Raw genomic sequence first — 136,256 nt, 5'->3', positions numbered from 1 at the left:
ATGTACCTAGTTTCGGTAGCGATAGTATAAGTATCGGAATATCTCGCTCCACGAACAAAACAAAAAAAGACCGTGATACTATGTAATATTTTCATTTATATATAACACAATTCGATCCCATTTTTGGTAAATATTGTAATACATAACTTGCGGAGCACTATCATTGTCACTGCAAGTACCAAGCCTTAGTAGTGATATAATTTCTGTGACATATTATTTCTTGGAAGTTTCAGCATTGTTTATATTATTGTAATAAACATTTATTATATAAATCATAATTAGTTGTTATTTACACTTTGGAATTCACACACACACACACACACACACACACACACACACATATATATATATATATATATATATATATATATATATATATATATATATATATATATATATATATATATTAAACATTTTTTTCTGTTTCTTTGAACTGAACATTTGTTTCCTCCACATCTCTCATATTTTAATGGAATTCTCATTATCCTAAAAAAAAACAATCAACCACTTAATATACAACAAGCAATTACGTCGTTAATTACATACATTGCTCGCCATTAAACATGCAACACCAAGAAAGAGATATCGTAGGAAATCCACATTTGCACAATATGTTGAGTATGAGAGGATAAACTATGTATTATCACAACAGTGTTCTGAAGTAGCAGAAGAGCCAGCAATGCCATCTAGTGACACCAGGCGGAGGCCGGCCAGAAAATCACAGTTCATTGGTGAAACGTGAGTGTACATATGAATAATAATAATAATAATAATAATAATAATAATAATAATAATAATAATAATAATAATAATAATAATAATAATAATAATAATAATAATAATAATAAAAATCTTCAAGTCGATTACAGTAACATCGGTAACATAGGTATGATAGACTACAGTGCTCACTAAGATTGCACGTGGAGAAATGAATGACAAGACACAACTTTTTTCGGCGAATCATACTTCTGTCTGCAGTACTACGATGGTTGAACTAATATATTGTGCTAACATGGCACTAGGCTAGGCGACACCTACGTTTTGCATCACCACATCATCGGCCCCACACAGGGTGCTACCGTGTTGGGTGTCATTGGATTCCATTTCCGTTCGCGCCTCCTACGCATTGGTGGATATTTGAACAGCTAACGAAACTTTGACGAAATGTTGGACCCAATATGGTCCCTTAAGTGCAGGTCTTGATGGGACTACATTCCAGCAAGATAACGCGCGGTCTCGTTGCACTTATTGTTTTGCACTTCCTGACTGGACATAATATTTCTCCGTTTACTTGGCTAGCGTGCTCTCACGAATTCTCGCCGATTTAACACATATAGTTGACGGTTGCACAACGTCTCTCACAAGTAAGAACACTGCCATTTACTGTTGGCAAAATGTGGTGTTGTGTGGAAGACAAATGGGTCACCATATCTCAGAAGGACATTCATAATTCTTTTAATACCTCGACGTGTTGCAGCCGTTTCGACTGCACATAATGGGCCCATAGACTACTGACTATTGTCAGCGTTGCTTCGCACTTGCCACATTGTCATGCGCCATGACAAAGTGGTAAGTTGATTCATTTGCCGTTTGTACCATCAGGTTCCTGCCTACCAACTTCGGGGTTCCTATTTTGTCTCCTTCTTGGTTGTTTCGAATGGTGAGCAGTGTATATCTAATTTGGAAGTTTTCTAATACATATACTAAATGAAATTATTCTTCATTCTTACTACTCAATTCTAAACTAGCCTTTACTGGACTAGAGTTTCTCAATCCTCTGTCTACAAAATTGTTGTACGGAACCACATAAATACAAAAGTAACTGGAAACACAAACTACTGTGCAAGCTAATTTGAGCACCGACATGTATTGATGCATCTTCTTGCATGACACGTGTATTTTATGCAGTCCTTACTCCAGGATGCAATTCTCAACTGATTTTGATAAGGAAAGACTACAATACTGTACAACACTGTAAAACAAATTTTAACTTTTTTTTTCATGCTTGGGAAAAGAAAAGTGCATTTTCTTATGCAAATGCGGATCCTGAATACGAAAATGAAAATAAAAGTCCTGAATTGGTTCGAGTTTAATTGTAATCGACAGAAATATGTGTTATGAAGTGTTGACAATTTTAGATTCTTGAAGTTTCTATTTCACCTTTCAGTTAAGTAGCTATTGCTTCAATTTTGTTCATTCGAGTATCGTGGTTAACATGTCATTCGATTCAGAATAAACCAAGTTTGCAAATAGCACTATGCATGTGTGCATAATGAATAAGAGTAGGGAAATTTATGGTAAAATTAGGAATTTCCCGTCCAAAAATCATTTTGTTTAATGTAGCACCCCCCTGGCACGGCCCCGGCTAAAGTAACCCAAATATAATATACATTTAAAACTACTGTAGTTTATACGTAATACGTGTGCCAAGTTTCATTGTAATATCTACCGTAGTTGCGAGGGAAAAATGTTTCTCAGTTCTGTTTGGCAATAACGAATTTCATGCAGGGAAAAGTGATATATATATATATATATATATATATATATATATATATATACGTAAAGAGAGGAAAATGCATTTTGTTATAACGTTAGACCCTCTACATGCAAAACAAAAAATCACTTGACATATAGTTTAAAGGGTATGATAATTGATTATACCCTATGTGTGCGCTTGACACAGCGTTTGTTCCAAAGAATGTAAAAGCGCCAATAAGAAATTAAAACTATATAAAATGAAAGTGATAAAATATGACTTCCATGGATATTACAAATGGTGCCTCTTTGCCTGCCTCTTGTATTGTAGTTCTGGAACACCTCTAGCAATTGTTCAACAACAATCGGCAAGCGCAGACTTGCTCCAGTGGACCTGATATAATTTCTCCATCATAGATATAACTTGGTAGAAATGTTCCCCGTGTTCATCAATGACTGCTCCGCAATTTTCTATGAAACAATCTATGGATTTTTAGTGACATATTACAACCCATTGCTTGGTAGAAGATATTAGGTGCTCCACTACTTCCTTATAGTTCTGAGACCGCCCGTTCCCCAAAACATTCGTCTCCACTTTTCGGAAAGAATCTCATGCAATTCTCTCCTGAACTTCTAACACTGCGTCAAATTCAGGATCATTGAGGAGTTAGCGAATTTGAGAGCAAAGAAGGAATCCCTACCTGATTTTAGTTTCAGTGATTATTTACGCAGATTATATTTGAAGAATAGTTTTGATGCGTCTATGAATAACCGCCATTTATCGGGATTATCTTCTATGTTAAGTTTACTCATAAGACCAGTTACATTGTTACAACATACTATGTCACTTTCCACTGAAAATACTGTTCCAGATGATTCTGACGTGTTCAAAACAGGAACATTTGTAGAACTTGAGAATAAGCTCCCCACTGCTGAAGTCTGAAGTTCTGCTCCACTTTTTGACAACCTCATGCAATTTAATACAGGTTGAATATCATATGAGGAATACATAATAATATGTTGGGTTTTGTGAAGTCAGGATCGGTGGAAGACGATGAATCTGCAGCAGAATTTGACAATTTGGGTCGACTTTGTCTACCTTTGCTCTTCATAGGATGAAACACTGAAGCAAGTTACGGGATTTGCTCTTATTTAGATGTTGTGGAACCTTTAGTTTTTCAGAATGTGACACAGTGACGAACATCTCAAGGAATATTTGGATAAGTAGTAGTCCACTCTCTTTCTTTTTTGGATGCATCTTTAATTGGAGGAACTACGCAAAAAAAAAAAAAAAAAAAAAGTCGGCTTTCTCCATATCATTGGAACTGCAAATGGCATGCATGACCTTTTCCCATGTAGCCAGTTCCTCAAGTTTGTAGAACAATATTACAAGAAATATGTGATGTCCACTTCTTGTTCATCTCTCGCACTTTACGGTCAAAATACAAGTGATAGCCTTTCTTTATGATAGGCGTGAAATTGCACTTCTCGTTTCACTTCGTTAAAAACAACAATTTGCTCTGTAGTGTAAACATATTTACGCGACATGTTTCTGCTCAGTACAGTCATAGAACGATAAATAATAATAATAATAATAATAATAATAATAATAATAATAATAATAATAATAATAATAATAATAATAATAATAATAATAATGATAATAATAATAATAATAATGATAATAATAATGATAATAATAATAATAATAATAATAATAATAATAATAATAATAATAATAATAATAATAATAATAACACACTCACTCAATATCTCACTAGGACCACGTCTGGCATGGCAAATTGTAAATACAAAATAACCTTACACAACACGTTTTCTCTACAAATTAAACCGTGACGTGGTTGATGTGTCTTTGACAGCGATGAAGTGTGAGCAATGAGGATAGCCAGAGACGTATGCATGGATTTATTTCGGGAGGGGTCCTAAGCTTTTCGGGAGACCCAAATACAATTTGAGTCTAAATTATATTACAATTTGTAAAATTGCACCTGAAATTAGACTAAATTTACAAAGAAGTCAGAATTTCGGGGGTCTAGAACCACAGGACCCACCCTGCGTACGCCCCTGATGATAGCAATGAAACTAACCATCAAACAATGGAAGTTTATTGAAATAATCAGATAACTCGTGTTGTCACGAACCCTTAATTTGCCCACCGGAGCACATCTGGTGATAACGTATTTTATTTCTTTGAAACCCGAAACAATCTTCAGAAACTAATTTCATATTCGTTATCAGCATCCTAAAATTAGTAAGAATTGGTTGCTTTTATCTCGGAAACATTTTTACTGTTGACCAGTGTAATCAGATGAAGTAATACTGGTGCATGAAATAATCGTGTCATTTACCATATTGCAAGATGCTATGGGTATTTTATGTTTTCCCATTTTATATGTCGTATGTAGTCTTCCATAACATCCCACTGGACTAAAAAAAAGAAAATGCTTGAAGTGTAATTTTAAATCAAGAACATTCACAAGAGGGGAATGATTATAGTTGCCAACTGTACGTAAAACACATTTAGATTCTCCTGGAGTACAAAAAAGAAAAAAAGATAAAAGGAGAGAGAGAGAAAGAGATAGAGAGAGCATAGGATTACACACGTTGACATGATTCTGTCTTCTGCAGGCACCCTCAAACTAAACTCTGTGCCTATGTGTGTGCGTATCTATGTATTTGAGTTGTTAATCTCTTTACTTTTTTCTCTCCTTTTCTTCCCTTCTCCGTATAAACTGAGGATACCAAATGTTTAGACAAGCAGAGAATACTAAAATAAAGAAAAAGAAAAAAAAACTATATTATAATACTAGTGTGGCACATACATACTTCTCATCTCTTTTGACTTCCAAAAGTTCTCAAGGTATGCTCTATGCTCTCTGTTCGTCCACACAACTTCTCTGAAGTCCCATACATAATATTTTGAAGAGACGGAGCAAATCCCTGCTACTTCAAAAGCGAAAGAGAGAGAGAGAGAGAGCGAGGCAGAGAGCATGAAGTTAGAAGAGATAGATGAAAAGCAGTGTGGAGAGCGTGGCGTACAAATCCTAAAATCAATATATTTCCCCCGACATAAACAAAGTTCTGATGCTCCTTTCCACTACGAAGAAATTGCTAATGTCAACAGTTAAATCATACAATTATACAGCTCTTGTATAGCCAAGAGGCACAGCTTCCTTTAAACACACATTTTACTCTTTGTTACCATTGGGAACACTATTCAGAGACGAAAACTAAATGGAATTACAAGCAAGCTGTTATTCTTTTGATTCTATTACTACTTTTTGCTTGTTTCTTCTTTTATTTGCTTTAGGCTATCTAATATTTAGGTTTCTGTAATACAAAAAGCCTTTGGAAGGTCTATCTCACTAACATGAAAATCAATAAATATTTGCTTAATAGACGAAACGAATAAACTATTTGATTAAATTTGTAAAACAAACTAATGAAAATCAGCACAGTATTGAGATCAAGTAGTGTTTCCTTAGTTAAAAAAAAATCATATATGCAAACATTTTCAAGTCGTAACATGAAAGCAACAAAAAATCTCAAGGTTAACAAGGTTAAAAGAATTATCACTAACAGGATATTGTCGCCTTGTTCGCAAAGTAAATAGTATAAGCCGACCGGCTTAATTTCGTCTGATCTCAACGAACGAAATGTCTCAAACGTGTGTAATAAGCTGAGCGTTTTCATTTAACATACAATTGAATTTCCCTTCTTTCAATAGCTATCTAGAAATCACAAATAACTTTAGTTTATTCAATATGCGACAAGGATAATACTACCGGACAGACGAATTTAGTTGGAACAATCTTTACTTTGGGTCTCAGCTCCGACCTTTCTTCTCTTACTACATTCAGGACGTCAAACTGATCTTTTTTGCCTTTTTTGTCAGTGCACATTAAATCATTACGTAAATTAAATTAGTCCCTATATGTATATAAAAGAGGTACTGCATGACTGACTGATACACACGTATATCAGGGATGGCCAACCTGTCGACCGCGATCAACTAGACGACCAGCGATCCATGACAGGGATCACGTGGTGGTTCATGTCATACTGTCTGCATTGATAATTATTATAATTTTATTATTCCCTCTACCGGACTAGTGAACCGATAAGTAGACTGCCAGTGGTGACTTCTGAAATGAACAACAACTCTCAAGCAAACATACATACAAAAAGTTGGCCACCCTTGACCTAGACGAATGCTAACGATTGATTAATACTTCAGCTGGAAACTTGCAATTTGGACATCACTAGGATGTATGACGTAAGTTGCCACTAAAGAAAGATTTTCTGAAATTCTAAATGGAATGGGGTTGTAGAGAATGTGAATTGTGTTTACTATGATAATGTGTGCATTCATGAGAAGACTAGATGCGTGAAATCCAGAATTCGGACAGTAAAAGAGGAAAAAAATCTGAGATTCGGGAAAATCCTAATTTTGGAAAATGTCGGAATTTAGAAAATTTCGGAATTCAGAAAAATCCAGAATGTAGAAAATTCCAGAATTCTGAAAAAAATCGGAATTTTCCGGAAATCAGCAAAGTGAAATTTCCGATTCCGGAAAAATTTGGCCATCCTAAAATTTACTATTTGGACTTTTCAATTGGAATAATTAAACACAAGTTAAAGCGTTTTTGTTTCTTTTAGTAAGCTACATTTGATGTAGAATGGAAGGGAGAAAAATGGAGGTTGCAAATATTATTGTATGTTCAAATCTCGAAAAACTTTGGGCCTTAAGCAGAGTCGTTCTGACGCGTGATTAGTGTCATACTAAAGAGTTCGACTAGTATATGTTTCCTACAGAAGTAAGATCTTTAGTATGATGCTAATCATATGTCAAACCACTCTGCGTAAGGCTATTAAGTTTAGGAACACGAAATTTGGCATTTCCACTTTTCATTTAAAATAATTTAATACGCGTTTTAGCGTTTTTAAAAATACATACTTGACAAAGAAGAGAATAAAATATAACTAACTAATTAACTCTATGGCATATGGAACCCGGAGGTTCAGTGCCGTGTTCACAAAAGCTCTCCACTGACTTCTATCCTTAGCTAATTGGATCCAGTATCTACATTGTATTCCTATCTCTGCGAGATCCATCTTAATATTATCCTCCCATCTGCGCCTAGTTCTTCCTAATGGTCGTTTTCCTATGGGTCTACCAGTCAAGACTTTGAAAGCGTTTCTACTTTCTTCCATTCTAGCTACATGACCTGCCCACCTAAGCCTCCTAGTTTTGACGACCCTAACAATGTTGGGTAAACCGTATAAACTATGTAGTTCCTCGTTATGAAGCTTTCGCCATTCCCCATTCTCGTTCCTCTTGGGTCCGAATATCCTTCTCAGGATCCTGTTCTCAAATACTTTCAGTCCATGCTCTTCCCTCAGAGTAAGCGTCCATGTTTCGCAACCATACAGAAGAAAATATATGCGGAGTAAATGTGGTGGCAATTGTAATTATTATAATAATATGTCCATACTTTGGAATTTGTTGGGTAGGGTCAAGGTGCCGAATATCGGATAGTTTCCTAATATAGAATGTCGAGAAAAAATTCTGTGTGAGGTGCTGCAGCCTAGCGGCCGTTATTGAAACTGCACAACAATAGCTGGGCCATTACAAACTTAAGTTATATCTTTCACAACATGTTTATTTGTGTGGTGAAGTGTTTTGTGATTTTGACCTTATAAAATATTTCCAGTACTACAGTTTATTGCGTTATGTCGTCCATAAAGATAACCTAATCATATTCATGCTACACTTATAATATAGGGTAAGAAGAGTAGTCTTAAATTATATGATGTTTTGGTAATTCGTTTCTGTTTACGTAATGTATATAGTTGAAAGTTGCCACACGACCTACGTTGCCAAGTATCGGATAGTACAGAGGTTCCAAATATATGATATTAGACATTAGGGAACGGTATTGCTGATGTCATTCTTCGGTTATTACAGTTGACAGAAATCGCTCGGAGGAAGAAGTGGGATTCTGAGGCTATGCTCCAGACTTTTGGTGCTGTCAAGTCAAGGGAAAGAAAATGGGGTTCCTCAAGGCATCCAAAATCTTCAATGTTTTGTTCACAGCCGTATAAACTTGACAAAGGTGGTGGACTATGGATACGATGTATGCTATGTCTTAAATGAACACACGAGCTATATGCAGGCACTGATCCAAAAACGTGGAAATCCTTTGTTTGTGTTTATTGCCAGTAATTTAACTTCCTGGTAGATCCTACTACAGATGAGTAGAACAACGTTTAGTTACAAATAAATCTACATCATTAGAAAATAGCTTCTTTTGTTGAACAATGTTTTAAGTATCATGTCATGTAGCTAGAATGGAAGAAAGTAGAAACGCTTTCAAAGTCTTGACTGGAAGACCCATCGGAAAACGACCATTAGGAAGACCTAGGCGCAGATGGGAGGACAATATTAAGATGGATCTCGCAGAGATTGGAATACAAAGTAGAAACTGGATGCAGTTAGCTAAGGACAGAAGTCAGTGGAGAGCTTTTGTGAACGCGACATTAAACCTCCGGGTTCCATAGGCCATAGAGTTAGTTAGTTGGTTAGTTAGTTATGTTTAAGTATCAGAAAATCTGCATATTTAGAAAGTTGTCTGTTTGATAGAACAAAGTTTAATTCAAAGTAAATCTACATGTTGAAAACGTCTACAATTTTGTATAACAATGTTTAGTTAAGATAAATTTACCTATGCACATATTTAGAAAGTAGTTCAGTTTATAGAACAACGTTTAGTTACATCTACATATTTTGCAGCTTTACGTTTTGTATATATTTACACCATGTAATATAATTAAAACATGCACACTCTTCTCCAGTTGTGGTTTCCCTTAAATCCTTCTCATTTAATTTCCATCCCATGTTGAGACCTCTTACTATCCGATATTGGGCAACCTTTTTCAGAACTGAGAAAAATGTGACTTTGTACCAAAGTGTATATATATATTTCTTTTAGTATTTCGTTATTGCTTCGAAACTTTCAAATTATAATCTACGAAGATAACAGAACATTCAGAAGAGGCTATATTAATTAAATATCTGTTGGTAAAGATTTTATTGCTTTTCTTCCAACAACATCCGATATTCTGCACCTTTCCTATATATATCATCTTCATCACAAGTATTATGATATTATTTGCAAGTCACTTGTCGCAACTGAGCCTCAATTATTCTCCACATCAACATTTCAAACGTTTCCAGTCTTTCTTCATCATTTCTGCTTAATATCCATATTTCCGATCCGCATAATACAACACTCCACACAAAGCATTAGTGATGAGCGCAAGAGTCTTGGTCTTACAGTTTTTGCGAGAGTCGTGCATGCAAGACCAAGACCATGAATCCCGATGCAAGACCAAGACCAATACCAAGGGGTGCAAGACCAAGACCAAGACCATACCTGCAAAACCAAGACCAAGACCAAGACCAAGAGTCTTGCACAAGTACCGGCACTACTTGATTTTTTTATATAATGTAAAAAAGAAGGAGATTAATTTCTTGGCTTCAGTAAAAAAACTACTGGAGTGAATGTGTTTCCAGTATTTTATGCAATCCGTGTGAGTCGATCTGCCCCTGTAGCTTATAGCGACAGTATGTCCTTTTCTGAACTGGTTGTTCGCGTTTTCTCTAGATATTACTCGTTTTCAAGCCACACAGGTGTCATCTCGCACCATGTGAGCTTTTTTAGTAGACAAACACCGTGTGCGGGGATTTTCTCGGTATTTTTTTTCGTTTCCTCCTACTTCCTTCATTCCACCATTTCAGTTATTTCTCATCATCACTGTCTCCCTTAGTCTTGGTGCATAATAATGGGACGTTAAACTAGATACTTCATTTCATTTCAAAGCACATTAGTGGTGTTCTTCTTCCAAAACTAAAGAGAAATGTAGTATTGAACATCGGTAATACCGCACACCATAGGTGTCGACTACATGGGTATGGCCTTGGCTCCGTGACTCAAGCATCCGTTAGAAATTTTCAATGTGTGCTCTTAAAACTAATATAGAAATAACATTTTCATGACATTGACAAAAACTTAGTGGATGTGACCGCAAGTTTGATTTCATGGGCGGATGCTTATACATTGAATAATTGTTTATTAAGGTAACTTTTGTCCTCCTTAGGTATAAGTCACATTGAGGATTGAACGATATAACATTATACTACAACAATAAATTTATATTATAAAATTGAAAGTGACTATTTTTGTGACTCCTAATCTCTTGAACCAGCCGACCGATCTCGATCAAATTTTCAACATAGATGAGGTTTGGACCTGGAAGTGTTTTCATCGTTTCACTTTGACTGTAAAACTTAGGAGAGGGTAAGGGGGAGTTATAAAATAATAAATAAAACTTAATAACTTTTGAACCAAACGAACAATCTCGATCAAATTTTTAACATAGATGAGGTTCAAACCTGGAATGTTATCTGTCAGTTCACTTTGACGGAGCAATGTAGGGGAGGAGGAGGAGGGGAGATGTACCAAAATCAATATAAATAAAAAATAAAAATGACTAACTTTGTGACTTAATAGAAGCGGCTATATCAATTGAACCTTGAACCTATCTCAATCAAATTTTTAACGTGTATGAGGTCGGTCCTGGGAAATTTTCAGTTTCTTTCACATGGTTGAACCTAGGAGAGAAGAAGGGAGGGGGATATATATATATCAATAATTTTTGAAACACCCATAGATGAAGTTCAGGCCTGGAGAGATTTTTATCATTTTACTTTGACGGTGCAACGTAGGGGAGGAGGTATATATATATATATATATATATATATATAATGTGTGCGTAAAAACATAAAAAAAGTGTCTTTGTGACTTCATCACTCTTGAACCAGCCAATCGATCTCAATCAAATTTTCAACATAGATGAGGATCGGACCTGAGGTGGTTTCTGACATATCACTTTAACGGTGCAGTTTAGGGGAGGGGGAATGAAAGATATTTAAAAATGATCGAAAATGAAATATTAAAATGGAGTCTATAGTTTTAGGGGTCGCTGATAAAAAGCAGTGACACTTCCGATGCTATTTAAATCCAAGTTCAGCCCCATAGCTTGGCGGAAGGAAGAGAAGATATGAAAAAAAAGATTGAAAATGACAAATATTATTGTCGAATCCATAGTTTTCCAGTTCGTTGAGTTGAATACTCACACTTCCGCTACCGTTTACGACCAAATTCAGCCTCGTAACTTCGGGAGAGGGAGATACATAATAATGATCAAAAATGACCAAATATTAGTGTCGAATCCTTAGTTTTCGGCGTCGCTAAGGTCAACAGTGATACTTCCGATGCCATTAAATGCAAATTCAGAACCGAAACTTGGGGGAGAAACAAGATATATAAAATTATCAAAAATTACCATTATCAATGTCGAACTCATGGTTTTCGCGGTCATTGAGATGAACAATGACACTTCCGATGCCGTACCTCGTAACATGGGAGTGTTTATTTTAAATGACCGATATTAGTGCCGAATACTTAGTTTTTGGTGTCTTTAAAACTAACAGTGATATTTCTGATACCGTTTAAATTCAAATTCAGCCCCGCAGCTTGGGGAGGAGGAGGAGAGAGAAATATAAAAATAATCGAAAATGGCCGATATCAGAAAGCGCTTTACTAATAGTAAAAAGTGACTGACTAACGCAATATATTATTATGATTATTATTTAAGTTTAACCCAACGAAGTGGGTAATTGATTCTAGTAATCCATATTCACAAGTGAGACTTCAAATAACTTGGAGTTCGATGCCGTTATTTTGTATTTTCAAAACAGGTCAAAATATTTATATGTATACATTGAATTTACACAAAAGACATACACAGTTGAATCGTTTTCAGTTTTCACTCAAATTATTCTAAAGCATTAAGAGGTTTGGTTATAATAATTATTATTTTAATTTTCTCTCTCTCCTTTTTCGTCAATATTGCTAAATATATCATCATCTTCATAATAGCTATTCTGCCATTATTGGCAGGTTACTTGCTGCAACTAACAAGCTTCGACGTTCGGTGGTCCTCAGCTAGTTTATTCGTCTTTACGTAGCAATTTTCTGTTTTAATACCTTCCTTCAACTAGTCTCCTTCGCTCCCTCCCTCTCTTTCCTTCCACAATACCCTCCAGTACGACCCTTATAATACAGTTCCTCCTCAGCCAATATCCTAACCAGTTCCCCTTCCTCCTCTTAACAATATCTATTTTCCCCCTACTTCTATTTTATTAACACCTTCTCATTCGTTGTCCGTTCAAGACAGCTAATTCTCTCATTTCTTCTCAATGTCCATGTATCGAAAGCATCCATTTTTTTCATCACTTTTGCGTAATGTCAATGTTTCTGTCAAATAGAGTACATATTGGAATCAGGAAAACAAAATCTCAATATTTAATTGGAAGTTTGATTAATACAAGGATTAGCTAATCGTGGTTGAAAAAAATATTCTGACGCCTTTAGAGTGTAAAAATAATTGTGCAATTCATGGTATTCCAATAATCTAGGTCGTCTTGATTTTCTTTCATGCGTCTCAGGGGTAGCCTCCGCAGTTTGGAAACCAGCGGAGTGTTGGATCTGTTAAAAAATATAAACGTATTACGAAACGTTGTGATTTATCATATCTTACAAGTAGTGAAGCGTGAGCACCCATTAAAAAAAAAGGAAAGGTCATCACCTATGTTGTACACTATCATGATACTTTCACAAAGTTAAACTATATTACATTTAGAAACATGCATTGTATTTCCGTTACTATTGGCGCATTGTAGAGTTTGTTATCCGTTATATCCATAGTAAAATTTACCACCCCGGTCTTGGTCTTGGCCTTGCATTTGCTCATAACTACAAAGTATTTGAGAGTCCTATTCTCAAAGCTTTATTGAAAGACCCATAAACTAAATATTTCTTTCGCCATTCCTATCATTGTTTTTATTTCACGCCCGCACTTCACGTCAGCACTAATAGTAAAATAATACTGCCCAGGTATTGAAAAATAATCACCTGTACATTTTCTCACCTACTTCTTCTATGTTTGACACCAATCCCTTCTTTCGAATCACTATACTTTGTGCATTTCTAAAATGTATTTTCCTCCCATATTCTTTACAGTTTATAACATGTTATTGATTTTTTTCAGACTGCGACCCCCAAATACAGAACACATAAAGCGTAGGTGTTACAACATTCAACAAAATAGAAATACATGCTACACATCACTACGTGTAGTGTTTGTTTAATGCATTTTGAAGTATCGTTGTGCAATACTTCCATTTACCCTACTCCTTTTAAATTATTTAATTTAGAATTCGTAAGTGTATTATAATAATTGATATAAGTCCGATTTTATGCCTTCAAATTTTGGCAGTCTTATATAAGAAGCAAATCATTAACAATAAATAGCACATCTCAAGTTGCACTAAGCAGGTTTGTTGGCTGACCATAGTGCAAATTTTCACCGAGTTAGGGTATTCACAAATATTTTCTCTTGATTAGGGATAAAATTATGGGAGCATTATCTGGGTACAAGTTGCTACCTTTACACTGGTGTAACTATTGAAAAAAATATAAAATCCACAGTCACTATTCAGTAATCAAATCTTCTCCCAACATAAGAGCATCTGCATCTCGTAAGCCCTACACATAAGGTTTACTTACGTGTTTACTTCTACTCAATAAGCAATACCTACAAACATTGCTAGCAGCACTTATCTGATATAACCTCAACGCATAAAAAAGTTAAACTTTAATAAAACCTGGGAGAGAATTTTGTAAAAGAGTCGGTAAAGACAAATAAGTTAAGTGTTCCACCCTATTATTTGTCTGTTAAAAACGGGACTGATAAAAAGCTGGAAAATCCTAGTATGTTCAGACTCGTGATTTGATAGTAGAACATTTCAAACATGAAGCAGGAAAGGTAATTGTCTCTATATGCATATTTTATTATTTAAAGAAATCGAGCTATTATACTTTCTAACTTTGGGACCAACAGGATAAGTTACTTATTCTTTAAAATTTATATATATTGTAGTTCGAAACTGTTTTAGTCTCTATACCTATATTAGTGTCGACTATAATCGGAGAAACGAATTTATTCTAATTTATTAATTCATTTATTTGCAGTGAATGCTTACCGTGTGAATTTTAACTGGAAACGCACGAGAAAAACACTGACCTTTCAATTAACGCCGACATCGTAAGATGTACTGTATCATAACGATTCTAACCAATAGTTAGTGTTATTCAATCTGCATAAACTCGTATACTTGTTGCTATAAATTATATCAGCTACGACAAGCTACTGGAATGTAAAACCTAGTTACGAGGAAATTATGTATATAACGATTATCAGTTGCTTTGAACACACCCACCCATATTATATATATATATATATTATATCGAGTCGATGGGCACTAGGCGATTGGGTCGTATAATTGATTTCGTTAATTAAACCGCTTTGAACACACGGACTCCCGTTATATCCGAATCGCCAGAAAATCGTTAGTAAATATAAGCAGCATTTGCCTACTTAGGCTTTGCCGCGCACATGGCACACTTACTAGAGGACGGAAAAGAGCAATCAACCATTCTATCAGTCATACACTAGGACTAATTACTTACCTTATACTGTGAAGTACTGACTGTGCACGAATTATATGAAAGAGGCATTTGATGTTCTCTAACGTATTACTACTGTTCCTACTATGTTTTATCTAGTTGGAGGTAAATCAGAAACAACTTATTTTGTAGGGTCTAAACAAACAGCATTAATCTTTCGTTTTTTTCAATATAATGTATAATTTATCCTGAAAACGCTTTAGAAGATTAAAAAAAAAAAAAAAAAAAAAAACAGCACGGGAACTGGAATTCATAAATTGATTTTCTTAAGTCAAGTTTAAAATTAATAAATTAATAATAATTTTAAAACACAATCTTTACTTTTTCACATGTTGTTGGCAGTTAATGCGTACACTGCATGTACAGTGCTCGCATAGCAGTTGTATTCGCCATTTGCCATTAGGCACTTCGGTCAGGAATTGGAAGTAGCTTTTTTTTCGCAGTTCCACGCGTCATGTACAGCACTTATTGATATTATCTGAGCCAATAACGGAAATAAAATGAAAATCTTGATTTTCATTAAATGTTAATTATATATATAGTTATTTTTACTTTTCTTCTTAACACGGAACAACATCACAGTGTACATATGAAGATGTTTGATTTGTAAGCCTATTTCAAGTGTGCCCTCGAGAAAGAAAATGTGAAACATACTTCAGTCACACACCCTGCCGCTCTCTCATGGAGGAAACCCTTCTTTTGCTTTGGGAAAGGTAAGTGATCTCAGCTGTGTTGCCAATTTGTCATTCAGTTGTTTGGTCTTGATGACTGAAGATCGTAGGCTACTAAAAATGGCTAACAACACAGTTCATAGTGAAGCCCGTGAAACAATTCATTGTGGCAACACTTCCGCATCTAACTATTAAAATATCTCGGTCACAGCAACTTGTATCTCCTCTTTCGAGGGAGGTACGGAAAAACACACATCGACACCAGCACCGGCAGGGGAACACTTAAAAGAGAAAAGTTCTAGTATTGAAATCGGAAGTGGTACGATTTCTACCAGTTCTGATTTTATTAGAGAGATTAGAGCGGAGATGGAATATATTAGATATATTAGAGTGGATGTATGGGGTGGTATGCTTAACTGATTCCAGAAAACCGCTTCTAGCTATCTATTACTGTTTTTATTCTATAGTAATCAATGCTAAAATTGGAAATGTTTGATTCCCATTTTATGTTTGAATATAGGGTTAAAATAGAACATGGTACCTTTTCGTGGAATGCTAAATTATTTCCAAAGTAAATAAATAAATACAGCTTTTCGCTATATCTTATTGTTCTTTATGTAGACCAATACTGAAACAGGTAGTTGCAGTGGATTTCTATTGATCAGGGTTTTAGCAGAGAGTGAAGAATGGAAACGAAATGCAACCTTGTAACGTTTAACAGATTTCAGGAAACCGTTTCTCACTAACTATTACAGATTTTGCTCTATAGTGATCAACGCTAAGACCAGAAATGGTTTATACTCTGGTTTGGATATCACCTTTATCCACGAACAAGATTAATAACGTTTGACCCTCTACATCTTGGCCATCATCAAGTTGATCCATCAAGTAGCTCTTGAGATCTTGTGTCTCCCGGAGGGACACACGGATAGACATAGTAACAAACTATGTACCATAAATTTAGGACATGATTCCGTACATCAAATGCAGGATAAATGTCCTAATAAACAGGTATCAAATAATGCCTTATTTCACAGTTATAAATCACCGAAAATGCAAAACATCATGTTTTAAAACGTCCTGACTTGAAAATTTTGGGAACTCTTCCAAGCGATTCAAGAAAGTATACAGGAGCTAAGTTGTGTTATAAATATCCATGTTTCGTAATATTTTGGTACCCACTAAATGAGTGATGAATTAGTACTAAATGTGTGTCCTCGTACACCCCAACTTACTTTATATAATTCGTTGTACCACTACCGGTATATTTTGAAACATGGATATTAAGATAAACCTCATAATGGTTTATATGTAATTCCTTGAACTGCTTGCAATAGACTCCATGATTTTCAAGCCAGGGCGTTTTGAAACGAGATGTTTCACATTTTTGATAACTCCAAAAGAAAGCAGGGGCCGTGGTGGCTCAGTGGTAGAGCGTTCACCCGTCGGTGCATGAGGTCCCGGGTTTAAACCCTGCTCCCGCCAAGTGAAATCTGTTGTGAGCAAACACTGTGTGCGTGGGTTTCCTCGGGGTTCTCCCGTTTCCTACCGCTTTCTTCATTTTATTCATTTCTCATCATCACCGCCTCATTTAGCGTAGCAAGCATAACCATGGGACGTAAAACTCAAAGATGCAATTTCATTTTTTTTTCTGAAAGAAAGCATTTTTCGACTCATCTTGGAACTTTTTTCTTTGATTCGACACGTCCTATAACACAGAGTTCATTAACGCCCAGCAAACAGGAGTTTTTGGTAAATCTATCTCCTTAAAAAAGGAAGAAAAAAGTACTTGTGTTCCAGTTCAAACACCAACATAAGTGGCAATTTTTTAATGTTATTCGATTAAGGCGAACAGGACTACTAAACGCTTTTACCTTCAATTATAAATCACGGACCTTAACTGGATTGACTTCCGCCGACTGTCGCATATTTTTTCTGATGCTTATGTGCTCCTCACTCTCAGAATGGAATATATATATATATATATATATATATATATATATATATATATATATATATATATATACAAAACAACTTGCTTAAACTAGAAGCTTTAATTTTTGGAACATACTACTACTACTACTACTACTACTACTACTACTACTACTACTACTAATAATAATAATAATAATAATAATAATAATAATAATAATAATAATAATAATAATAATAATAATAATAAACTTTTACTTTAACTACTTTTATTGTTTGCAAATCATCAAAATTTATTGCGAAAAAAAATCACAGTCGCGGCTGAAAGCTTAGTGGGTGTATCTTCGTTTTTCTGTGATACACTGCATTTTTGACTGTGACTTTTGGAGCTATTTACATCAAGTTATAAAGAATTCTAGTTTACGAAGTGGAAAAGTATGGCAATGGAAGTTGATATCACTTCGCTCGCTCAGCACTAGTTGATAACTTTTGGTAATATACTCGACCGTAATCAGTTGTTCGTGAGGTGTAGTGACCTAGAGTTTTTGGAGTTAGTTCCACACAACCCCTAAAACAGCAACAATAATAAGCAATACACTATCGCACTTTGCCAAAATTCAAGTGTAGATTATTATTCAATATACTTAAATAACGGTTTAAATTTATAACACACATACACACACACACACATAAGACACATGAAATACACGCATGCGATACAGACACGCAAGTCGATTGTGTCCTTTGAAAAACACATATTACGGCAGACATTCTAGACCAAAGATGGGAATCTCGAAACGACATGCAAACCACAAAGGAAAACAAATTAAATGATTGCTATTGGAAGATAAGATTATGTGCAAAAGAAATAAGTAACGCGGACAGGTTTAATGGCCAACGGCGTAGATTTGTAACTCAGATACTCCTCGCAAGGTCCCTATTTTCCCCTTACCTTACATTTTCCTTCATTTCAGTGCGTTTTTTTTTCTCTTTTTCTATTTTCCTCTTTTTATATTTGTCACTTTATCGAGATAGCAAGTCTAACGCTAGTAGAAAGACCATTCATAAGCAAACAAAATATTAAATATTGTGCAGCATACCCACTATAAAGTTCAGCCCATTTATATATAGCCATGCTGCACGAATGATAGTGCTATATTGGAGTGGAAAAGACTTAAATTATGAATTATATAATATACTCATGATTTGAACATGGCACGCCAAAACATACGTTCAATTGCAGATTAAAGTGTCCACCTTATATTTAGTAATAAAGTTTTTAATCTATTATTTTACTCATGTTTATTTATTCTATCAATTATGTTATCACCTTAAGTATTGTATCGTTATTAGCAATGCCTATTTAATAGTCAAGTGGATAAAACATGGGCGTTCTCTGGAAGCGGTACGAAGTTCGATCCAGTTCACGTCGGTAAGAGTGCTTACTTTGCAGAGAAAATTCAGTACTGCTTCGGATCCTATTTCAAACAGTAGATCACGCCACACATTGAATCGCTGCTTATACATTAAAAAGAAATAAAATAAACGAATTCAAACAAACGGTTAGTCAAAATGTCTGGTATGTTGCTTGCAACAAATTAACTTTCATATATGAGGATATTGCCCAACAAAAGGAACATACAATCACCTCTTTTGTAACTAAATAAATACATTAAAAATTTATATTGAAAACTGGAAAGGAGTTAAACTGACCAACTCAGTAACGTTTTATTTCACATAGAATAGTTCAATTTATGTGATTAACATCATTGTAGAACATCTAGATTATGAAGGATATAGCCATGCTGCACGAATGATAGTGCTATATTGGAGTGGAAAAGACTTAAATTATGAATTATATAATATACTCATGATTTGAACATGGCACGCCAAAACATACGTTCAATTGCAGATTAAAGTGTCCACCTTATATTTAGTAATAAAGTTTTTAATCTATTATTTTACTCATGTTTATTTATTCTATCAATTATGTTATCACCTTAAGTATTGTATCGTTATTAGCAATGCCTATTTAATAGTCAAGTGGATAAAACATGGGCGTTCTCTGGAAGCGGTACGAAGTTCGATCCAGTTCACGTCGGTAAGAGTGCTTACTTTGCAGAGAAAATTCAGTACTGCTTCGGATCCTATTTCAAACAGTAGATCACGCCACACATTGAATCGCTGCTTATACATTAAAAAGAAATAAAATAAACGAATTCAAACAAACGGTTAGTCAAAATGTCTGGTATGTTGCTTGCAACAAATTAACTTTCATATATGAGGATATTGCCCAACAAAAGGAACATACAATCACCTCTTTTGTAACTAAATAAATACATTAAAAATTTATATTGAAAACTGGAAAGGAGTTAAACTGACCAACTCAGTAACGTTTTATTTCACATAGAATAGTTCAATTTATGTGATTAACATCATTGTAGAACATCTAGATTATGAAGGACAAGATCTACTATTAACATGTGATCCGTAACACGACAGGAGGTTGGATCCAGTGCAGTTGGCTCGTCTGCAGACCATTATGTACGATCAACCCTCACAAGGTCGCCCGTTTCCCACCATATTCTTCCGCCTCTAAGAAAACCGGATTATTGGATCACCCTATAAGTCCCAGACGTACAGAATACAATTTTGTATTTATTTCAGAAACTGTATTAGATTTATCCATTTAGTTGAAATGTATTCCTATATGCTTGGAGTGAATATAGATATTTATAGCAGCTTGTACCTTGAGTGCCCGAAGGGCTCACTAAAACAAATTTCTTTAAAGTTTTCTTAAAAATAAAAGTTATCAAACGTAATATAGCAAGCAGGAAGATGCCCCCCCCCCTAGAAAACTTTTTCGGACGTCCATGCCTAGTAGCCTCGCACAGCAACTGTCAGGAACTGTTTAACAATATAATTTACGGTGTGTAGTTGACAATAAAGGTGTTACTTCATTCTTGGAAACCCATTGAACATTTTATTAGGAAAGTTCCGTAATGACAGAGCTGGATAAATTCTTGGAATAGTAATGAACCGTAATAAATATAAAATAAAACTTATAATGTATTGTTACTTTAATTTCTGTTTTGAAAATGAAAAACAAAATCCAATAAGGTACGTTTGCAAATCTTCCTTGTATTTGCACTATAATTGTATCAATATTGTAGCCAGCATGTTGTTCATTTTCAAACAATACAATACATCAAAGCGTAAGGAAAATACGAGCAAGCAAACACAACAAGAAATAAAGGCCATTTTTCCTTTCTGGATAGGCCATGCAGTCCAAGGGATATGCGTGAAGGTAAAAGTTCCTCACTTCTTTCGACTTCGCCAATCATTGATATAATGAAGTCAGAACCACGGCCCGGTCTTCTTTACTTTCCTTGGTTGCCTTAGCTATCAATCTTAAAGAGGGTAGCTAAACCTTGGAGATTTATTAAAAAGAGGGTAGAGCGAAAAAAAATCCATGCCACCGCGGATCGAACCCGGTGAATTCAGTTAACAGGCCTTACCAACTACGCTACCGTGGCTGTAATTTAGTATAATAATTTAACATAATATAGTATAATATAGTAACAATACAAAATAACGAGAACAAATCGCTAGTTTTATGTATAAAGAACAAGAATTATAATAAAACATGTTCCACACTTTACGTTATAAAGTATGCAGATGGTATATTTTAATCGTCTGAATTAGAAATAAACTGTGCTTTAAAAAATATTATAAAGAGAATAACTTTAAACATACCTTTATTTCTATTTCTAGAAGTTTCAATTTCGTCCAGTAGATGTAAACCACTGGGGAATGTTTGCTGCCATCTAACGGCGCGATGGGTAACTAGTATTATAAACCTTCGTTTTACACTGAGAGAAATTCGTTCTCCGGGCTGCGGTATATTGTACAAATATACGGAATCTTCTTGCTTATTACAGAAATCAGTACAGAGCATACGTTATCCGTAATGATTCATAGACACTGCCCTTAGCTGTTACATCATGCCACTACAGGATGTCTGATACCTAACAGTCTTCCTTATATTACATACATATAGGTTTGTTACCTTCGTCAGCTATATGTTATATACGTCCATTTGTATGTGAGATCCTGACTGCCTATATTGTTTCATACGGAAAGTAAGTACAGATGGAACAGTTATACAGAAAGTATTATAAAACATGCGTTTCAGTTATACGTTTGTTGTATGTTAAGTCGAAAAACTACAGGATTTACAAATGTAACATACGATTTTACGTACGCCACATACATTATTTCTCAGTATATAATAGTAGAAAATGAGATTTGAATATCCACAGTTACCTATTAAGATGATAACGGATTGAGTCAATTAACGAACGCGGCTGTGATAATCGCTCCAGCTGTATACTAAAAGACTTGTTAAAAAGTTGTGATTTGGAGCACATATGTTATATCATCTTTAAAATTTCATTTCCTCATAATATCGTTTAGCGTTGAGTCTTTTCAAGATGAAAAAGAAAAAAAAAACAATAGGGTAAAGCAAAAAAAAAAAAAGCGAAACAATAGTTCTACTTCGTACGAAAGGAATAGTTAAACTGGTAGTGTTGAATTCAAATAGTTAATTCTAAGAGACAAGCGAAAACGGGTCACCTATCATTGAGATTATGACCTATGAATAGGTTTTCTAAGTTGAAGAACAGTCTTCTTCTGATGAGAGAACTTATGGTGTGATTTAGTAAATTAACATGCTTTCTAAAGAAAAGAGGAAAAAGAAGAATTAGAACAAGAGAAGAAGGAAGGAAGAGATAAGCCCCATCTTCTCTCATGAAAATAGCTGTTTGAGGATCAGCAAACAATCCATTGAACGAGACACTTACGGGTAAGTATCGGCACAGAAAGTCTGGTCGTAAATGAAAATTAGCACAGAGAAAGCCTTAAAATCTCTTCAATTACTTCCATGCATTCTTCCAGGAATGAAATTTAAGTAGTTAAACTCCCAAGGTGAGAAGAAAGTCACACAAAGACGTTTGAGAAGGTAACAATTTGTAGCTTGGAGATTCGGAGAAATCTTACTGTTGGAACAGTCTACGAAATGTGAGATATTGTGTTTTTAACCAAGTGAATTTCTCGCCTACCGGATAATGATTAGAACCGTTGAATTCTGATTTTATAAGGAGATACAGCTAATTGTGATGTAATTAATAATTACCATTTGTACCGACGCACTTTTTCGTGAAAATTTCCGTACAAAAAATAAATACATAAATACAATTACTAATACATACATACTAATACATATTACTAACACATACATAATAATACATATGTATATATATATATATATATATATATATATATATATATATATATATATATATATATATATATATTACTAATAATACATAAATAAAATTACTAATATACTTAAGTTATGCAAGTGTTTATTCTTCTCAATATATCGTATATCCTATTCAAGATTTTTCAGCTAACTCCAGAACTAATAATTTCTAGGAACAAGAACTATATTAATTAGGAAAGCTATTCATATTATAAAATCAAAATACCGGAGTAAAAAATAGCAAAATGAAATGAAATATTTCAGTTTTACGTCGCACGATTATGCCGGCTGGGCTAAAGGAAGCGGTAATGATGAAAAATGAATGATATGGTGGAATGAAGAAAGTGGGAGCCCGAGAAAATCCATGAACACTGTGTTTGTCCACCACAAAGCTCATTTGATGCGAGCTGGGATTAAACCAAAGAAACCGTGCACCAGAGGGGAACGCTCTACCACTGGGACCCCTACAAAAATAAAAATGAAAACTTAAGAAAGTAATAGCAACCATCACAATTTTTATTGTGCTTGGTCCAATTAATTTATGAAAGCGGAACAAATTACATTTATGCTAGTCCTCATTATTAATCTAGTGGTAGCGCGAACACATTTAGTACAAGGGGTTACATGTTCGATTCCCTGTGAGAGAGACTTGAAATTTGAACACATCATATTTGTTTGGATTCCACATCAAACTGTAGGTCCACGTCTTATATACAGTAACATCAGTGCTGAAAGAAACTCTAATTCGACCATTTATGTTAACTTTCCTTGAACCAAAAAAAAGAAAAGAAAAAGAAACGAAGAGACTAACAATGATATTTTACTTTTCTATTGATTTCAATTGTTACTCATACTGTTATTATTTTACTGCGCAACTCAAACAGATAGCTGTTGATAGGATAAGATAAAGTAAATAATAATAATAATAATAATAATAAACTAATTACACGATAACCACTTAAAAGAAACGCTTTGAGAATAAGTTTATGCAATATAACTAACTCTTCTTGAATATTGCAATGAAACGCATGAGCGAATCCTTTTTGTATACATCCCCATAGTGACAAGCATAAAAGGCCAAAATTATCACCATATTTCTCTTCGATGTTTCCGGAGACAATTCTGTGATTCCACGAAGGAAGTAATGAGAAGCAAAACGTTAGCTGGAGTACCAAAGACATAACCAAATGTGGTATTTAGTCTCCCTGAGTTTAGAAATTTCCACTTCTCCAGTCGTCGCCTCATACGGCCGTTACACTCCCTTCCGGCATCACTTACCTATTCATCAATTCCCCTCTGTGGTGAAACTGTTCCTGAGTTCGTAGGAGAAGTGCTTCAAGCAAGGAATATTCATTGCTCACACGGTAGAAGCTAAGCTTCCATCGCTCAAACATCTCACTTGAAACTTCTGCTGACTCTCAATCTCTCTCTTCCTCCCTCCTTCCCATCCCCTGTCCAAACAACACACCCACATAGAAATTCACAAAGACCACACAATGAAAGATCTCATACTTTGCCTTTGACAAAAAGAAAAAAAAATGAATTGATCAAATAAAATAGACTACAGTCCAATAAGTCGATTTAACTATTATTCCATATATTTAAATTATACGAACACGGAAGAGTACATGAAGCATAAAATGAATGAAACGTAGACATAAAACATCTGTATGAATATACCTATTTGTCCTCCCTTTTTAGTTTAGACTTGGGAGGTTTGATTGATCTCGATAAAGACCAAGAAACTTATAGACACTTAAATATAATAAAATAATTTAGCAAGGACTTCTAAAAAATACGTATTTTTCTCTTTTTTATTTATTTTTATTTATTTATTTTTTTGATTTTCAGTTTAACATCCCTTGCACCAGCGAGACTATATAAGACGTGGACCTATTGATGAACATGGAATCAGAACCACATGAGCTACCGCCGGGAATCGGACACAGGTCTCTTTTTTTTTTTCTTTTTAGGTCAGACTTGAGCGGCTTGATTCATCTCGATAAAACCAAGCAACACATACATACTTAATAAATAAATAAACGAATTTATGAATCATATGAAGAAGTTTTACTACAAAAGCCTGAATTCAGTAACACAATTAAGAAAAAAAATATCATCTGGTAAATTATAAAAGTTACTATGATATGTATTAATGTAATTTGTGTGACTTACGAAAGATTTATAATACATTTTTCTCTATTTTATGGAGTATAGCTGGAACAGAAAAAAAAAAAACAATCTGGTAGGGATACAGCATACGAGAGCAATTATATTAATGGTCATTGCGAACTTCGTAATGCATACGAACCAAATGGGATGAACCAATTTATCGCATATCAATGGTATCGCTTGTTTAAAGATGAACGAACTAATGTCCACACTGAGGAATATAGTCAATGACAAACTCGTGCCGAAAGTTGACAAAAAGAGTCAGTAAAATCTGTCGTTTCGCAGTACCTTAGCTTGTGTCACACTTGAAACTGTTTTGTACGAGGTAGTGACAGAAACATAGGGTTACCGCAACACGTTGCATATCGAAACTCTTTTCTGAGGCGTACAAAACCCAATGGGTAGGCTCTGTTTTGAAAGTTATATTCCTTTATGCCGAGAAGAGAGAACAATTTCTCATAATTGTGACCGGAGATGAGACTTAGATATCATACGTGAGCACCAAAATCAAACACCAGTCAATGGAGATGGGTCGTAACCGCTTTCCAAAACAAGACACAAAAGCTCAGCAAACGGTGTGTTTCGGAAGGTTATGATAACAATAATCCAGTATCCTGGGTTATCAAAAGAGTACTGCTTGTGGAGTTCACGGAACATCATTTTGTCTTTAACACGAAAGAAAGAAAAAATAAACTTTAGCGAACATTTAATTTGTATATTTCATCTGTATGTACAAGACACGTTCGATTGTATAATACTTCTGAAGTGAAATTGTATGTATGTTTTAAGTTGACCTATCACGTCCCTTTTCTGTAAGCTATTCGGGACTTCCAACACCGGGAAGCGAACCAGGAAACGCGCGGATCAATATCAAGCTTGCTACCTCGTGAGATAGACCGAAGTTCAACATGTATTGTTAGAATATATACATTCATCAACATACTTAAAATTACATATAAAATTTAGATTGCCTGCGCAAATTTAGGAGTCGCATAGATAGCTAGCTGCCTGTGCATATCAGTGATGAAATTGTTCATGGGTCACTACTTCTGCTCGAGTCATCTGGGCCTAAATATTGCTTCTCAGATCCGGTCTGAACCAGAGATGTGCGTCTACGCGTAAAAAATGATAGTTTACGTTTACGTGTCAACTATGCGTAGACAATGTAAACAACGTAGACTATGTAGAATTGTCAACAACACGTAATTTAATATGGCATCGCGGACAATAAAGGAGCTTTATTTTGTCGTTACCTTGCGAAATTGCGTACAAAATAAAATGCCTAGACCAGCGAATAGTAACTTTCGAATACTTAGTTTCGTCTTGATTAAGGAAAATGAAAAATATTATGCATTTTGTAAAATATGCAAGAAAAAATTGGCAAATATAGCATATTCAAGACTGAAAGCTCACAAGTGAGAATTAGTTTTGTAAATTTCATTATAAAAGCAGTGCTCGAAGTGGAAAATCTAAGGAAATGGTATGTGCAGAGCAGAGTAAACATACCCCCTTGTTATCCAGAACGTGAAAAAAAGCAAGGTAGCTTTTTACTTTGGGTTGCACTTGCAAGTAGTAGTAGGGCAGGTTAGAAGCCTCACAAGGCGCGCTGTGTTCTGACCTCGAAATTGATTGCACTAATAGTAGAAGTAGATAGTAGGACTGATTAGACGCGGCTGAAGTCACTGTGTGACCCAAAGTTAATTTTTGCCAAAAGCAATAAGAGGTATGCTGATCATATTCTTCTTAGGTGGGGGTACGCTGATCGTAATTCTTCTGAGGTGGTGGTATGCTATATCCCCACTTCGAGCACTGGTAAAAAGTGATCCAGTGTGTTTGTGTTCAAGGAGTGTACAGTTTTTACAGGGGTTAAGTTTAGAGTTACCCCTGCGCTTTTTATAAAAACCAGGAAAATTTACAGGAGAAATGAAGTAAGAAATGATAATTTAAAGTTTTTATTTGATGTTTAGGAATGTAAGTTCGGCAGGAGAGTTATGTTTAATGCGAGAAAAGAATGTGGAAGTTAGTACTATTTTCCGGATGTGGGAGCATTCGCGGAAGGTTTCAGCAGCATGGTAGTTGTAAAATAGGCGAATATGGCGAACAGGTGTAACGGATGTGCAAAAATAATGAAGAAAACCTTTTAAATTTTTGTGAAGCCCACGGAGTACTGAAGTTACGTGAAATGTAACAATTTTTAATACTTTAATCATTGTTTTTTGTATGTTGCAAAGTACAAGGGCACCTTTAGACTGGAGGGACAACTCTAACCTTAAGCCATTCTTCCTTACATTTGATCGTGGTTGTCTACATAGTCTACACGAGAAAAGGTGAAATGTAGATTACGTATAGATTACAGTAGACAATCGCGTAGACTTAAAATGATAGTTTACGGCACATCAATGGTCTGAACCGGTGGCCTGGAGACCCAGACGGAGCCGGCGACCCAGAAGCACCTAAGATATCAGCTCTGCAGTATTACTGTAGAATTTTATAGTTCATTATTGGTATTCACTACTTGAGCTTGAACATACTTTTGAAATATTCATAAGAAAAATATGCAGCTTATTTATATTATTATTATTCCCACGATTTATGATCCGGTAAACCTAGTAGTAATCTTTCTGTGTAATGCTTTGACGCATACAGCCGCAAACAACAAGCAAGAAAGAGAATTATCGATTAAGTGAATAGACAGACATAGAGAAAAAGAAAGAAAGAGAGAGAGATGGAGAATTGCGTTTCTTAGAATCACATTAGAAGCCTGACACATATTCCTCATATTTATTTATTTATTTATTTATTGTAACAATAACACAACAGGCGTCCTGCCCATTTACAGTGTTTGTTTACATATATGGTAAAATATCATTATTTTTACAGAAGAAAAACAGAATTTTTTATTGTTTCATTAATTAACTCAGCTCATCATACTACAAATTGTGTTCCTAAACATTTTTTCAGACATATCGAATATGTCTATCATTTCACACTTTTCTTCAATATTATTGTAGTGAGAGCTCATTCTCCATAAAGGGGATTTATACAGGATATCAGTGCGTGCTTTCTTACAGTGCATGGTACTACTATTGCTTAACTTCGTTCTAGACGTCGGAACATGCAGAAATATATTAGAACTTAGTTCTATGCAATCAATTTTATTATTTATTATTTTATGTAGAAAAACTAAATCATTAACATACCTACGTTGCTCTAATGTCGGTATATTGAAATTGTTTGTTAGTTCTGGGTATGATATGTATGCTGGGTACATTCCAGTTTTTTTATACATTAGTAATCTCAAAAACTTACACTGCACTCTTTCAATCATCTGGATATATTTTCCATTATGATGACTCCAAATAACAGAAGCGTATTCCAGTTGGGATCTGATATACGAATAATATAGTTTTAAAATTGTCATGTGGCTACGGAAGTCTCTACTTACACGACAAACAAATCCAAGACTCTTATAAGCATTGTTTGCAATAGTTTCAATGTAATTTGCGAAAGTCAGTTTTGGGTCGAAGGTAACACCAAGGTCTTTAACAGTTTCCGGCCTACAAAGATTTATACCGTCAATAGTATAATCATAATTTATGTATTTTCCTTTTCTAGTAAATGTAATAGTTTTATATTTAGTTATGTTTAGGCTAAATTTATTCACGTGGCACCAGTGTTTTACATTTTCCAAGTCTTCTTGGAGGTTTTTACAGTCTTCAAGTGATTTAATTTGAGCATATAATTTTAAGTCATCTGCAAAGAGTAAAGTATGCGATTTCTTGATGTGCTTAGTTATGTCATTGATAGTGATGAGGAATAATAAAGGTCCAAGGTTTGTTCCTTGTGGTACTCCCGATGTAGCATTAAAATTGTTGGAGATATGACCTTTGTAAGCTACAGATTGTTTGCGATCACGCAAGTATGATGTGAAAAGTATTAATGCTTGCTTAGAAAGATTCATAAGAGCTAGTTTTTCAAGCAAAATGTCGTGGTTAACTAAATCGAACGCTTTCTGAAAGTCTGTATAGATTACATCCACCTGCCCTCCTTTGTCTAGTTCTGAAGCTATAAAGTTTGTTATAATTGTCAAATTAGTTGAAGTGGATCTATTCTTGAGAAATCCGTGTTGGCATACAGAGATACTGGATCTAACATGATTAAGTAAACGATTGTGTATTATATATTCATAAATGTTTGCAAATGGGGATAGAATTGCAATTGGACTAAAGCTTTCTATATTTTTAGCATTGCTAGTTTTTGGAATAGGACATATCAAGCTTTCTTTCCATCGGTCTGGAAAAACATTATATTTTACGGACATGTTTAATAGTATATGTATAGGATGTTTTATGATATCAATAGTTCCCTTTATTATGTAAGGTGGGAAACCGTCAGGGCCACACGCTGTTCTAGATTTCAACCTTTTAATGGCATGTTATATTTCTGATATTGTTATTTCAGTGATTTGGAATATATCGAGTAATATACTTCTAGGTTCGTGTGACATTAGAGCATCAGTGTTATAACTCACAGGTTCATGATTGTAAACAGACTTAAAATAATGTGCAAAAGCCTCCGCAATATCCCTGTTACACTGTAGACTTTCACCATTATACATAAGGGGGGCATTAGTCAAATGCCTTGTTTTATTTTTGATAAAATTCCAAAAGTTTGTTGGATCATCTGCTATGCAATTCTCGGAGTTAGCTACGAATTATTTGTATGCTTTCGCAATTTTTGTCTTTACCTCCGTCCTTAAACTACAGAATTTATCACGGTAATATGTATTATTGTCTATTGTGTTCTTCCACTTTTTGTGATAGTACGATTTTTGTTTGATTTTTCGAATTATTTCTGAGTTAAACCAGACAGGAAAGATTTTATTACTGGGATTCTTTTTAGTTGGAATGCATTGGTTAAATACGTCGTCAATTAATTGAAAAAAAAAATTTACAGCTTTATTTACGTCATTTAAATATGAAAGGCAATTCGAATTAACTTTTAAAAGTTCTAAATACAATTTATGATAATCGGCTCTTCTGAAATTAAAACCAGATGATCTATTGTTTACTTTTTGTTTCGGAAAACGTTTAACTGAAAGCGCTATAATTAAGGGGGGATGGTGATTGTCTATAGGTACCAATGGTGAATTTTCACGGTTTACTTCAATTTCGCATGCATTCGAGAGTACTAGGTCCAGTGTACGGTTATTGGTATTTTGTATATTATTATACATAGTTAAATTATAGAGTGACAGGAAATTGAGGAGGCTTTTACATTTAGTTGAGGAATGAGTGAAGTCAAACATAGAATTGTTAATTTCCGGGAGGTTGAAGTCCCCAATACAGACAATAGAGCTACCCACTGGGCAATTACTTTCAATGAATTGATAGAAATTTTCGTAAGTGCTTATTTTCGATTCTGGCCCTATATACAAAGCACAAATATACACAACTAATGATTTATTTATAAGTTTGATTAGAATACATTCAAATCCTGCATCATATGAATTAACAAACTGAACATTGAAATCTGAATGTATTGCTATTATTACACCCCCTCCCTTTGATGTCCCAAATAGTTTCAAGTTCCTGTCTTGACGAAATACCGTGTATCTGTCATCAAAATATTCAGAATTATAGTAACCCTCACACAACCAACTTTCAACAGCTATAATAATATCATAGTTAGAAGATAAAACATTAGTGTAAAATATTTCACTTTTACATCGTAAGCTACGACAATTCTGGAAATATGTTTGCAAGTTAGTTCTACCTATTTTTGTTAACGTGTCTTCGTGATATTCGACCCACACCAGCTATATCTGGGTCATTCCAGATCATAGACCATTTCAAGTCATCGGTCTGCTCGGATCACTGGGTCACTTCGAATCATGGGTCCATTCGGGTCACAATGTCTCGTGGGTCATGACTCATGAGTGTGACTGCCTCTGGATCAACTCGGTCACGGGTCACAAAATGTGTGACTCATTCCATGACTGGTGCCTATAAGGCTTAAGACGTCGTAAATTATGAACAATATATATATATATATATATATATATATATATATATATATATATATATATATATATATATATTAAACAAGTTTCTTTTCTTAGTGTTTTATTTCCGTTTTTCTCAATCTCAAGATACTATTTGAATATAATTAAATAGTACAGAGCATCGTAAAATGTTCTATGCTCTGTGAGCTGAACAAATCAATAGACAAGGAAGCGACAGTAAGAGAGATGCGGGTGAAGAAATCAAAGCGCGAGAAGGGAAGTCGGAGAAGAGGAGGAACGAAGAAAATCTGCTTTCAAGGAAAAGAACAATTAGATAGAGGAGTACAAAGAACCTGTGGACACAAGAAAGACAATAAGACAAAGAACACAAGACGCAGGTGTGGTCAAGAAGAAACAATTGACGTAGTTACAACGAATTACAGCGATATGAAGTCATTATCAGAAACACAAATTTTGACAAATTACTAAGATGATCATAGAACAAATACTAAACGCGAATGAGAAGTATATATTCAGATATTTAACGATTGCTGAAATGTTTCCCCCTATCATTATTTTTCATTAAAATTATACATTCAAAACGCATTCTCATAATAAGCTATCCGTAATGCTTAAAAAAGAAAAGATCGAATTGCAAACTAGGAAGACACCACAGAAAGAGCCAATTAGGAAGCTTTTGCTTTGTAATTCAAAACGAAACACAATTGTACAGAAGAAATTATGCAAAACTTTAGTTATATTCCAATTATGTATTTCAACAAAAAAAAAAAAAATATTTATAACGATACAATTAGTTCCGATGATAATAAAAAAAATCTTATTTCAACACTGTTACGGCAAAATGTGTTGAGATATTTCCAAGAGCAGAAACGTACACAATCCACTAATGCCTGTTGAATAACTTCGATTTAATTTTCAGCAGCGTCGTCTCTTTCAGCAGCTATGTTATGTAATACATGGCTGGACCTATTGCTTAAGATAAGATCCGAACCCCCACTGGTTATTGAACCCGGGTATTTCACCCCGAAGATGTGTACGCTAACCATTTAGCAACAGGGAAACCCTTAAATAACTTTAATACACATATTTTTTTATTTTACAAAACTTTTTATTGCTATATATATGATAAGGGGTCACGGGGGTTCAGTTGTAAAATCCTTACTTTTGCTGTGAGGAACCATTGGATTGATTCCAGGAAATGTGACTTTGTGATGGAAAATATAGTGCCGATGATGTTTTTTTTTCTTTCTTTAGAGATTCACCAGTTTCTTTCAACTTTGAAATGTAAAACCGAAAGATTTCATTGCATGTTCATGTTTTTTTTAAGCATTTATGTATTTTTTTTTTTGCTCTGATATGTTTGACATTGCAAGGTCACCTTCAGTTATCATGAATTAAACTCTATTTACTTATCTGGTTGTTTAATAGCTCTCTCTTTTGTTTATTTGTTTTAAGTGTAATTTTATTAATTGCTTATTTTACGTTTAGTTTTTGAAATAGAACATATTTGGAGTGTACTATAAAAAAAAGAAACGCATAGACAATCCATATATATAAAACACAATAATAATAAATTACTAGCGAAAAGACAGTGAAAGCATCTGCGGGAAGCTTGAGGAAAAGCGAAATAAATTTTGAAAATGAAATATGTCCATTTTCTTTTCAAACATTCAAATTACAGTTTTAATAATTAATGGACACTTTTATTTCCACTATTTTCATAGCAAATGGCTTATTATTTCTGCGTTATTAATTTGTTTCACAGTTTCAGTTTCTTTCTTTTTTTTTTTTTGTAAATATACTGCGAGAGGCTAGTGTAAATAAATAGCAAACGTATTTCTTACGTGGTGATAGGAAATGAAAACCTAGTAATTAATATTATACATAGTCTCCTGCTCTCTCTCTCTCTCTGTATATATATATATATATATATATATATATATATATATATATATATATATATACTTTGCATAGTACAAAGAAAACTATAAAAGTTCTCTTTTATGACCAATAAAATAAGTAATTTTGGAAGATATCTTGTTGGAAAGCAACGTTTTACGAGTAACTTGTCAATATTACTCAAAAACTTTCTCTCTAGATTTACAACTATGCTTTCATAACAAGAATGACGACATTCAATACAAAATAAACCAGAAGATGACGATCTGATCCTGAGACAAAATTTCGGAAACATATTCGTAGAGGTTATGTATCTACTGCACGATGATTGATGAACGTTTGCTTATGTGACACCTAATTTCAATATACATGACCGGGTAATACATAGTGTTGATCAGAGAATTCGATGTTCGATAAGGAAGCATTTTTATTTGCCAAATATTTTTTTTTTCAATTTGTTACTATTGGAGTTTTATATGCATACTACAATACTTTTACTGTTTGATATGGGAGATGGCCATGGACACAGCGTAAAAGGCAGTATCTTCATTCACTTATGTTGTGGATCCAGGTAAATGGCAACATGACAGAACACAAGTTCTTCGCAGAGAATACATTTCATTTTGGGTACAAAGGGATGAATTTCAATTTAAACTGCATCGGAAGTGTCACTGTTCGTCTCAGAGACCCCGGAAAACTATGGATTCGACATTATTATTAGTCATTTCTGATCATTTTCATGTATCTTCTCCTCACTCTCTCCATAGCCTCAAGTTCTAGGGCTCAATTGAATTTAAACCAGGGATGGGCAAAATGTTCGGGAATTGGAAATTTCACGTCCTGGATTTCAGGAAAATTCCGGAATTCTGAGAAAATCACAAATTCAGAAAAATCCGAAATTCGGAAAATTCCGAAGTACGGAATCCGGATTTTTTCCGATTTACAGATTGTTTCTGAAATCAGAATTTTCTAAGTCGGATGCTTTCCGAATTCCAGAATGTTTCAGATTTCACTTTCCTGATTCCGGTAAGTAAATATTCCGGAATTGGCCATTCCCAATTTAACAGTACCAGAAGTGTCATTGTTCATGTCAGTGACCTTGAAAACTATGAATTGGACACTAATAACAGTCATTTTCGATTATTTGTATGTATCTCCCCCTCTAATTGCCCTAGGCCGAACCGTGAAAATGAAATGATAAAAAGAAATCATTCCAGGCCCAAACTTCATCTCTCTCTCTCTCTCTCTCTCTCTATATATATATATATATATATATATATATATATATATATATATATATATATATATATATAGATAGATAGATAGATAGATAGATAGATAACGTACTGTTGTTAAAACTACTACTAAAACTTACGAAAAATTAAAACTTGTTAGTTAAATTTAATAATTTTCACCGTAATTTTAAGTTGTTTAAAACAAAACGTAAAATCAGTCTTCCAGCGTTGGACGATAATAAAACACTTATTAGTTTTTTTTTTTTTTTTCAATCCTATCTATGTTGGTCCATACATATAAATGTGGACAAGAAATGCAGATGGACAACTTATAAAAATAGCATTTTAAAGCAAAACTAACACATATTTCTAATCCAGTGACGAAATGGAATGTGCATATTTTTGTGTAAAATAATGCACATGGTGGGAATTATTTTCTATGCTATATAGAAAAAAAAATAATATATAGAAACATATCTTTCGTATAATATAATATAGATGTTGCATGCTGAACATGCTATTTAAGTAAAAAAAAAAGTTGTGTTTATATTATTTAATACTTTCTCCTTTCCGCCTATGATAAAAGACGCAGGTAAAATTCTCATATCCATGGAACTTAGCAACGTTCATCCTGTTTCACCCCTTTCCACTCCTTCTAAGTAACAAAACAGGAAAACCGGTTCCAAGTTGTACGTTTACAAACATTCTACAGTAATGAATTATGTTTGCAGGAAATAGTTCGAATTCAGATGTTCAGTAAAGACAAATCTAACATTAGCAGTATAGGAATACTGTAAATTTGTTTAAAGCGGATAATTTCCAATACATACAACACAACAATCAAAGTTATCGCGGAAGATGTATTGCATACTATATTGAAAAAAAAGTAAGGTTTGTTCAAGCTCGTGATGGTTAAGTTAATGAACTTACGTTAACCAATCAGTGATAAGGTATCCTTTAAAGTTTAGTTGAATTTTCATGTGGTGGCGTTACACGTATTCCCTATATCTTTCGTTTCAAGATGAAAGAAAAAAAAATAAGAACGTAGAGTCTTGCCCGTTTTCTCTTGTAGGCTACTGGTTCTGGCTGCTACGGCTAAACAGGTTTATTACTAAAAGCATGCCAAACATCCCATCAGTATACCATTTGAATTGGCAATTAACGATGTAAGGACTGTATGATTTCCAAGTTTGAACTTTGAAAGAACGTTAGCGAAACGGAAAAAAAAAAGGTAAGTTAGAACGGACAGTACAAGGGCGCGCGGCTTAATTTACTAACAACGATTAATCCCTACAGGACTCTCCACATATGAAATGCACACAAATCATAAAGAACGAGTCACTCAAAGTGCCTTGGTACACGTGTGCAATATTAAAAAAAATGCAATACAGAAATCAATCTTTGCCTGCTTGGAAATGTGTAAAGTGGTATACGCATGTTCTGAGTCACGGCGTAAGTTGGCTATGACTTTGATAACGATACGAGCAAATGCCTGTTTCTAGTTTATCTTACCAAGAGACAGAGAGATGACAAAGATTAATAAATGATTGTTTACGATACTCTATGGTGGTTATAATGTACGTTCGGGATATCGTACATCGCGAACTGCTGCCATCTGCCCAGATGATAATTTAAATTTTTGGTCAGTAGCATTTTCCCTGACTCCATTATCCGAGTTGGTTGGGAGACACTAAGGCATTTGCCATATAGCCTGGACATTGTGCCATTGGATCGTCACTTACTCCATTCGTTAGGTAACTATAAGCAGAGTAGATATCTCGATTAAATAACCCATGTACTGACGACTTATTTGACTCACATTTTGATCGATTCTACAATTATGGGGTTCACAATATGTACAAGCGTTACAAAGAAAAAAAAAACATTATAATTGCTAATGGAAACAATTTCCAGGCATGATCTGCTTTATGTTATTAACCTTTTCTATGTAGAGCCAGAATCCGTCATAATGTTTCGGACACCTTAATAATTTCTAAATTATTATATACCAGTTTCAGGACTAGATTAATCAAATACTCTTGGATAATACATAAAATTCATGTGTTAAAGCAATTACCATTGTAAAACTTCGTTGTGATGAAAAGAATATACAGGCAGCAGAGGGAAAACACGCAATTAGTATTTCACCATACACAATAATTACACTCGCATTAGTCACTAAATCTCAGATGAAAAACATAAATATAATATTTAGGCATATACATAGAATTAGAACGTCATAAATTATTTTATCTGCAACGGTGCTGCTTTTCTGTTTTCAAAGAATTAAACACAAAATATCAATTTACTGTTTCAACAGAAGAAATGTAAACGCTAACACTAGATGATGAACAGTAACGAGGAACATCTAGGCTATTTAAATGCTTGAAAATAGCATCACTCACTGCTCCAACTGTCAACTCCTTCGATATACGTGTACGGCACAGAACGCAATTCTTACCCATCAGCTCCAATTAGCATTCGCTTTTATCAGTAGTAGTACACAATGACCTAATTAGCCATATATCCGACAGAAACAGACACGTGGAAATATTTTACGTGAACAATAACTCTCCACTCTCTATTTCATCACAGGAAAGACTGCTGGGAATTTTATAAGGCCCAGCATAGTAGTGTTACATCCGAAATGAAAGTGTAGAAGTATATTACAGTTCAACTTATAATTATACACTTAAAAGTTCTTCAATCCCAAACTTCAGAACCATAAACATGCCAATTAATCTTTAACACTGAAACCAACTAAGTATACCAGACAAGAAGATAATACCTTGGAATATCATCCATCTGCTTATCACTTCTTCGACTCACTAAAAGATTTGGTGTAAATTTAAAGCATGCATTTGTAGGCCAACAAAGCAATGCAGAAACTCGGTTTCAATGGTTCATTTAGCAAACGGAAACAAGAATCTTCTGCATTGAGCAGGATATATATATATATATATGATGGACCATTTGACTAGATACTTCCTTGTTATTTTTTAAATAATAATAATAATATTGACGATATCGGCATTGGGTCTGTTCGACATACTCTGAAATATAAGTAGTTTACCGGCGTTGCCAACTGAAAGTTACGTTGCTTTTCAAATGGTACTACGTTAAATTATTATATATATTTCCTATTCAGATGCCAAACGATAACATACAATATTACATTTATTATTCAGTGTTGCAAACTAAAGACGGTACAGTGTCACAAATATCCAAAGTTTAGTGACCTCTACAACAATGCAAGTGAGACGGCTGGGCCAATTACATCTACAGAATTGTAGTGTCTAATTCTAAGATCATGATATGATGGATTTCGAATGAATAGGAATATGCATATATACACTAGCTTTTTGGCTAGCTGGGGGCTCCTCCCGCAGTGTCCCGCGTTTGCTCGGCCTTCGGCCTCGCATCTCTTACGTATCAGCCTTTGTAATAGGAGTTAATTTCGTGCATTTGCTCTTTAATTACATTTCTTGAATTTGGCCCAACTAGGGGTTTCGCCCCCTGACTCCTGCTTTTACCAAGCCTACGGCGTCGCACCTCTTAACCCGTCTACGCCCAATACCACCTACAGGTGATACTACTTGAAAGGCGTCTTCTTCCTGGTACAATACGTCAACTTCGAAACCTTTTTGTGTCGTGATGCAACTTATATACATAAGTAGCTGGTGCTACTGTGGTTCGCTAGGAACCCCTGGTGGACGATTGGTGAACAAGAAGACGCTTTTAAAGTAGTGCCACCTGTAGGCGACATTGGGTGTTGACGGGCTAAACCCACAATTCTACTAAATTTCAAGTTTCTTTTCATATTTTAACTATCTAAAAGATATGATTTTATATCCCAAAAAAACGCGCATTTAAATAACATGGAAATTTATTCATCCGTCCTTTAGACCCCTTAAAAGCTAAAACTATTTGGCAATTTTCCTATAGGTTAGTCCCAGAAGGCTACAACCATGCCAAGTTTCAACATTCTAATCTTGCCGGAAGTGCCTAAACATTCTGGGCTGTAGAAGGTGCCCCGTATAAATAACATGTGCGAGATTTTTCAGTTCCTCATAAAACCAATCTATAGTTGGAAATGTTTATTTTTTGGCGATTTACTTAGTTAACGCTAACAAAATTGTAAAAGCATACCGAATTTCAAGTTTTTATTCCAATTCCAAGTATCTAAAACATGAGATAATAAGTCCAAAGAAAGGCACATTCAAATAACATGGGGAATGTTTTCATGCCGGCTTTAGACCCTCCAAAAATAAAAACTATTCACTTTTGGCATTTTTTTCCTATGTGTTAGTCCCGGAAAGCTGCAATCATGTCAAATTTCAATTTTCCACGTCAACTGGAAATACTGTTTTAATTTATGTCAGTTCATGTTTATATATATATATATATATATATATATATATATATATATATATATATATATATAGATAGATAGATAGATAGATAGATAGATAGATAGATAGATAGATAGATATAGACATATAGATAGATATATATAGATATATAGATAGATAGACAGATATAGATAGATTGAAAATTTGAATTTTCAAAAGCCTTTATTTTAAAAAACTGCCTAGATAGATAACTCATCCAATCACAAATATAGTTTTTTTTTAAATCTAAAGATCATAATGCCGTTTACAATAATTTGACATATCAAACCGTTCTGGAAATATGGTAAATAGTGGTGAAATGTGTAACACTGCTCAAAATTGTGTAATTCCTAGAACTTGGAATTACACCTGCCAAAAACTGTTGTCAGGATGTCACAAAAGTAAAGAAAACACAATTGTTTTAAAAAGTTCCCCCAAATACACTATATGAATTAATGACACATTTTTGCCGACTTTTATTTTTAATATATGCAGAACGATTTGATATATCAAACTGCTGTATATGACATATTTATCTTTATATCTATTTACAATTATCTCCATAATTAAATATGACACTTATGTGAGCACTTTATCGAGATAAAATTCTTTGAAAGAAGTCATATTTTCAATCCACTGTGAAGTTTTTCCTCCGTGTTCCAAATATGTCGTATGATGACCATAGTATTCGACATTAAATTACTTTTGATATGCATTGCTCCACCCGTATCACTTGCATTATTACTGTTGCAGAAGCTTTCAAAATTGGTTGTTTTTCGATGTTTATGATCCTGTAGTGTGCTTCGTTAACAACACTACATAACACGTGTGTTACTGTAAGTTTTTGATCAATATGTAGATTTGAAATACATAATAACCTAACGTAATATCATTTTAAAAAAAAAAATACTCTCCAATCTCATTACATTTTTTTTTCTGTAACTTTACTAATAACAGTGTTAGCCTACGGCCCCGGACTTTGGATACGCCCGGTATATTTACTACGTCTGTCCGTGTGTCCACGTGTCTTAGAGACAAAGATATCTCAAGAAGTATTTGGTGGATCACTATCAGTTAGAGTATCAAACGTCAGGAACTGAGTTCGTTAACGGACACGGTCCATCCATTTTAGCTGAAGATCTGTCCCGCATATATTCCCATAGGTCAGGCTATCGATACTTACTTCATAGTGCGAGACCTCTTTGATCACACATCCTCTAGCCAGCGATCGTGATAAGTATTTTTCAGTTTGCAATAATATTTCTGATTACTGTTGGTTATCGTTGTAAAGTTTGGTGAAATCACAACTGGCTCAGGTTTCACACAATATTTCATTTTGAATTGTATCCCATTATGAATTTGTTGTATTTATTTTATTCATATGCTTCAATTGCAATTTTTTACTAGTTTAATTCCTCTTTTATTTCGACTGCATTTCAGATGGCTGTTTTATTTGTTAAACATTACTGGCTATATTTGAAAATAAGTATGGAAGTAAACAAAATAATAAATATAATAATAAAAATATAATAAATATAATAATAAAAATGTAGTATTTATAATAATAAAAAAAAACTTTTAAAATATTTTCCACTAGTATATTCTAATTATATATGTTTCTCATCCCTCCTCCGTGACCCCCATGCATACCTCTCCCACCCGTCGGAAGTCCCGAATCCAGGTTAAAGAACTCCAAAATCTGAAACTCCAGGAATTGTTTCTCAAGAGGACAATTTTGAAATGTATATTTTCCAGTATTTCACGTTCTTATAGACAGCTCCCCCGTCTGTTCCAAATTGCAACAAATTAATCTCAAACGAGCGTGCAGGGTTTGTTCCTGCTCGTGGCAACCACCGAGTCCTTTGTTTGCGGTCAAATTTTCAACCTGATAGTACAATTTAAAGTGGCTTTTCTTTTCTTTTTTTAAAATATAGATCCAAAAATTATTCACAAGTATTCCTATGCACAGTCTTTAGTTATACCTTGTGTAGAAATTTCACTATTCTAGCTTCAATAGTTTCGTTATAAAAGTTTAAAAAATATCTGGAATAACCGCGACTACAAATGTTAGCGAAAACAATATACCATTGCGTTTACGAATATTCTCATTCCACCAATTCTAACATCGCTCACTTAGCTCATTCGTTGATAGCAAGTCTTTCATGTATGAGATACTAATTTTGGTACTTGTTAATGCGAATATCCTCATAATAATTTACTTAAATTTACGCAAGCTTGAAAATCTGCCGGCCAACAGAAATCTCGCGTCGACAGCGGCGAACACAACCGGCAAGCGTAGATGACAATGTAAAATCACGTTATTCCACTCTTATAAGGAAACCAGATATTGCATGATTAACATTGCAAGTTATCGAGTTGGCACCAATTTTAACGTATTGTGAAAAACTGTGAAACTGTTCTTCAAGGTAGAGACGGAGAGTATGGAAAACGTGAGACATTTTTGGTAACCTAGGTATTTGCGACATTTGGAAGTCAACTCGATGAATTTCTCCTTGATACTATGCAACCCAATTATATGTACATGTAATGTTGGTTGTATATCATTCAAATACTGGCAAGTTTCTAACCACATTCCTTCATTCGATATACACATGATGCTATCATTTGTTTAATTTTCTTTTTAAATATATGATTTTGAAAAAAAAAAAAAGAAAAGAAAGATAGGATCCCGTGTAGTCGAAAGGAAAAGCTCACTTTTTAATTTTATTTTCTATCAGTCTCGTAATAAATTGACCACTTTCATTGTGGTTTCCGGAAACACACAGAATTGCGCTTCTTCTGTTTCAAGAAAAGATTATTCAATTTGGTCAATTTATTCCAAAGATATTCTTAATAAAATTATATTCTTTACAATGTTTCCAAAATTGTAACAATTTACTCAAATACTGCCTTAACAACTATTCTACGATAATATTTTACGTAGGAAGACGATTTAAAACTATTCACCGACTGTCTCCTCTAGATTTAATAGTTTGTGTGCTATTATAAAATAAACACACTTTTAGGTACATAGTAATAATGCAAGTAGAGACGATAAAACATATATATATATATATATATATATATATATATATATATATATATATATATATATATATATATATATATCAATTACCTGAAATACGAAATGTTGAATAGCAAGAATCTACACACAAATGAATAATTTCCTCGATTTTCATTATTTGCTGGAGATAGCAGAGAGCAGTAATGGCAGCGCGTGATATAAAAGAAGTAGGTATTCTTTTTCTCATCCGTTTACGAGCGATTTCAGACTCATAAGTCTCGGTCATTTTTTAAACCGTGTCAAGGAAAAAAGGAACGACAATTTCATTTTACTCTTCCAGTTTAGGACTTTTTGGCACACTGCTCAGAACTACGGCTTCTTCGTGGGACAGCATGTTCATTCAACAAACATGAATAAAGAAAGAAAGGAAAAAATGCATTGAGACAGCTGTCGGATTTTAAGAGAAGTAAATAACTTTCGTGTTCGGTCACATTATTACATAACGGCAGCTGCTTGAAGGAAACAGTCTCACCTACTAAAACAGTCTTCTACTGTAGTTTCAAATGATGTCCTTGACAGATCTATTGCATTACTGTGCCTCAAACTTCTCAGAGATCTTCAACGGAACGATTATTTCTGTCACTATTTCTTTATGTGATACTTTTATTGATTCTTTCACACAGTAGAAATTTACTTCTGCAAAACTAACGCAGTGAGATTCTGGATTGACAATATGTGTTTCATAAACAAAGCATATGTCACTATATTCAAATACATTCGACAAACGTGGCGAAAGAATATCGAACTACCTTAAGGTTGGTCGTCTCTCACTAAAGAACAACGTAAGCTTCATTTTGTACTCAGCCTCTCCTCTCTTCCTGCCGTTTTAAGTCTTACTACGTAAGTAAAAAGAGTGACTCAAAATGACTTCAAGCAGCTCTAAATACGAGAGATCATGGCTTTGTGTTCTGTTTCTATTGTTAATAGAACTAGAAGCTATGCTACGCATAAGTATCGGAAGATTTATAGAACGGCTTTACCCGTCCGTTCATCCATCTGTCGACATGCATAACAGTAGAAAAGGTAAGATATTTCGAGATGCAGTTTCTTGCAAACGATTTTCCGTCCCAAGGACAGGTACCATCTCCTCTACTAACTCTCTATTCAGAACGGAACTGCTTTAAATTGGTCATTTTCGAATTCAACGTTTATCGCCATAGAACAAAGTGGTTATTAGATAACGACAAATCATTTTCCGAAACGATTCAGGGTATCAAGAGAACATACTATCACAACCCGTAACACACTACTAAAATTGGAAGTAATTGTAATTTACTCTTACTTTCGATTTCAATACTGATTTCCACAGAGCAAAAATATTAAGATATATTGAGACGCAGTTTTTTCTATCGATTCAGCTTCCCAGAGGGCGTTCTATCTCTTCCCTTAATCATCCATCTAATCTGGAAGTGGTTCTAATTAATGATTTTCGGTTTCAATTTCTGTAGCCATAGAACAAAAACAGTAAGGCACAGCGAGTGATGTTATAGTATTATATATATATATATATATATATATATATATATATATATATATATATATATATATACGCTTTTTGTAGAGGTTTGTGTTCAATTCGCTCTCACACCGTGAAAAATGCAAATGGAGATGAGGCGAATGTTTGCTGTTGGTGTGGGTATATCCAACATACTGTCTGATTGTGGCAGTTCAGTTACATCTTGAACTTGTGTAACGACAGAGTGTCATAAGGGCGTGCGTGTTGCATGAGTTCAAATTGGGGTCAAACGCTGCTGTAGTGGGACGGAAGATATGCCATGTGTTTGGTGAAGGTTTTGTGACTTCGCGGACAATGCACTGGTGGTTTAGCAAGTTTAAGGACGGTGACGAGACACTCGAAGACGCATCACGTGCCGGAAGACCAGAACGCGGACAAAATGAGGATCTTCAGGTAGCGATGAGGCGAACAGTGGCCAGACATGCGAGGAACTGGGACTACAATTCAGTGTGGATGGACAAACCATTCGGCAGCACCTCCATCAACTTGGGAAGCACCAGGGACGTAAATAAGGGTCCCACAGACTCCGCATTGCGGGACGCCCAAGCCGTAACGGGGCCCCCAAATCGTGAAGTAGGACGTAGAGATGGGTGCCCGCTCCACGTTGTCTGCGGGGTGGTCCCCAAGCTCTTAGTTATGCCGCTGGGAAGCACTACAAGTTGGGTCAATGGGTCCCACATGATTTGACTCCGGGCTAGAAGCCAACGCAAACAGAAACATATGTTTCTTTTCCGTCTCGTCTGAGGAAGGAGCCATTTCTGGACAGGGTGTTGACATGTGATGAGAACTTGGTCCTGTACGAAGCTCCATGGCACCGTCACCATTGGTTATCATGCCATGAACCGGTTCCAAAACAGCCGAAACCAGCACTGCACCGGAAGAAGCTCCTACTGTGTGTTTGGTTGACTGTTTGTGGCATCGTGCATCGGAAACTGCTACCAGCTGATCAAAGGATCAATGCAACTGTGTGCTGTCAGCAGTTGAGCCGTGTTCAAGAAAATTCAAAACTCTGGAGCCAGCACTTCTGAAACGCAAAGGGGTCCTCCTGTTACAGAACAACGCTAAGCCCCACGTGACTAGGATGATGCGTGATATCATTCTACGCCTTGTATTGGAAACAATATTGCATCCGCCGTTCTCCCCAGACATTGCAGCGTCCGATTATTACCTGCTGCATTACTTGGATAATCACCTTATAGGACGCGAGTTCAAATCCCTAGTAGTGCTTGAAAATGGACTAGACACCTTCTTCGCTTCACGGCCCACCAAGTTCTACCGCGATGAACTCCATAGCCTTCCAGAACGTTGGCAGAATATCGCCCATGCTGATGGGGACTAGTTTTGATCTTCCAGGTACGTCTTAGGTGACATATCGATGTTCGATGGTGGTGGCTGAAAACGCGACAGAACTTTCTTGGTTATCTTATAGATTTACCGTCCAAAGAACAGGTTTTAGCTATAATTTTATTAATCTAATGCAAGCAGTAGTTATAGATGCACTATTTTAAGTTTGAATACTGAATTCCCACAGTTTGAAAGCCTACCACAGTTTCACGCTCTTAAACGAAACTTTATTATTATTATTATTATTATTATTATTATTATTATTATTATTATTATTATTATTATTATTATTATTATTATTATTATTATTATTATTATTATACATAATCTTTTCCTTAAAAAATGACTTTCACCGTAAATATTTTCAATGCGTTCTGACTGATTGCAAATGAAAGTGTCAACATCTGAAGAATTCGAAGAAATTACAGTTTGCACTCTTGCAATGATTTATACTAATGTTCTCGTTTTCAATTCGATATAAATTGGGGAAGGGTACAACTAGTTATTATTAAAAAACAAACGGAAATCGATTTGTAGAAAACAAAACAACATTTTATTTACCAACAAAACGAATTTGGTTTTCATTGAAACCGCTTTCGGCTTTCTCCAAAACTCAATTCGGTTTCCGAAATCTGTCCCAGTTTTCTTAAGGCAAAAGATCCGTTTTATCATTGATACAATTTTCTATTTTATCAAAAATAATTTTGGGTTTTTTTTTTTTACTGAAAGCAGCGAAATTTTCACCAAAACAAGTATGTTTTTTTCTTCTTCTAGTACTCATTTTAAAGCAAGTTAAAGAAGAATCAAGCAAGCAAGAAGAAAAAAGCCTTATTTTATATAAAAAAAACGAATGATACTTTATAGAAAACCGTTCTGGTTTTGGAAAATCAACTTTTGTGTCCACCACTGTTATATATTCAGATAATCATTTGTAAATATATATATATATATATATATATATATATATATATATATATATACATTTTTTTTAATTGTTAGAAATGAAAGAGTAATGAAACTTTTCAGTTCAACATCTCACGATTATGTCCTCTAGGCTAAAAGAGACGAGCGATTAAGATAAGTGAATGACGACGGAATAATTGTCGGAATGAAAGTGTGAGAGGAAACGTAAGTACAGCGACAAACCCCACGGGGACGATATTCTCCACCACAAAATTACTTGGCCAAGGATCGATCTAGGCACCCCACGCACCAAAAGTAACCACTCTACCACTGAACTACTGTGTCTTAAATATTATTAAGATGAGGAAGATAAAGTGGTTGGGATATTGGCTAATAATGAACTGTATCATAAAGAACATACTAGAGCTATTACTGTTTAAATATAAGACTGTACCTTTTTCCTGTATGCGCATATTTTGCCAAATTAAAATATACGATTTGTTGAATTTTTGTTTGCAGACTAACAACACCGACAACGTTTGGGAGGTGGCTCCTGACACCAAGATAAGACAAAAAGTATAGATCAACCTATGTGCACAAATGCTTCATTTCGGAGTTACAGGCCGCCGAGAACATGAAAAAAGTGAACTTTAAAGGTCGATAGCTCCAAAACTATGAACCCTACGGTAGTCGGATCAAGACTTCACTTAGGAACTAATATGTGTGCTATCCAAAAGTGCATGTTTCAGAATCCTAAGGTACTCACGCAACATTTTTTTATAGAGGGAATTTGGCTACGGACATATAATTTGAAGTACTCACCAACTACCTCTATAAAAATTGTTGCGGAAGTACCACAGGATTGTGCAACTTGGATATTTGGATAGCGCACATATTAATTCCTAAGTGAAGTCTTGACCCAACAACTGTAGGTCGCATAGTTTTGGAGCTATGGACCTTTAAAGTTTATATATATATATATATATATATATATATATATATATATATATATATATATATATATATATATATTTTCGACAACCTTTAACTCCGAGAGGAAGTATTTTTGCACTCAGGTTGGTCTATACTTTTCGTCTTATCTCGATGTGAGGAAACACCTCCCAAACGTTGTCGGTGTTGTTTTTAAACACATTGTATATTGTCTGTTGTAATAGTTAATTATAATGTGATGTTAAATACTATAGCCTCCATCGCCTCTCAGTGTTTAAGTTAAGCCAAGGAAAGTACGAGAACGGATTTTACTTATTTGTTTCTTTTTCTTGCAGGGTATAACCCTTCACAATTGAATAAAAGAAGAAAGAAAGCAAAGAAACACAGTACGCAAACTGTAATTTTAAAAATAATTGAGACACTGTTCCTTGTTTCTAGCACTGGTACGTGAACGTTATATCCACTGCCGTGTATAACGTAATTGAGTGATCCATGTCAGTGTAAACTTTTACGATGTCAATGTCTGCAGCCCTTGTAATGAATTGTAGTAGTTGATTTGGAGTTGTGTTTCCCTTCATTATTAAGGTCATGATACGTGCATGTACAGCTTAACGTGGGATTCGAATCACCTGAACCCCCACCGGGAATCAAACCCAAGCATCTTGCGCCAAAAGCGTGTACACTAACCATATAGCACGATATTGTTTGGCGGTTGTTTTAACCTACTCGTGTTCTAGTATTAGTTGGGGGTGCATGTGGATCTATGTATCGCAAAACCAACTTAGTTTAGAATAAAGAAATGCAGCATTTTGAGGGAGGGGTTGCTCCTATCCCACTCTGTGTAAGTCCATGATTATCAACTAACGGGTACGTATATTTCAGAATTCAACTGAAGACTATATACAGACATTGACATAACAATAATTCACTTTAAAGTACATTCATATATGCGAGTGGTCACGGGTTCGGTTCCAGATGGAGACACTCGGTCGAAAATGTGTAGAAGCTTTTTCAGGACAGCCGTCCTCATTAACTTTTTTCTTCGTTTATTCCGATTCACATCAGGCAAATTCGAGGATGGTATTTAAAAGTCCCAGGCAACTTCCTCCCTCCCCTCCTTCCCCTCTATGTCACCACCCTTGTTACTGAGCTAGTGCACCTCTAGTTATACCTTAAGAAAAAAAGACCAGGACAACCATTGCTTTAAAAAAGTAGCTCTTCATAATTTTAAATGAAGACGCTGAGTAACACTATCTCTCCGTCGTGGGTACGATCTAGTCATACCCTTCTCATAGGTTTTGTATATACGTGCGCTTTCTCTCTAGTTGAAAAATTATATTACAACACACGAGAAAATAAAAGCTGTTACAATTAGGGAAATTCAGTAAACTGAACTACTAAAACTGCTGGAATAAACACATGTAATAACAAAGATTAGTGTGTTTTAAATACTAAGATTTTTTTCTTGAAACATTTGTCATTTTCAGAACATCATTGTTTCTCAAATATACATGCAACTAAAATGCTACAATATGCAATATTAATAATAGCAATAAAAATGATTCCCCGTAAAATCACATGAATCTTGTCAAGTTGATAAAGGGTGTTGCGTGTGAAAGCTTTGCTTTTGATTTACTTTCACGGTTTGCGGCTCTGTAAGTGAGCAGTTTTCATCCATCATATCAAGAATCCTTTGTCATGTTTTGAAATGCTGAAGGTCTACAACAGCTGGGTAGAAGACTTTTCACCCGACGTGAGTGATGCGTCCTATCTATAAGGAGCAGAGAAGTTGAAAACAAAAAATGAAAAAAAAAAAAAATGAAGTCAATTTGACGGAAATTTTCCATTTCAATTTACAGTGGTTTTGTTAATTCCACATGCAATGTAGCGTAAGCTATCCGAATCTATTTCCGAAAGGAAATTCGCTGCAAGTTTATTGTCATGTTTGCTTCGTAAACCTAGTTTCGCACAGCGACGATAAAGGTAAGAATATATTACACATCTCGTGATATATGAGTCTATGAAGTTGTTCGAATTGAGTTCCAGAGAAAATGACATTTAATATCCAAGAATATGATGACAAGAAATAAACTATTTTCAGCGTATACCTGCATAACTGGTGAAGCTATGCAGACGAAAGGAAATCCAATGTGTTTTAAGTATGCAACAATTGAGTGACTCGGGGGAAGACTATGGAAGCGCCACTTTCGGCAAAATTGAGATTTTAGGTGAAGTGGGGTGGGATCGGACCACAAAAAACTATATAAGTAGTTTAATTTCGGAAATGTCCTCCAGATGGCAAGAAAAGCTTGAATCATTAAAATTTTAATATATATAAAAGTAGGTATACAGTCTAGTACTGATCAACTCATTGTTTATTATATCATTTCTTATTATTATCCATCAGGTAGCTTTAGTATCTTTATTACTTTTTCTTAATGTGTTTTTGCTTACATCTTAAGTTCGAAACAGCTGAAGCAAATAAAAACTATAAGCTAGAATGTTATACTTGATCTTTGTAGGGGTGCGTACCTACTTTTGGCCACCCTGTATATTCCAGTTTGCTGGAAAATTAGAAAATGTTACCAGATGGGCACCCACGGGGGTGCACTGAGAAAAATTCGTTCTCCGAAGAGCGTCATATTGTACAAATATACGGAATCCTCTTCCGTACTACATAAATCATTATGGAACATACGCTATCCGTATGCTACATAGGCACTGCCCTTAGATGTTAGATTATGCCGTTGCAGGATATCTGATATCTAACAGTCTTCCTTATATTGTATACATATATGTATGTTACCTTCTTCAACTATATGTTACATACGTCCATTTGTATGTGAGATTCTTACCGCCTATATTGTTTCATACGGAAAGTACGTATAGATGGAACACTTATACAGAAAGTATTATAAATGTTCGGGCCATTCTGCCCTCTGTTTGTTTCATAAAAATAAGAAGAAAAAGGAGGCTTATGTTTTTTTCCGTGTTTGAGCCTATTGTGAGCATTTCCAAAACTTGGAACAAATTATATGTTTTATGTAGTGTCAGTTTTGCTGTAGAGATGTCTCTGCAGGTCAATATGATTTCTATTTGTAGTATCTTACTCTGGCGGTCTCTTGTCTTTCTTTTCAAAAATACCGTTAGGCCGCCTCCCGCATCTTTTTACCAGTGTTGTGTTGTGCTTTCCTGCAAAAGCCTCGTGTGCGGGATCTTCAGTGTTTGTGTGTAGTATTTGCTTATTCTAATACTTATTGATTCCATCAACTATACAAATTTATACAGTCCAAAATTCTAGATTCAAAATAAATTGTTATTGTTTTCAGTAACTCATTATCTGTTTAATTAAATGCGCAAAACAATAAACTATTGTTTGGTCGGCGTATACATGGTCCATCCGCGCCAAATTACTAGTGCCTATGTGAACTGTTGCTGTGAACAATATTAGACTAGTGATTGAGTGTTTGTTTTTTCTCACGAACATAGTGTAGTGTTTTAGAAATGGAGCCGCTAAAAATTAAGAAAAGAACATTAAAGTCAAAAATTACGCGCGAAGAAAAAGCCATCACAGAGTTGGACGCTACCGCAGCGGCAGCCATCTTGGTGCATCAGGCGAAGGTCAGTGAACTCCAGCAGGAGTGTTCAAAGCTGCTGGATGATATTTCGGCGGTGGCAGGAGACAAGGAGTTCGAAAAAGAAGAGGAAGAGTTAGCGGAATTGGACAAGAGAATAGTCCAGATGTGTGTTCAATTGATGGATTTTCAATTGGAGGGAAGTAAAGGAGCTCAGTCTTCGTCTTCGTCTGAAAGGCAACCTGCTAGTGACGTAAGACTACCGCAGTTTCAGTTGCCAGTGTTTTCGGGAAACCTCCATGAGTGGTTATCGTTTCACGATTTATTTGTGGCTTCAGTACACAATAACAAAAATCTCTCAGGTGCTCAAAAGTTGCAGTACCTCAAAACATCCTTGAAAGGGGAACCAGCACAACTCCTTCAAGCGATGCAAACCACGGACAGCAACTACAAAGAGGCGTGGGACATTTTAAACGCACGTTATCACAATAAGAGGGAAATAGTGAACGCGACAATTAAGCGCTTAGTTACGCAACCCGTAATACAACAAGAATCACCAGCCGCCCTACGTAAGTTAATTGATACCACAATGGAGTGCACGCGGTCCCTCAAGGTGCTCGAGCAACCAGTCGAACACTGGGATGTTATCTTGGTTTATCATATTACGGATAAACTGGACAGTGAAAGTCGTAGACAGTGGGAACTTTCATTGAAAACAAATGAACAGCCATCATTTGAGCAGCTCGCAGAGTTTCTCGATAACAGAGCCCGCGCGCTCGCAGTGTCTGCCGGCGGGAAATCGCGCGTCGCCGGAAGTAGTGAGCAAGTGAAGAATCGCGACAAAAAACAAACTTCCTCCCATGTTACCACCAGTGAACGTGGTCAAACATTATGTGATGTATGCAGTGCAATCCACCCCCTCTACAAATGTGCTGAGTTCACAAAACTCAAAGTGTCTGATCGTGTCACCCTAGTGAAAGAGAAAAAACTGTGTTTTAATTGTCTTCGGAAATCGTGTAGAAAGGATACGTGCGCATCTAGTACGTGTCGCAAGTGCGCTAAAAAACATCACACTCTTTTGCACTACGAGAGAGCTGAGTCACCAGTGCGTGAATCAAATATCACGGCCCATGTTGCAGCGGACGCAAGTGTACCACAGGTGTTATTATGTACTGCCATCGTGAAAGTAAGAGGAAATAATGGTGTGTACTACCCCTTCAGAGCGATGCTGGATTGCGCGAGTGAATCTAGTTTTGTCACCGAGAACTGTGTACAAAAACTGGGCCTCAAGAAAAAGAAATCCAGTATTGTGATTTCCGGGATTACAGGAGCAGGAGTGGCGACAGCGAGTGCAATGGTGGACTTAGAGTTTCAGTCATTCGGGGGAACAAGTGAAACTTTTGAAACTCGTGCTGTGGTAGTTCAGAAGGTTACATCTGATCTACCCAAACAAAAGTGTCCTAGTGCTACAAACTGGTCTCATTTAGAGGGCCTAAGATTAGCAGATCCCACTTTCAACGTAGTGGGCCCCATTGACATTCTGTTGGGAGCGGACGTGTTTCCATCACTTATGTTGAGCGGGAAGTGTATGGGGCCACCCGGGACGCCTGTCGCATTAGAAACTAGTCTCGGCTGGGTGCTATCTGGCAATATAGGTCCGACAAGTGGGAAGCTAACGGTGACGTCACATCGAGTTTCCTGCGAGATCGATGAAGCTCTTCGCCAGTTTTGGGAGTTAGAAGAGCTCCCACTTACAAAACACCTGTCCAAGGAAGAAAGGAACTGTGAAGAACATTTTGTAGCTACACACCACCGTGACGAGCACGGAAGTTATGTGGTGAGACTACCTTTCAGGGGTAACACAGCCCCATTAGGCAGATCACGAGAAATTGCAGTGAAGAGACTATTAAATACCGAACGAAAGTTAGCCAAACAACCCTCCCTTCAGCAACAATATCGCGATTTCATGAGGGAATATATTCAGTTAGGGCATATGGAACTCATTCCCCCAAGCGAGAGAAACGTTCCAGTTGAAACTAGTTGTTACCTACCACACCATGCTGTTTTGAAGCCCACTAGCTCCACTACGAAGGTGCGAGTGGTCTTCGATGGGAGTGCAAGAACAACTTCGGGTGTATCTCTGAATCAGAAGCTCATGGTGGGGCCAAAATTGCAGGACGATATTTTCCCGATTCTTGTTCGTTTTCGTGAGCTTCGTGTTCCCTTATGTGCGGATATTGCAAAAATGTACCGGGCAGTGTTAGTGCACAAGGACGACGTCGACTTCCAAAGAATTGTGTGGAGAGATTCTCCAAGTGCACCAATCGAAGACTACCGTTTGTTAACAGTGACGTACGGTACTGCATCTGCTAGCTTCTTGGCAACCAGATGCTTGCTCCAGGTAGTTGAAGAAGAAGGGGAGAAGTATCCTTTAGCAGCAAAGGCAGTGAGAAGAGATTTTTTCATGGATGACTTCCTCGGAGGTGCAGCTAGTGTGAGCGAAGCAATTGAGCTACAACAACAGCTGATTCAACTTTTACGAGAAGGAGGCTTCGAACTTCGAAAGTGGCTATCTAGCGAACCGGAAGTGCTCCAGGCTGTTCCTCCCCACATGCGTGAAATTGACCTACAATTCAACTTTCACACCGATAACAACATCAAGACCCTCGGAGTACAGTGGTCACCCGTTAGCGACGAGTTTGGGTTCAACGTAGTGCCTCCCTCTCCCCCAGAAGTGTGGACAAAACGAAAAGTGTTGTCAGAGATTGCCAAGATTTTCGATCCCCTTGGCCTTCTTTCCCCAGTAACCGTCAGGGCCAAGATGATGTTACAATCATTGTGGAAGGAAAGCCTCGGTTGGGACGACCCCCTCCCCTTTGAAACAAGTGCAGCCTGGCAAGAGTACTGCGATGAGTTGTTTGTGCTCCGTGAAGTGAAGGTCGAACGATGCATTGTGCCCTCTGATGCCGTCAGTTGTCAATTAATAGGTTTCTCTGATGCTAGTGAGCGGGCCTATTCTGCAGTCGCCTATTTACGAGCAGAGCGTCTTAACGGTCGTGTCGACGTGAGACTCATCGCTGCAAAAACCAAAGTTGCTCCCATCAAAACAGTTTCCCTACCCCGATTGGAACTGTGCGCCGCATTGTTGCTGGCCAAATTGTTAAAAACAGTTGCAAGTGCCATCAGTGTAAACGTCCAGGATACAAGGGCTTTCACTGACTCCACTGTTGTGTTGGCCTGGTTAGCCCAGTCACCTGACAAGTGGAAAACTTTCGTTTCAAATCGGGTAGCGAAAATACAAGGAATTTTGCCTTCGTCACAATGGTCACATACCAAGAGTGAAGATAATGCAGCTGATTGTGCGTCAAGGGGGTTAAAGCCCAGCGAGCTCTTAGAACATCCCCTGTGGTGGAGCGGTCCAGAGTGGTTGCGCGAAGCAATGTTGCCAGAGCCTCCATATCCTCTCGCTGACTTTACTACAGAAGTGGAAGAAAAGAAAAAATGTATCACCGTTATGTGTGTGCAGTCTGAAAATGACATTGTGAACCGTTTCTCCTCCCTAGTGAGATTGAAGCGTGTAGTGGGTTGGTGTCGCAGGTTTGTTTACAACTGCAGGAATCCGGTGCAGAAACGCCAGGGGGCACTTACATCGAAAGAAATGGAAGAGAGCCTTTTGTGTTTGGTAAAGGAGGTGCAGAAAAGAGAATTTCACACTGAAATCCAGTGCTTAGTGGATGAAGAGCCCATTCCCAATAAGAATAATATTTTATGCTTGTCTCCCTTCATTGACGAAAATGGCATCTTGCGTGTGGGGGGGAGATTACAAAACGCCGACATTTCTGTGGATAGAAAGCATCCCGTGCTGTTGCCCAATAAGCATAAATTAACAGAACTTCTGATCAATCACGAGCATTTAAACACTTTCCACGGTGGCCCTCAATTAGTGTTATCTACGCTACGGCAACATTTCTGGATTGTGGGTGCGAGAAATCTAGTGAGGAAGATAATCCGGAAGTGTGTAAAATGTTGTCGGTTTGAAGGAAGAACAGAGACGCAACTAATGGGTTCCCTGCCCCCCTCTCGCGTAAACCCAAGCCGATGCTTTTCCCACACAGGTGTGGATTATGCAGGGCCGGTGCTACTCAAAGCTAGCCGAGGGCGCAGCCGTTTGAGGTTTAAGGCATACATCTGTCTTTTTGTGTGTTTTTCCACTAAGGCTGTACACCTAGAATTAGTAGCGGATGCAAGCACTCCTTCCTTTCTCGCTGCCCTAAGGCGTTTTGTGGCTCGTCGGGGCGTACCTAGTGACATCTACAGCGATTGTGGGCGTAACTTTGTAGGAGCTAGCAAAGAGCTAAAGGAATTGTTAAGAGTGAGGACGTTTGCACACGGCAACGATAATATCGGTGGAAGCCCCGATAATATCGGTGTCGGTGTCGGCGTACTTTGCACACGTCGCCGACAATATCGGTGGAAGCCCCGACAATATCGGTGTCGGCGATAGTTTGCACACGTGGCCGATAATGTCGGCGCTGAGACTAGTATTGGACAGGACGTGAAAGAGAGAAGATGAGTCCAGCTATCAACAAGAGATATCTTCTTGCCTTGTTGTACTTACGACGTAGAAACAGGAAATGTAGATCGCGAAAGCTTTGGGTTCATCCATTATTGACTGTGCGTTATGTAGAAGGTGCTTTTTATACACTATATGAGAAATTACGCGAAGACGATGCAAAATTTTTTAATTACTATCGCATGTCCACACAAACTTTTGATTTTTTAATAGAAAGAATTGGAAACCATATACAACGCCAGCATACAGAAATGAGACCCTGTATTCCACCCATAGAAATGTTGGCAGTTGCAATAAGGAGTGTCTATTATTATTATTATTATTATTATTATTATTATTATTATTATTATTATTATTATTATTATTATTATTATTATTATTATTAAAAAGATTTTAAAATATTCAAGAGTGGGTATACGTTACGGCAATAATTTCTAGAATATCACTTTCAATGGAAAAGAACGTTTTTTCCCGTCGACGGGCTTTAACTCTGACGAACAATTATACAAACAAGCGTTTTATCCAGTCAGGGATTCCGCCAGACCCCCCCGATAGGGGGTGTCACCCCTAAACTTCGAGTAACACCCTCCAAACTTCTGCCTTGATCCGAGCCTGAATAGGCGATTTTTCACAATTATTTCATGTTTTGTGCGAAGAAGTCCTATTTGAATATAGAACTTTCAAACGATTGAAAGAATAAGTTTCTTCAAGGGATTTCTAATGAAACTTTCCTGTGAAGAATATAAATCCATTATATTTCCTAATTTGTCAGCTCTGGCAACAAAACGTGTGCTTGTTCCAATCGGTACCGCTTCAGTCGAGAGATCATCTTCAACAATAAATAGAATTTTAACTTCAGAACGGTGCCGGCTCCCCCAGAACACGTTAATAATTTGAAGGTGTCCTTGGAAGAACCTTGTTTACTGATGTTTGAAGTGAAAATAAAAGTGTTGAGGCTGATTTTGAAAATTTTATAGGTTGTGCACAGGCCCATCCGCCCGTATCCAAGGGGGTCTAGGGGGGCGGCCCCCCTAAATTTTTGCTGCCCCCTCCTAAAATTTTCACGGTAGGGTTGCAAATGACCTATAATATGGTGATGAACTATAATATGGTTGGATCGGGCCATCCCTAACTTCTGCCTCTTCCCCCCTACATTTTTGGGCTGGCTACCGGCCTGGTTGTGCATACGGGAAATGGTTCAGAAGTACTATACGAGTGACATCGGTTCAGTTGGACCATGAGTGAATCAAAATAAATGAACTTGCGTTTCAAAGAACATTAAAGAACTTGGAACAGTGATTTTCAATCTTTGTAAGACTGCGCCGCGGTTCACAAATATGCTTGTAAATATATTTCCAATACTTTTTTTTTTCATTAGGATCACAAAGAGCATTTAACTTGCTTATTAAACAAACCCGCATAAGGCATGTATAAGTTATAAAGTGGTGTTACAATGTGTGAAAATGTGAAGAAGCGTAATAATGACGGTTCAGAGGAGAGTTTGTCAAAATATGCATACGGTAGTCATCAAGACTATTAATACATTCGTGAATATATGAGTCACATTGGTAAAAAATTACAAAATTACAAAATACAAAATTACATTGGCTATAAATTTAAACGAATTGAGTTACCTACAATGTTGCGATAAAGGTACACTCATGTCCAAAATTATTGTCGCATGTCTATAAATATGTTGATGTAGGAATATAATTTTTGCTTTTCAATTTTGTCCTTAAAAGAGTCTGTTGTCTTATCCCATATGCAAGGTCTGCATTCCACAAGTTCGATAAGGGTTAAAATATCATACGGAAAAATTTTTGCCATCTCTAAAATTGTAAGCAAAACTAGAAAGGTAAGAACACAAGAAAACACAACCTTTTCACCCACTCACTATAGCTAAACTGGAGAACTCTATCAGGTGGTCGATCCCGGTACAAAGGGGACAGGGAAAACTTGCATACATAGCTCTGGTCTTTGTTTCCATTTGCCATTCCACAAATTCTTTTAAAAAATGGGGGTAGCGTTGGAAGTTAGAGAAAAGATGTGCGACAAGTGAAGCGTGGAGTCACATCCCTGTTTTTGAGATCACAATCAAGAGAATGCCAAATGAGTCACTTGTCCTCGGGAGCTTTGAAAAGAACGTTTGATTATCCTAGGTTCGTTTCAAAATAATAATAATAATAATTCTACTTGTCAATAAATATTCTATTCAATCATTGCTTATCGAGTGAGACCGGGAAAATTGTGTGCACACAATTCTGATGTAAATAAAAGAAAGTAATAATAATCAGGATTTTTCCATATGCTTATGTTCACAGAGTATCAAACTTTGAAAATTACGCTTGAATTAATTTCCAGAATATAATAAAACTTAAATGCATTAGTAGATTTAAAAAGATACAATCAAAGAGAGAGAGAGAGAGAAAAAGAAAAAAAAGGAGTAGAAAATAATCAACGGAAATTGGTTATGTAAATTTCCTATATTCTATTTGATAACTATTTAGAGGGAAATCAGTACTCTTCAGACTTCCCACATTTTATATTTATTTAATAAAGGGAATTAGCTACTCCAAAACAGAGACTGTAAAAAAATAATAAGCTGTTCCAAAGTTGTTTATAGGACAAGATAATAATAATATTATACAATTGTAATAGAAAAAATGGAAAAACAACAAAATTCCAAAGAAAAGAAAAAAAAAAAACAAAAATACACAGCGCCTTGTCACTCTCTTCATCTAACCCGCTGGCCGGCCGACATTATCGGTGGCGTGTGCATCCAATCATAAGAAAACATTGCCCCCGACAAAATCGGTGTCGGCAGTACCGCCGACAGTATCGGGGGCTTGGCCGACAGCATCTGCGTGTCGGAGGAACGGCCGATAATATCGGCGGCGTGTGCAAGCTACGATTTGAATACATTGAAGTCGATTTCACCGCCGACATTATCGGTGGGACCACCGATATTATCGTTGTCGTGTGCAAACGCACTGAGTGTTCACACGGCCAAAAATGAAGAAACTGCTGCCTACCTCAGCAAACAAGGAATATCTTGGCATTTTAACCCCCCGTCCGCACCTCATTTTGGTGGGATTTGGGAAGCAAATATACGTAGAGTAAAGCATCATTTCAAGCGCATCGTGGGAGAGGTGGCGTTGACCTTTGAAGAAATGTATACCACGCTAGTTCAAATTGAAGCAATTCTGAACTCCCGCCCCCTCACTCCTCTCTCGGATGACCCCAACGATCTGGCCGCTCTTACACCTGCTCATTTCCTTGTGGGAGAATCATTACTTTCTATCCCGGATAAGGATTTCACTTCATCCCAGCTCTCTCATCTGAAAAGGTGGCAATTGGTGCAGCAGTTGTCGCAGCATTTTTGGCGCCGTTGGTCCCAAGAATATTTGTGCAGTCTCCAGTCAAGAACGAAGTGGCGGAAAAACCGAGACAATATCAAGATTGGTGACATGGTTATTTTGAAGGAATCCCATCTGCCTCCCCAGCAATGGAGATTAGGGCGTGTTCAGTGCATATTTCCTGGAAATGATGGCTTAGTGCGAGCAGTTACTGTAAAGACTGCCCTCGGGGAGTTGAAGCGCCCCATTGCGAAGCTGGTTCCATTGCCTTTCAACCTTTCAAAGTAAAGTGAAGTCATGCAAAACGCTACAACCTCGCTCATCAAGCATGTCTTATCATTGCATATGAATATTTGTTTTATGTGTGTGTGTGTGTGTTTTTATTATTATTATGCATTGTTATTATTTTTTCTCGCTTTTAGTGTATTTCTTGTGTGAATCTCGATCATTCATTGTGTGCGTGTGTTATTTGAAACTAGAGCGTTTCAAGGTGGGGGCTATGTTCGGGCCATTCTGCCCTCTGTTTGTTTCATAAAAATAAGAAGAAAAAGGAGGCTTATGTTTTTTTCCGTGTTTGAGCCTATTGTGAGCATTTCCAAAACTTGGAACAAATTATATGTTTTATGTAGTGTCAGTTTTGCTGTAGAGATGTCTCTGCAGGTCAATATGATTTCTATTTGTAGTATCTTACTCTGGCGGTCTCTTGTCTTTCTTTTCAAAAATACCGTTAGGCCGCCTCCCGCATCTTTTTACCAGTGTTGTGTTGTGCTTTCCTGCAAAAGCCTCGTGTGCGGGATCTTCAGTGTTTGTGTGTAGTATTTGCTTATTCTAATACTTATTGATTCCATCAACTATACAAATTTATACAGTCCAAAATTCTAGATTCAAAATAAATTGTTATTGTTTTCAGTAACTCATTATCTGTTTAATTAAATGCGCAAAACAATAAACTATTGTTTGGTCGGCGTATACAATAAAACATGCGTTTTCAGTTATACGTTCGTTGTACGCTAAGTTCAAAAACTATAGGATTCACAAATGTAACATTCGACTTTACGTACGCCACATATATATTTTTTTCTCAGTGTGTCCACGAGTCCGGACCCCTCAAGGAAAGGCTTCCTAACTCAACATACATTTGTACACTCTTTCAATAAAACTATACTTGTTTAACAGGGACATGATTGATGTAGCATAATATATCAATATACTTCATCCGTACTTTTATATATATAAAAGAAATATAGTTATATCATTTTTTCTTAAGATATAGGTGGAAGTATTTTACAAATATTTATTGTATTTCCGGGTACAGAATAATATCCGTTTAATACTACATAAATGTAGTGACTTGTAGTATTGGACCCCTCCCAACAAAATAAATAAATACATAAATAAATAAATAAAAATAAATAAAAAAATAATAAAAAAAATCTGGGTGCGATCTTGAACATGACACACCATTACCCTCCTCGAAGCCGCTGAATTATAAACGAAACGCAATAAGTATCTTACAGAAGAAAGAGGAAGTTTGTAACGCAATAATTATCACATGAAAATGCTTAAAATTTCATACTTATTGCGTGAAAGACTGAAGTGTAAATTAATTTTTAATTAGGTTTATCTTTGTTGTAAATACCAAATACTTGGTAACTAGAATAGTATATATAGGGTCTATACAAGGGCGGATCTAAGGGGGGCTAAGGGGCTATAGCCCCCCCCTTGACGCTCAGGTTTACACTGGATAAAATGGGCTTCAATTCAGCTTTACACTGGATAAAACTGCAAATTATGGTTTAGCCCCTCCCTTGATCATATCCTGGATCCGCTACTGTATATATATGCATGAGCTGACATAAATTAAAGGGGTACTTCCGGTTGACGTGGAAAGTAGAAATTTGGCATGACTGTAGCTTTCCGAGACTAGCTGACAGGAAAATTGCCAAAAGTGAGTATTTTTAATTTTTAGGGGGTCTAAAGGAGGAATGAAGAATTTCTACATGTTATTTAAATGGACATTTTTTGGACCGATAATCTCATGTTTTAGCTATTGGAATTGGAATAAAAGCTCCAAATGTTGTATGCTTATACGTTTTTGTTAGCGTTACCTAAGTAAATCGCTAAAAAAAAAATCCAACTGTAGAGTGGTTTTATAAGTAACAGAAAAATCTTCCCCATGTTATTTATATGGGATATCTTCTGCACCCCAAAATGTTCAGGCACTTCCAGCAGGATTAGAATGATGAAATTTCGCATGATTGTAGCCTTCCAGGAGTAACCGAAAGGAAAATTGTCAAAAGTAATTATTTTTTAATTTTTAAGGGGTTTAAAAGGAGGATGAAGAAATTCCCATATTATTTAAATTGGTGTTTTCTTGGGATACAAAATCTTATCTTTTAAATAGTTAAAATAGAAAAAAAAAATGAAATTTGGTAGAATTGTGGATTCAAGAGGTGCGAGACCGAGGCCGAGTAAACGTGAGGGTCAGGGGCCGAAAGTCTCAGCTGTGCTAAGTTCAGGAAATGCAATTAAAGAGCAAATGCACAAAATAAAGACTGATACCTAAGAGATGCGAGGCCGTAGGCCGAGTAAACGCGGGAGTGTGAGGGCGGGTCCCCCCGCTAGCCAAACGCTTGTATAATCATTTTAACAGCATTGCAATAACATGGGCTTCTTTTTGTTATGCACTATAACTTTTCATCATTTGCAGAAGAAAAGTGTGGAGAAGTTCAGTTATTTTCAATAACGTTTTCAGAAAGTAACCTAATATAAGCATACTGAATAATGAAGCTAAAGATACGTGATGTTATTGTGAAGCAGTTTTCCAACGACAAGTTATTTTTTTTTTTCTAATGATGCTTTTATAAAACTAGTACAAAATGAAATACAGAATGTTTAAACAAAGTTTGTGGCATTACTCAATAGTAAAAATGAAAGGAACGTTCGAAACAATTTTCAAAATTATTTTCATTGATCATTTCTAGATGAAGCAAAGAATTGGCTTCATCTACAACACACAAACGAAAGTAGAACTTATTTCATATTTATAAACTACCAGTTGAGAATGCTTCAAGAGCATATGCAGAACGAACTTAAAAAATAAAAAAATGGAGAGATGGAGCGGGAAGGATAACTGTCATTGTTCCTAGATGTAAAAGTAAATCTTTTTATCCGCACCTTCTTCTCTTTCTTGCAAAAAAATAGCAAAATATCATCTATCTATGACTTAGAGTTCTTTAGATATGTCTGCTTGAATATCTAGAAATTCGAACTTGTTTGGCCAATATCTGGGGAACGGTGGCCAGTTGTCCAGTAGACAGTTAATCAGTAGTCACCGATTACTATTTCGTACCAAAATATTTACCATCCTCTTAGGTAATGATCAACATCAATATCATCTCTCTGCAACTTATGGTTCCCGAGCTATGGTTCCTTAAATATCCAGAAATTGGCAATTTTTGGCCAATATCATGGGAACGGTAAGCCATAGAGGATGATATTGGTGTTAATCAATACCTAAGAGAATGGTAAACATTTTAGTACCGATATTAATTGGTGGCCGCTGGCCAATTGGCCATTGGACAAACCAGTGGCCAGTTGCACAGTGACCACTCCTACTGTTTGGTATCAAAATGTCTACCATCCTTTTAGATATTGATCAATACCAATGCGATCTCTCTATGACTTACGGTTCCCGAGATATGGCTCCTTAAACCTCGGACATTTTTTGGCCAATATCTCGGGAACGGTAAGAGTGACGCGCAAAATTTAATCACTTTCTCAGACAGTTTTTGATGCTGTATCGAATGCAGTGTTCAAAATAATAATAATAATAATAATAATAATAATAATAATAATAATAATAATGTTCTGGAAGATAGTGAACTTTTTTGATATTAATATTGTGTTAATTGATACCGTTAATTGGGGTTTGCATTGTTTAGTTTGCTTTCAGATTATTGTCTCTTTCAGAACCAAAGCTACATGAGAAGTGGATATACTACTTAACGTCAGATTCAGAATCAAGTAAATTGTATATGAGTATCATGCGGCGCAGGCGAGTATGCTAACCATATATTCACAAGAAAGCTCTTTAAAGTCAGTATCTAAATTATATCTAAAATTAAATTGTTCTGAGTCGAGGGGAAATGCTATGGCATTGAAGTGTGAAAACATGATCATTAGCCTGCTTGAAGTACAACCAAATACTCTCTGGAACTTAGAATTATAGTTTGATATTCTTTTAATGCAAAAGTCGGAAATACTTTTGCAAAGTTCGTCTTGTCAACTGCAGTTGATATCTATGTTGCAACACCTCTCAAAAATGAGATGCGGTTGTTGGTTCTAGACCGGTTTCACTTCCTCTAACCACCACTGTGTGCGCTCATCACTGTCAATTGTACTGTTTATGAAATATGTGTCGTGTTTGTTTGCAATGGTGAATGTGAGGTCCGACCACAATGTTTGAAGGACAAGGCCCTTAGAAGGGAGGAAGCAATAATGTAAACATGGTCGCTTCTGAGATTTCGTAGGTTGCTCTGAGATATAGTGCCAAAGCATAGTTTTCGTGGTCGCTTAGATAAATAATGACACTCCGGATGCCGTTTCAGGTCAATTTCCGTCCCCGTTAGTACCCTAGAGGTAGTAAAATGGCTATATGTTAAGATAAAAAAAAAACTAGTGTCAAATTTATAATTTTGGGGATCTCTAAGTTTATCGGTGACGCATCCGATCCCTTTAAGTCTAAAGCCACATTGTCACGTTAGAAGAACTTGTAGCTGTCACAAAAAAAAAAAAAAAAAATCTTGAAACCCTATCATATTTCACCGTGTACACATAGTCTTGAAAGGGTCATAAAACATGTTTTCCATCTTGCAAGGAGTTGAACGATGCTCAACTTTCTGGGATGTCTTGCTTGCTACCTGCTATCGCCCTCCCGCTGACATAAAAGAAAGAAGAAAAAAGTTCCACCGCTTCTGAAACAACGGATTCTTTTGGACAGGGAGGGGAAGTGTGCCAAAATATACGTTTTTATTGAAGAGGTTCACTGTTTGTCCACTAGAGTGCAGTGCTGCACGTGTAGAGAAATCTTTCTTGCCTTCAAGAAGATGTAACATGTAAAGAGGAAATAGAAAGATCGGGTTGAAAGATTTTTTTTTTATGACAGCTACAAGATTCATTTAATGTGGCAATATGGAAGTTCAGCTCACAGTAGGGGTAATACTTCTTAGCACTCCTAGGAGAAAATAAGAGAGGTGACTAACAATAATATAAATAATCGATGTGAATGTCAAATCCAAAGGTTTCAGAGTTGCTGTGGTTAATCGCGGAACTTCAGCTCGCCTGGGGGCAAGGGTGATACGCAAAATAATCGAAAAAGACTGACATTGGTGTTGAATCGATTGTTTTCGGAGTCGCTAAATTAATTATTGAAAGTTCCAATGCAGTTTAAGTTCGAGTTTAGGTTCGAGGGTGGATAAAAAACCCCTAACGCCCCTGTGGGTTGTGGAAAGAAGGAACATGAAAAAAAAATAATAATACGTAATCGATATTAGTGTTGGTTCCATAGTTTTTGGGGTCGCTGAGATGAATACTTACATTCCAGATACCGTTGGAGTGAAACTTCAGTCCCCATTCGTATAGGAGTGAGAAAGGGCGAAAAAATAAACACTAAAATGACCAAGATCATTGTCGAATCCATCGGGATCCATCGTTGTTTGATGTGGTTTCAGAATCGCTTAGTTGTTGGATGCCAATTCCGATGGCATTTATATCCCAAGCTTAGAGACAAGAACGGACATGTCAGCTGGTAACGGTAAGGTGACTATTGCTATTTTTTTTCTACTTGGTACTTTAATTTGTGACAGGGTCAATGTCGAAGGTGTCGCTTGCCGTGTTTTATTCTACTCAGTTATGTATTTTCTGATAAGGAAACGCCAAAGGTGTTGTTCATGCATCTGCTCATATAAATGTATATGTTTGTGTGCATGTTCCACATAATTCTGAAACGCATGGAGTTATTTCAACCAATTTTTTAGACGTAAAAAAAAGGTACGACATTCCCAGCTCTATTGTAAGTCAGAACAGATACTATGACGTAAAAATAATCGAAAACCATTAGTACAGTAATAACGTTGAATAAATTGTTTTTGGAATTACAAACATGAATACTGACACTTTCGACGACGTTAAATCCAAATTTACCCCCAGTAGCTGTAATGCACTACTAGCATCTCCCGAGTGCACATGGAAGGGATGACATGTAAACTAATGGGAATAATACCGTTTCCGGCGGTGGGGTATCTCCAGCACTTCCACATTTACAATCTATATGTCAATCAACTCATCTTGATGAAAGAAAACAATTGGTACCGGAATTGAACACATCGGAGCACTTCCGATCGCTTCCTTTCGTCAAGACGAATTGATTGACATAAAGTTTGGATCTGGGAAATCGCTGGAAATACCTCACCCTAAAAGTAAATTAGATTCAATGTACCAGGAGTGGATTACCGGAAGTGACCTTTGATATTTCCTTTATCAAAAAGGATTTGTTGATATATAAGTCGTGTGTGTGCAATTACTGGAAATACCCCAACCCTGAATACTATTATTCCCAAAATAATCGAAAACTACACATATTAGTGTCGAATACAAAGCTATATGAATTCCTAAGATGATTACTGACACTCTTGAGGTTGCTTAAGTAGACGTTTAGCTCCATCAGCGCAGTAGCTGAGAAAAAGTGAAAAATAAAATATCCAAAACGACCGAGAACAGCGTCGAATCCATGGCTTTCGGTGTCAGAAAAATGGGTGACTCGCTTGAAATAACTTTTGGAACATAGCTTCTATGTCAAGGTGGTTTTGTAACGTCGCTTCTATTAGAGTTTTGGTTCTATGCGAATAGGGCGTTTCACAACTTATACCAAAAGTTGGGTATTCTATAGATTAGTATAATTGCGCTTCCACTGAAATGCTTATCTTAAGGGTGAAATTGATTTACCGTACAACTATTCTCCCCGTGCGAACTATGGATATTTCCGTTAGTGGCGTATATAAAGTGTGGGTAAGTGTGTATATATGCATGTTCCAGCACAACTCTGGAACGCTTGAACAAATTTCAACCAAACTCAGTATAGGTATAACTTACAATCTTAAAAAAAAAGTGGAAGTATACCTAGGGTGGTAGTGGAAAGGCAGTAACATACAAAAGTAATGAAAAACGACCGATATTAATGTCAAATTCTTAGTTTTCAAGGTATCTACACCGATATTTAAGCATAAGTTTAGTTGAATAAAATTGTGTAGAGACTTCAGGAAACATTTAAAAGCGAATGTGTGTGTGTTTTTTTTTTTTTTTTAATCATACAATTCTATTCCACGATATATTCTAAGAGGAATATACGGAAGTCAAAATGCACACGAATAATATAGTATCTAATGTTAACTGGGTAGGGGGATTAAGAAATTTCTGCCAAAGTAGACTATCATATGGATTTTCATCTACACTTGATGGAAATACGTATCCTAAGGGGGTAAGAGTTTTAATTACTTTCCGTAATTCTAGTCTTCCTACAAACACTTAGCTAGTATTGTATAATAATGATGATGATGATAATGTAAGTAATTCTTGCTATACCCGCTTGTTCAGCATAGTTGAGATGTTGGTTTCCTTGTCCTATGTTTTCCGAGACGTTACCTAATGAACTTACTTTGCAGAATGGCCCCTTTTGGTTTTAGAATATAGACTATTATCGTCATGACTGCCGAAGGTAAAATCAAATATATATCAAAGACTCAGTTACTCACGGCAATTAATGCTAGTTGTTTGTAGCATTAGCCCAAGAATATTTTTTGCATTTGAATGGTGAGGGAAATGCACAGTGGTGTTCTTTTTAGAACTTTTGGAAAGATGGGAAACCAAACTGGTTCTGCATGGCATTTAACTGTAATATGAAATAGAGAACTAACATTTTTGTGATATTATTATTATTATTATTATTATTATTATTATTATTATTATTATTATTATTATTATTATTATTATTAATAACAATAATAATAATAATAATAATTGTCAAAAATGACTTCACTTTGTGGACTGCACAATTGCAAATCGCCGTTTCTTGACGACATTTCGGATTAAGCATATAATTTACATGTATACACATTAAAAAAACTAGGAATCAATTTCAACAATCCGTAGAATGACGAAGTTAATACTATATTTAAAAAAAAATACAGAATTGTCGTGACTTCCTTTCTGTACTTTGCTTTTTATTATATACTTGCGTGTGATATATATATATATATATATATATATATATATATATATATATATATATATATATATATAACTTGCTTATTATTTCATGTCAACGTAGGACAATATAGTACAATATAGTACAATAAATAAACTCACTGTCTGGGCTACTGGACAATACAAAGTAAGGTTTCAACACAAAAATGAATTAACATGCATGATTCAGAACCATATACACAATTTGTATGGATCTTGTCAAAATGTTTGCGAGTACGGAAAATCAAAGACGAATCCACTAAAGGACCTGAAATGTACTCAATAGACATCAGATGAAGTTAGGAGTAGGTAAATGCAAAGCAATACAGCCTAACCAAAGGGGAAAATAAATAATAACTTAAAAGAGACACTGGAAGCCAGGAAGTCGACTAAAGTATAATTGCCTACTTTTGAGCCAATCGAAACACAGTATAAAGTGGGAAATAACACAAAATAACCAACAAAAAAACTGAAAGGCATATGCGGAACAAATATCAGCAGTAGGAACTTCAGAACAGCTATGCATATGTTTGCAGTCAAGTGCTAGCATATTCACTTACCGTTTAAAAAAGGTATAAACGAAAACCAGAATAATATTAACAAGGACATAATAATACACCTACGAGTGGTTACAAATAAAGTCACCTTAACAACAACGGAAGAAGGACAAGGGGTAATTAATATCCGACAGGCAAATCCAAACATTAGGAACTATATGTACGAGAAACAAGAAAACTCAAATCTATACATATCGCTATAGTAGTAGCAGCAGACTTCCAATACACAACACCACTCAATTTAAGACAGACAAATAAGAAGAAACTGTCGCAAGCATTAAGAACGGCGGTGAACATAAAGAAACAATGGATAAAACATACGGTGTAAATACATGAAAACGATTCTGAAAAAAAAGTAAATGAAGAACATACAGAAAGACACATGCAACAAGTTATCTACAAAGTATTGAATCTTCGGAGATCAAAATTGAGCATGTTTATTGTGACTTTAAAACAAGATTTTGAAACCACACATGCACCATTTTGTTTGATGGCATTCTTTCATTTTTTCGGCAACACCATAATCTTATCAGTATAGAACGGCGTGCTCTCTGGGCAAGAAAGTAACACATGCTTTCATAGGACTCTTTGAAACTAACATAACGCCATCTGTAGAGACAGAAGCAAACGGTAGTCGGACGGTGCCAGGTCTGGGTTAGAGGGTGAAAGAATTAAAATCTCCCAGCTAAGTTTTCACAATTTCTGACGAGTCGATAAATATGTGTGCGGTCTGGCGTTGTTGGCGTCACATACGATATTCTTTCTACTGACCAGTACCGGCCGTTTCTTTTGAAGTGTCAGGTGCATTCGTGCTAATTGCCAACAGCATAGGTTTGAGTCTTTCCTTCTGCAATTTGTGATGCATGATGACCTTCCAACCAACCATGCAATATAACTTTCCAGGGTGTCAGCATGGATTTTGCCACATGTTGTGTCTCTTCGCCTCGACAATTATATGTTTTCTATCATTGCTGTATTAGGCTATCAACTTTTCACCAACTGTTTCAGTTGCCTTTGAGTTCGTTATGTTTCAGTAGAGATTCGTATATAAGAAATATGATCGATTAAATTATTTTGAGTCAGATAACGTGGAACCGGAACGCCTAGGTTCTTTTTCTAGCCATCTTCTCCAAATGGTTAAACTCTGTTTGGTGACGGATGTTTAGGTTATTGAGAATGTTATAAATGCTTACATACTGGTCTTGTTCGACTTTTGACAGAATATCATTCACTATTACTGTGAACGGTCAATCACTGCGAGAAGCATCTTAGACATCGACATTTTCTGAACGAAAGCGACTGATAATATATTTTAACTTTTGCTTTTGATAGCGTTTCTTACCAATAAACAGAACAAATTTCTTAACGGGCCTGTGCATCATTTTCATTTGTATCGGTATAAAACTGCAAAATGTAGCACAGTTTTGCAGGAAGTTTACTCACCTTCACGGTGCAATGCCTTATGTCTATCCATAAGAATTTTAACACTTTTTTCCACATCCACTAATATCAACTGTGACCTGTCAAATGCCGTTAGATATTATCCACTGCGACTCACATGTTCTGATATCTGAGACAGAACGCCATCATGTGCGCAGAAGGTTCAATACTTTTTACACTACCTGATATTCCAGTAGATGAGAATGTGACACTTGTACCCAGAAACAAACAAACAAAAACAGTTTTACTGCTACATATGCCAGATCAGGTAATACACAAAACACTACATAAAGTACGTTTTCAAAAACAGCGCGTCGCAATATGATGTATGCAGAACATGCAAAATATATCCAAAGTAAATAAGAAATACTAATGCACAAAGAAATACACGAAAAAGTGGCAAAAAGTCACACGCCAAGGAATAGAAATGAAACAGAAAATGCACCAGAAGAAGTATGGTATTAGAAACATCAAACTGGAAGCCATACTACAAAAGGAAAAATCATACCAGGCTGGACAACAGTAAGAAGCGAGGAAGAAAGAAGACGTATAGCTAATAGAATATAATACCAAATACAACGAATTTGCAGGCAATGTATAAAGAAAGCTAATAGAAAAATACAAACCAGCTCAGGGCACAACATAAAAGTGAAAGAGGGAAAATGAATCTCATGCGAACAGATACAGCGGATACCAGAGTGGTCACAATGTATCGAAAAAGGCCTTTGAAACAATTGAATGTGAAGAAAAAAACATATAAAAAGGATACATAAGAGCATAGAACTGGGAACACGAATAATAGTAAAATAAACAAATAAATAAATGAAACTTTCTTGAAGCCCATAATAAGAGACGAAACACAGTTGAATGACCCACCTGTTAATATATCACCTGTTGAGATTTGGAGTGGAGAAAAAAGAATAATAACTTTCTTCATTGCAAATATGACTATACAACACTTATAAAGTGCTATGGAAAATAAACTTGTTTAACTATCTGCTACGCAAGTAGCAAAATCTAATAAATGGTGGAAACTCTTATGTATATAGATATTTATACACGTAACTACATCGCGTAGATATTTCGTTTAAGGAAATATCAGGGTTATATATATATATATATATATATATATATATATATATATATATATATATATATATAATGCTGATACTTCCTCAAACGAAATATTCACGCGGTGTAATTACTTGTATAAATTTGTAGCAGACGTCTCGTCAGTAAAAGCTTCAGAAGTAAAGCGCCAAATCACGGAAGAACTGGCCGTTTCGCTTGAAGATAATTAATAAAGCAAACCCTAAAAATGTAGAAGATCGAGGATGCAGTCACTTTGAAGTTTTTAAATATCATTAAGTTCGAGTACATACAAACGATTTGCATGTAACATGTATATAGTGATTTTTGTTAACATTGAAAATGGAATGAAGATTAACAATTTCGAAGAGTATTTATACTTAGCGATACAAATTATGTTCATACATTTTATCAGTGCAAACCACAGACGAATGAGATGAAAACAATTCAATATAATTTGGTCCTCAAAGTTAAATTCATAAATTAAAACTATTCATTCGAAAAAAGTGGCAAATACATGAAATAATGCTGTTTGTAACTGATATAATTATATCGAATCATACCTCCATAAATAAATTATCGCCATCACTGAACTTTTAAATAATTTTTCCCACGTACTTGTAAATGTACATTTTTTTTAAACTTACGAGCTACGACAAGAGAGAATAAAATATTGTGATCATACACCAATCGAAATCAATATTTCAACAGATTTTCACATTTCATGCCAAAAGAAAGAAAATAAAACAATAAGATGGACTCTTGGATACTCATCCGCCTGTTTCCTCGTACTGATGTATGTACACTAGCCTAGATGTCGTAATGCTCAACGTAACTGGACCAAATTTTAAACTTAAAAGTTTGTATAAAATTTTCCAGTGGAAATGCTGATTTTTTTCTCATCCAAAAGTAAGTTCAGTTGACTGTAGTATGGAAATCGACACTTGCTATTTTCTCGATATTTCATAAACCAAAATTTAATTAACATGGAAATCAAAACTTGCTATTTTCTCTATATTTCGTAAATCGAAATGTAATTAACAATATGTAATATGTTACACGCTATTTCTGTTGAAAAAATCCACAATGGATACTTCACTCTTAAGTGTGATGGTTTTTCGGACAATTTTCTTTAAAATGACCCATGCAATACTACTCATAATCCAAAAAATAAATATTTCATTAAAAATCTTCCAATATTCTATAAGCCATTCCTCTTGAAAAACAAAACAAAAAATGTAGAAGAAATCGGTTACTTTTCCGATTGAGCTTTTTAAAGAAAGTTTTTTTTCTTTTCTTTTCTTTACTTTTCTAATTCTTTCTTTGTTCTTTGTTTTTGAAACGCATGTTTTATTTTGCTTATATTTTATAAACAAATATTTCAACAATACCTGAAAAAATAATCTAATCTAGAAAATGGGGGAAGGAAAAGCTTAGTATAAAGGCTCGTACTTTTTATTACTTATTCGAGCTCAAATGCTCTCCCTATAGCTGATTTTTTGTCACAGTGAGAGTTCAAACTACTACACGCAGATATTTGTTTAGAAGGCGGAAAAATAACCATCCACATCTCTCTAAAATACTGTATTCCAGAAATCTTGGGTAGGAAATTTTAATAATTTAGTTTGAAATAAAGCTCGTACTTTATCGAAGTAGATTTGACTGATGTATTACGATTAAATATAATCTTGCGTACACTTAATTTAATCTACGGTAATGATTACAAATAGGCTAAAGAGAAGTGGGTGACTTCTTTTTTGCTTTTTTAAACAAGACTGTAATCTATAATTGTTATGCCATTATAATTATTTTTTTCAACGTTATATAACAAATGAATTTCGTTTTAATCAAATAAGAAAATGAATCTTCTATTTTTAGAACTCTGTAAGCTTGAAACTTCTTTTCTACCCAACCGTCACCCGGCAAAATTTCACAAAGTATATCGATGTGTACGCAAAAGATCCGCTCAAACGAAATCTGGACAAATTTATCTATATAGATAAAAATACAAAACTCGAAACTTCGCGTCATTTTTTAATGTTTTGAAACAAGTAAAAAAAATAACAATATTAAAGAACAACTAAAGGGCATGAATAACTAAATATTTTGTCACTAGCAAATTAACATTATTTGGCTTCCAGAATAACAAGTGCACACATTTTAATAATACAGATTGATTAATTAAATTCCTCTGAAATAAATTAATTGGAGTTAACCGAGAAGATACAACACATTTACACTATTTTTACCCTATTTTCTTCATTCTACTGTATTTCTATACATCGATACAGTCAGTTATTTTATCCAATCAAAATCATACTTTAATTAAATGAAATCTTGAACTTCGTTTGTCATCATTTAGTCTTTCTGTCTCTTCGTCACCATTTGGTCCCACTTGGATTTTTCCTACAAGAAACGACTTACATCATATTATAGGGTTTGTTTGTTAATGTATGTAGCTTTATTAATTATAAACAAAATATATAGCACGTAAGTTTATGATTTGGTTAAGATTAAGACATGTTGAATGGTGCGTATACATTAATGAAGATGAACGAGCAGGTAAGTGAACAGACATCCAAAAATAACTTTTTCGGCATGTAGGAGTCATGAAACGTGTCATTCTCTTGAAATCTCGTATTCAATTATTTTCATGATCAACAATTCCTTCTCTCCTATTGTCGCTCGAAAGTAAAAATACACAGAAATAAAATAGCTTATAAAAGGATATCAGACGTACACAGGATGTTAAAAAAACTCAACTTATATTTATTTCATAAATACTACTACTACTGCTACTACTACTACTACTGCTACTACTACTATTACTACTACTACTACTACTACTACTACTACTACTACTACTACTACTACTACTAATAATAATAATAATAATAATAATAATAATAATTATTATTATTATTATTATTATTATTATTATTATTATTAGAGCCCGAATTCACATGCACAACAAACCCCAAAATATGCATGCAAATATGCGGTAAAAAATATAAAAATATGCACTAAAATATGCATTTAAAAATATCATATGTACTGAAATATACACCAATAAAATAAAATGGCAATTTCTTACAAAAAATATTTTATCCTAATGACCTCTGTCGCAATGAACTATTAACATATCCCTTAGGTTTTCGCCCGTCAATTCTCTGTGTTTATCTATAAGAAACGTTTTTTTAGGTTGAAAAGTTTCTTTCTGCATCACAGAAGTCACTGCTGCATGTGAAAAACAACAAATGTCATCTTAAGGCTGCAGACTACTAAATATTTTTGAAAAAACTAATAATTTTTCTTTTGCCCGTTTCTCGTAAGTGGAAAGAGGTAATAAAATGTAACTTACCACAATAATATATAATGTTATTCTACACCTGAAAATACAAATCGAAAGAATTTTCAGTGTTGCCATCCATAGAAATTACAGTGTGACCAGAATTTGAATTACTCAAAAATCTAGGTAAAGGCAGCGACTAGAAAAAGGAATTCAACGGTAATTGATGACTTATCATGCTGTATATCCTTCTTGTTTACTACTTTTTAAATAATGTTTCTATTTATTTTGTAATGACTTATTTATTTTGTAAAAATTTATGTAAGGTTTATAAAATAAATAGAAATATTATTTAAAAAGTAGTAAACAAGAAGGATAGACAGCATGATAAGTCATCAATTACGGTTGAGTTTATTTTTCTAGTCGCTGCCTTTACCTAGATTTTTGAGTAATTCAAATTCTGGTCACACTGTTATTTCAATGGATGGCAACACTGAAAATTCTTTCGATCCGTATTTTCGGGTGTAAAATAGCATTATCTATTATTGTGGTAAGTTACATTTTATTACCTCTTTCCACTTACGAAAAACGGGCAAAAGAAAAATTATTAGTTTTTCAAAAATATTCAGTAGTCTGCCCCCTTAAGTTACGTTCTCTTCCAATTACATGTTTTCATCATGAAGTACATTTGCAATAGCACAGGTTGTTTTTTACCCGGGATTCTTGCCTAATATTTGGCAAGTTTATCTGACGCTATTTTCGCAAGACCGCGAGTTCGTTCACTGAACAAAGTCTGCGATAATTCGCCCAACAAGGAGAGTGAATGCTGCAAAGCATTCTTAAGATTCGAACTGTCTGATAGCTTCAGGTATTCTCGAGAAGTGGTGGTGTATGTACTTAATTTTGTTCTCAATGTCACTTGTAGGAAAACATTTTTGAGACACATAAATAGCGGCTGCATCATCGGGATTTAGTGAGTCTACAACTGTCTTCATTTGATTTAAGTTATCTGCATAATGCGGTTACCTTCTAGCCACGAGCTCCATTGATTGAGAAGGTACTGAAAAAATTTTCGCAACTTCGCGAAAGATACGTACGCGCGATGGATCTTTCACAAATTCTTTCTTTACAGTTGACAGAAGCGCGTCTACTGCTAGACATTAGCATCTGATTGTTTCAGTTATTCAATGAAGACTGTGTGCAAGGCAAGTCAGGTGGACTGATTTTGGGATAGGATACAACACTGTCTTCTATTATTCTATACAACATTTTATTCTACATCTGCGTTTACAAAGTGAGTCAGTTAACTTTAAATATAACCTACTTTCTTGTGACATTCTCAAATATGTTAGTATGCAGCAACAAAATTCTGAAATATACAGTATCTTGCAAAGTATACGAAATATGCACGCACATCGAAATTCACTCAAAATATGCACTTATATGCACCAGCACATGCCTCAAACGAATCCCTGCAAGTCCGTCGGAAAGAAGAAAATATTTTCCACACGTTTCTGCATGTTACTATAAACATGTATTTTGCATATAAATCCGGCCTGAAATAATAATAATAATAATAATAATAATAATAATAATAATAATAATAATAATAATAATAATAATAATAATAATAATAATAATAATAAGGAAGTACAATATTATAGAACATTCCTGAAATTGTGCATTGTTACATTATTAACAATATCTGCCTGCACAACCACAGTGCAGTAGCACTATTTCGTGGGAGAGTAACACGTTTCTATCAGCATTCGGCAAATTAGTGGATCCATATTCGACAGTAGCAACTATTAACTCTAAAACTCAATAATATACGTTTTCTTATTAACTAGCAACTGAAAAACAAACATACTTACACTAGCAGGCAGCTCCTGGGGAAGTAGTTGCTAAGTGGTGCATGCTCACCTCTGGTGTGTGGCGTCCTTAGTTCGATTTCAGCATGGGCCAAATGGAATTTGTGGTGGACAAACACCGTGTGCATGTTTTTTTCTTGGTTCTTCCATTTTCTCCCATTTTCTTAGCTCTGTGATTCCATTCATCATCATCATCATCGTCTTCCTTAGCTCGGTGCGTATAGTGAGGCGTGAAGCTAAAAAAAGAGAGTCTTAAAAATTGCTTCTTGTTTGCCATTGAATTGTTAATGTCATTTTCACCTGCTGGTACTACACATTTACTCAGACACACAAATGGCGTCTCACTTCTGTCGGAATTCTATTTTTTTTTTAAAATTGTTTTGTATCGTTCCTGGCCTTTTCTAAATCTCCATATATATTTCGTTCCGTCCCGCTTACTATGATTACCGTAATTCAATTCCATTCGCTACATGTTATATATGATGTCATTGAGTAACTACCAAGAAATCTGTGTATAAATGTCGCTGAAAAAATGTGTATTCTTTATATTTATTAACCGTACTAACTCTTTTCTACATTTCATCTCGCATATATCTATATCTATATCTATATCTATATCTATCTATCTATCTATCTATCTATCTATCTATCTATCTATATATATATATATATATATATATATATATATATATATATAATATTATATGACACATTTTGACCTGGGATGCCAGCAAAAATACTACCATACCGAACTTCTGAATTTGACAAATTCTAAAATTTAAGAGGGCTGTCCTATGAATCCATCCCAAAATTTAGAGAGTTTCCCAATATACCCTTACCAACATTTAGAAAAGTGGATCTATGCATCCCTAGGCATTCACTCTGGACCAGGGACCGTGGGTCCTGAGGCAGGGGTTACCGAATTGTATTTGCTGGCTCGGTGAAATACAGAGTGCTCCATCTACTAAGCTATTTTTTCTTTCCCTTCTTTTTCTTCTTTTCTTTTTCTTTTTGTTTTAGCTCCCGATGCAGGCACACAAGAGCTTATAGTTTCACTCCAGATGTATGTGCTCGTGAATCTAGTACTTTATTTCCCGGTAACTACTGGCCGGATCTAAACTAAATTTGGTGGGCAAATAGACCGTGATCACATGAATAAATTGCTATATTTGATGGCTGGGGTCGGTCAAGGGCATGCTCGGATGGGTTAGGATTTTCTCGACTTACCTTGCATGTGGTACTTTATTTGTTGGTAACTACTTGCCCAATCTGAACGAAATTTGGCGAGCAAGTAGCCCATTGTATACAAAATAAAATTCACTATATTTGGTGGTGGGATTCGGCCTCATACAAGCTTGGCTCGGCTCTCCCTCTATATTGTACATTGTATCGATAACTACTGGCCAGATCTTGAGACAAATTTGATGAGGAAATATCCCATGATCTAAGGAATAAAGATTGCTGTATTTTGTGGCCGGGTTCAGCCATGGATAGGCCTGGTTCGGCTCGGCTAGTCTTCTTTATGGTAAGTTGTTTCTCGGTATCTACTGGCCAAATCTGGACGAAGTTAGATGGGCAAGTAGCTCATCGCCTAGGAACTTAAAATTGTTATATATTGTGAACACACTTCGTCGAATACAGGCTCGGTTCGACAACAGAGGCTGTGTTCCACATTCTTGTACACCAGAAACTTTTCAGTTCGGTTCACTTTGGTTTGTTCAGTCATTGCATCGAAGTGGTTAGAAGTTCTCATCATTACTTGATCCTCAATGATTATGTCTATTACTGACCTGTGTTTTTCATTTTTACACTGTTATATGATAACTACAATTATTTCCATAGACAGCATGTTTTTAATACAAAATATGCGTCAGTTTTACCCCGTTGATGTAATAATTTATCACCTTTTTATAATCGAATTCGCTTGGTCATTTGAATATCCTCCCAGCACCAAATAAAAATGTAATTTAAAAAGATGTATGAGTGAACTCTAAATGCGTGTAATTACAGCACCATATGAACAACTTCATACGCCTAACTCACATCCTTTACTGTCGAAGGAAATGTGAATATGCCCTGGTTTGCGAAACCGTGCACATTATATAAATATGGTATTGATACTTTCTAAGTTCACCATTTGTATAAAATAGTTTTTTTTTTCTATATGATCAGAGATGTCTAAGTTGGATAAGTTTAACCGTAGTTGAAGTATAGCCATTTGATAGACAAAAGTCGAAGAGTAATTTTAAAATCATGTTTTGCTTATTTAATAAATAAAATACCGTTTGCTTTCCAAAATTCTAACAATTATTATTTGTCTATTAACAAATAACATATTATTGGTATTGAAATTAGTGAATGTGTATGCACCTATAACATATCTTGCATGGTCTCTGGAATAATCGTGAACCTGAAAATAGTACTATGGTCAGAGCAACATACTTTAATTTTCATGGCTTTAACGTTATCTAATGTGCTATGCTCTCCTTACAAACTCAAATCGTGCTAGATTGATCTCTAGTCAGTTTTGCATGTCTGTGATTAAATCATTTCCGCTCACTAAGTAATTTCAGGAACGTTTAATTTTATGTAAATAATTTTAACCTGCATATATAAAAAGTTAAGGGATAAAATTTCCTGCTTTCCGCAAGTGTTCTGATACTTATACGCATATTTATTTAACGCACATACGCGATCCCTAGAAGATTTTTATTTCGATACCAAAACGAGGTCAAGTTTCAGAAAATTTATTATAGGAAAGCCTAAGAAAACAAAGATTACGTTTTCTAATAAGATCTTAGCAGTCGAGGGCAAAAAGGTCTTACGGATCTTAGCAACTGAGTTATGACATTACACACACACACACACACACACACAAAGAAATCCAGCAAAACGAATCCAGACTGTAATAATAGAAGTGTAAAGTCGGATGAAGCGAAAAAGAAACTAACTTTAATCTAAAGAAATGCATATCGTTCCCATATACGTGTTGCTTGGAGCTCTCTGCATGAACAGCAAGATCAAGTTGAAGAAGGGATGCTTATTAGAACGAATACTGTGCTAACCTAGTTAATGATGACCCTCACAGGATGAGAAAGCTTCTCTGTCGTTGGACTAATGAGGATTCAATCAGCTGACGATACAAGTATACACACATATAATATCTTCTTCCTCACATATACGCATATTATATATATAAGCGGACAAACAACAAGGAAGTTTGTGTTTAATTAATCTTTATCTACATAACCCATCCTACCAGAACTTTCTTGGATTATACTTAATATTAGAACTTCCTTAACTACACGAAGATAGTGATGAATGCACTAACGAGCCTCAAACATCACTAATGAAGGAAAACCTCTGGAGGGCAGTGCAGGTTGTTGCGTCTATGGGCATGATATGAAGAAATGGCAAGCAAACCACTCACGTAAGAAGTCGTTTTAAATTTAGAGCACCATTATAACGTACTTGAGAGGACTCATCCTTTACTGCACAAAAGAACGGATTTTTTACGTTTTTGAATTAAAGATAACCTGACGACTATAATTATGTACATATGTTTGTTGTCTCTCTCCATATAAAGTATGTAGACAAAGCACGAAAACATACTATAATTTCACCAGAAATAGTAATTAAGAGTTCTGTAATATTCAATCAAGTATAAGGATAGTTATAAATTTCTAAGTTTATACATTTCATGCAAATATATCAATTTCAAGACTTTTAATCCATACTTATCTGCTAATCAATGCTTTTCTTAGTTATCAATCACCTGATGTTTATCAGTCTGCAAGCAATCGCTACCATGCAATAAAATAAACTACAATAAATCGATAACCTAGTTCACATACACATATATAATGATGATTCTTGTAGAAATGAATTTTGAACTGAACTGTCTGGGGAAAATTTCACCACACATGTATAAAACGAGACAAAAATCATTGCCTTGGCACATAATTCAAACTAGCAAGTCTTGTTAAGATCAAAATTATTGGCAGAAGAAAGGACGAGGATACTAGCACATGATTCAGTAATGTGCTTATTTTATATTAAACTATAAGCGTTGTAGCGTAGTGCTCTACTAAGGGTGAACTGTTATGTGTAACACATTATTTTGGATAGTCTACATTATATTTCAATCATTATGTATGTTAATGCATTATTCGTTATACTCAGGCGAAACGGTGCATTCACCATTTCCATCAACGGTACATATGAAAGACAAATATGTTGTCACTTCATAGATAGTGCAATATATAACGATAAATGTGTATTTAAAAGTAAGTACGGATAACTTAATCAAACTGCACTGCAAATACATAGGTGTACTGCTTCTAAAAATACAAAAGCAGTTTGAGGAATGATTTTGGACACGATCCTAAACGAAGGGAAAATCCCAACCTACACCTCCTTGCGCGAGTAAAAGGGTAACGTCTTAGGTGGCCAACGTTGGTGGGAACAAACTGATCCCCAGGATAAAAAGTTAACTTCTACCAGGTACCAATTGACTTCTCGGAGTACAGATGAGCGGGTAGAGATCAGGGCACCTTCTTGTTCTTAGAAGGGGAAACTGTTCTAGAAGGCGGGTAAACCACAAGGTGATCAGCATAATGGAGATGTGGAAAGGAAATTGTAATACTACCACACTATTTTTACTCAGGAGGAATAAAGAAGGATAACAAATGTAATGTGTTTTTTTTATTTCCTGAGGTAAAACACTTCCGAAGTAAGATAGTCCCCTTTCAAATCTTCAGGTGAGGACTACTCCAGGAAGAATCATCAAAGGAGAAAATAACAGTAACAACTTTCATTTTAGCATATGAAGCTGAACGTACGAACTTTACGACAAGTGGGCATACCTACAAATTTAAAAGTGGAAGTAGGTAAATATAAAGTGAACGTACTGGGTTTGAGTGAAGTGCGATGGTCACAAAAGGTGAAGTAGTATAGGAATATTATACAATCTTTCGGGTGTCGCCAAGGCCGATAGCAATGATAAACGAAATAGCGAAAAGCATAAGCAAAGTGGACAGCGTGATGTTTGTAAAGCTAAATGAAAGTGGATATGGTGATAATACAAGTGTACATGCTAACAATCGAATATAATGGAAATGAAGTAGAAACAATATATGACGAGATTCTTGAATTTTTCATCAGTACCGAAAAGGTATGGTCAACGCCATACTAATGGGAGACTTCAGCCAAGTAGTAGGAAAAGTAGCTGCGAATATGGTGGTGGATCACTTTAAATTTGGTAGAATGAACACACGGGGCCAGGTACTGATCGATTTATGTAGGCAACAATATATCGTGGTGACAAATATGTGGTTTTAGAAAAGAATAACCAAACTGTACACGTGGAAAAGTCCAGGAGATAAAAAGAACGCTACATATAGATTATATTCTTACCAAGCAACGTTTCAGGAATAGTGTATGACACGTGAAGCAGACATCGATTCGGATCACAATCTCGTAGGGATGGAAGTGCAAACCTGGTTAAAGTCAATAAAGGAAAAAAAAAAGAAGATAAATCAAAATTGGAACTTGGAGCAACTAAAAAGTATGGACAGCGATGTGGAAAAAAAAAAGAAATATATTGAAGAACAATTCTGTACAATCGGCGAATTGGTAGCCAGTGTAAAACACAGTTGGGAAAAAGCTAAACAGATTCTACTAGACACACTCCGTAACAACATTCGCAGGGCAGAAAAAAAAAACATCGAACATCGTGAGTAACTGAAGTAATAGTTAAGAAAATGGAAGAACGTAGAAAGGCAAAAACGAAGAACATCAGAGAATACAGAAGGCTAAATAGTGAATTGAGAAGAGAGATAAACAAAGCCAAAGTAAAAGACATAGAACATATATCTGAAGAAGTAATGAAACTTCAACGGCACGGCAGATATGTTCTAATGTATCAGAAACACGGTAATTAGGAGGGAAAACTAACAACATATACGTTTGGGATCGAAGATTAACGAAGTCATGTAGTCAGTAACCATCAAAGAATTCCTAAAATCTGGGAGGAATACATAAAATATATGTATGATCAGAAGAACCGCCCCAAATATATTACAATCAAAGCAGAAGAAGAGGTGGATGAGTAGAACAAGGAGCCGTATATTGAAAAGTGAATTAGTGCAATTCGTTAAAGGCATGCGAAGGAAGAACGCAACTGGCGACACCGATATATCAGCAGATTTGTTTAAGTTATTATGATACAATGTAATAAGAGAACATAATTCCTAACTAGCAGGCTTAATATTAGACTAAGAAAGAAACTGGTCAAGATCTATATAAGGAGAAGTGGACAGTATGGTTCAGAGACATTAACATTACGGAAAGGTAGATAATACTATTTAGAGAGTTTCCAAATAAGGTGTTCGAGGAAGGTTGAAACGATAAAATGGAGAAAGATATTTTGAAACAGGTAGAAGAGAAAGTGGATGTTTTTAGCCAGGATTCTCCGTAGGTAGGCGAATTCGATTGAACACATTTTGCGAAGAATTCTTCATACCAGCATAGAAGGAAAGATGGAAAGAAAGCAGGGAGTAGGAGAAGACCACCATTAGTTGACGATTTGAAAAATAGAAGAACATATTGAGAGTTAAAATACAAAGCTGAAGATCGAGAAACGTGGAAGAAACAATTCCAGGTCCGAAAAAAGAAGCTAATTAGTTCTCAGAACCTATCAACGGACAGAATATACATTAATAGCGGTGTCTGTTAAAAAAAAAAAAAAAAAAAAAAAAAAAAACTTCAGATCCAAATTGAAAGTGACTATATTTCTGACTCTTAATCTCTTGAATCATCCGGCCGATCTCAATCAAGTTTTTGACGTAGATGCATTTCTCGCCTGGAGGTGTTTTTAGCTATTCATTTTGACGGTAGAACTTAAGGGAGGGGGAGAAGAGGGAATTATAAAAAATAAATAAAACTTAATAACTCATGAATCACATGACCAATCTCGACCAAATTTTCAACATTGATGAAGTTCCAACCTGGGAAGTTTTTATTATTATTATTATTATTATTATTATTATTATTATTATTATTATTATTATTATTATTATTATTATTATTATTATTATTTCATTTTGATGGTAGAACTTAGGGTTGGGGAGGGAAGGAGGGTAAATATATGAAAATGAATAAAACTTAATAACTCTTGGAGCACCAGACCAATCTCGATCAAACTTTGAACATAGATAAGGTTTGGGCCTGGGAAGTTTTCATCATTTTACTTTGCGGCACAGTGTAGGGGAGGGGAGGATGACACATGTTAAAAAAAATAAAAATAAAAATAACTGTCTTTGAGACTTCATCACGCTTAAACAACCGAACCGATATTAATCAAATTATCAACATAGATGAGGTTCGGACCTGGGGTGTTTTTTATCATATCCCTTTGACGGTAGAGCTTAGGGTAGGAGGAGTGGAGGGGAGAAATATAAAAAATAAATAAAACTTAATAACTCTTGAACCACCTGACAGGTCTCGATCAAATTTTCAACATAGTTGAAGTTTGAGCCTGGATATTTTTTTTTTTTAATATATTCACTTTGACGGTAGAACCTAGGGAGGGAGGAGAATGGTATATTAACATATAAAAATAAATAGAACTTAACTCTTGAACCACCAAACGGATCTCGATCAAATTTTCATCATACATTACATTCGGGCCTGGTATAATTTTTATCATGCCGTGCCCCACAACATGGGGAAGGGAGAGGGATATATAAAAATCACCGAAAATGACCAATTTCAAAGACTGCTTTAGTAATAGTAAAAGCGGAACGTATTACTATTTTTCCTTAATTTAACCCAGCGAAATCGGGGTCCGTCTTAGATTCGAGGATGTCAAATTCGAGTAATTATCGAGAAATTCTTAATTATATATTAGTGTTATTACAACTACTTTTCTAGCCATAAATATTTTAAATTTTGTATCATATTCAATCATTTAGACAACAATAGTGTCCTGCTCTTGCGCAGGACGTATGGGTTTGCAAGTTATTATTATTATTATTATTATTATTATTATTATTATTATTATTATTATTATTATTATTATTATTATTATTATTATTATTATTATTATTATCATACTAATTTGGGCATTTGCCTTAATTCTTTAGAATGTAACATAGTTTTCATTATTTACTTTAGAGTGTCATTTAAAAAAAGTACAAAATGTTTTTAAACACACACACACACACAAAATCTTAATCGTATTGTGATTCTTATTTATAGCCATTTCGCACTTATATTGGGAAAAGTATTCGCGTGTAGGTGCAACTTGAGGTCTCTTTGTTGCTATATGGATAGCATTGACATCTAGGTTCGATTTCCAGTGGGAGCTGACATTGTTTAGACCTGACCATGGCATGCCTATGGGTTCATGTCTCGTACAACTACCTCGGTACTTTCCTGAAAATTGAAGTTAGATCTGATATTAACCAACCAATTCGGTACAATTCACTTTTATACGTGGTTGTAAAATAGATGTCCTGAATCATAGAAGTCCTAATTCTATTCAAGTATATGATTAGTCTTAGGTCTGAAATGTTTTTAATAGTTCGTTTGTTGTCAACACTTGTTAAAATAGAATAGGCACCAAAAATGTTGAAAACTGGCAATGCTTAGCAGTCGATCCACATACAAGTCAGAAAAAAAATGTAAATAGTTTATCTTCGTAAGAATAATGCGTGTTTGATTTAGCAGTATTGCAGCTGCAAATTGATTTTATCTTCCATGACATTGTCAATTCAATTTTATTTTATAAAGTTCTTACTTCAGGGAAGGATAACTTACATTTTATAACAATGTAAGTTTAAATTTCCCGAAATAATAACTTTTTTTTTTTTTTTTGAAAATAGACATTTTGTATATCTTTTATATTGCAGTTGAGACTTCTTCTCCGGGATCTTATGATATTACATCAGCTTGGAGAGAAGAGTTTCAACCGTGTTGTAAGGTACCATAAATAACATCGAGCTTTGTTCTTTGTCCAAACAGAACGTGATGCGTATGTGTTACACACCAGCTGTCTAGTATTTGGCCTTCACAAGCGAGGTTCATTTCTTCAGTCTTGGAGTCTTACTGAGAATATTTTTTTCTTTCTTTTTGTATGGATTTATAGTACTATTACATTTACTTGTCCACTTTTTGTTGTGTTGGTAAGAAGGCTGCTTTACACTTCTGGTATGGTAAGAAGATACTTTTCTTTTGGTGTTACTCTTCGTGATGTTAGGGAAACAGAATAAATTGCTCTTTGCCATCTCTTAAGTGCTGTTACATGTTTCACCTAAAAAAAATGACATATTTGCAAGAGTAGAGCATAAAAATGAAAGAAAAAAAGGGCCCTCAGTAGAACAAGTACAAGAATGAATTTCATAAAAGTGTAAGTAGTGAACTGTTGGTAATATTATAAATATCATCTTATTGGAAATATAAACCTACCTTCAAAATTTGACGTAGTTATAAACGAAGGCAATTCTTACTGTTTTATTTAATATTCCCGTATGAACAAATGCAAGCGCTAAATTGTTCTAGGTTCGAGAATAAACGTAAACGACGAACAACAAGCAAAAAATATTCACGAAAATTCTAGTATGAGGTATTATCATGAAATTCCATATACTATAAACATATATTAGAAGTTAGATGTGCAACGACATCTAAACAAGTAAACAGAACATCAAACAGCGCTAAGAAAACTATTTTTGATAAAATTAAAATACGAGAAGTCAGTTCGAACTAAAGACAGTAATCGTTTAAATTTGTTTTTTTTTTAATTCCATCATTTAACATATCAATTTCATGTAATTGTATTCATGAAGGGTAAATGCAACTTTGTTTACTATAATAAAAACGGACTACCATAAATAAATCAGTATTATGTCAAAATAAATAGTCTCCTGTAATATAAAGCCGACATAACTCAAACATTACCCTTATTGATATATTATGTTAAAAATATCCCTTAAAACAACAAGAAGATTATTTTGTAAACTCATCGCAGGTGAATACATATATCATCTCGCGCCCCAGGGAGTATTTATCCGTCTCTGTATCATTAATATTTAGATTAATCACCTAAAAAGTTAATTAAAAAATGCCACTATTATTATTATTATTATTATTATTATTATTATTATTATTATTATTATTATTATTATTATTATTATTATATTTTTTAGTTTAATGACCCACGGTTATGCCTCTTTAGGCTAAATGAGACGGATTACAGTTCAATTAAACTCTTTTGTGCTCTCCCACCGAGCATCGAGCCCGGGACCATCTGCTCCAAAAACACAAGCGCCCAAGTTTGATTTTGATGTGTGTGCGTTATGAATATATGCATACCATTTGCCAACACTTTGTTTATCACAACACACGTTCTTTACAAGGATAAGTGAGAAAACACTATTTAACGTTATTGGGGTCACGCAGTGGACTTACAAAATTGTGTTGTTAGTCTGTCCGTCTGTTACTCCGCACGATAACTTTTGAACGTTCTGCTAATCTATTCTTAAATTACGTTATTTTCTTCTGAGATAGAGAGCCAGAACGATTACATTCACCGACATCGTTAATATAATCAATTCGTTAACATATCAATGGATAATGGCGACGTTAAATGTATTTATCTATAGTTCATATTCCATATATATGATTTTTTTTTTTAACCCTTGAATTGGCAAGCATTGATAGCATTACCATTAAAATATTTACTTTGCTTTTATGGTTGAACCATGTCTTCGTAATTATAATTTTATAATGTGTAAAGTATTTTTTTTTTACTCTGGTTACAAAATACAGGATGTTTAATTTAAAACAACATTGCCATAAAATAGATTTTATATGTAGCTACTGGGCAGCATTGCCCTATTATGGTTAAATATCATAAGAATACTTTTAGTAACTAGCAACATTTTTGTTGAAGTATTTTCCTACAGGGCAAGAAACCACAAATAATAATAATAATAATAATAATAATAATAATAATAATAATAATAATAATAATAATAATAATAATAATAATAATAATAATAATAATAATAAAGAACTTTCGCGAAACGTAGGAGATAAAACTTCTACAATACTAAATTTGACTGTCCCCTGTTGACGAATATTACAAGTGTCTAAAGAAGCAACCCACAGATCCTGTACACGAATATTGTATGAAAGCAATAATGCCAATTAAATGATCAATTCGTTTGGATAACGCAAGAGAATGCGATGTTGCTTTTTAGAGCAACAGTGCCAAATATATATATATATATATATTTCTTTTGCAATACCTAGCTAGAGCAATTATCTCGACCGAGTTCATCCGTTAACATCATCATATCCCATCCATTTATATTACAATTGCACCTTTTAAGTGATACTACCATGCAAACCTCAAAACATTAAAAAGTTAAAGGTTTCATAAATATCTAGACGAAAGTATTAAGATATTCTCAATCCCTGTTACAAACGCAAGTATATTCATTCATAAATGTCCGTTTCACGTGATCCTCTTTATTGTCTTTAGCAGTGATTGTGATCCTCTTACATGCTTAACGATATTATAAGGTAACAAATTCTCGATTACAAAGGATCGAATTATTCCGTGCATACTTTCTATATACAAAACACTGCCAATTCTCAACATCAAATCCACTAGAAAGATAACCAATCCCTCAGTATATAAACAGGGTGTTTCGAAACAACACTGACAATATTTGGGAGATGATTCTTGACACCAAGGTAAGAAAAAAGTATAGGCCAACCTGGGTGCACAAGGTTTCATTTCGGAGTTATAGGCTGCCAAAACATAAAAAAATGAACTTTAAAAGTCTATAGCTCCAATACTATGGGACCTATCATAGTCGGGTTAAGACTTTATTTAGAAACTAGTATGTGTCCTATCCAAATATCAATGTTTCAAAATTCTGCGGTACTTTCGCAAGAATTTTTATAGAGATAGTTGGTAAGTACTTGAAATTACATGCCCGTAGCTAAACTGCCTGAAAAAAAAGTTGCGGAAATACCACAGGATTCTGAAACATGGATACTTGGATAGGGCAGATACTAGTTCCTAAACAAAGTCTTGACCCAACTACAGTAGGTCGTATAGTTGGGAGATATGCATCCTTAAAGTTTATTTTTCCATGTTTTCGGCAGCCTATCACACCGAAAGGAAGCGTTTGTGCATGCAAGTTGGTCTATATATTTTGTCTTATCATGATGTTTGGAATCATCTCCGAAACGTTGTCAGTGCTGTTATGAAACACCCTATATATATCATTTAGCAACCCAAAAGAACTATTTCCACCTAATAGGTAAGAAGACATCCCAAGGCTCGGATAAGAGCAGCCACTTAATAACTCTTGAATTGAACTGGAATAAGGGGATGACGGAATATTAATATTTGAGCACTTAACTTATTCTTCTTTTCTTGAAAGAACTTTCACTCTTCTGAAGGTTTACAGTCACCCTCCCCCGTCAAATATATTGACCGCTCAAAATATCAATATTCAGATATTCATAAAAGAGCTCAACTTCTCTCAACACGAAGTTCTCAAGAGCGATGTATTTTCTTAACCGATGCCCAGTTTAACATCCACAATCAGTAGAACTGAAAATTTAAAGACCGTTTAATAATAATAATAATAATAATAATAATAATAATAATAATAATAATAATAATAATAATAATAATAATAATAATAATAATATCAGTTATTGAACCGCGTGCGAAATAATTGACATAAGGTGAGTGCTCAAGGTGGAATCATAAGTTGTTATAATATGTTAATTATGCATCTTTAATTAAGTATATTTTGTTATTTATTTTTTGGGGGGTTTAATTAATTATGTTATACTGTAAAGGTAACTTTTGAAATATTAACTTACTTCTAATTGCTAAGTATAGTGTATTTTTCATGTGCTTATTGAGAAAAATATTAGAGTATACTCGAAAGTAAAATATTCTGAGTAATGTGTATACACACATACACACGTATATATATATATATATATATATATATATATATATATATATATACATGCGTGGGTGTGTGAAGAAGAAGAAGAGGAAAAAAAAGTAAACAACTTTTCACAGGTAAAAAGTTAAGTCTTGTGCATTTTTTACGATATTATGCACGCATCACATGTTTGATTCATGAGGAACTGAAAACTTGAAAGTAGTGAGACCAATACATCGCATTATCATGGTAAGTCTGTTAGTTTAAACTGTCATCAAGAAAGAAAAAAAAATAATATATATAATGGCAGAAATAAGTTGTACAAGCAAAACTAATAAAAAAATAAAAACAGAAAAAAATTGCAGCAAAGACTACAAAAAAAAAAAAAAAAAGAGAGAGCTTCACCAAATACGCACATTTACCTTGAAATATAACAGGAATACAATATTATGGACCTTTTTCTTTTCATAAATAAAGGTGAAGAATAATTTGAATTCCCAGAGAAGAAGAAGTAACAGGATTTCGCGAATGTGTTCCTCTACCCTGGTACAATAAAAATCAAGCAAGCCTGATCAAACATTTAAAATCCATTTCTAATTTGTTGATTAAAAACAACAACAACAACAACAACTACTACTACTACTGTTATTATTATTATTATTATTATTATTATTATTATTATTATTATTGATAATAATAATAATAATAATAATAATAATAATAATAATAATAATAATAATAATAGTAATAATAATAATAATAAAACAACAACAACATTTGGTGAAGAGCAGCTCACTAGCTGTTTCTTAAAAGAAATATTCAAAACATATTATAAAGCTGACAAATAAACTTTGTAGTTACGTATTCTATTTCAAGACACAATCTTGTAATGCAGTCTGTCTTTTTAAAGTAAAACAAATAAAAGTTTCTTCAAATAAAAAGTAACATTTAAAATAGCATTAACATTTAACAAAAAAAAAAAAAAAAATAAATAAATAAAAAATAACATCAACTACAACTTCCCAAAGGTTAACAAGCATAATTTTGGTTTAAGAAAGAAATTTAGAATAAATAAATAAATAAGAGAAAACCCAATTATTCATTTCAGTTGTTTCATACGTCAAATTCTACCAATGACCTTTTTTCTCAATGATATGTTTTTGTTTTATATACAAATTGATTCTCCATTGGAAATCTCGTTAAAAAAAAGATAGATAGGGAGGGAGGAACAAAGATAAGGCAATTCGTTACCTGAATGACCTACAATCAATACTAAATTTGAATTAAAGTAAAAAAAAAAAATCCAGTAAATTCTAGTAACGTTCATAATGAAAGAATATATATTAGGTTAAAGAAAAAAAAGTTTTACGAGCTATTTACTAAAACAACAAGGACACAAGGACACAAGAGAGCGCTTAAGTAGCAACAAGATGCGATTAAAATTCATGTGTTCTGAAGAAACAGAAAATACGCGTGGCAAAGTTTCTGGTTTGAACTATAACATGAATTGCACATTAAAAAAAAAAAATCTAAGAAGAAAGTTAAAGAGTGTCAAAGGAAGGGAAAAAAATAATGATTTGAGGTGCAAATGAATTCACTGCGAAGATCGGAGAAAAGTAATTTACAGCGGTAGGTAGGTATGGAAGGGAAAAGCAATCAGGGCCAATTCAGTGAAAAGCAATCGGAAAAACTTGGTGCTACAAGTACATCACAAGGCGAAGCAAGAAACTGATAAGATTTAAATAAGAAGAAAAAAAACTTTATTTTCTTTGTATTACAGTTTCACGCGTGAAGAAGCGGGAAAAGAAAGAAGACAGTGTTATAACTACGATGAACAAGAACAAGACGCAACGCGACGTATTCACTCATTTGGTGCGTTGACAAAATTAATTCATACCTTAGGAAAAGTTTTGCTTTACGATCAAGCAAGAAGCAAGTAAACAAACAAACAAAAAAAGTATGAATTAAGTAAGGGACGAGAGAAGGTAACAGTAATAATAACAACAATAATAAAGAAATAAAAGATAGGAAAAACTAGAAGGAGAGGTAAAGTAACGTTGACAAGAGAAACAAGGCGCCGAGTTTGGATCCCCGGATGGTAGTTGGATTCCAACTCACTCCACTGCTCGCACTTTCTCTTCCCCGTTGGTCCACACCGAGCTCTGTCGAATCAATACTTCGCGACAGGGCCGACGGGAGTTATCTGCCCCAGCTAACTGTGGCTTACTCTTCACCAGGAACAGTCGAGGATATTTCGGAAAGCCGAGAGAGGCGAAAGAGAGAGGAAAGAAAGAAACGGAAGGGAATTGACGACAAGAAGATCCATAAAAGAAAAAAAATAGTTGACGTACAGGAGCAGAAAATAATAAAAAAAGAAAGAGTTGGAATATTTTTTTCAAGAACTCAAACTGAGAAGGAATGTTGAATATGATGATTCAACAGAGGAAGGGGCAACAATGGAAAGAAAAGGTTTTTCACATACACACATATACACGTTTATATATATATATATATATATATATATATATATATATATATATATATATATATATATATATATATATATATTCGAGTGCTTGCGTCGACAAAGATGAAGAGAAAAAAAAAACTAACTCTATCTCTGTCTGTTTTTTTTTTCAGAAAATAGGTTAAAGAATAAGAAGAAAGAAAGTAAAAAGCTGCCGTTAAAAGAAAAAAAGAGAAAGAAAAAGCAAAGGACAAGAAATCGGTGAGATAATGCGTTTTAGTACCTTAGAGTAAGCAACACTTGTTTATTGTAACACTATTAAGTATAGAGATATACTCTAACGTGAGAAAGAAAAGAAGGGGTACAATGACTCAATAATAGAACGCTTATCTTAGTTGCATGGGGTTCCTGTTTTGATCACCGGCCACGTAAGTTTGTGGTGGACAACATCGTGTTCGTAAGTTTTCTCTGGATTCTCCCGTCTTCTTCCACATTCTCATTCCACTAACATTTTTCATCATCTAACATTTGCACTAATCATCCTTCTCCCTTAGCGTAAAGGGAATGATCATAGGATGTCCAACTGAAAGATATATATATATATATATATATATATATATATATATATATATTCATTTGTGGAAAATAAACGGTTCGATTCGCTTTTCTCAAAATAATAATATTGAAAGTGGACGTAAAATGCCAGCATTTTTTTCTAGTTCTACTGTATTTTATATACAGTGTTTCCATAAAGTCTGGGTACATAGGGAATTCTAAGATATATTATTAGATTGAATGATGTCTCTGTCTAGAGAAGAACGAGTCGAGTTGGTATTCTTAAGTGGATAAGAAGCATGATCCTATCGGAAAATTACGGAAGAATTTAACTTTTGACACCCTCATCGTCAACCTATTTGTTTTATTGCCGTTCAAGTAATCCACATTGAATGAGTCCATCCAAACAGGAGGGCTTCCAAAAAAGTGATGGTGTGTGGAAAGCTTATGTGCTAAGACGTTTCTTCTTTGATGGATATGTAAAGATGAGACTTTATCTGAACATGCTGAGGGACAAACTGATGTCTCAAATTGAGCGTCTGAGTGAGGGACTTCCAGAATGGTTTCAGCAGGATCGGGCCCCTGCCCATTTTGCTGCAGCTGTTGGAAATTGGTGGGAGAAGAGGTCATGTGGAGTGGTCCCCTCGTTCGCCAGACCTTTCTCCCCTTGATTTATTTTTTGGGGGGGTATGCTGAAAAGAAAGTTTACTCGATGAAGATAAGAAATTGAAACCACCTGGCAGATCACATTACCAGTCAGTATGTTGAAATCGACGGCAATTCAGATTTATTCCATCTAATCTTGCAAAACGCATCAAATTATGCATTGAACAGCACGGAAATAGCATTGAAAATATTATTCATTAACAGTAAATTGACTAAAATGTGCTTTTTCCCCATGCACCAAGACTTGTGATCCCTTTATAAAAGTTAAAATTCTCGGTCTTTGCACGGGGAGATGGGAAATATTTGAAATTATTGCAATGAAAATGTAATGATAAAAATACAGAAGATTGTCTACTTCAGCATAAACATTGAAACATTCTTCCCCCAAATAATACACTTTTAATCAAATTAATATGATTAAATAGCCCAGCTTGAAGTAGGTATCAAGTAACATCAAAAAGTCATCAAGTGAATCAGACGTTTTCCCGATCCCAAAAGCTATGAATTTGAAGCAAATCTCAGCTATTTTTGATATTACACTTTCCATCTCCCCTAATATTCTGTCAATGGGAATGGACATAAACGGCATTTGGGCCATCACTATTCATTCCAACGACCCCGAAAACTGTAGGCTGTAAATTTTCAATCCACCTGACATGTCCGTTCATGTTTAAACTTGGGATTAAATGTCATTGTGATTGCAACCTAAAGGCTTAACGAACCCACAGTATGGATTCTACACTAACCGCAGTCACTTGAGACATTTTATCTTTTACTCATTCTTAGCCCTCACGCCGATTGGGCTGAACTTACACTTTAATGCTATCAGGAATATAATTATTGATATCGGCGACATCAATAACTATGAATTCGACAATAATATCGGTCACTTTCGATTATTTTACGGTCAATCCATTCCTACCATCTTAGGGCTGGTAATGTGGGTTAAACCTAGACTTAAATTATATAGGGAGTGTCGTCAATCAACTTAGGTACCCTGAAAACTGTGCATTTCATACTAATATCGGCCATTTCATATGATTCGTTTAATGTCACAATTCCTCTCTAGGGGTACTAATGGCGACTGAACTTGCATTTAAGCGACATCAAGAGTGTCGATATTCATCTCAGCGACCCCGAAAATTATTGACTCTACACTAATATCGGTCAATTTTGATTATTTATATGTTACCCCCTTCCACTCTCCCTAAGTACCGGGTGAACTGGGAGCTGATATTAGACTTAAAGAGCATCGAAACTGTCACCAATCAACTTACGGACCCGAAAAACTGAATTCGACACTGATATAGGTAATTTTCAATTGTTTTTTTTAATGTAACCATCCTTCAACTAATGGTATATGAATTAGGATTCAAAACGCATCAGAAGTGTCACTGTTCATCTCGGCGACCCCGAAAACTACGGATTTGACACTAATGTCGGTCATTCACAATCCTACTCGTTCACTCTTACTATTCACCCTATGTGCGCTATGGAAGTCTTTCCTCATCAGTACAATTTTGCAGACTGTAAGTAGTATGTATACCAAGTTTCGTTAAATTGCTTCAGACGTTCTAGGATCATGCTGGAACATACACGCACACAAATCCATTGTGTAACATTATTTGCGCTTAGTGCATAACAACTACTTTTTGCATGTACTATTTATATCAATTTTTTCACCCTTATGACATATCTCTGAATATCTTCTGTGTACATATAAAGGTAGCCAAGAAAGTTTTGTCGCTTTCGACCCAATTTGTAGTCCTTCCCAAGTGTATGGAGGTGCTGCCGAATGGTTTCTTCACTCACACTGAATTACAGTTCCTCACATGTCTGGCCTGAGGATTTTCATTTTGTGCATGTGTTGTTCTCCCGGCACATGGTGCATCTTCGAGTGTTTCGTCACCGTCATCAAACTTGTTAAACCACTGTTACACTGTCCGCGTAGTCGCGACACCCTCACCAAAGGCCTGATGTATCTTCGGCATTTGACCCCAATTTGAACTCATACAGCATACACGACCTTAGAACGCTCTTTAGAGGGCCCATTTTCGCTCTGTCCTTACGCAACTTCACGTTGTAACTGAACTGCCACAACCAGGTATTATGTTGCATATACCCACACCAACAACTCACCTTCGCCTTATCTCCATTCGCATTCTACTCACGGAGTGAGGGTCAATTGAACACATACCTCCACGAAAAGCGGCAGAACTTTATTGGTTATGTTTATTTTATATATTCACTGAAACGTATCTGAATGAATGCATTAATGCTACCATCACAATTTAGAACATGTATCCCACGTGTTGGAATATAATGTTTGGAGGCATCTTACAAATACATATCTATATCTATATCTATCTATCTATACATACATACACACACACACACACACACACACACACACATATATATATATATATATATATATATATATATATATATATATATATATATATATATATGCAATGGGACATTTTCCTTAAATATTTTTGTTTTAAATGCAATATTTCAGTTTTACGTTCCACAGTTATGTCGACTAGGCTAAAGGAAATGATTATGATGAGAAATGAATAAAATTGTGGAATGAATAGAGTGGTAGAAAACGGGAGAACCTAGAGAAAACCAACGGTGTTTGTTCACCAAAAAGTTCACTTGGCGCGAGCTGGGATTGAGCCAGGGACCCCACGCACCAGAGTTGAACGTTAAATATTTGAAATAAAAATTCCAAGTGTGTAGGACCATTTATTTAATTGAAGCGACTGTTTTTATGGTCTTCTGCGTATTGGGGAGTAATGTTGACTCAAAATTTATCTCCTCTCTCTCTTGTTTATTACATCAGTTTCAAATACTGATGGAGCTAGAAATGTTTGTTAATAAACGTTATACAACTGCTAAATATATAAATTTCGTTTCTAGGAGAATGACAAATTAAATATCCAGGATACAATCTAAATTAAAACTCACAAAAAGAAGATGACAAAGAGACTAATTAAAAAAGCCTCATAGCGAGATTCTAACTCTTAAGGAGTAAAATTAAAACATATTACAAAAAAAAAGTTATATCCACGAAACTACAGTTTCTTAACTCAATTTCATTTCACTTCATGCACGAGAGGTGAGAAAACATGAATAAAATACGCTAATTACATACTTAACAGTATTAGAATACAACGATGAAAAACAAAAACTCAGAATTAGAAAGGAGTGCGCTATGTTAGCGCCATTAAAATCACTAAGCTTACCACGAAATTACTCATTCAACACATTTAGTATGCTGATGTGTTTGTGATGCTCGTTGCTAAGCTTACCTGCACTTAAAAAAATAGTGAATAACTTAAAGTCGATGAAGAATTCCAAAATTGTAGGAATTGAGACAGGTAGTAACTACACGATGATATGAGGTGCGATCAAAAATATACGGATAATAATTTTATTAGAAACAAAGTAATACGCTTACACAAAATTTGATTTTATCTCCTTCAAAGTACTGTCCTTCGCTAGCAATGCACTAATTCCAATGTTGAATCTATGACTGGAAGCACTTCTGGGGGGCTTCTTTTGGAAGCGTGTTCAGCTGCTCTGTCGTGGCCATGTCAATGTCAGGAATAGGTCAAAACGATTTCCTTTAACAATGTTTTTACTTTTTGGGAAGAACCAGAGGCCGCATGGCGCTAGCATAGCGAATGTGGACAGACAAGAATATATATATTTTTTCGGCCAAAAGCAAGGATCGGAAGCAAGGTATGACGCAGCGCGTTTTCGTGATGAAGATGGAAGCCATTTGCTTATTTAAACGGCTGTTAAAATGCGTTCCAGGAACCCATAAGAGATGTTTAGTTCTTCGGGAAGCTCTCAAACAGTCATTCACTTGTTTGAATACATCATTTGTGCCATTTTTGCACGACTTTATTTTTATTAGTTAATTAATTTCTGACGTCGAAGTACGCCTCGATCGTTGCTCGTTTTCAACCGATTCCTTGCAGCTTTTGAATCGCTCATACCGTTTGTGAACAGTTTTCAATGCCACTGATTCATTGCCATGCATTTATTTTGACATTTAGTGAGCCTTTTCTTTTTCATTTAGAACAACATTTAATGTTGGCACACGACAGACACTCTTTAACACGTCCTCACTTTTCTGCCTCTGGAAGCCAACTAACATGCCACAATTTGTTCAAACCTGACACTGACTGCACCGGCTCTACCGGGCTTACAAGTTGAAATTGATACAACATCGATAGATGGCACTGTGCAACTACATTTACTATACTTTTTGATCACACCTTGCATTAAATAAACTAATAATTGTTTCCAAGCCTTTTCCTATAGACCGGATCTTGGATTGCACAGTTTATAACGTCATAATTGTTGGGTATCCAAAATTATACACTACACGGAAGGTCTTGAAAACAAATATTAGTACATGCAATATCATTTGTCAAATAATATTTGACTAACTAAACAAAAGGAAAATATGTTCTTCATTGCATTTAGGTTATACACCGAATTATATTGAAAAAAAAGTGGAGTTTAGCTCAGGGAATAGCTTTAACATTTGTCACAAAACATTATTTGCACGCTGAATATAACCATCTCATACAAAGGTCTAGAAGTGGAAATTTCTTAGCTTAATACTTCTGTAATACCTTTTATTTCGTTTGTTTGTGTAATTGCTACTCTCTCTTTGGCAATCGTTATCAAATCAGCGTAGGTTTATTGCGATCGTATCCGCTAAACTTTTTATTGATACCTGCAGTTTGAATCTATTTCATACACAATAAATATTTATTTTCGGTATCAATGGCTTCAAACTTATTAAAGCAAATGCAGAGAAAATAGAAATTCGTCCGGTCATTAATACTGTAAATTACGGATGCGTCAAAATATCAAATAATACTTTTAATAAAACGGACACTTTCAAATATCTAGGTTCAATTTTAACAGATGAAAACAACATTCACGAATATATTAACATTCAACATTAGGGGAATTTGTGTTATTATTCAGTTCAAAATATTTTATCTTAGCGAATCCTGTCGTGGAATTTAAAGCTTAACATACAAAAAAAAAAAAAAACTGTTGCGTTGTACGGTTGCGAAACATGGTCGCTCACTTTGAGGGAAAAATGCGTACGAATATTCGGAGTCAAGAGGAACGAGAATGCGGAGTGTCCGAAACTTCATAACAACGAACTGCACAATTTATACCGTTTACCACGGTCCATCAAGTCTAGGATGCTCAGGTGCACAGGCTACGCAGGAAATGAAAAAAAAAGAACACTTTCAAAGTTTTGACTAAAAGTCCAATCTCAAAACGACAATTAGGAAGTCTCAGATGCAGATGGGAGGACAGTATATTAATATTATCCTTCCATTGCTCCTAGGTCTTCCACATGGTCGTTTTCCGATTACGTTCTATTGTATTCCTAAATCTAAATCTAATGTATTAGTATTTCTGCGAAATAGGAGTACAAAGTAAATAGTTGATCCAGTTGACTAAGGACAGAAGTCAATGGAAAGTTTTTGTGAACGCGGCATTGAGCCTCTGGGTTCTAATCCTTTATTTTTTGCGTGTTGTCCATACAAAAAGTTTCATTGCTATTCTTTGTGTCCTTTACAGACATCTGACACACTGTTACTTGCACTTTGTTATTTCGTGATCAAAGGTTTGGAGGGGGTCCGTGGCCCACCTAACCATTTTTGTCTAGGAAACTGCAAAACCCGTTTTCGCCGTATATATATATAAAGAGAGAGAGAGAGGTAAGTGCATCTCGCTAACACCACAAATTGTAGCAGAATTCTACCAGTTCCGGTTTTAGTAGATGTATTAGAGTGGGGATGGAATCTATTCTTGGGACATTTAAATGATTGCAGGAAAAGCAAAAAAGAAAGAAAGAAAAAAGTTTCTCGCTATAGCCTATATTTCTGTTTTTACTCTATTGTGACCAATGCATAAATCCAACGTGCTCGCTTTTACCATTTAAGCTTTCAATGCATCTCCACCACCGAACTCGGTTTCTAATTTTGACTCTCTACGTCTTGGCCAAAACTGACGTAAATCCATCAAAATAATTCTTGATTGTTTTTTTCTTTCACTCTCGGACGAAGGGCAAACAGACTGATAGGGTAAATGTATACAGGAGCTTTAGTAATCTAAATTCCTTAAAAAAAAAAAAAAAAAAAAAAAAAAAAAAAAAAAAAAAGCAAATCACTTGTACACACAGCACAGTAAATCGAAATAATTTCAATGACACATACAGGGTGTTTCAAAACAACACCGACAACGTTTGGGAGGTGATTCCTGACACAAAAATGAGACGAAAAGTATAGACCAACCTGGGCGCACAAATACTTCCTTTCGGAGATATAGGCTGCCGAAAACATGAACACATGAACTTTAAAGTTCCATAGCTCCAAAACTATGGGACCTAGTGTAGTCGGGTGAAGACTTCACTTAGGAACTATTATGTGCCCTATTCAAATATCCAAGTTTCGGAATCATGTGGTACTCACTCAACAATTTTTCTGGAGGGAGTTCGGCTACGGGCACATAATCTGAAGTGCACATCAATTACCTCTATAAAAATTGTTGCGGCAATACCGCAGAATTACGAAAAACGGATTTTTGGATAGGGTGCATAGTCCAAAGTGAACTCTTGACCCGACTACAGTAAGTCCCATAGTTTTGGAGCTATGGACCTTTAATGGTTTTTCATTTCATTATGTTTTCTGCAGCCTATAACTCGGAAGGGAAACATTTGTGCACCCACGTTGGTCTTTACTTTTTGTCTTATCTTGGTGTCAGAATTCATCTCCCAAACGTTGTATGTGTTGTTTTGAAACATTCTGTATGTAAAAAAAAAGTTACAAGAGATACACTATAAGGAGACTTTATTCCCTTACAATATTCGTCCTTTAATGCCGCAATTACAATATTTATACGTTTTGAATAACCTGGATTTTTCAGGATATTTCACAACTGTTTCAACTTAGATACACGAAATATCACCCTCCCAAACTCTCTCTCTCTCTCTCTCTGTATATATATATATATATATATATATATATATATATATATATATATATATGTGTGTGTGTGTGTGTGTGTGTGTGTATCTGTGTGTCTGTGTCTGTGTGTATGATTACTATTCATTTTTTTTTCGAAAAGCCTACAGAAAATTAGCACATGCCAAAACGAATACAGAAAGCTCTCTCAAAAGATCAACTTCATGCAAAAAGATCAAGATAAAAGCCACTACACAAAATGCTCATATTCAAACGTTGTAAAAGAACATCCACAGCAAATATAACGATCTTTCAAAATATTTGTTTTCATTTTGCAAAGCTGGCTTGTTTCAACGAATATTCATGATATAAAACTTTTCCCTCCTAATTATTTGAAACTAAACAAGGGTGCGCAAAAGTTAGATGTATAAGCATTGAGTGCTCCTTTTTTTTATATTTTAATATAAAATTTCATTGAATGGGTATATGTGATAAAGGATAGCTTCCACTTTATACTGCCCAGAATTTGGAAAAGCGGTCTTTGTGCTACGAAAGAGGGTCGTATCGTTGACTGTCGAAAATAGCTTATTTTTCGGTTAATTTAGGTTAGATTAGGTCAGCTTTGCTTATTTTGCGCTAAAAGAGCAAAGTTAATCACACTGGTCCTCATCTATAATACTAGAGCGGGAAAAGCTGACAGAGAAATACTTATCTGGTCGTCAAAAAACGCAAAATATTTAACTTTGGAAATCATTATTGCTTGTCTTCATTCCTTCAGCGACCTTTCCCACACTGTTCCTCTCATCCAATAATCTTCTTAAAAACATTCCCCTTCCGGAGATTCGAATGGGATAATATTTTACCTTCATAACTATATTTTGAACTGCGAAAGACCATTGTACATATGCTATCTTTCTAGTGTCAGCAAACTAGGGAAAAATAGAGTGGTGGTTTCCCGCTGCTTTCCACCCGCAGTATCCCAGCCGTTAAAGGCACTCTGACCACACCTGGAACTAATGTCCAAGTTGAGTACCGATCGCTATGATTTCCCCCAACTTAGTTACTGGAGAATTGCTACCTTCCAACAAGACATCCTTCGTCTAGATTCTCCATTACCCCAATTCGGTAAGGGTAACTCTTCTGGTAGTGAACTACTGCCAACATAGCTCTAAAATTCACTGCCGCTCGCAATCTTCCTCTTCCGACATGTAAGTGTCTTCGTAAAGGATGGTGTTTATCGGGTAAGAAATTACTAATGTTCAGTAAATAGTAGTGTTGTAATGTTTAGTAAATATGGCACGTCAGCGCACAAGGGAAGAAAGTACAATTTTGGCCATTTTGAACATATTTCATATCTAATATCTCTATTTGATGCTTCGTTCAGAGCTTAAAGAGTAAAATTCATGCCCAGTTGTTGTAAATAGCTCTTATGTAAAACGGTGTTAACTTTTCTGCTCTTAAGCGCGTCGTACAGACATTTATACAGAGTTTTTTTCTTATTACTTTGGTACTTGAACTTGATTGTCTTGTTCCCTGAACGCTCCACACATTATTTAAAGTTACACAATGTATCAAGTTAAACAAGTTCTTTTATGTGTTCAAAACAGCATATATTCAAAATATGATATCTAGCAGGTAACTGCTTGGCAACTTTAGATACTGAGAATATTTCCTTAGCACTGTCTGGATCCGTTTCCTTGTCAGTATTATCGTATAAGATTGCAGTTTGCACATATATAGGATGATAAACATAGTTGCGACACTGTTCTAAAATAAGAGAGCTGTGTCTCAGCGCTACACGAGTTCCGTAGCAGATAAGGGAATACGAGGCGACAGACAAGTTGTAGCGACTATGTGCTATTCAGTCAAAAGTAGCAGCGCTGTGAAGTAAACGAGAAAAGTAGAAGCGCCGTAACAATGTGTTTTGGAAATGTGAACAACATGCGCGGATCAATATTGGAGTGAAATATGAGCGCAGTGTACAACAATCTTTCCAAGGACTTCATAAAACCTTTTTCACAAAGTGAAGGACGTTTCGCAGGATGCACTACGACACAAGAGAAGACATCTTCTTTGCCATATAGCGGTCCCTGCAGAATATCGACAAAGATTGATGCACTGACGGTGCACAGTGTCTTTCACATGTGTCGCAGAATGTGACAGAGTCAGTAGGCGATTACATTGAAGAAATTTAACGTATATTCTTCTGTGCATAAAACCACGTACACATTATACAGATGGTGATAAGAAAAATGGAAACACCTGAACGAAATTGCAACTTACCAGATTAATATGGTGTCGGGCCACCTTTCGACTTCAGAACAGCCTTGATGCGACGTGGGATGGAGGTATAGACGTTGTGAATGGTAGCAAGTGGAATTTTACACCATTATCCGTGCAAGGCATCGGCCAGTTCTGTGAGAGAGGATGGAGGAGTCGTGTTTCCAAGACGGACCACAGATGTTCAATTATGTTGAGATCTGGGGATTGGGCGGGCCAGGGGAGGTGTTGAACTTCATCCCGATGTTCCTCAAACCACGATGCAACAACGCCAGATGTGTGAATGGGTGCATTATCATCCTGGAAGATGGCGTAATTGTCCGGGAACAACAACCGGACCATAGGATGCAAGTGGTCTCCTAAAATTGCGACATAATCGTTGGCAGTGATTTGTCCGCTAACTGTGACCACAGGACCCAATGAAAACCATGATATGGCGGCCCACAGCATCGCCGAGCCGCCCCCATGTTTCACAGTTGGGTGGAGATACTGCACATCATAAGCTTCTTTGGGCGTTCTTCACACATAAACACGGCCCGTGGTTGGGAATAGGGTGAAGGATGACTCATCTGACCATATCACACGTTTCCAGTCCTCAACGGTCCACGTTGCATGGTCACGGCACCATTTGCGGCGTGCAAAAGCGTTATGGTCCCTGATGAGCGGTTTGGCCCGTGCAACACGACCCCGTAAGTTCATGTCATGTAATTCGCGGCGGACTGTGATTGTCGAAACGGGGTGGGGGAGGTGCTGATTGAGTTCCTCCGTCACTTGGCAGTGACACGACGGTTCTGCGTGACAATGCGCTTTAATACCCGGCGTGACCTGTCACTCATGATTTTCTTCCGCCCACTGTTCCGCTTCCCCGATGTGGTTTTCCCGTGTGTTGTGTAGGTCGTCATCACCTTCGACACTGTCCCACGCGACACACCTAACACAGTAGCCACTGCCGTCACACTCACTCCACACAACCGTGCACCAACAATTTGCCCTCTTTGAAAATCTGAGAGGTCTCCCATTTTACACTACCTCCGTCTGCTGCAGCCACTGGACACTGTTGTTCCACCGCGCCTGACGTAGTACGGAGACCGACCTAACACACCACCACCAGTGGTCTGGCGCTGCGGGCGCCACAACATCACTGCCAACCTATACATCTGACGTGTTGCCAACTACAGGTGTTTCCATTTTTCTGACCACCATCTGTAACAATGTTACCACTACTTTCTATTCAGCCTGTGTAAATCATGTCAAACAACGACACAAGGATATACCAAGTTGTAATGATAACATTATATCAAAAAGCTCTATTCAAAGTTTTCTGCATGCACACGACCTATCCCTCTCTTCTGCTGAATTTGCCTATTGAATTCATGAGAATAAATTATATATTATTCGGTTTTGCTGAAGGAAGAAGTCCTTATATACCAAATTGTGTTCTTTGGACCCAAAGATTTACAAGTAAAATAAAATAATGGTAAAGGATTCCTTGCAATAATTGCTATTTCGGACATCTTGCTTCACCTAATGCTTAGTTGTTTGGATTCTTTGGAGTGTAGCGTCCTTTCAGCGCCGATGCTATGTAAGCCCAATACCTGGACCTACAGCTAAACGTGGGATCCGAACCACATAAATTTCTGCCGGAACCGAACCCAGGTCTCACATGCCAAAGGTGCGTATACTACCATTTAACCACTAGGGAGCTCTCGTGATGTTTATTCAGCATATTATTTAAACGGTGATATCAACATGCGGGAGAAGGACTATTTGACTACGTGATTAATGGCCATGGACAGCATACACGTCAGCCACCCATGTCAGCCACCTGAACGACACTTAAAATGGATTAATCTAAAATTATTATTTTATTTCACAATTTATATTTACTTACAATAAAAAAAAATCTTCAAAATATTCAGAAAAGCAGATGCGGACACCTAGCACACCTGACTTTAAATTCCGGTGAAAGAGAGTCGAAATATAAATACGCCACGCATAGAACTGATAAGACTGGCCTTACTTATTAAGCACCGACTAATTTTATCTATCACAGCTCGAATCTACCAACGCTACTGATACTTATTACTTTCTGATAAAAAAGAATAATAAAAAAAAATGTATATAAGTTCTCAGTATCTGAAATCTGAAACTAGTGTTTTCTTATTACGAAATCTCACTTTATGAAATGCTTTAAAAAACGCCTGGTATCCAAGCTCTAACTTTGGATTTCAAACCTTTGGCTTACGGTTATTTGTAATTTCACATTTAACAAAGACAAAATTTTGAAGTAGGTGTACTTTAAATAAATTATTATTTAAATACATCTTTTTCTGTAAAGTTTATGTTTTAAAGCTATTGTTCAAAGCCTTTGTATTTCAATAAGCCTTCTCCAAAACCAATGCAAATGAATTGTGCTGCCATCTTTATAGTTCTTTTAAACTATATGTTTCTGAACGTTTATATGTTTGTGGCCAATCATTTCGACAATGATATCTCGGAAACTACAGGCTCTAGAAAGATGACGTTTTCACTGATCGATTGAAAATTTTGCATAGATTGTCCAGTTCTAATTGAATATTTAAAAATAATGGCCATTATTTCTTTATTACATTTTTACGGGTACACTGCAAGTGTTGAAATTAAAAAAAAATAAACTAAAGCATCATATCCTAAGCATTGTACATTCCAACACCACATTGTCGTATATACGGGTTGAATTTGTCCCAGACGTTTGTTTCCTGGCCAAATAATTCTGAAAAAGGAAGGATAACCATTTCTCCAGTCTAAGATGAATCTTTATTTTTTTGGAGTGTTTTGCCCAATGAACACCATATATAACTGACATTATAATTAATTATGTTTGTAACGTATTTCCTTATTGCATACTGCATGCAAGAAGAAAGAAAACACTGGTCATACATGACATAGAAACTCAAACAAGAAGTAGGCTTAAATTTTGCAAACGGTGAAAGATAATAAAAAACAATCTCCCCTTTGTGATACTCCTTGCCGATTTTTTTTTCTCAAGACGTCTTTCACTTGCGTATGTAAATGGACATGTACAGATATTGTAAGGAATGAGAAGGAGATTTATGTTCATATGTGAATGATGCGCTGTGTAGAGAGTGCAAGTTCTGCTAGTTACTATGTAAAATTTCCTGAATACATTACAAACTGCATATATATATATATATATATATATATATATATATATATATATATATATATATATATATATATATATATATATATATATATATATATATATATATATATATATATATAATTATATACTCGTATCACAGTTCACCATCACACCCGCTCGCATTCCCTTAGCTTTTTCCACTGAACTTTTATCAGTCTAACCTCCCTAAAAAGAATTCAACCTGGAAACAATAATTTAGTGCAATTGATCGATCCATTTATTCCACTGCTAGCAGCTCACGTGCCCCGAACCATTTAAACACCATACAAAACAACTCTATCTAGACCATGTTACGCTTAATTTTCCGGGAAATACCATACTTCAATGTCAAAGGCGAACAAACATGATGAATGAATGCATCGAATCGATATGCACACAATTTTTCATCCTTTAAAAGAAATAGGAGAAAAACAAGCATAAACAATAGAAGTCAAGAGAAAACTTTTTTTTTTTGTTGATAAAACAAGTTTACAATACATTACGAAATATTGTTTTAACAAATTGTAGTTCTTAATGCAACATTCTAGAAGTTTGCTACTATTCTCTTATTACGAAACTTACGTTAGTATCTTAAATACATTTTCAGCGTTAAAAAACTATGAATTATTATTTTTCTGTATGCTCATATTGGTATTAATGATGTGCATTCAAAAATAATAATCTTCACTTTTTTATTTTTTTTAATTCCTTGTCACAACGTCCCTCTTAGTTTTTCTGTACAGCATTCACCAATTTTAGCAAATGTTATTACTGCGATATTAGGATCAACTGAGTTGCAGGAATAAAGTGGCTAATATTGAGATTTACTTACTGTAACATTTTTCGATGCATCTACTCGTTAGTTTAACATCTTGCCGCAATAAATACTACATGCGATAAAATGATTACGACATTTGATGAGAAAACTATAAAGTTTATGCATAAGACACTTCTCATTAGATATCTACGTACTAATGATGAAGTAAAAAAAAAGACCGTTATGCACTTGTTTTATTTCTGTTACGTCGTGGACAAAGTAAATAGCATTCTCATAACCAATTATTAACACAGAATAGTTATCTCGCTTTCTTTCTATTTGAATTTTGAACTTAATGGACACTTTGTTGATCAGTTGTAACAAGCACTGCATTACCAAGTAGTATCATAAAAATCTGTTCCAGTCTAGGTACTTTCGTCCTTTCGTCATGCTAAAATCATAAAATTATATTTATTGATTTGTTCATGATAAGATAACAAACACGCGTTATTTAATATATATATATATATATATATATATATATATTACTTGAAATCTACTAATATCGCATACTCATACATTGAGTTTCAAGAGCATTGGAAATTATAATTGATAGATTATGCTTTGTATTTTTTTTCATTTGCTAAATACTACAGTTATTCGAGTTTTCGTAAGAGAAAACCAGTTTCTATAAAGAATTTAAGTAATTGCAATATATTTGACTTATTAACACACGGATTACTTAAGAAAAATAAATAAATAAAACCTTAACGCCAACATGAAAGACTAGTGATATCAAATCATATACTCGTGCGATCTATCTGCTTTTTAACACATACATAACTACTGTATATAATACTTTAAAAAAAAGTCGAAAAATATACATATTACGAATAAGTATGAGGTCTAATTGGATCACTGGGTAATAGATTTTAAATGAATTATCTCGTTTTGCATGGGATGCGTTATCCAATAACAAGATTGAATAATATCACATATGCTGAGTTTCCAGTTTCATTATACACTCTAGAGTGAATTTGTTCTGCATATTAAATGCTTGCTGTGTTTAAAATACAGAATTAGTGCTTGCAATCCTTGACTGAAATTAAACCAATTTCATTATTACTTTCTGAAAATCATTAGTATTCATAACACGCACAAATCAATCAATATTTTATTTCTGTAAATCTTGAGGCAACAAAAATAAAAGAAGAAGAAGAAGCACGAATATAATACATTAAAAGCACAAATGTAAAATTTTCTTATAATTAAACCTATATCATCACTATCCTTAGTGTGATAGCTTTCATGCCAAATAATTAACTAATAACTTAATTACACTTTCACAGCGAATTGAACCGAAAATTATGCTTATATAAAGCATGCGTGTTTGACACCTAATCACGAAATGATACCGATTTTTGAATGTTATGCGTCATCTCTAGAAATAGAAGAAGCTTAATATTTAAATTGAGGTTTGCCATATTTTATTATTAGAAAGACAACACAAGTTTCATTCCTACAACTTGTAAGCCAACAGAATCTTCCAGAGTCGAAAGTGACATCTCTTGAAAATTAAAAGAATGTTGTATGCCTTACTTGTGTTAAATCAATTAATTGGCAACATACTCATCTTCAGTCTTGGGAAGTAACGTAGCGAGAGTAACGCGTTACTTGTAACGTGCTACTTTTTAAGTAACGTTTCTTAGAAACGCGCTGCATTTTTTTCAAAGTAACCGTAACGTTAACACGTTTAAAATTTTTAAGCAACGAACCTAGTTTGCGTTACATTTGGGATGAGTAACTACAATATATGCATTTTTTTTTTCGGAAGCAAATGTTCATTTCCTGTAAGTGAATTTCTCAGAACGGAACAATGGAGCATGAGCTACGGATGCCAATGTCCGACAGTCGGTTACCGACCCACAGAGAAACAGATAGGATCTTAGTGTCATTACTGTTTGTGGAAGATGAGTACAGCCTCAAGGATAATCACATGTACTAATTGCAAGCACCTGGAAGATTTTGTCATAGATTTTGACAGCTCCAGTGAACTACGAGTGCAATGGTAGTCTATTTTACTTTGATTGGTGTTGTTTTTATAAAGATGGGAAACGAAAATATTTTACCGTTCCAACATTTGAAATAATACATTTTCTTATCAAAAGATGAGGATGATGGTGGACTGAATTTAGAAGTAAAGTGTCTGAAGTTCCCCGGCGGGTACTAGGCGTATTTATCAACAGCTGGGGTGCCATAATGAAAGATATACAGTAAGGGCTTAATATGAATAAACTGTGTTCTAATTAATAGAAAAAAAAATCGTTGATTGCATGTAATATTGGAGTTCTTCCAGATCAGGTTGCGTATCCTAGAGTCCCGTTGATTATAGAGTTTGGAACAACTAGTTTTAAGAAGGATGTATCGATTTTAAAATTACTGGAAAGTTTTGATTCAACTGGTTTCAATATTGGATCCTCATAGAAAGAAAATATGAGAAATATATTTTTTGAGAAGGATTCAGTATCCCACGCGTAGGGTTAACCTCGTCTTTATCCTGATATTGAAACCAAAAGTTCGAGATTTATCACTTCCAGATTCATAGTGAAGCTCTAAAGTTTGTAAGTGTACCACTGTTTCACATTTTAAAATAAAATGCTCTGTTTTCACGACTGTACCCGATATACTGGTTACAAAGCAACAAATTTTAGACAACTAAAGACCTATACACTAACGTCTCATTATTAATCGTGAATTAACATACAATCGTAAAAGTATAGGATCAGTAATCTGTGAAAATGTTGAATCCTGAAGGTAGTATTTCCAGCAACATACAAACATTTGAATATTATTTTGGGTGTCAGCTTCCGAACAGAGGAAATGAAGAATGAAACATGATGAATAGCAATGTAGTAGAAACTAGAAACAACGTGAGGCGACGGGACCTTTTCCCCCAAAAATCAATTTGCCTTACGAAACGGTCAAATGTATTAAATAATCTTTCTTTCAAAGGAAGATAAGCATTGATGTAGAAACAATTTATTGAATTTATATGCGTCTTTTGACACATAAGTTCAAGAGAAATTACCTGAAAGCAATTCATACAAGGGTGATAAAATTAATAATTTCAAAAAAAAAAAGTATGTTGGGAAACAAAATTATACTTTTACATTTGAGTTTTAAGAATGTGAACAACTTTGTTTTTCATTATTTAAAAATTTCATTACATCTGATATTCCGACTTCAACTTCTAAATAAATTATTACCTAGAAGTCATAAATCTTAAATTGTACCGTAGTTACACGAGAAAAAAAGAAAAGTTCACTTTTTCTTGTGATTTCTGAAACATCAAGTGCTCTAATTGAACAAAATTAAAGAATACAATAAAACGTGTGGATGCTGATCTTAAAATTCATAGTCGCTGATACATGGGTATTGGCTTCAAAAGTATTGAGTATTTTCCCACCTCATACTATGAATTAAAAAAAAGTAAGTGTTCTTGGTTGATGGAAATGTGCACAAGTTACAACGTAATCCAAACTTCGGTATTGTGTTACTAAACAATATTTTTTTTAACAAAACAAATATTTGAACTATTTTCTGGTGCACTCATGTCCAAAATTGTTGTCGCATATCCTAAACTGTCTTCTTGTAAGAATGTAATTTGATAATGATTTTTCAGGGTACTTTCAATACTGATACTATGTGTATAATCGGAAAACGTATATGTGTGGTAAATGACCCTGTGTAACTTCTCGTCAAAAATAAAAGTTCTATTTGCCTCGCTTTTTTGCTGTATTCCTATAGATATAAAGGCAACTCCTCAGGAAAAAAAATATTTCCACGACACTGATAACGATTTCAAGAAAGTAGAGCCAAAATAAAGCAAATGTTTATAATGGAGTAAATGGGAAACTACATGTTATATTCGGACTTTTGTAGGTACCGTCCACAACTCTGAGATCAATGATTTGAACACATGATGTGCATCAGAGTACGGGACAAATAATAGGTAGAAACGAAAGTGGTGTTACGTTTCCTTTAGCTGATACAGGGTGTTGAAATTGGACATCATCTGGTAGTTTAATAGACTGTATGGAAGAGTATTTGCTGGCTGGGAATTGTATTACGTACCATCAGCGCCTCCGAAAAGCAGATCAAGATGATGTGGTGTTTCTCCCGAAGGCAGGACTGTGACCCGAAGGTCTCTGGGCAAGGTGAACCCACGATGGTTTGCCATTGCCTGCCATGAGATGATGACGTCCGAAAGATGGAACCTACTGTTGAACAAGGGATCCGGACTCCCTCTGCCCCCACCGGGAATCGAACCTGAGATCCCTTGAGTACAAGGCAAGGAGCTTATCCATTCATCCACCTGGGACATATTCTGACAAATAAGACCATTGTCATATTATGATGTACAACAGGGTAAGGGGCAAATAAGAGTTGAAAACGTCAGTTGCATTATGTTCTGTTTGACCGATCCGGACGTTTGAGGTTGTGTATTTTCAAACATTCGCTTCATATTTGCTATCTATCTGTTGCGAGGCTGCCTCTATCGAGGGAAGTACAGTAGAAGGGTCATTGTGGAGGTGTTGATTTCTGTAGTAGCTTACTCGTCTCTAGTGACTGCAAGTAGGTGGTGATCGATTCACGTGTTGTGCCAACTTCATTGTGTCTGCAAGAAGTGGCAATTCCTGCATGCTTTTGTCCAGTGACTTTTGTTGTTCTGTTTCTCGCGACATTTATGCGAACTTTGTTGTTGGGCACTATTTGGTGTTATTTTCTGGTAGGTTTCGCCAGTGTGGAAACGTGTAGTGCAAAAGCCATATTATTCATTTCAAAACAATTTGGTGACGTGTGTGACAAATGGCTTCCGGTGGAAGCACGGATAAACATCGGCAATGTTCAGTGTGCGAACTATGGTTTAGAGGGCAAAGAAAGCGCCCGGTGTGTGGAAGTGAGTTCTTACAAGCGGTTAGTTACATGCATGGGAGCAAAGGTAAGTCATTCCAGTGCTTCGGTCCGTCAACAGTACTATGTACAACATGCTACATAAAGGCAAGTTCTTATGTGTGAAGTGTGAAGAAACAACCAAAAATGGGTAGTCAGGGATCGGATCTCAACGTTAAAGATACGTCAACTTTGGCTGTGCACAGGAAGGTAAACCTCGCAGAAATTCCTGAAGAACAGTTAGTAGTGTTCACGGGATTGAACAATGAACAGTTGACTGTGCTGTGCAGCTTCTGTGACACCTTACATAAGAGTAGTGTTACAAGCGTTGAAACCAGACTGGGCATGTTGTTAATGAAACTCAGGCATGATCTTTGTAATGACTTTCTAGGAACAATATTTGGATACCCATGCCACGGAAGTGTATTAAATGCATTGAAATCAATCAGACAGGATTTGATGAGGCAGTTTGTACCGTCCGTATTGGGTTCAAAGCATTTATCTCGTTCGTTTCTTTTCAGCAAGGTTCCAGCTTAGCCCCGCAAGCTTTATGGGGTAGGGGATGACAAGCTGGTTTTAGTCTTTGACGGAACATACATTTACACCGAAAAATCGACGAACTACACTCTGCAAAGGTGTCTGTATAGTGTGCGAAAAGGACGTCCGTTAGTGAAACCCATGATGATCGTTACACCCATTGGGTACATTGTCGACATTGTTGGTCCATTTGTTGATGTAAATAATGATGCTAGTATTACAAACTCTATGTTCGCCGACACAGCAAATGGTTTAAATCAGCTCTTACAACCAGGGGACTGTGTTTTGTTTGATAGGGGGTTCCGAGATTCCATGATGGTGTTGGAGGAGGCGGGGATCGTTTCGCAAATGCCATGTCGTTTAGAAAAGGGAAAGAATCAGCATGTCTGCCTGGCTACAAACCAATTCCGTATTGTCACAAAGGGCAGGTGGTGTGTAGAAGCGAAAAATGGCTATCTCAAAATGAATTACAAGATGTTTAGGGATAGGGTTCCAATTGCGGCTCTTCACTACTTACGCGAGTATTTACTCATTGCAGGTGCCTTAGAGAATCAGTTTGCGCTTCCATTAACCAACGATGCACCAGAAAAGTCTGACGAAAGTATTGAAATCTTATCACGTTCTAGTTTAACAAACGGACTACAAAAGAAACTGCAGACATCCGGTGATATTGACAAACGTTCAGCAAAGATTTGGGAACCGTGTGACGGATCGTCAATTGCTGACTTCCCTCGATTGACAGAAGAAGACTTATTTAAAATCACGCTTGGAATTTATCAAATCCAAAATGCTCACTTATATGCAGCAGAGCACATGAAACCTGATGGTAGTTTTTCACTCCATTTGCATATCACTCCACACATCTTGAGGTTTAAAATGCAATCTCGACAGGTACAGAGTTTGCAGTACACACTTTTCATTGAATATGATCCAGAAAAATCAGAAGCTGACGCTATTCTTGGATGGTACTGCAAATGCCCCAGTGGAGCTCGTGTTCTCGGATGTTGCTCGCATGTGGCTTCCGTTCTTTGGTATATTGGTGTTGCTCGTTATGAAACTGTTCATTTTCCCGCTTCGCACCTAAGTGGTATTTTTCTCGACACTAAGGACATACACGGTAATGAAGATCCAGGCATGACTTAACTTTGGTTATAAGGAGATCTGATGAACATTTTGACCACTAATCGTGGTGTTGTCATTCACATCTACGGACAGTATTGTCCATTCCCATAGAATTTAACACTTTCTGATCTTTATGTTTCCGATGCCTTATTTGTGTGTCTGGGTATGTGTGTGTGTCGGTGTGTGTCTGTGCATGTGTGAAACACTTTCTTTTCTGACTATTTCGTAATATTAAATATAATAATATGACAATGGTCTTACTTGTAAGATAACGTTCCGGTGGATGAATGGATAAGCTCTTCGCTTTGTAATCAAGGGATCTCAGGTTCGATTCCCGGTGGGGACAGAGGAAGTCCGGATCCCTTGTTCAACAGTAGGTTCCATCCTTCGGACTTCATCATCTCATGGCAGGCAATGGCAAACCATCGTGGGTTCACCTTGCCCAGGGACCTTCGGGTCACAGCCCTGCTTTTGGAAGGAACACCACATCATCTTGATCTGCATTTCGGAGGCGCTGATTGTACGTAATACAATTCACAGCCAGTAAATACTCTCCCATACTGTCTATTAAACTACCAGATGATGCCCAATTTCAACACCCTGTATCAGCTAAAGGAAACATAACACCACTTTCGTTTCTACCTATTATTTGTCCCGTACTGTGATGCTCATCATGTGTTCAAATCATTGATCTCAGAGTTGTGGATGGTACCTACAAAAGTCCAAATATAACATGTAGTTTCGCATATACTCCATTATAAACATTTGCGGTATTTACTTTCTTGAAATCGTTACCAGTATCGTCGAAATATTTTTTTCCTGAGGAGTTACTTTTATATCTATAGGAATACAGCAAAAAAGCGAGGCAAATAGAACTTTTATTTTTGACGAGAACTTACACAGGGTCCTTTCATGCAAAAAGAATTATAAATACGAAAATTAATGTGATGAGTAAAACAAAATGATGCTAAGAGGACAAGAAAGTTTTATTTTCGTTTCATTGTTCTTATTTACTGCTCTTTTGACATGAAATTTGGCACATACGTGTCTTGGCCGATTATACACATACTAACATTTTAACAAATACTGGACGAATTCGTTATCAAATTATATTCCTACAACAACACATTTATAGGCATGCGACAATAATTTTGGACATGAGTGTACATTTATTCACGTTTTTTTTTAAATCTTCATATTGTGCACATCTCTCATGCGATGGTAGCAATTTAAAAAAAAAATCAATGAATTTCCGTGATTCATGGTATCGAGACTAAATTTACCATATCGAGACTAAATTTTTAACTAAATGCTCCTAAAAATTCGCCAAAGAGTTCCCCCTTTTTAAAACTTTTTTTCATTGTACTAAAAAATAACGGTAGTATACTAAAGGGCTGAAAGTCGAAAATTCCAATTTTCCAATAATTACTCTATCAATTTTGTTCGTAATTGATACATGAATATTTCAGCATTAATTCTTGATTTGTTCCTCCATGAAAGTTCCTGATATATTTTTTTTTCGTGGTTTACTCGAAACAGGCTCAGACGATTTTACTTGGTTTCACAAATAAATAGTTCAATTTTATATAACGATTTCATGTACAATGAGTGGCGTATGTAAGGTTGTGTTTCCGGGATTTAAGGCCTTTCAACAATACATTATGAAAAAAATAGAATTTACATATTAAGCATACATAAATCTTGACACGATATTAGCTTCGGACCATGAACCCTCCTTGATTACTCTGTAAATGTATATATAGAAAGGGAAAAATCTAAAATGCTTATTTATTGTTCGTTTAATCTTCTCAGAAATCGTCTACGATTGTGGGAAAATATACTAGGTGATTTACTCTTGGAGTAAGGTTTCTTGAGACGAAATGATTTGACAATATATATATATATATATATATATATATATATATATATATATATATATATATATATATATATATATATATATATATATATATATATATATATATATATATATATATATATATATATGTATGTATAATTTCTTTAGAATTCATAAATAAATGTGCCACCAACAAATCCACAGTATGGCATGAATGATGATTCAAATAGGAGAAAAAATGGAAGCATATTATTATTATTATGCGGTGACACGCCCCATTTATTGTATTTTTTTTATGGAAAAGGTGTAAATGTCTAATTTACACATTTGAAATTTTCACGCATAAAAATAGTAATTACAGATTATTTAATGCAATATTAAATGAAAACGAATGTCGTGGTGATTTAGTGATAGAACACTTACTTTTGATAGGTGAGGGACCGTGGTTCGATCCCATGTCGGACCAAACATTTCTCATTTATTTTTGAGTACTCCGTTTCTTGTCACATTTGTAATTCTACAGCTTCCTTCGTTACAATGATATTCATCTCCTTTAGTCTTGATGCATACTTATAGAACATTAAGCGCAAAATAATAATAATAATAATAATAATAATAATAATAATAATAATAATAATAATAATAATAATAATAATAATAATAAATGAAGTCTTGTTATTTATTCATAGGAGAGTGTCGTATTTTAAGAACGAATATAGAATAAAGAAACTTGTCATATCCAGATTCAACGTCTCCTCTCCATGCATACATATATTATACAAGGCAAAGTTTGATAATATCGTGATACTGGTAATGCCGTGATAGATTAAGTATATATTGATGTTACAAACCTTTATATTACTCTATTTCTCATTCTAAAAACCTCCGTTACAGCCTTAATTTTATATACTTTACAAACATTGTTAAAAACCGAAAATCTAATACCTATAAAAGCTTAGACAAATTTATGAATTAAAAAAAAAAAAAAAGTTTCCACCTGATCTGAGTTTCAACAAGATAGTCCTATTGTATGCGATTGTATGTAAGTCTTTTGCAGTTTCTTCCAATTAGCATTTCAGATAGTGTTCAGTTATATTACACAAATAAAATAAATAAAATAAAAACAATGAAAGCAAGAGACAGATGATGACGAGAAGGTAATGACAAATCATTTTGTGCAGATATGTAAAGAAAGTGTCACGAGAAACAAAGCACAGAAAGAACGCTGGTATTCTGGCAATAACAACTATTTTTTAACAATATTTAATAGTAGAAAAGTTGTATTTTTTAAAGGTAATTATTCGCGGCAGAAATGCAAGTATTATTGCTGTTTCCTCCAGTGAAACGATACATGTTTCAAAGAGAACTATATGTGAAAAATTGCATTTTCTACTCTTCTGAGGAAATCTGCCCAAAGGAATCATCCTTCAGCTAAAAATCAGATTTAGGAAATAAGACTGTGACCACGGAAATGCAATTTTGTTCAATTTTGCGTTGTCGAACATAGGTACGATCCTGTTGAAGAACAGGAACAAGAGTCTATCGGATTTCTATGTTCTGTAGTTATCTTTTTTCATGCTGTTTTGAGGTTCCTTTAAGTTTCTGTTATCTATTTTTGTATTGTAATTTATTTTGCAAGGTTTTTTTAAAGGTGTGTAATTAACACGTTATTAGCTCCTTTCTTGAAATTTTATTCAATACTTAATTTCATTTTGGTACAGATATAGCCGGAAATAAATAAATAAAAAAAAACATGTTTAGCCATGTTAAAAAGTAAACATTAATCTATCTTTCAAAAAATAAAAAGGAACAACGGAAAATAAATACCTACTCACTCGCTGTAGTAAGTAGTATAATTTGATACATTGCCTTATTCGATTAGATACATATATGGTACTATGGAATATATGAAGAGTGCAAAATGCTTGAATTGTGATAAATTGCAGTGCGATTTTGTTGTTCACTTCTTCTTGATGTGTCGGATCAGGTTAAATAAACTCAAAATTTAAAGATGATGACGTGATTTCATATTCTTTTATTATATACAACTAACACTTATTAGCTACTGTGCAGGTGGCATATAAGCTAGGAGATGATATACATCTTAAACACCACATGGACAACCACCGTTAACATCACCATTACCAGTGAATATGTTAACGATTGACTCCATTCATGCATGTAGCCAAGGGGGGTCCGGAAGGTTCGCACCTCCCCCTTCGAGACCAGAAATGAAAAAAAATAAGGAAGGATGAAACAAAATGTAATGAGAAAAAGAAGTATCAGCGTTAATAATAATAATAATAATAATAATAATAATAATAATAATAATAATAATAATAATAATAATAATAATAATAATAATAATAATCAGGAAGCTTTTGGTTACTCTTTCTTATGAGGAGACTTGTATTACTTGCAATATATGGTGGCGAGGTGAGCGATATATCCTGGAAGAGTCAGGGAATTTGAAATTTCTAGAAAAGTTACATAATTCTCAGAATTTCTGCTATTAGTCATGGAGATTTCAAGCTTTCGAAAGCATAGTGCCGTTGAATAACAGCGTGGAGATTTTTTAACATAATTTTTCATCATCTCATCCTTGCAGAATCAAACATGTTATTTCAAAAACAGTTTTCTACTGCTCCTTTAACCTGTTATTTGGAACCGACAGTAGTTGACGGAATAATAAATACAACATTTTATATGGAAAAGGACTTTTCATAATAGTTGAGATCATAATGAAAGGAAAATTTTTATATTTGAATGAACAAAGAAAGGAACGTAAGTATTGTAAAATCTTTTTAATATTTTTTTTTATAATTTTATTACTTGAGATTTCTTCATAGTTTGTTATTAAAATACTTACCAACATATTCTCATTTTATTGTCCTAACAAACCAAAATATGTTGACAGTAAAGTAGTTTACATTGATCAAGTTCCTGAGCCTTCACAATTTCATATCACACCCCCCGTAACGAAATCCTGGCTAAACTAACCAATATATGTTCCAGTAAAATAGTTTAGAATGATCGAGCCCCTAGTGTGATAATCGCAGTATTTCATGTCACGGACCCCCTTCCCCTTCACGAAATCCTGGCTACGTGCCTGACTCCATTAACGAATTCGACCGACATAATCCCTCTAACGGCATATATTGCAACAAACCTAACTTAAAAAATCTCTGCTATTGTTCAGGAGTTTATGAGTGGTAACGGATTTACTAGCAGTACAATCTTATAATTTCCACTAGGTGATCCTAAAAACAAAATCAAGTTATGAGTTCTTAATAAGTGGATTTATATATAATATGGATGTGAACATAAATGTACGTCTATATGTGATGTAATTCGTAGCTACTTGGTACTGATTCAAAATAGAAGGTATTGAGAAATATTGGAATATGGTAATGGTTTGTTTGTCATATCGAAGGCGTTACCAAAGAGTACACTGAATTTGATCAGTGGCGCAATAATGACTGATTAAACACTTTTTTAAGTATTTATTTTTCTTTATTGTGGTTTGTAAACTGGTATTACATTTCACTTTTAAATAATCACTTACATGAGAATGCTTCAAGGGGGAAAAATCCTCGTTTACTGCAATTCTATCTACGGGCTAGCAAACACTAATTATGTCATGGTGGTTGTCAACATTTTTTATCACTTCCTCATCCATGCATCATCTCTGTGTAATTAACATTAAGCTCGCACAAGTGAGTAATAAATTCATATCTTCATATGCAAAGAAAAAAGAAACCTCAAATACACATAATATTGTTCTTGTATTTCCAAGGTTGCAAGAAATCCCTTCATTTGAGGTAATAGCACTGAAAGGAAACGACATTTGTTTTCTATAGTAAAAAGAACGAGAATTAACGAAAAAGACAGAAAGGAAAGAAAGCATCTGTGTTCACTATTAAAAACAAAATCACGATAATGATAATGATATATCTTACATACTTTGATGTTTATTCACTTTTAACCTGAAATTATACAAGATGTCTCACATAAAACAAGTACGCCTCACGTACTAGTTAATCATCTCTAGTTAAATTGCTTGTGGGGTGACAACACTGTCTAGAAAGATGGATACACTGAATTTTATCCCCCCAAAAAAAGATGGAGCAACCGCCCACACATCCAACTAAAGTATGGCCAACATCAGCAATGTGTTTTTTGAAGACAGACTTGTCAGTACAGACTTTTGGCCCCCAAGGTTCCCGGACTTAACATCGTGTAATTTTTATTTATGATTCACACTGAAAAACAAAGTGTATGCTGACAATCCTCACACAATAGAAGATATAAAAGTAACATTACTAGAGAATTAATAACATCACGCCTGCAGAATTACAGCGTGTCGCTCGTAACGTCATCAAATGAGGTCAACGATGCCTTGATGCCCATGGTCACCATTTTCAGCATCTCTCATAAACAGGTAACTGTTTAACGCTACTATTATCTATTATTTGTTGTTAGTTAATTCATTGTTGTTAAAATGTTACTTGAATCTCGTACGTGAGGCGCACCGGTTTTATGTGGGACACCGTATATACAGTGCTTTCCACGAATAACACTAAGCCCCGTCTCCTGAATAAAGCAAGGCAGATAGAAACATGAAACTTTTTGTAACCTTCAAGGGGCATACAAGACAACATTATGATTATATGGAGAGCCCCCCATGAGGTACGCTCAAAGGGGTTAAGTGTGCTAACCACAATATTTTAAATAGGGACCCGCACCATATTGTATCTCGTTTGAAAGGCAATCACGTGTAGAGAAACAATTTGAAAACTACTGTCGCTAGCGTGTACCTATTCAACATGGCGGCCATAAGTAAAGTAGGGTCGAAGTACGCTCCACGCATAACACTAAGGTCCATTTCTTGAAGAAACCAAGGCAGATAGAAACATGAAATCTTTCGTATCCTTCAAGGGACAGAAAAACACAACATCATGCTGGTAAGGGGAATCCCCCAAAAGTGGGACTTAACGGAGTTACGGGGTGTAACTACAAAATTTTAAATAGCATCACATATCGTGTTGTACCTCGTTTGAAAGCTAATGATGTGTAGAAACCAGTTCTGGAAACTGCTTGTCGCTATCATGTATTTATCCATCATGGCGACCATCCGTAAGTACGGTCGAGGTACTCGTAGTTACCCTTCGTAACTCCCTTAAGCTCCTCTCATGGGGGATTTCGTTACGGAGACGGACACCTTGGTGTTATTCGTGAAACGCACTATATACATACATATATATATATATATATATATATATATATATATATATATATATATATATATATATATATATATATATATGTGTGTGTGTGTGTGTGTGTGTGTGTGTGTTTGTGTGTGTGTGTGTGTGTGTGTTCCAAGTGATGTATCATGAGACCAAACAAGATTGTGATTCACAGAATAGGTTTTGCGTTTGTAATTCTAGAGAGCTTTCCATGTGGAACTTGGGAAAGTACATAGGTGTCTGAAGTTTTTTTTTTTTTTTTTTCTAATTAGGATATACATCTAGAGTTAAAAATAACATTTAAATGATGAAGTTCCGGCTCTGGAAGGAAGTTCCATCGGTAAAATATATATATATCGCTACAAGCTACGGGAAGAAAGCTTTGTACAGCTTCACAAGCTTTATACAAGAATTAGAACATTAGGAAAACTTTCTCCCTTTAGCTTGTTGCAATAAGATCTAAATTATTTACCAATGTGACTTTCCTCAAGAGATGGTGCTGGCATGATCTCAGTTTGTATCTCTAAGTCAACACCTTTTGATGCATGGGCTAACAGCGAAGATGTTCTGATGACAAATGTTGCGTTAAGTTGCAGGGGAATATTCTCCATAAAATAATTGCCAATATCAATGGCACTCAGGAACTAGCACGCGTAGTTACACTGGATCATGTGTTGACAAAATCAAATTATATGGTATTGATCAATATTGTTGGAGTAATTTAACACGAACTTTCCATATAAATTATTACCAATAATTATCTACGCTGCACGTTTGGAACCGAGCTAAAAAAACATATTTTCGCAACCATAATCAATCTCTAATACTGTCATTTCTCAAACTGATAGACTCGGCATCGTTAAGTAAGAGTACCTGAAATATAATTTTAAAATATGATTATATATATATATATATATATATATATATATATATATATATATATATATATATATATATATATATATATATAACACATTTCCGCAACTAGTATTTTACTTAAAATATTGATAGTGAAGAGTAAAAAAAAACCCTCCTTGATAAATATAAAGGATACAATACAAATCAATTTATAATTCTCTTTAGTACTTAAATTTCTCCCTAGATTCATTGAAACTATTCCAACCATTGGTAAAATTATTCTTTTAATCAAAACAGCTAGAACCTGTTCAGTTAATCATAAACAGTAATGAAGTAAATCGGTTCCACTCCGAACAAAAATGTGGATTTTGGTTTACCCGCTACCGTCAACAGTAACGGAATAAAGTGGTTTCAACTTCAATTGAAAGCATTACATACTCTCTCAGTTCTTTCTAATTCTATGTGCAGTCCATTAATCGACTGTTTTATTTATTGATTTGTGTGAACAGGGTTTTACTGAGTCAACTGAAGTTTATCACATCAAGCAGTTTGTATATATATATAAAGAGAACAACTTCACAGAACTTGATGATAAATCAATCACAAAGCAAGTAATTTAACCACTCTTCATGGATTGTACACAGAAATATGAATGTAAAACGGGAACGCCAGAGCCAGTTTTGTGTTCAATTATATAGGAAAACTAAAAAGATTGGACTAGCCGTGTACAAATTTTGACGAGAACAAACACATTTTACTTACGCAAGTGGCTAACTGCATCACATGTTTATTTGCAGGTTTTGAGTTCACAAATACTAAACTATGAATCTTGTTTGCCTAAATAAGGTAAATATTCGATAACACGAACATATAAAACTATGGAGAAATAAAGTAGGTAAGAATAAAATAAGAAATGAATAACACATGCGTGCAACACGATCAAAACTTTAAAATGTGACTGAACAACAACAACAAAATAACGCAAAATGATATACCACAGCATACGTGAAATAATGCTTATATTGCTAGCTGAAAATCTGTTAATAAACAAATCGAGTAAGCTGGAAGCTTTCTTGAAGTTGGAACCCACTTTCACATAAACTCGCTTGCTAAATCTCGAGTGCTAATTAAATAAAATCTACTTGCATATTAGTTCCACATTTGTTTCACAATATGTGCTTAGTTACCAGTTTCATCTCTGGAAATCCTCCAGGTCAATTCATGAGGAAGCAATGACACATAAATCAAAGAAAATTAAATGAAATAAAGAAATCAAGCTATCTGCTCATACATATAGAGTTTGATTCCCATTGCAGACATATTTTATTTTCCACCAAGTCCACAAATGGGAGTGTTAAGGTCAGAAATAACACAAACAGCTGACAATATAAACCTCATTTCACAGTAATGTATTCCAGTACCTAGTATTCATTATCAACACTGGAATAACAATAGTATACAATAGTAACGATGATATATAAACATGAAATATCAAATACAGCAGAACACATATTTATTATTGATAACAAAATATGCGATATTACAACAAAATAAAATAAATTTTAAAATGAAAAATAGCATGTAATAAGTTGCTGTAGTAAAAAAAAAAAAAAAAGTAGTATGCTTGCCCCATTCGTATTGCAGTACGAAACACAATTTTTCAGCATCCTTATATCAAATCAACAATACATCTAACCACATATAGCCAAGGAAAAAAAAATAATTCAAAAGAAGTTTACTAATACAGGATTGTATTTTTGTTGCAAGAAATATATTTCTGTCTTCTACACACAACATAAATCAAACTTCCTTATATATCCAATATGTCCAAGTTCATGCATTTTCTTGTCTACAAAGAAAAACAAAAGCGAGCGCTATACACCAATATCTATATATATATAACACAAACACACATAAACACATGCACAAAGAAAGAAAACTGCACTTCAGTTCGTACTCGTACGATGAACTTTAATATCGAATTTCCAAAAGAGAAAGTGTCAAAACGACGTATCGTAAATTATAGCAGCAAAGCAAATATTGTTTTTTCTTCTCTACTCTGCTCAAACACTAAAACAAGTGCTTTGGTTGAACGAGGAAAAAATGGCTTACTCTTTGAGTCAAACAGATTTTGGTGTTATACGCTTACGAATTGGATTTATTTTTGCATTTGACGAGCAGAAATTAGAATCTGTTTTCTCTCAAAGGAAAGAAGTTTCCCCTTTTCGCAACGATTTCAATACGTGTATTGGTAAGTCATTTCTTTATGTTCATATTTGTATTTCTTCATATTTATTTTGTCACTATTAATCATCGTAAAACAAATACATCAATTATATATTATTTTATTCGAGAAAATAATTTTGCTCGATCTTTTTTTTAAAAAAGTAATTTGGTCAGTCTACCACGTGCATATCATAACTTTTTATGTGTGTGCTAAAGTAATACCCAATTACGTTATATATGCAATTTAAGTTCCTTTACAGATAGGATAAGTATTCGGTTGACCTATGTAGGATGTACTACAAAACACAATTTTTCCACTTATAGCAATTGTTAATGACAAATGATATTTTAGATTGACAACAAAATAATCCAAATTATTGTTCACATGCAAAAGTAAAATTGCTATATAATACGCGAATCGACATAGCGGCCCGCATGAACGCTCTAAATATGGTTTATATTAATGCAAACTGCGCGATATTGAATTTTCTTCGCCTCTAAATACCTGTAAGGCAGGTGTACTTTTGATGAACGTTCAAGAACACCGACAGTGTTTCATTTAGCCTCTTGCGCGTGGCTTCCGGATACTACATTATGGTTCTTCGGGTAAATTTGCTGGTCAGAGTAAATAAAGTTAAAATAAAAGTTATTTCCCTTAATCACGATAAATATGTGCCAATTAATTTTACTTACTTTAACCGACCTTTTGTAATACGTGCGTCTCATAACTTACAGTTATTTGTTTTATTAAGAATTATAACATGCTAATGTTATTAGTAAGTACTTGTTAGAAATTAATATATACCCGAAAACAAAGATAACATTCTGCAGTGTGTACATATAATTATGTTGGAGTTTCAATTTATTACAGTGTCTCTTAGATGTGATGTAAAGTACAATGTTAATTTACGACTCAGATCGAAGGGAAAAGATAAAGAGCCTTATATAAAGTCGTTCTGACGCGTGATTACTGTCATACTAAAGATCTCGACTAGCATATGTTTCCTGCAGTAGTATGTCCTTTAGTATGACGCTAATCATACTTCAAAATGACTCTGCATAAGGCCCAAGGAGTTTTGGTAGAGTTTTAGTGCGCGTCTTTTTGTCTCTCTGGTTGATAGCACCAGTAGCAAAGATAGCAGCTATCTATGATATCAAAAAGCCTTACTAATCAAGGTATATAAAGGACTCTCATTAGGTTGGATATGTGCCGTGTGACAAAATGCATTAGGATTGCACATTTGTGAAAAAAAAACACTAAATGTTGTTATTTCATTCTAAATATGATACGATACTGTGTCAAAGTTCAGAGGCATTACATAGCTTTAAAATTTCGATATTATTTTATGTACATCCTCCACTTTGTAGAAGTAAACTACTTTGCTTTAACAAGTTTAGAATCATGTTGTAATATCAGAAATAGGTTTGTACTAGAAATCTAACCAAGATCCAAAGCCAAGAATGCTTTAACAACGAGTTTGACTCAACTCGTTGTTAAAGCATTCTTGGCTTTGGATCTTGGTTAGATTTCTAGTACAAACCTATTTCTGATATTACAACATGATTCTAAACTTGTTAAAGCAAAGTAGTTTACTTCTACAAAGTGGAGGATGTACATAAAATAATATCGAAATTTTAAAGCTATGTAATGCCTCTGACACAGTATCGTATCATATTTAAAAGGGAGCGCTGTCTTATCTAAAGTTGAAGTACAGTACCAGAAACACAAATGCTTACGTATGATGTATACAAACTACTTGTAAGCATGACTATGGTTCTTCACTGTAATAGAAGAAGAAGAGGAGGAAAGTACATAAAAAAGCGAATAACTTTTAACATATTCGTCTACGTGTTTCGGGATGCAAATGTTTTTACATATGCAATTCACTGAGCGTACATACCATCTGTATACGCAACGAAAAACGGGTTGAATTCTAGACCTACTACCTCCGTAGGAAAGCAAAATTTCTCACTGAAGGATCCTATTCTGAACTCCAACTACTCCCATATTTCTCCTGGAAGAGTGAGACACTCTGGGAAACGTGTCGAGAATATTAGCACGGATGAAAAGAGTTCGCTGTTAGTCTCAGATATGATTTTCCAAGGAATTTCAAATCAATCTTGAATCTGAATATTCTACAATTGTGAGGCAGGACCATGTCTTTTACAACTGTGGACATTGTTGTGACACTGAAGCTCAATTTAAATGCCAGCATAAAGAAGCAGGTACATAAAAATAACACCATAATCCGTACGTTTGATGTTTTAACGTGCGTATACGATTATTATATTTACTTCAAGTAGTAAGTTTGTTTAGTGCGAAAGTAAAATTATCTCACCGATTATTATTATATTATTATTATTATTATTATTATCAGTTTTAGTACACAAAGTTGTGGTATATTTAGGCAGTTGAAAACCAGCATTCATTTAGTTTGAGAGAGAGAAAGGCCCTTTTGTATTAGCTGGTAAGCCTATTTTATACTTTATATAGGTTGGCGGTAAATGTTGTAGCTCTTATTTGAAGATATTTATTATTATTATTATTATTATTATTATTATTATTATTATTATTATTATTATTATTATTATTATTATTATTATTATTATTATTATTATTATTATTTAATAAAACGCATACTACATTACACATGTGTTTGAAAAAGTTGGAAGTTAAGTTCGAGAAAAACAAACTGTCATTTTTGATAAACGGAAATATACAGAAAAGACAGGCTCAACATTATATATATATATATATATATATATATATATATATATATATATATTACTATACTTCTTCTCTGCCCCCCCCCCCCCCAAAAAAAAATGTTTTGCTACAGAGTGTCTCGTACTTTTTGATATGAGTCTTCAAACATTGCAATTTTTCAAAAATCTGCTATGCTCGATCTAAAATATTTCTCAAGGAAAACACTTTCTTTATTCATTTTGAACTTTATAGTTCAGTTCAATTGTGTTTATTCAGTTCAATGTTGCTTTATTTTAATAATATTTTACTGAAACAAACTCATTGTTAATAGCGTTTAAAACAATAATTATTAAAAAGTAAGCGCAGTTTAGTCTTATGCAGTTTTTAATCTTATGAAATTCATATAATAGTTGAGACCACCTTATTAATAGGAGATTATATAAACCTTCTTTAAGGTCGGCGTGACCAAATATTCCTCAGCCAACTGCTTTTATATATAACTAATACATCTTCCATCGAGCGAATCTCTCCCCCCTTTCTCTCTACTTACCTCTGCTTGTATATCTATACTTCACGAATCTATTAATCCATATCTAGTTCTGCTAGGCAAAGCGGCCAGGATATTTGCACATTCGCATATATAATAAGTACATCTAGAAAAATAATGTAAAATATATAGTTTTTGAAAGCCCTTAAGTGATGGAAACAACACATCACCATAACCCCACGTACGTGCAATTTATGGCCTGTTGAGAGAGTTACGATCAACAGAAGATGTGTTAGTTTCGATACAAAGCCAGCCAACTGAGAACCACCCGACTTTGAAGAAGGTGTTTCTTGTTTTGCATTCTTTCTTGTATTTTGCTTAAACAGTAGGAAAAATGAGAACTTCTGTTAATAAGGTTGTCTCAACTACTTTAAGAATTTCATAAACTTAGTAATTACATACGACAAAGTAGTGTTTAAAAAATAGTATTTTGTTTAAAATATGTTTAACAATTAGTTATTTTCAGTAAGATATTATTAAAACAAAACAAAATGCATAATTAAACTGAAATATGTTTTAACACACAACATATATACAGGGTGTTTCAAAACAACACCGACAAAGTTTGTGAGATGATTCCTGACATCAAGATAAGACAAAAACTATAGACCAACCTGGGTACACAAATGCTTTCTTTCGGAGTTATAGGCTGCCGAAAACATGAAAAAGTGAACTCTGAAGGTCCATAGCTCCGAAACTATGGGACCTACCGTAGTCGGGTCAAGACTTCACTTAGGAATTAATATGTGCACTATCCAAATATCCAAGTTTCAGAATCCTGCTGTACTTCCGCGACAGTTTTTATAGAGGTAGTGGTTGAATATTTCCAATTAAATGCTAATAGCCAAACTCTTTCTATAAAAAATGTTGTGTTAATACCTTAGGATTCTGAAACATGTATTTTTGGATAGGACACCTATTAGTTCCTAAGTGAAGTCTTGACCCTACCACGGTTCGTCTCATAGTTTTGGAGCTATGGTCCTTTAAATTTCATTTTTTTTCTGTTTTCGGCAGCCTATAACTCCGAAAGGAAGCATTTGTGCACTCAAGGTGGTCTATAGTATTTGTCTTATCTTGGTGTCAGGAATCACATCCCAGACGTTGTCCGTGTTGTTTTGAAACACCCTGTAGTTTAGATGTAATGTGAACCGCAGTTCAGCTGTACTTTAGTTCTAAAAAAAAAACATAGTTTTGCCATATGAAAATGTAAAAGAAGGCAATTAAAGAACTAGTCAAATTTCAGTCTTCAAATTTTAGTCACTTGCCACTACATAAATAACGATTGTTTAGTGTAGTAACAATTTGAGACTTTTTAAGTGAACCCCTTTTGATATATTGCAGGTTGAGCATAGCCGAATTAAAATAAAAATAATTTTAAGAAAAGGTTCGAAAATGCATACGAAAAAAGTCTCAGGTATCGAACTCTTTTTGGAGGTAGTATATGTTAAAGCCTACATTGTCAAAAATACCAGTGAGTTCTACTTTTTCCATTAATTATTTTTATTTCAAAAATAAATTTAACTAAAATAACTTTCACCAAGTCTTTTTAAAGGCATTTGCATTATAGTTGGTTTCAATCTGCACTAGACATATAATGTTGTATATCCAATTATCTTTCATCTTTTATTTTTTTCTAATCAATATGTTCATAAAATAGCGGAGCTGCATCATTTACCATAAATATTTGTAAAGTGCAAAATAGGCTTACGTACGAATTCAAAATGGCCGCTCAAGAAGTTGAAAAAACGTATCATCTAAAAAAAAGTGAATCAATGCTTGTTACCAACTCTCTGAATATAGTACTACTTTGTGCACGAGAATATAATAATAATAATAATAATAATAATAATAATAATAATAATAATAATAATAATAATAATAATAATAATAATAATAATAATAATAATAAATTTTGTCAGCACACCCTTAGTTAATTTTAAATGGATTTACCTTTAGGCAGTTAGAGCCCAGTTTTAAACTCTTATAAACTCATGATTTTAAGTTACGTAATATACCTGCGACATTAATACTTCACGATAACACAATGTAATATTTGTCTATTTGAAGCTACCACTGCAGGCAACACAAATATAACATGAAGAAATGGGGGTGATAAAAAAAAAATCTGATTTGAAAGGTGATACATATTGTTTTACTAGGTTTGGTATGCATACACCCGTTTCATTCATTGATTAGTGTATTTTCTCAGCAAATTGAAAGCACGTTCTGAAATACAAAATATCTTAAACATAATCGAATCCAACACATTGCATACATTAAAAGTAATTAGATAATTGTTTTGAATCTCTCGTTCTATTGCTATGCCTTACTTCATTTTTCGTTTATGGAAAACGAGAGAATTGACATCGAGTCGTTGTTATGCCATATCGCTTACATCAGTACCTGTTTATATTTTTAATAGCATAAAAGTGAAAATGTACGTAAAAGTGAAGCATATATATATACGTAAAAGTGAAAATGTTGATCTGGGATAATATGCGAATTATCCATCTCTAAATTATGTCATTATCACATGGAAGGAATTGTGTAGTGGCAATACAGGAATCCACCAAAATATTATTTTAAGGACGAGAGACATGTATATACAAGATATTTCATACCGTATACAACTACATTGTCCATTGAATTATTTATAATAATGCATATGATTTATGTATGTATTGATAGACAAGTGTATTTTCTCAGTAAATTGAAAGCGAAATCTGAAATGCAATCTACATTCAACATGATTGGATTTAACATGTAAACTAAAAATAAGGCAGTCTTAGCAATATTTTGTATTTCACGTTCTATGTTTTAATACTGTTACTCTAAAATAAAGTTTTATCTTACTTTCCATTTTGATACCTTGTTTATATATGTATATATATATATTATTTTCACACACTCTCACAATACAAAGAATGTTGTTTGTGTAGGTGCGTCTTCTGAGATTAAGTAAGTGTGTTATATTAAATGCGTACTGATATCCACCTAAGAGAGTGAGAACACAATGCAGTGTTGAAGAATCATATACACTTCTTCCGACCCACAAAACACAGAGGAAGACTGGAAATTTAATTTTGCTCGCAAGAGCTATGTTCTCAAGACAAAATATCTGTACAACTATGTATTTTTTTCCCGTTTCTTTTTAAGGAATCCAATTCCCGGCGAAAACAAAGACAATACACGTTTTACTGGCAGTAGAAAGTCCATAGAAAGCAGAGAAGATGGCAGAGAAGCTCTTGATGTTTTCTCGCCTCAAGATTAAAACCAGCGTCACCAGTTTCCGCAAAAATAAGGCATGGAGTTCGTACTCGAGCTAGCGTGGAATGGACCATAATTCCCATTAGAACTTCAATAACGAAGGACAACATGACAGAGAAAACAGCTAACTTCACGGGAAACCCAAAAAAAGAAAACGAGTGTTCGTGAAAAATTTATGAATGCGAGAGATATAGATAAGAATAGAGAACATTGCCATGAATACAGCATTCTTATTCGAGACTTCCTTCTATCTAATTTCACTCATTCACACTAACAAACTTATACCCATACATATTTTTTTTTCTCATACAAAGAAAACAACATAAAAAAACAAGGCGCTAGATAATGACCAAGCTCATCATGTGGTCATTATTTGATCTAAAGTAAGTTTGCATGAAATGAAAAAAAAATATTTTTTCGTCCTAAACTAATGCAGATAAGATAAAAAAAAATAAGATTCTGCTTTCCTGCTCCCATTTTTTTAAACCATGCAATTATACAACTATAACCGAAGTATTTATTTGTAAAGTTCACTAGACTTTTCTTTTAAAGTCCGTCTATTAGTACCCACCTTGCTAGGCTTCTCAGAAGACATACAGAGTTAGTATAAATGATTCATAGCCTTTCAAAACACCATGTATTTAGATTGATTTATTGATTGATTGGGGGTAGAATGGGAACGTTGCTGGTCGCCAGCATGGCCATTTTTCCTCATTGCGATATAGAAATGCATATTTATCCTACAAAGGTGTATGATATATATGAGAAAATATATAAATATTCATCAAGTTTACATGGCACCACACTAAATGGCAGGCTTATGACGGCAGTTTATATGATGGTGGCAACAGGACAACCTTTTTTTTATCAATTATCCATGATGTGCGTCTTTTGACATGGCTCCCAACATTGCACACCATGCGACTTTTATTTTCCCTGTGGGGGTATGCTAACAACATAGTTTATCTACCGCCAATGCCAATAACACTGCAAAAACTAAGGAGAGCATCACTGCTCTTGTAACAAGCATTGATGAAAGCACGGCATTGAATGTATGGAACGAACTAGATTACCATTTGAAGGTTGAGTTGATTTTGAGTTTAACGTCCCTTTTAGCAGCGAGGCGATATGAGACGTGGACCTACTGATTAACCTGGAATCCGAACCACATGAGCTCCCGACGGGAATCAAACCCGGGTCTCCCACGCCAAAGACGTGTACAGTAACCGCTCAGCCATGTAAGAGCTTACCGTTTGAACGTTTGAAGGTGTACTGTGTGATCAACGGCGTACACATTGAACATCTGCAGTATACACCTGGCAATTGGTGAAGTGTATGTATATTTTTGTGCATCGTCCACCTTTGTGGTTTTTATACTTATAAGTACACAGTTTTTTTAACCCGATAAATCATTTATACTAATCCTGTATATTGTGTCATATCCTAGGCTTAACAAACACACTCACTTTCTCTCACACACATATACACATATACATATTCGCAAGTCATAGAAGTAAATCACACCCACACCAATAAACTAACTATTCTGAAATGCTGGGACATAAAACTAATCGTGTAACATTTTAGGTTATTAATTAAATACTTGCGTGCATTTATGAATTACAAACATATCTGTAGTTAGAGCTGTTCTCGCAAATATATACATATATAATTTTCATTCATCTGTAAACTTCCCTTGTATTTTGATATAGAAGCAAAATTAGAATTACTTCCTCGGATAATCTTATTGATACATCTCCATGCATTCAACGATATGGCTTCTGTCTCTGAGCAGAAAGGCAAAAAATAACTCAAAAACTATATCTTAAGCATGGAGCATGTATCGTGGAACATGTAAATCGGTTGAAATCGATTTTATTATTTCAGAATCACACACACACACAAAAAGAAAAAAAAATCCTCACTATTGTCCCTCGAAGTCAGAAACTCTCCCCACTTGTAAGCTTCCCTTTCTGTTTTTTTTATTTCTTTTCTTTTTCTTTAGGAAAATTACTTATTTGGTATATATATGTTAGACATTTTTGACAAAAAAAGTTCGAGAAAAAATAAACTAAATGTTAAAAGCAAAATATCCACATGCAGATTATTTTTAAAGATAAATTACTTGCTTCATATTGAAGAGTTATGAATTACATGTTTTTTTTTATGTAGTATGTGCATCACCTATGCTATTTCTAGAAATTCGTCCGAAGAACTGGCCTCCAAGAGTAATTTAATCTTTGTGGAATTTTTATGATATGATTTATGCCATATGATAGGATGGTTAATGAAATATATATATTTATCAAATGCGAAGAAAACTGTTTGAGTCATTTCTTATGTGAAAAGAGACCAATCACCACAAGAGTGAATTGCCTCTTATGAGTGTTGCCCTTTATGTAATAAGAGTTGTTATTGAAATATTTAATTATGAAATACTAGTACTACTACTACTACTACTACTACTACTACTACTACTACTACTAATAATAATAATAATAATAATAATAATAATAATAATAATATATCGTTGTAGTCGTTTCCGAGAACTCGCTATTTTAATTGTCACCCGTCAGTAAACTACTTGTCTTATTTTGTGAGTAGCTTAGCCCAAAGGACATAATCGCGAGTCGTTAAACTAAAAGATTTCATTTAATTTCATTTATTTTGTTGGTAAGGATACAATTCAAAAATCTCCGATTCAGCATCTTTTTTTTTTTTTAACATAATATATGATCCATACATGCTGAACAGCCGGACGTCAAGCGTGTACATTCACCGGAACGAACAGAAACATAGTCATCCAAAAGTCACTTTTTCAACATGTAGGTACTACGAAATGTGTAGTCTGTTGAAATCTCGATTTCGTTTTTTTTTTCTTTCTTTTTCTTTTCGTACATACACTTCTTTTCTCCTTTCGTCACATGAAAGTAAAAAAAAAAATAATAAAACGTACATTGTGTATACACTATAATTTTAAAATCTAGCATTCTCCGATAGTCTATTGGATAGCGCGTGTGCCTTCATGGTCGTTGGTTCGATTCCTGGTGGGAGAGAGTCCAAAAAATATTTTACGATCACTTACTTCCATTAATCATCCATTACGCTTAGCCTTGTGAAACATTAAGGTATATATTTTTTTATTTTTAATATCTACTTTTTTCGTTTATAAAAACGGATAGAAATATCTTACGCATCAAAATAAGAAAGAAAACGAGTATACTACAATGAAAGTACTATGTATTTATGAGAATATACAAATAAGAATACAAGTAAAATAAGAATGCAGATAAAAATAAGAATAAGAATAAGAATACAAATTAATTTATTACGTTACAATCAAAACGTCACAAAAAGTAAATTTCTGAATTAGTTACACATTCCTGAAAGCAAGTTCTGTTTCATTTTGAATTAAACGATCACTTTTACGACAACGACTACAACAACAACTACTACTACAAATAATAATAATAATAATAATAATAATAATAATAATAATAATAATAATAATAATAATAATAATAATAATAATAATAATCTATCACTTTATTTTGGAAGTATTGTCAATTTAACCAACGCATTGTATTATCCCTAGAAGTTTAATAATATTTTATTACTACTATTGTGTTTGCTGATTTAGAGCCTTGCAAACTAAAGAACACAAACACATTCTAAAATGTTAACTTGAGACTACTTGGTTGTGGATTGTTCTTTGCTCGCTTACAAGTTGAAATGAGCTTTTTTTTTTTTCCTGGTTTACTTCTTAAACACACAGCTGGGCATGCTATTTTCGCCATAAAATATTCCATATCGATTTGGTCGAAAACTGTCCCGTAATTACACCTCTGACCCAAATTTACTAAAGTATCAAACTGTTTAAATAATGCACCGTCTTTCTTTCTTCAGTTACTTTTGCTTGTGTATTGGCTTCCATATACAGTTTACGGCTATTTTCCTTGTAGAGTATCAAAGACAACTTGAAATAGATCAGTTTCTTTCTTTCTTTCTTTTTTTCTTTCTTTCTTTCTTCTTCTTCTTCTTCTTTTTATTTTTATTTATTTATTTATTTTTTTTTTTGTAAAGCGCACCGCCTTGGAAATTACGTTGCAACAGACGTATTATGAGTCGAATAAACGGCACGTGAATTAATTTTCTCGAACTCGGTGACACATTTACCAAAATATTCTAAAACAATTCAGCAAGGAAGCTTAGGGGAACATTTTTTCCTGCATGATTGTTACTTAATTCGAAATCGTCGAATTACAATCCTATTCTTATCCTTGTTTACTGATAAAAGTATGTAATCTATACTACGTATAATATACTAATAAATAGATTTGCTCATCAATCGGTTCCCACTACTGCAAGTGGAAACGTGAAATTTGGATAGAAAATTCATTGCGTCACGAAAGAAAGTTTTTTTTTCTTTTTTTTAATAAATATCTATCCTAAAGACAGTAAGAGGGTTTCGTTTTTTCCCCTCAAGCATGGAGTATCTTACTAACCCCTAAAATCAGGAAAATAAAACTCGACATATATACTCTCAGTTAAAAATAACCGAAAATACGTCCTAACGTTTCTGAAAAGTCAGTTTCTAAAGATAGAAAAGTGCCAGGTTCTATAATACTCAAATTTCCAACTATAATGTAAATTGATTCAAAAAATTGAATCCACAGAGAAGAAATGGTGAAAACATTTCAAAATAGAAACATTATTAAAAAAAAAAAAAAAAAAAAAAAACTGTAACACCTGAAAAATTGATCTTTCGTGAATCGCGATGAATTCTGATACGATGAAAGGTTATTTGGGTGGGAGCGCTTTACGATTCCAAATTTTCGAAGTTCAAACCCCAGGAAATGGTGGGAGAACATATATATATATATAATTCGCGTCCCTTTTCAGTGCCGAGGTGATATGAGACGTGGGCTTGCAAGTTTCAATTCGAATTCGAACCACGGTGATGCATTCAAATTTCAAGAATTTCCCACTGTGAATCGAACCCTGGACCCGTCATCAAAGGTGCTAGGCACAAGTTCATTGTTATGGTCTCTTAGAGTTCTATTGAACCGGTAGACATACAGGCATACAATTCTGTATATGCTGTTTTTTTTTTTTTTTTTTTTTTTTTACAATACACGTGTATCATTCATATACATAAATTTAATGTGACTGGTGCAAGATATTGTCCAACGCGAGTAAGTAAACTTTATTATTATTATTATTATTATTATTATTATTATTATTATTATTATTATTATTATTATTATTATTATTATTATTATTATTATTATTATTTGGTTGCAAACCATCAAACGCATAGGCAAATTTGGCTTAGTGCACTCCTTCCTACAAAAAAAATACCAATACCTGTTTGAGCTTCTTCGTGACTAAGCGGTTAGCGTACGCGCCTTTGGCGTGGGAGACTCGGGTCCGGTTCCTGGCGGAAGCTCATGTGGTTTGGATTCACGTTAATCAGTAGGTTCCGTTTCATGTAGCCTCCCTGCTGAAAGGAACGTTAAACTCAAAATCAGCTCAACTAACATCTGTTTCCTGGAAACGAATTCATAAGTCATACTCTCAAGAGTAAGGTGAAAATGTTATTTTTCTTACGTGTTTATTTCCAAACACTGAATATTAATGTACACACTTTGATATATGGGGACTTCGCTTCAAAGAATGTGAATATGTCATTCACAAATACAAACTATGAATATGCAAATGAAAGGACGCAACATTGCCTGGAGTAACACTTCCCGGTATTTGTAGTTAGATATGTTAATCGTAAGTTTATGAAAAGTAAATTTATCAATTTAATTTCGTTCGTTATATTTCGTATATAGTAATAAATACACTGTGCACATATAAATTTCCTTCGCATCCAGTTTTCGTGAATTAAACAGAGGGCAGCTGTACGTGGTATTTTTTTTCTTGCTTGTTTTCAACCACAACAACAGCGGCCTTCATTAACTCTGAAACTGTAGAGAGCGATCAAATAAGGCGACTTCTTGTGTCTTTGCCAGAAGCAAGAATATTGCACTTTTCTTTTTCGTTTCGCAAGATTACCGAAGCCTGAGATCCTTAATACGCAGAGTGCGAGAGACAAGCTAATAATAGGGATCAGTTTTAGAGTTCCAAATTTGGGATCAGCTTCTATCAATTAGGCGATCTGTAATAGTGATTACTCCAAGACTAAGCTCGATACACACTTCAGTATAAGAGGTTTGCTATACTTCCAGCAAACGTTGCTAACGATTCTGCTATAATAATTATATAATCTTTATTTATTTATATAGTAATTTTACTTAACAGTACACAAATTTGACCCACCCTAAATGTAAAAAAAAAACACTTAATATTCTCTGAACGGAAATAAAGGAAAGAAAAATACCATAAAAGAATAACAATGCTCAGTAAAGAAAAAGAAAACACTAGAACATTGAACTATCTACACATTATTCTAGCAGATGTAAGAATTGAAACTCAGAATACGTTCGGTGATATAATCATAAATCCAGAGAAAATATCAAAATCTGTTACAGGAGAACAAACACTTTCAAAATATCATGTGAAACATACGAATGAGAAATGATAATCTCATAATAACTAGAACATAATTTTGAAACAAGTACATATATTTTAAAACTGAAATGTTGTTCTTAAGCATGCGAAATTATTTTGTCGCGGAGGAGGAAGGTAAGTTGTAGTTTCAGGTTTTTTAATCTGTAGTGAAGTTCACGTGGCTTGCTTGTTGGTTGTTACCAATATTTCCAACATAGCAGACGCTGTGTTGTCATATTGCAGACCTACTTGTGACCACATAAAATAATATGATAATTATTAATAATGCATAACCTATTAAATCTCAGCTACTGACTGAAACTAACAAGCAAATAACATTTACTAATCTGTAAATTGAAAGCACAGTGAAATTACATGACACATGAGAAAACATGAGGGAAAAAAAAATACAAATGAAATAAGTCTCTGAATATAATTGTTTCATGTGTGGTTCTAATAGACCAGATGCTTTTCCAGTTATTGGGTACAGTTCATGCGGGAAACATAATAGAAGGAAGAAGCAACAGCTAGAGTGTGCTAAGTGTACGGTGTAGAATGCAATCTCTTTCTGGATTTCACTTCTTGACTTTACCATCCATCCTGACTTGAGTTCCTCAGTATCACCTCTAGTCCATCAAATAAATATTGATATTGTATCGGTAATAGAGATTATTCATATTTTCTTTTGAGACATGATATTCATTAAAGGCGTTATCTACAATATTAAGGTTGATGGCAAAATTAATATTCTAGAAAATATTTAATTTAATTTCGCTAAATAAATATTACCATTCTGAATAAATTATGTAGTATAATGAAACTAAACTGTTAAAAACTCTAAACTCCTGTAAACACTAATTAGCAGAATAATGCTGAGAAATAATCTAATTATAATAGCAATTGAAGATTTCTATTGTTTATAGTAGTACATATATACGTGTGAATTTCGCTCTTCAGAGTAATAAAGAAAATTTTAAAACGTGCATTAAATATTCCAAAATGTTATTACTGTCAAACACCAAGCTCTTTGATATATATATATATATATATATATATATATATATATATATATATATATATATATATATATATATATATATATATATATATATATATATATATATATATATATATACGCTATTTATAGTTACCATATAGTGGTTTGAAGGAAAGCAAGCCTTACTCTGGAACAGTTTTAATGTACTAAAAAAAATAATAATACTGTGGCGATTCCCCCGAAAGGAAATGACTTCAACCCACTCGAGACAACGTCACTGTTGGAATGTAGGCCATACGTTTAGACAGTCGTATTTGTACAGTGAAATTAACGACACACAAGAAATACTGTTACATACATGCATGCATATATTTTGTACTAGTGTAATGTGTAACGTGCAATGATAATGCAGAGGAAAAGTACACATACATGCATATCGTTAAATATGAGTTGTTTAATTAACTAGGAGTACATTTTCATAATAATTACAAGAGATGGACAAAAAAGTTCTTAGTATTTGTCATCATATATTTCAACACCAACTCACAATACTGGAAATCGCACGTTTGAAACGAATCTCACAGTTGCCAAAGAAGTAACACAGTCACATGGTTTGGGTATGAACTTTTAAGCACCAAAATGTAAGGCAAAGAGCTGAAGATTGACAATGAATAAAGGATGGCCCAAAAATAAGTATGCATTCCCTTACTGAGGCTCATGGCATTTTATAGCATTCACCTATTATCCACACATGTAGTAACTTAGTTCCTTCATTGTTTGTTTTTATTTTCTTTTCACTAATACCTGAAGTTTCGAACAGACCGA

At 34.8% G+C, this 136,256-nt stretch overlaps 1 protein-coding gene across 1 annotated transcript; it reads left to right on the top strand.

Moving 5' to 3' along the window:
- The first annotated feature begins 50,100 nt into the window (after positions 1 to 50,100).
- LOC145687585 (uncharacterized) lies at positions 50,101 to 116,393 on the top strand. The gene is made up of 3 exons (XM_081761050.1): positions 50,101 to 53,755; positions 110,581 to 110,868; positions 116,380 to 116,393. The coding sequence occupies exons 1-3, from the start codon at positions 50,101 to 50,103 to the stop codon at positions 116,391 to 116,393; spliced, it is 3,957 nt and encodes a 1,318-aa protein (XP_081617176.1).
- The last annotated feature ends 19,863 nt before the right edge of the window (positions 116,394 to 136,256 follow it).

This window comes from Thermobia domestica, chromosome 6, assembly GCF_964235325.1.
Source record: "Thermobia domestica chromosome 6, izTheDome1.hap1.1, whole genome shotgun sequence".
NCBI lineage: Eukaryota > Metazoa > Arthropoda > Insecta > Zygentoma > Lepismatidae > Thermobia > Thermobia domestica.
The sequence above is the reverse complement of the archived record's forward strand: the minus strand, read 5'-3'. Positions and strand labels throughout refer to the sequence as shown.

Excerpts from the sequence above, each read along its gene's own strand:
- LOC145687585 (XM_081761050.1), top strand. The coding sequence starts at position 50,101 with ATGGAGCCGCTAAAAATTAAGAAAAGAACATTAAAGTCAAAAATTACG. Across the intron at positions 53,756-110,580 it reads GAGATTGAAGCGTGTAGTGG|GTGCCTTAGAGAATCAGTTT; the intron begins GTTGGTGTCGCA and ends TACTCATTGCAG.